At 43.4% G+C, this 144,179-nt stretch overlaps 7 protein-coding genes and 1 long non-coding RNA gene across 10 annotated transcripts; 3 read left to right on the top strand and 5 right to left on the bottom strand.

The window, feature by feature from the left end:
• Window positions 1-46,452: 46,452 nt before the first annotated feature.
• LOC123050722 (uncharacterized) lies at window positions 46,453-49,442 on the bottom strand. Its single transcript, XM_044473474.1, has 5 exons — window positions 49,181-49,442; window positions 48,761-48,930; window positions 47,667-48,473; window positions 47,427-47,579; window positions 46,453-46,908 (listed from the first exon to the last, which is right to left on the bottom strand). Exons 1-5 carry the CDS (start codon window positions 49,266-49,268, stop codon window positions 46,762-46,764), a joined length of 1,365 nt encoding a protein of 454 aa, XP_044329409.1. The 5' UTR covers window positions 49,269-49,442; the 3' UTR covers window positions 46,453-46,761.
• Window positions 49,443-55,469: 6,027 nt separating this feature from the next.
• LOC123056143 (uncharacterized) lies at window positions 55,470-58,030 on the bottom strand. The gene is made up of 4 exons (XM_044479861.1): window positions 57,661-58,030; window positions 57,243-57,418; window positions 55,744-56,562; window positions 55,470-55,658 (listed from the first exon to the last, which is right to left on the bottom strand). Exons 1-4 carry the CDS (start codon window positions 58,028-58,030, stop codon window positions 55,470-55,472), a joined length of 1,554 nt encoding a protein of 517 aa, XP_044335796.1.
• A 39,366-nt stretch (window positions 58,031-97,396) lies between these two features.
• LOC123050721 (uncharacterized) lies at window positions 97,397-98,856 on the top strand. Its single transcript, XM_044473473.1, has one exon. The coding sequence runs from the start codon at window positions 97,402-97,404 to the stop codon at window positions 98,854-98,856; it is 1,455 nt and encodes a 484-aa protein (XP_044329408.1). The 5' UTR covers window positions 97,397-97,401.
• A 1,554-nt stretch (window positions 98,857-100,410) lies between these two features.
• On the bottom strand, window positions 100,411-104,629 carry LOC123050720 (uncharacterized). 2 transcript variants are annotated; one of them, XM_044473472.1, is made up of 5 exons: window positions 104,457-104,629; window positions 104,111-104,230; window positions 101,135-101,950; window positions 100,891-101,043; window positions 100,411-100,813 (listed from the first exon to the last, which is right to left on the bottom strand). In XM_044473472.1, the coding sequence occupies exons 2-5, from the start codon at window positions 104,213-104,215 to the stop codon at window positions 100,670-100,672; spliced, it is 1,218 nt and encodes a 405-aa protein (XP_044329407.1). In that variant the 5' UTR covers window positions 104,216-104,230; window positions 104,457-104,629; the 3' UTR covers window positions 100,411-100,669. The 2 variants fall into 2 exon arrangements, with proteins under 2 accessions (XP_044329407.1, XP_044329406.1); XM_044473471.1 differs by having other exon boundaries at window positions 104,465-104,629.
• Window positions 104,630-114,940: 10,311 nt separating this feature from the next.
• On the top strand, window positions 114,941-118,480 carry LOC123055301 (heat shock 70 kDa protein). 2 transcript variants are annotated; one of them, XM_044479299.1, is made up of 3 exons: window positions 115,242-115,993; window positions 117,374-117,403; window positions 118,261-118,480. In XM_044479299.1, exons 1-3 carry the CDS (start codon window positions 115,819-115,821, stop codon window positions 118,278-118,280), a joined length of 225 nt encoding a protein of 74 aa, XP_044335234.1. In that variant the 5' UTR covers window positions 115,242-115,818; the 3' UTR covers window positions 118,281-118,480. The 2 variants fall into 2 exon arrangements, 1 of the variants encoding a protein (XP_044335234.1); XR_006426578.1 differs by lacking the exon at window positions 117,374-117,403 and having other exon boundaries at window positions 114,941-115,993.
• Window positions 118,481-124,311: 5,831 nt separating this feature from the next.
• Window positions 124,312-126,415, top strand: LOC123056142 (uncharacterized). Its single transcript, XM_044479860.1, has 2 exons — window positions 124,312-125,024; window positions 125,521-126,415. The coding sequence occupies exons 1-2, from the start codon at window positions 124,312-124,314 to the stop codon at window positions 126,098-126,100; spliced, it is 1,293 nt and encodes a 430-aa protein (XP_044335795.1). The 3' UTR covers window positions 126,101-126,415.
• A 99-nt stretch (window positions 126,416-126,514) lies between these two features.
• Window positions 126,515-130,732, bottom strand: LOC123055300 (pre-mRNA cleavage factor Im 25 kDa subunit 2). Its single transcript, XM_044479298.1, has 7 exons — window positions 130,470-130,732; window positions 128,862-128,907; window positions 128,613-128,706; window positions 128,447-128,520; window positions 127,700-127,786; window positions 127,505-127,615; window positions 126,515-127,036 (listed from the first exon to the last, which is right to left on the bottom strand). The coding sequence occupies exons 1-7, from the start codon at window positions 130,595-130,597 to the stop codon at window positions 126,965-126,967; spliced, it is 612 nt and encodes a 203-aa protein (XP_044335233.1). The 5' UTR covers window positions 130,598-130,732; the 3' UTR covers window positions 126,515-126,964.
• Window positions 130,733-137,403: 6,671 nt separating this feature from the next.
• LOC123055299 (uncharacterized) lies at window positions 137,404-139,558 on the bottom strand. The gene is made up of 2 exons (XR_006426577.1): window positions 139,051-139,558; window positions 137,404-138,492 (listed from the first exon to the last, which is right to left on the bottom strand). It is a non-coding gene; the product is annotated as an uncharacterized lncRNA (long non-coding RNA).
• Between the last annotated feature and the right edge of the window lie 4,621 nt (window positions 139,559-144,179).

The following is a 144,179-nucleotide window of genomic DNA, read 5'->3' as shown; positions in this document are numbered from 1 at the left end:
GGGGGGCCACGCCCCGGAGACCCAACCCAACACTAGATTCCCTCCGGTTCCACCGCACCCACACCATCCCCCCCTCTAAGTGACGGCTGCTCTGCCTTCCGTGGAGGGGGGCCACACAACGGAGCCCCAAGACGGGCGTCTACACATGCCAGAACACTTCCACACATGCATCGGGACCCGTGCGATGTTTCGGTGGCATAGCTATACCCCGAAGGCCACCCCGAATCCCAGTTGACCAGTAGATCTAGCCCTTTGACTTTCATCGGACGGGCTTTGACCGGTGGACTCTTCCACCTGGTTGCGATAGGTCAGCCCATAGCAACATCCCCGAACACGGTCTGGACCCAACCCAACACTAGATTCCCTCCGGTTCCACCGCACCCGCACCATCCCCCCTCTAAGTGACGGCTGCTCTGCCTTCCGTGGAAGGGGGCCACACCACGGAGCCCCAAGACGGGCGTCTACGCATTCCAGAACACTTTCACACATGCATCGGGACCCGTGCAATGTTTCGGCGGCATAGCTACACCCCGAAGGCCACCCGGAATCCCAGTTGACCAGTAGATCTAGCCCTTTGACTTTCACCGGACGGGTTTGACCGGTGGACTCTTCCCCCTGGTTGTGATAGGTCAGCCCATAGCAACATCCCCGAACATGGTATGGACCCAACCCAACACTAGATTCCCTCCGGTTCCACCGCACCCGCACCATCCCCCCTCTAAGTGACGGCTGCTCTACCTTCCGTGGAGGGGGCCACACCATGGAGCCCCAAGACGGGCGTCTACGCATGGCAGAACACTTTCACACATGCATCGGGACCCGTGCGATGTTTCGGTGGCATAGCAACACCCCGAAGGCCACCCCAAATCCCAGTTGACCAGTAGATCTAGCCCTTTGACTTTCGCCGGACGGGCTTTGACCGGTGGACTCTTCCACCTGGTTGCGATAGGTCAGCCCATAGCAACATCCCCGAACACGGTTTGGACCCAACCCAACACTAGATTCCCTCCGGTTCCACCGCACCCGCACCATCCCCCCTCCAAGTGACGGCGGCTCTGCCTTCCGTGGAGGGGGCCACACTATGGAGCCCCAAGATGGGCGTCTACGCATGCCAGAACACTTTCACACATGCATCAGGACCCGTGCGATGTTTCGGTGGCATAGCTACACCCCGAAGGCCACCCCGAATCCTAGTCGACGAGTAGATCTAGCCCTTTGACTTTCGCCGGGCGGGCTTTGACCGGTGGACTCTTCCACCTGGTTGCGATAGGTCAGCCCATAGCAACATCCTCGAACACGGTTTGGACCCAACCCAACACTAGATTCCCTCCGGTTCCACCGCACCCGCACCTTCCCCCCTCCAAGTGACGGCGGCTCTGCCTTCCGTGGAGGGGGCCACACCATGGAGCCCCAAGACGGGCGTCTACGCATGCCAGAACACTTTCACACATGCATCGGGACCCATGCGATGTTTCGGTAGCATAGCTACACCCCAAAGGCCACCCCGAATCCCCCCTCTAACCAGATTCCCTCCATGTCGACCGTTTCCCCCCTCCTTGACACGGCGGCAGTGACGTCCGTGAGGGGGGCAATCGATATACCATCGGGGCATGTTTTTTGTTTAGATAAGGCCCATTTATATTGTGAAAAAATACAAAATAATAAATATATAAACTAAAAATAAAAAAATAAAGGTATGCCGACGGCAAGGCCGTCGGCATAGCTGCGCACACGGAGCTACGATCCCACGGATCGATGACATGGCATTGCACGCGGATTGATGACGTGGCAGATAGCATGGGCTAGGACTATGCCGACGGCTATGCCGTCGGCATATCTCTGCCACACCATAGGCCCTCACTCCCTCGGATCGATGACGTGTCGACGGCGCGGATCGGTGATGTTAGCAATTCTATGCCGACGGCCTAGCCGTCGGCATAGTTATGCTGACAGCCGCCGTTATCCCCCGTCGGCGTAGTTTTGACGCCGTCAAACGGTCGCCGCTAATCGGGTAGGTGGGCCCTTTCTATGCCGACGGCCTCTTCTATGCCGACGGTCCCCGTAGGCGTACCGCGAGCTGTCCCGACGGCCGTAATATGCCGACGGCCCCCGTCGGCATAGATACACATATGCCGACGGCTATTCTACGCCTACGGCCTGCCCTTGGCCGTCGGCATATGTCCATTTATGCCGACGGGCGCCGTCGGCATAGATGAGGCCGTCGGCAACTAGGTAATTTCTGGTAGTGATGAGTCGCCGCCAAGCGCACGAGTGGGTCGCCATCGAGCACGCTTCTGCTGGATCACCCCCGCTCTCCGCCAAATCGCCGAGCACATCAAGTCTCCTCTGCTGCTTCTCACGAGCGCTCCGGGTTTGCCGCCGTGTCTCAACCCGGCCAGCCTCGCTCTTACTCCGAGCCGCCACAACTCCACGATGCCCGCCTTGATTCGCTGCGCCTGCAAGCCACCTTCCGCACGCCGGGTTATCACTGTTTCCGGCAGAACACGAACCGCCTGATGTATTAAACCGCCGCCGAGCCTTCGCCTTGTGTTGTTGGTCGCTTCCCACTTGAGGGACGCCTGCGGCAGGTTTTGCCTTATTCTGCCTCGCCCGCGGTTGCAAGCCGTGCCCGTGAGTTGCTGCCAGTGCGCCTCTGAGTCGCCTCGTCCGCTGAATCTTCACCAAGTCGCCGCTTTTTCCTGCCGGTTTATCCCAGCTTCAACAGGTTGTTCATCCCAATCATTGAGCCGCTTCACCTTTGAACCGCCCGCTGCCATGGCTCGTCTCTACTAGCTGCCTCGGATGGATCCCGCTTCGCCTCGAGTTGCCACTCCCGCTGGATTCCGTCTCTGAGCCGCCGGTTTCAGTTTATTCCACCAAGAACCGTAGCGACCCGCCGTCGCCTCTGTGATTGACCTCGCCGCAAGTTGCCAGCCGCACCTACACCGCAGACTCACCTCGTGGGGAGCAAAGGAAAGGCTGCAGCCCGATGCAGTGTGCCAGTACGAGGCAAATCGAAATCTGCTGCTAATAAACAATTCAACCGTGGAGCATCAGTCAAGTGGAAGGTAGTGCATATACGCACATATTGGATGAGAGCTTGCACCAACATCGGTGCGGTACGCAGCCAGGTCTAGTTAGCATAAATAGGCCAGGGGCCGAGTCATCACCTGCCCACGGAACGCTGTCCGGCGAACATATATCCCAGCGTGTAAGGATATACATCAACTTCAGTCTCATGACGAAGATACAGGAATAAATCTCCAGTGCTTTGCAAAGGTCAATTGGACTATTGATTTCAAGTAAGGTGTTAATGGGTGGCGGTCAGGAAAGTAAACCGGACTAAAAAAATGAATGATGATGGCCACAACCCGGAAAGCTGGCCGTGATACGGACGTGGGTTTACAAAGATGACCATGACCCGTGATTTCCCTCGCTCCACTCGGCCCTACGGACCTGCCGCGCACTGAAACCAATACAAGATTCAAGGGAAGGAAAATGGCTTAGAGACCTCCACGACCCGTTCACGGTTTAAGACACAGATATCGAGGAGTTATTACGAAGCTATGCTGCTGCTCTTAGTACATGGAATCAATCCACCAATTGGTACATGAAGACCCGCCGGTTGCACAGCCAACCAAAATCATGCTATTCACTTTGTTTATTTCCTCAGCATATGGTAATTCGCTCGAGAACAAATTACTTTGGCATGTATATTTTACATATGCAGGATAAGTGTTCACTATGACAGTGATGCCATGCCACGGGTGGAGGGCGCGCTAGCTTCTCTGCATCGGCGTCTGCGCGTGTCATGCTGCCCGACGAACAGGCACATAGGCCGCTATCCCTGCGGTATGGACTACGTCGATACGCCGCGGCCTCCATGCCACGGACGACTCGCCCGTCCACCTGCGCGACCGGTTCACGCATTCACGCCGGCTTACAACGCGGAGGGCAACTTGCTCATTCGCACTGGCTTGCAACGCCATGGCCGAATCATCTGTCTGCTCCTGTGGCTGACTTGGTTGTGATTGATTTCAGCTTCACCGTGCTGATCATCAACTCCGCGGCAGATGACTATTGGCTTCACGTATCAGGTGAAATCCATTCAGTATATTCTTTATTATTATATATTGCTTTCTTTAAAAGAGCAATTACTCCGGTTTGCAATGTTATCTAATGCAGGACCCTAAAACACCACATTGGTGAAAATTTAAAGGCCGTCAATTTTGGCTTAAAAAGAAGGATTCCGGTTTAAAATCCGGCTCAAGGGAAAGCTATCTCCCACAAAGACTTTGAAGCTCTCAGTATCCGGTTTAACAATTTTCGGTTCAAAAAGAGTAATCTCTCGCAAGTTTGAGTTCTCAGAAAAAATTAAAGGGACCAAAGAAAGTCTGCTGCACGACACAGCTCAAACATAGGTACCCCTTGAGCATAGCTCACAGTATCATTTGGGGGCTTGGTTGTATTCGAACCATAGCTACACCTCTTGATCCGGCTATCAAGCCAATATTATCATAAGAGTACAACTCTGGTTATTTCGGTAATCCGGCTATCAAGCCAATATTATCATAAGGGGCCAAAGAGAGTCTGCTGCATAGCACAGTTCAAACATGGGTATCCCTTGAGCACAGCTCACAATATCACTTGGGGGCTATGTTCGAACCATAGTCACACCTCTTGATAGGCTTAAGGCCACCAGGAAAATCACTTGGGGGTTCTGGTCGTATCCGAACCATAGCTTATACCATCTTGATCAGCATAAGGGCATCAGGGAAATCACTTGGGGGCTTGGTCGTATCCGAACCATAGCTACACCTCTTGATAGGCATAAGGCCATCAGGGAAATCACTTGGGACCTATGGGTTCGAACCATAGTTACACCTCTTGATAGGCATAAGGGCACTAGGAAAATCACTTGGGGACTTGGTCGTATTCGAACCGTAGCTACACCTCTTGATCGGTGCAATTCCACAATTATGACTACATGGGGGCTCTGGCTGTATCCGAACCATAGCTTAAACCCTCTTGATCATACATATACATCATCATATATTGCATCATATGTTGCATCATCATTACATCATTATAGCATGTATCATATGTGCATGGATATACCGGCTTATATGACAGGAACCGGTTTTTCAAACCGGGTCATATTATTCAATCTTTAATAGCCAACATGAGTTCCAGGTGGCGTGAGTTGCGAAACTATTTCGCATTGTTTCAAATGAAGTCCAAACTCATGACTCAAATATTCGCCTCCACGATCAGATCGTAGAAACTTGATTTTCTTGTTACGATGATTTTCCACTTCACTCTGAAATTCTTTGAACTTTTCAAATGTTTCAGACTTATGTTTCATTAAGTAGATATACCCATATCTACTCAAATCATCTGTGAAGGTGAGAAAATAACGATATCCGCCGCAAGCTTCAATGTTCATTGGACCACATACATCAGTATGTATGATTTCCAATAACTCTGTTGCTCGCTCCATTGTTCCGGAGAACAGAGTTTTAATCTTGCCCATGAGGCATGGTTCGCAAGTACCAAGTGATTCATAATCAAGTGATTCCAGAAGTCCATCGGAATGGAGTTTCTTCATGCGCTTTACACCAATATGACCTAAACAGCAGTGCCACACATAAGTTGCACTATCATTATCAACTCTGCATCTTTTGGCTTCAATACTATGAATATGTGTATCACTACTATCAAGATTTAGTAAAAACAGACCACTCATCAGGGGTGCATGACCATAAAAGATATTACTCATATAAATAGAACAACCATTATTCTCTTATTTAAATGAATAACCGTCTCGCATCAAACAAGATCCAGATATAATGTTCATGCTCAACGCTGGCACCAAATAACAATTATTTAGGTCTAATACTAATCCCGGAGGTAGATGTAGAGGTAGCGTGCCGACGGCGATCACATCAACTTTGGAACCATTTCCCATGCGCATCGTCACCTCGTCCTTAGCCAATCTCCGCTTAATCCGTAGCCCTTGTTTCGAGTTGCAAATGTTAGCAACTGAACCAGTATCAAATACCCAGGCACTACTGCGAGCATTAGTAAGGTACACATCAATAACATGTATATCAAATATACCTTTCACTTTGCCATCCTTCTTCTCCGCCAAATACTTGGGGCAGTTCCGCTTCCAGTGACCAGTTCCTTTGCAGTAGAAGCACTCAGTCTCAGGCTTAGGTCCATACTTGGGTTTCTTCACTTGAGCAACAACTGGCTTGCTGTTCTTCTTGAAGTTCCCCTTCTTCCCTTTACCCTTTTTCTTGAAACTGGTGGTCTTGTTGACCATCAACACTTGATGCTCCTTCTTGATTTCTACCTCCGCAGCCTTTAGCATTGCGAAGAGCTCGGGAATCGTCTTATCCATCCCTTGCATATTATAGTTCATCACGAAGCTCTTGTAGCTTGGTGGCAGTGATTGAAGAACTCGGTCAATGACACTATCATCAGGAACATTAACTCCTAGTTGAGTCAAGTGGTTGTGGTACCCAGACATTCTGAGTATATGTTCACTGACAGAACTATTTTCCTCCATCTTGCAGGTGTAGAACTTATTGGAGACTTCATATCTCTCAATCCGGGCATTTGCTTGAAATATTAACTTCAACTCCTGGAACATCTCATATGCTCCATGATGTTCAAAACGTCGTTGAAGTCCCGGTTCTACTGTAGAGCATGGCACACTGAACTATCAAGTAGTCATCAGCTTTGCTCTGCCAGGTGTTCATAACATCTGGCGTTGTGCTACCTCTTGAGCACTGCGTTGGTTTTCCCTTGAAGAGGAAAGGGTGGTGTAGTAAAGCAGCGTAAGTATTTCCCTCAGTTTTTGAGAACCAAGGTATCGATCCAGTAGGAGATCACGTGCGAGTCACCTCATACCCACACAAACAAATAAGAACCTCGCAACCAACACGATAAACAGGTTGGCAATCCCTTCACGGCCACTTGCAAGAGTGAGATCTAATAGAGATAATAATAATAAGATAAGTATTTTTGGTATTTTTATGATATAGATTGAAAGTAAATATTGCAAAATAAAATAGATTGGAAACTTGTATGATGGAAAATAGACTCGGGGGCCATAGGTTTCACTAGTGGCTTCTCTCAAGATAGCATAAGTATTACAGTGGGTGAACAAATTACTGTCGAGCAATTGATAGAAAAGCGAATAATTATGAGAATATCTAGGCATGATCATGTATATAGGCATCACGTCCGTGACAAGTAGACCGACTCCTACCTGCATCTACTACTATTACTCCACACATCGACCGCTATCCAGCATGCATCTAGAGTATTAAGTTCATAAGAACATAGTAACGCCTTAAGCAAGATGACATGATGTAGAGGGATAAACTCATGCAATATGATATAAACCCCATCTTTTTATCATCGATGGCAACAATACAATACGTGTCGTTTCCCTTTCTGTCACTGGGATCGAGCACCGCAAGATTGAACCCAAAGCTAAGCACTTCTCCCATTGCAAGAAGGATCAATCTAGTAGGCCAAACCAAACTGATAATTCGAAGAGACTTGCAAAGATAAACCAATCATACATAAAAGAATTCAGAGAAGATTCAAATATTGTTCATAGATAAACTTGATCATAAACCCACAATTCATCGGATCTCGAAAAACACACCGCAGAAAGAAGAGTTACAACGAATAGATCTCCAAGAGAATCGTGGAGAACTTTGTATTGAGATCCAAAGAGAGAGAAGAAGCCATCTAGATACTAGCTATGGACCCGAAGGTCTGAGGTAAACTACTCACACATCATCGGCGGAGCCATGGAGTTGATGTAGAGGCCCTCCGTGATCAATGCCCCCTCCGGCGGAGCTCCGGAAAAGGCCCCAAGATGGGATCGCTTGGGTACAGAAGGTTGCGGCGGTGGAAATAGGGTTTCGTGGTGCTCCTGGATGTTTGCGGGGTATATGAATATATATAGGAGGAAGAAGTAGGTCGGTGGAGCAACGAGGGGCCCACGAGGGTGGAGGGCATGCCCAGGGGGGTAGGCGTGCCCCCCTGCCTCGTGGCCTCCTCGATTGTTTCTTGACGTCCACTCCAAGTCCCCTGGATCACGTTTGTTCCAAAAATCACGCTTCTGAAGGTTTCATTCTGTTTGGACTCCGTTTGATATTCCTTTTCTACGAAACACTGAAATAGGCAAAAAAAACAGCAATTTGGGCTGGGCCTCCGGTTAATAGGTTAGTCCCAAAAATAATATAAAAGTGTAAAATAAAGCCCATTAACATCCTAAACAGATAATATAATAGCATGGAACAATCAAAAATTATAGATACGTTGGAGACGTATCAAGCATCCCCAAGCTTAATTCCTGCTCGTCCTCGAGTAGGTAAATGATAAAAACAGAAGTTTTGAAGTGGAATGCTTCATAACATATTTCTCAATGTAATTTTCTTTATTGTGGCATGAATGTTCAGATCCGAAAGATTCAAGATAAAAGTTTAATATTGACATAAAAATAATAATACTTCAAGCATACTAACTAAGCAATCATGTCTTCTCAAAATAACATGGCCAAAGAAAGTTCATCCCTACAAAATCATATAGTTTAGTCATGCTCCATTTTCGTCACACAAGAATGCTCTCATCATGCACAACCTCGATGACAAGCCAAGCAATTGTTTCATACTTTAGTAATCTCAAACTTTTTTCAACTTTCACACAATACATGAGCGTGAGCCATGGATATAGCACTATGGGTGGAATAGAATATAATGAGGGGGGTTATGTGGAGAAGACAAAAAAAGGAGAAAGTCTCACATCGACGTGGCTAATCAATGGGCTAGGGAGATGCCCATAAATTGATGTCAATGCAAGGTGTAGGGATTGCCATGCAACGGATGCACTAGAGCTATAAATGTATGAACGCTCAACAAAAGAAACTAAGTGGGTGTGCATCCAACTTGCTTGCTCACGAAGACCTAGGGCACTTGAGTAGGCCCATTGTTGGAATATACAAGCCAAGTTCTATAATGAAAAATTCCCACTAGTATATGAAAATGACAAAACAAGATACTCTCTATCATAAAGATCACGATGCTACTTTGAAGCACAAGTGTGGAAAAAAGGATAGTAGCATTGCCCCCTTTTTTATATATATTTTGGGCCTTCTTTTTTTGCCCTTTCTTTTTTCTCTTTTTATGGGACAATGCTCTATTACTGATGATCATCACACTTCTATTTATTTACAACTCAATGATTACAACTCGATACTAGAACAAGATATGACTCTATATGAATGCCTCCGGCGGTGTACCGGAATGTGCAATGACTCATGAGTGACATGTATGAAAGAATTATGAATGGTGGCTTTGCCACAAATACCATGTCAACTACATGATCATGCAAGGCAATGTGACAATGATGATGTGTGTCATAATAAACGGAACGATGGAAAGTTGCATGGCAATATATCTCGGAATGGCTATGGAAATGCCATAATAGGTAGGTATGGTGGCTGTTTTGAGGAGGATATAAGGAGGTTTATGTGTGATAGAGCGTATCGTATCACGGGGTTTGGATGCACCGGCGAAGTTTGCACGAACTCTCAAGGTGAGAAAGGGCAATGCACGGTACCGAAGAGGCTAGCAATGGTGGAAGGGTGAGAGTGCGTATAATCCATGGACTCAACATTAGTCATAAAGAACTCACATACTTATTGCAAAAATCTACAAGTCATCAAAAACCAAGTATTACGCGCATGCTCCTAGGGGGATAGATTGGTAGGGAAAAACCATCGCTCGTCTCCGATCGCCACTCATAAGGAAGACAATCAAGTAACACCTCAGGTTTCAAATTTGTTACACAACGTTTACCATATGTGCATGCTACGGGACTTGCAAACTTCAACACAAGTATTCCTCAAATTCACAACTACTCAACTAGCACAACTTTGATATCACTATCTCCATATCTCAAAATAATCATCAAGTATCAAACTTCTCTTAGTATTCAATGCACTTATATGAAAGTTTTTATTATGCCTAAAAGCAAATTGCCATGTTGTTCTAAAGGACTCTCAAAATAATATAAGTGAAGCATGAGAGATCAATTATTTCTATAAAATAAAACCACCACCGTGCTCTAAAAGATATAAGTGAAGTACTAGAGCGAAAACTATATAGCTCAAAAGATATAAGTGAAGCACATAGAGTATTCTAACAAATTCCAATTCATGTGTGTCTCTCTCAAAAGGTGTGTGCAGCAAGGATGATTGTGGTAAACTAAAAAGCAAAGACTCAAATCATACAAGACGCTCCAAGCAAAATACATATCATGTGGCGAATAAAAATATAGCTCCAAGTAAAGTTACCGATGAACGAAGACGAAAGAGGGGATGCCTTCTGGGGCATCCCAAGCTTAGACTTTTTGGTGTCCTTGTATTTTACCTTGGGGTGCCTTCGGCATCCCCAATATTAGGCTCTTGCCACTCCTTGTTCCATAATCCATCAAATCTTTACCCAAAACATGAAAACTTCACAACACAAAACTTAACAGAAAATCTTCATGAGCTCCGTTAGTAAAAGAAAACAAACCACCACTTAAAGGTACTGTCATAAGCTCATTATTTATTTATATTGGTGTTAACCCTACTTTATTCCAACTTCTCTATGGTTTATAAACTCTATTACTAGCCATAGATTCATCAAAATAAGCAAACAACACACGAAAAACAGAATCTGTCAAAAACAGAATAGTCTGTAGTAATCGGTAGGTTCCGAATACTTCTGGAACCCCAAAAATTCTAAAATAAATTGTTGGAAGTGAGAAATTTATCTATTAATCATCTGAAAAAAGAATTAACTAAATAGCACTCTCCAGTAAAAAATGGCAGCAATTCCCGCGAGCGCTAAAGTTTCTGTTTTTTACAGCAAGATCAAAAAGACTTTCCCCAAGTCTTCCCAACGGTTCTACTTGGCACAAACACTAATTAAACACAAAAAACACAACCAAAACAGAGGCTAGATAAATTATTTATTACTAAACAGGAGAAAAAAGCAAGGAATAAAAATAAAATTGGGTTGCCTTCCAACAAGCGCTATCGTTTAACGCCCTTAGCTAGGCATAAAAGCAAGGATAGATCTAGGTATTGCCATGATAATGATAAGATAAATCGCGAAAGATCATCTCATACTCCCTACGTTCAACAGCAAGCTTCCTTCGTGGCAAGCAAAAATAATCAAAAGGGCTAAATTTAATGGGACAAAAGTCCCCAAGATCAAGCTCGGGAGGTATTGGTTCCTCCTTTGGCCCCTCATATTGCACAATCAATTCATCATTATAAGCATTCTTTTGGAAAAAAAATCATGAGCCTTTGTTCAAGGGAAAAACCTAGCCCATTGTTCTGGATGGTAAAATTATCATTAAGTTCAAAGATCCTATTAACAAGATCATCGGTAGGAACCTTTTTTCTAAGGTTTTCATTAAAAGCAACAGGATCTAAAGATCGTAAACGCATAATATCTTCTTGATAGAAAAGAATTGCTTCTATGGGAGGACGGCCGGCATCCACCCTATAATGCGCAAAAATTTCATTGGCCTCTTTTATTATAAATCTGAACTCATGAGCTAAAAAGATGGTTGCTGCTCGCTTAACAGAAGAATGCTCAATATTAGAAAATTCTAGGAAAATCCTTTGTATGGAAGGATGCATATGTAAAAATTGTCTCTCGAGTTCAACTATGAGCAAGGATATAGCATCTGCGAGACTACTAGTTTTATGAAGGATATATCCACTCATAGTGGGCAAAGCACCGACACAAGTAAAGAAATCTTGAATAACTCCCTTCCCAATAATATTACCGCTGCAAATATGAAACTTTTTAGTGTGCAAAATAATAGGATTTTCAAGAGGATCATCAATAGCATCAAAGTTTTCCATATTATTATCCTTATCAATTATAACCTCCCCAATTTCAGACATGATGGCAACAAAGTGCAAAAAGAACGAGCACACAGAAGGCAGGAAGGAAAAAGAGGCGAACGGAAAAAGAGGGCGAAAGGAAAAGAGGGCGAATAAAATGGCAAGGGTGAAGTGGGGAGAGGAAAACGAGAGGCAAATGGCAAACAATGTAATGTGAAGGATAAGAGTTGTGATGGGTACTTGGTATGTCTTGACTTGGCGTAGATCTCCCCGGCAATGGCGCCAGAAATCCTTATTGCTACCTCTTGAGCACTGCGTTGGTTTTCCCTTGAAGAGGAAAGGGTGGTGCAGTAAAGCAGCGTAAGTATTTCCCTCAGTTTTTGAGAACCAAGGTATCAATCCAGTAGGAGACCACATGCGAGTCACCTCGTACCTACACAAACAAATAAGAACCTCGCAACCAACGTGATAAAGGGGTTGTCAATCCCTTCACGGCCACTTGCAAGAGTGAGATCTGATAGAGATAATAATAATAAGATCAGTATTTTTGGTATTTTTATGATATAGATTGAAAGTAAAGATTGCAAAATAAAATATATTGGAAACTTGTATGATGGAAAATAGACCCGGGGGCCATAGGTTTCACTAGTGGCTTCTCTCAAGATAGCATAAGTATTACGGTGGGTGAACAAATTACTGTCGAGCAATTGATAGAAAAGCGAATAATTATGAGAATATCTAGGCATGATCATGTATATAGGCATCACGTCCGTGACAAGTAGACCGACTCCTGCCTGCATCTACTACTATTACTCCACACATCGACCGCTATCCAGCATGCATCTAGAGTATTACGTTCATAAGAACAGAGTAACGCCTTAAGCAAGATGACATGATGTAGAGGGATAAACTCATGCAATATGATATAAACCCCATCTTTTTATCCTCGATGGCAACAATACAATACGTGTCGTTTCCCTTTCTGTCACTGGGATCGAGCACCGCAAGATTGAACCCAAAGCTAAGCACTTCTCCCATTACAAGAAGGATCAATCTAGTAGGCCAAACCAAACTGATAATTCGAATAGACTTGCAAAGATAAACCAATCATACATAAAATAATTCAGAGAAGATTCAAATATTGTTCATAGATAAACTTGATCATAAACCCACAATTCATCGGATCTCGACAAACACACCACAAAAAGAAGAGTTACATCGAATAGATCTCCAAGAGAATCGAGGAGAACTTTGTATTGAGATCCAAAGAGAGAGAAGAAGCCATCTAGCTACTAGCTATGGACCCGAAGGTCTGAGGTAAACTACTCACACATCATCGGAGGGGCCATGGAGTTGATCTAGAGGCCCTCCGTGATCAATGCCCCCTCGGAGGAGCTCCGGAAAAGGCCCCAAGATGGGATCTCTTGGGTACAGAAGGTTGCGGCGGTGGAAATAGGGTTTCGTGGTTCTCCTGGATGTTTGCGGTGTGTTTGTCGGTGGTGCAACGAGGGGCCCACGAGGGTGGAGGGCGCGCCCAGGGGGGTAGGCGTGCCCCCTACCTCGTGGCCTCCTCGATTGTTTCTTGACGTCCACTCCAAGTCCCCTGGATCACGTTTGTTCCGAAAATCACGCTCCTGGAGGTTTCATTGCATTTGGACTCCGTTTGAAATTCCTTTTCTATGAAACACTGAAATAGGCAAAAAAACAACAATTTGGGTTGGGCCTCCGGTTAATAGGTTAGTCCCAAAAATAATATAAAAGTGTAAAATAAAGCCCATTAACATCCAAAATAGATAATATAATAGCATGGAACAATCAAAAATTATAGATACGTTAGAGACGTATCACGTTGCTCCTGTAGCGGGTTTGTCACCTAGCGGTGCTTTCAGGACGTAATTCTTCTGTGCATCAATGAGGATAATCCTCAAGTTACGGAGCCAATCCGTGTAATTGCTACCATCATCTTTCAACTTAGCTTACTCTAGGAACGCATTAAAATTCAACGGAACAACATCGCGGGCCATCTATCAGGTACTAAGTTCATGATAAATTAAAGTTCAATTAATCAAATTACTTAAGAACTCCCACTTAGATAGAAATCTCTCTAATCATCTAAGTGATCACGTGATCCATATCAACTAAACCATGTCCGATCATCACGTGAGATGGAGTAGTTTTCAATGGTGAACATCACTATGTTTATCATATCTACTATATGATTCACGCTCGACCTTTCGGTCTCCAGTGTTCTGAGGCCATATCTGCATATGCTAGGCTCGTCAAGTTTAACCCGAGTATTCTGCGTGTGCAAAACTGGCTTGCACCCGTTGTATGTGAACGTAGAGCTTATCACACCCGATCATCACATGGTGTCTCGGCACGACGAACTGTAGCAACGGTACATACTCAGGGAGAACACTTATACCTCAAAATTTAGTGAGAGATCATCTTATAATGCCACCGTCGAACTAAGCAAAATAAGATGCATAAAGGATAAACATCACATGCAATCAATATAAGTGATATGATATGGCCATCATCATCTTGTTCCTTTGATCTCCATCTCCAAAGCACCGTCATGATCACCATTGTCACCGGCTTGACACCTTGATCTCCATCGAAGCACCGTTATCGTCTCGCCAACTATTGCCTCTACGACTATCGCTACCGCTTAGTGATAAAGTAAAGCAATTACATGGCGATTGCATTTCATACAATAAAGCGACAACCATATGGCTCCTGCCAGTTGCCGATAACTGTGTTACAAAACATGATCATCTCATGTCTTGACCATATCACATCACAACATGCCCTACAAAAACAAGTTAGACGTCCTCTACTTTGTTGTTGCAAGTTTTACATGGCTGCTACGGGTTGAGCAAGAACTATTCTTACTTACGCATAAAAAACCACAACGCCGTATAGTGATTGCTTTTTGATCTTCAGAAAGTACCATGTTCATTGAATCTGATTCAACTAAAGCTGGAGAAACAGACACCCACTAGCCACCTGTGTGCGAAGCACATCAGTAGAACCAGTCTCTCGTAAGCATACGCGTAATGTCGGTCTGGGCCGCTTCATCCAACAATGCCGCCGAATCAAGAATCAACTATTGACGGAAAGCAATATGTATATACCCACGCCCACAACTCCTTTGTGTTCTACTCGTGCATATAACATCTACGCATAAACCTGGCTCAGATGCCACTGTTGGGAAACATAGTAATTTCAAGAAAAAATCCTACGCACACGCAAGATCATGGTGATGCACATCAGCGAGAAGGGAGAGTATCGTCTACGTACCCTCATAGACCGTAAGTGGAAGCATTATGACAACGCGGTTGATGTAGTCGTACATCTTCACGATCGACCGATCCAACACCGAAGGTACGGCACCTCCGCGATCTGCACACGTTTAGTTCGGTGACGTCCCACGAACTCACGATCCAATAGAGCTTCGAGGGAGAGTTTCGTCATCATGACGGCGTGATGACGACGATGCTACCGGAACAGGGCTTCGCCTAAGCACCGCTACGATATAACCGAGGTGGATTATGGTGGAGGGGGGCACCGCACACGGCTAAAAGATCAATGATCAACTTGTGTGTCCATGGGGTGCCCCCCTCCCCCGTATATAAAGGAGTGGAGGAGGGGGAGGGCCGGCCTTCTCTATGGCGCGCCCTAGGGCAGTCCTACTCCCTCTGGGAGTAGTATTCCCCCCTTCCAAGTAGGAGTGGGAGAGGAAGGAAGGAGGAGAGAGGGAGGAAGGAAAGGGGGGCAGGCCCCCTCCCAATTCGGATTGGGCTTGGGGGGCGTGCCTCCCTCTTTTCCCTTCCCTCTCCTCTACTCCACTAAGGCCCAATAAGGCCCATATACTCCCCGGGGGGTTCCGGTAACGTCCCGGTACTCCGGGAAAATGTCCGAACCACTCGGAACCATTCCAATGTCCAAATATAGGCTTCCAATATATCGATCTTTACGCCTCGACCATTTCGAGACTCCTCGTCATGTCCGTGATCAAATCCGGGACTCCGAACTACCTTCGGTACATCAAAACACATAAACTCATAATACCGATCATCACCGAACGTTAAGCGTGTGGACCCTACGGGTTCGAGAACTATGTAGACATGACCGAGACATGTCTCTGGTCAATGACCAATAGCGGAACCTGGATGCTAATATTGGCTCCTACATATTCTATGAAGATCTTTATCGGTCAAACCACATAATGGTATACGTTGTTCCCTTTGTCATTGGTTTGTTACTTGCCCGAGATTCGATCGTCGGTATCTCAATACCTAGTTCAATCTCGTTACCCGCAAGTCTCTTTACTCGTTCCATAATGCTACATCTTGTAACTAACTCATTAGCTACATTGCTTGCAAGGCTTATTGTGATGTACATTACCGAGAGGGCCCAGAGATACCTCTCCGACAATCGGAGTGACAAATCCTAATCTTGATCCATGCCAACTCAACAAACACAATCGGAGACACCTATAGAGCACCTTTATAATCACCCAGTTATGTTGTGACGTTTTGTAGCACACAAAGTGTTCCTCCGGTATTCGGGAGTTGCATGATCTCATAGTCATAGGAACATGTATAGTTATGGAGAAAGCAATATCAACAAACTAAACGATCATCGTGCTAAGCTAATGGATGGGTCAAGTCAATCACATCATTCTCTAATGATGTGACCCCGTTAATCAAATGAAAACTCATGTCTATGGTTAGGAAACATAACCATCATTGATTCAACGAGCTAGTCAAGTAGAGGCAAACTAGTGACACTCCGTTTGTCTATGTATTCACACATGTACTAAGTTTCCGGTTAATACAATTCTAGCATGAATAATAAACATTTATCGTGATATAAGGAAATATAAATAACAACTTTATTATTGCCTCTAGGGCATATTTCCTTCAGTTCTTTGTGTACTTCAGTTTGTTTTGGTCACCGTTGTGTACATGATTGATCATCTTCATATGCTTAGTTTATATAGCCCAAACTTTCATTTGCTTTGTAACATTAATGAGGTCATGTAGGTTACAAATGTACTAAGAACCGTTTAACGACTATGTATGACCGCTAGGTGAACTATTATTTCTTGTTATATGTTCACTTCGCCCATATGATTTCAAGCAAATAAATCTCTAGTATTTTTTATGGGATGATGACCTTTTGGGGGCCGTCAACTTGGTGTTTATTTGTTGGTCCATGTGATCAACCTATGTATTGGACATATGCTTAGCTTTGAACTATTTTCCCTTTGTCTATTAAAAAGAAGTGGAGTTCTCACTATGTTCTTCTTTTGAGAAAGACCTGCCACTTGAAGTATTGTTAGAGTGGATGAGTTGCCTCCGTCTTGGGATCCGGTTGCCCATGCCTAGCTTGGGTAATGTACACAAGCGTCACCCGCTGTCTTTCTTCATGTCTACATCATATTTGCTTGGTAGTACAATGTAGTAATGCCCCATATTTCTGTAGAACATCATTCATCGCTATGTATGCATTATGATTCTCTATCATGTGTTCATAAATAACTCGCTTCAAGTCAAGTAAAACAGGAATTGTACTATATCTTTAGTATACATCTGTTTACAATATCTTATTTGATATCTCTTGTAGTCTTATTTGTTACTTGTTTTTCTAGTTTTATTGCTGAGGTGAATTCCTAAATTGTTGATCTAATTAGGAATAGGAGAGGGGAGGATGACAATGACATGTTGTCTTTATTTGGCCCGCATTTCAGTGAGTGTGTAATAGATGAGTCATCGAGAAAAAACAGCGACATAGCTCCATCTTATGTGGCAGGAAGCATCTTAATGATATCCTTACAGGGCATGTCAAGAACTGACTGGTAACTCATAGGATGGAGCCACATATCTTTATGGCTTTGGCATCTTATCTTAGAAGAGAGAACTTGGTATCAGATACATGAACCAAGGTGGAGGAGAAGTTAGTTTTTTTTCCTATACAAGGTGTCGCACAATACATGTGATAAAGATTTTCAGATAGAATTCCAGCATGGTGGCTGGACATTTCATAAGTACATTAAAGATTTCTTCGACATCATCCGCGTCTTAGTTAGTCGGATTTTGAAGCCTCCAAACATTGATGAACCACATGCGAAAATTTCAACCGATCCAAGATTCCATCTTTATTTCCATGTTTTTATTTTTAACACTTTAATAATTCTTCTCTTATGTACCTCAAAGTTATCTATTGGCTTGCAATCTATTTTCTTTCAGAATTTTATAGGAGCCACTGATGGGCCTCATGTACCTATAATTGCAACACCCGAGATTGCCACTCAATTTCGAAATAGAAAATGTCCTTTTAGTCATAATGTCATGATTGGATGTGACTTTGACCTAAGAATCACTTCTATACCATGTGGCTAGGAGTGTAGTGCTGCTAAAGATGCCAGAGTACTTCAATTAATGGTTAGCAAAGGCTTTAGAGTACCGAATGACTAGTTTTATCTTGGTGATGGGTGTTATGCAAATACACAATCATTCTTTGCACCTTACTGGGGTCTCAGTACCATTTGAAGGAGTTCAACCATTTGCTCCAAGATGGTTGTAATCGATGTGGGATACTGACATCTAGAGTGACGACTAATAGTTGGTGTTTTACACAACACACTTGCTTCTTTATACTAAATATTTTCACTTTTCTAGTTTGTCCTATCATTAGGATTATGTTTATTAATAGATACATTCCTCAATATATTACTCCCTCCGTCCCATAATATAAGAACGGTTTTGACACTAGTGTAGTGTAAAAATGTTCTTATATTATGGGACGGAGGGAGTATTGTGTAAACAATATTTTTCTTTTTCTACTAGTGTGACAAATCCACACTTTTAAATGTTATGCAAAAACATTAAGATATCATGTTCTATGTTACACTTCTTTTAACTATTTGTCATTACAGACACATATTCTCGCACTTGATTGAATTCTTTGTTTTCATAAAAAGAAATCATTTAAGTTCAGGTCGGATATTTACCCAAACTGTTACACCAAGTTTCTACGTATGTCTAAACATAGTAAACACTTTCATCAGCAAAACTACTTTGTGGCACTTAATGTGTTATATAGTCTAGATTTACAACCGCATGTAAATAACATATGTGGTATCCTTTTAGAGTGATATATCTCGTTAGAGTATTCTGGTGTGTTCGAGCCTACCGAATATATTAAGAGAGATTTACGCAGTACAAATGTGTCATATTATGAATAACCAAATATTGAATTCTATAACAAGTGATTTGTCCTCAAATCACCTACACGTGTCGTCCCTTAATTGTTGGAGATTTCTTTGCCACCTCCTTCATGGGGCTTAAGAAATAAAACTACAGATCCAAGCTATACACACACACACACACACACACAAACACAAACACACACACACACAAGTGATGGGTTTGGCGGCCCGTCGATTACTTCGATCCGGTTAGGATTGTCTAGTCTCATTCCTTCTTCCCTACATATCTAAGTTTATCAAATCTACTAGAGGTGTTGTTCGCTGGATTTTGATGGCGCAAGTGTTAACAATGATGGAGCGTAAAGTCGTCAGTACCCTCGGTAGGGTGCCGAACATGGTTGGAAGTACCCGAACCGAGCCCGCACACATAATTTACCTAGGGTCGGGCCTCCGGTGAGGAGTAATACCCTACATCAAGATGATGCTTCACCACTGAGCCGGGCCCCTAGACTGGACACTTGGATTAGATCATCGCTAGTCGCTAGGCCTCCTGGGCCTTGAGGTCGGCCTAGTATCGGGCTTCTGGTCCATGCGCCACCCTCGATATGCATATGTTGCACTGTCAGTTGGTCCATTGATGAAAAAGGAAAGTAAAGCAGATGATTGATTCCCTCATTTTGTAAAAAGGGAAATATGTCGATGTATCAAAGGACTCAAAGGGTTTTTAGTTTTATTTGAGTCTTAGGAAACCCGCGCTATAAAAAGGGGTTGAGGTGGTTGTGTAAGTGTGGGGATCATGCCAACATTCAACTACACGGAGCCCCCACTTATCCTAATAAAATGGGTTAAAACCCTTCTCAAATCTCTCTGTTGCACAGACCCCCAGGTCCCAGGTTCGGTGGCTTTACCTCTGGACACTGATACTTCTCCAATGTATCTATAATTTTTGATTGTTCCATGCTGTTATATTATCAATCTTGGATGTTTTATAATCATTTTATATCAATTTTTGGTACTAACCTATTGACATAGTGCCAAGTGCCAGTTGCTGTTTTCTGCATGTTTTTTACATCGCAGAAAATCAATACGAAATGGAGTCCAAATGCCACCAAACTTTACGGAGATTTTTTATGTTTTAATTAGTGTTTGTGCCAAGCAAAGCCTTTAGGATCTTCTTGGGTGATTGTTATTTGATCTTGCTGTAAAAAACAGAAAGTATGCGCTCACGAGAATAATTTTATTTTTTACCAGAGAGCGATAAAATACCAATTCCAATTGCAGTAGATCATTATACAAATTATTTAGGATGTCCTAATTTCTCAGTATTTTTAGAGTTACATAAGTATTCTAAACCTACATATTGCTACAGACTGTTCTGTTTTTGACAGATTCTGTTTTTCGTGTGTTGTTTGCTTATTTTGATGAATCTATGGCTAGTATCGGGGGGTATGAACCATAGAGAAGTTGGAATACAGTAGGTTTAACACCAATATAAATAAAGAATGAGTTTATTACATTATCTTAAAGTGGTGGTTTGTTTTCTTATACTAATGGAACTCATGAGATTTTCTGTTGAGTTTTGTGTTGTGAAGTTTTCAAGTTTTTGGGTAAAGATTTTGGAATAAGGAGTGGCAAGAGCCTAAGCTTGGGTATGCCCAAGGCACGCCAAGGTAAAATTCAAGGAAAACCAAAAGCCTAAGCTTGGGGATGCCCCGGAAGGCATCCCCTCTTTCGTCTTCGTATATCGGTAACTTTACTTGAGGCTATATTTTTATTCACCACATGATATGTGCTTTGCTTGGAGTGTCTTGTATGATTTGATAAGCTTACCACAATCATACTTGCTGTACACACCTTTTGGGAGAGACACACATGAATTGGAATTTATTAGAATACTCTATGTGCTTCACTTATATCTTTTGAGCTAGATAATTTTTCTCTAGTGCTTCACTTATATCTTTTTAGAGGGCGGTGGTGGTTTTATTTTATAGAAATTATTGATCTCTCATGATTCACTTATATTATTTTGAGAGTCCTTTAGAACAACATGGTAATTTGCTTTGGTTAAGAAATTAGTCCTAATATGATAGGCATCCAAGATGAGTATAATAAAACTTACATATAAAGTGCATTGAATAATATGAGAAGTTTGATACTCGATGATTGTTTTGAGATATGAAGATGGTAATATTAGAGTCATGCTAGTTAAGTAGTTGTGAATTTGAGAGATACTTGTGTTAAATTTTGTGATTCCCATAGCATGCACGTATGGTGAACCGTTATGTGATGAATTCGGAGCATGATTTATTTATTGATTGTCTTCCTTATGAGTGGCGGTCGGGGACGAGCGATGGTCTTTTCCTACCAATCTATCCCCCTAGGAGCATGCGCGTAGTACTTTGTTTCGATAACTAATAGATTTTTGCAATAAGTATGTGAGTTCTTTATGACTAATGTTGATTCCATGGATTATACGCACTCTCACCCTTCCACCATTGCTAGCCTCTCTAGTACCGCGCAACTTTCGTCGGTACCATAAACCCACCATATACCTTCCTCAAAACATCCACCATACCTACCTATTATGGAATTTCCATAGCCATTCCAAGATATATTGCCATGCAACTTTCCACCGTTGCATTATTTATGACACGCTTCATCGTTATCATATTGCTTTGCATGATCATGTAGTTGACATCGTATTTGTGGCAAAGCCACCGTTCATAATTATTTCATACATGTCACTCTTGATTCATTGCATATCCCGGTACACCGCCGGAGGCATTCACATGGAGTCATATTTTGTTCTAACTATCGAGTTGTAATTCTTGAGTTGTAAGTAAATAAAAGTGTGATGATCTTCATTATTAGAGCATTGTCCCATGTGAGGAAAGGATGATGGAGACTATGATTCCCCCACAAGTCGGGATGAGATTCCGGACGAAAAAATGAGGCCATAAAAAAGAGAGAAAAAAGGCCCAAGAAAAAAATGAGAGAAAAAGAGAGAAGGGGCAATGCTACTATCCCTTTACCACACTTGTGCTTCAAAGTAGCACCATGATCTTCATGATAGAGAGTCTCCTATGTTGTCACTTTCATATACTAGTGGGAATTTTTCATTATAGAACTTGGCTTGTATATTCCAATGATGGGCTTCCTCAAAATGCCCTAGGTCTTCGTGAGCAAGCGAGTTGGATGCACACCCACTTAGTTTCTTTTGTTGAGCTTTCATACACTTATAGCTCTAGTGCATCCGTTGCATGGCGATCCCTACTCACTGAAATTGATATCTATTGATGGGCATCTCCATAGCCCGTTGATACGCCTAGTTGATGTGAGACTATCTTCTCCTTTTTGTCTTCTCCACAACCACCATTCTATTCCACCTATAGTGCTATATCCATGGCTCAAGCTCATGTATTGCGTGAAGATTGAAAAAGTTTGAGAACATTGATAACCCACAAGTATAGGGGATCAATTGTAGCCTCTTTCGATAAGTAAGAGTGTCGAACCCAACGAGGAGCTAAAGGTAGAACAAATATTCCCTCAAGTTCTATCGACCACCAATACAACTCTATTCACGCTTGACATTCGCTTTACCTAGAACAAGTATGAAACTAGAAGTACTTTGTAGGTGTTTTTGGATAGGTTTGCAAGATAATAAAGAGTACGTAAATAAAAAGTAGGGGCTGTTTAGGTAAAGACACAACTAAGTTAGTTTTAGTAAAGAGCTTTTTGTTACGAGAAAGTTATTTGTCCCTAGGCAATCGATAACTAGACCGGTAATCATTATTGCAATTTTATATGAGGGAGAGGCATAAGCTAACATACTTTCTCTACTTGGATCATATGCACTTATGATTGGAACTCTAGCAAGCATCCGTAACTACTATAGATCATTAAGATAAAACCCAACCATAGCGTTAAAGTATCAAGTCCTCTTTATCCCATATGCAAACAACCTACTTACTCGGGTCTGTGCTTCTGTCACTCACGCCACCCATCATAAGCAAATCATGAACATATTGCAAACCCTACAACGGGAATCCCTCACGCTTGCGCGACACGGAGAGCACCATAGGACAGCACCAATAATAAAACATGCAACTCAAACCAATCACGATCATCAAATAACCCATAGGACAAAACGAATCTACTCAAACATCATAGGATAGCCATACATCATTGGGAAATAATATATAGAGTTGAGCACCATGTTTAAGTAGAGATTACAATGGGTAAGAGAGAGGTTACACCGCTGCATAGAGGGGGGAAGAGTTGGTGATGATGGTGGTGAAGATTGTGGTGATGATGATGGCCCCCGGTGGCACTCCGGCGCCACTGGAAGCGAGGGAGAGAGATCCCCCCCCCCTCCTTCTTCTTCTTCCTTAACCTCCTCCCTAGATGGGAGAAGGGTTTACCCTCTGGTACTTGGTCTCCATGCCATGGGAGGGGCGAGAGCCCTTCCAAGATTTGATCTGTCTCTCTGTCTCTCTCTGTTTCTGCGTTCTCAGATTCTGCCCTTTCACCGTTTCTTATATTCCCGGAGATCCGTAACTCCGATTGGGCTGAAATTTTAACACGATCTCTATCCGGATATTAGCTTTCTTGAGGAGAAAGAAGGGCATCAACCGCCTTACGGGGTGGCTACGAGGGTCAGGGGCGCGCCCAGGGGGTGGGGCGCGCCCAGGGGGTGGGGCGTGCCCCCTGCCTTGTGCCTCCCTCGGGCACCGTCTCGAGTGGATTTTTCTTCCCAAAAATCATATATATTCCAAAAAAATCTCCGTCAGTTTTTATCCCGTTTGGACTCCGTTTGATATGGATATTCTGCAAAACAAAAAACATGCAACAAACAAGAACTGGCACTGGGCACTGGATCAATATGTTAGTCCCAAAAATAGTATAAAAAGTTGCCAAAAGTATATAAAAGTTGAATAATATTGGCATGGAACAATCAAAAATTATAGATACGACGGAGACGTATCAGCATCTCCAAGCTTAATTCCTGCTCGTCCTTGAGTAGGTAAATGATAAAAAAGATAATTTTTGATGTGGAATGCTACCTAGCATAATCTTGATCATGTATCTAACCATGGCATGAATATTAAGATACGAGTGATTCAAAGCAATAGTATATCATTTGACATAAAAAAATAATACTTCAAGCCTACTAATAAAGCAATCATGTCTTTTCAAAATAACATGGCCAAAGAAAGTTATCCCTACAAAATCATATAGTCTGGCTATGCTCCATCTTCACCACACAAAATATTCACATTATGCACAACCCCGATGACAAGCCGAGCAATTGGTTCATAGTTTTTAACGCGCTTCAGCTTTTTCAACCCTCACGCAATACATGAGCGTGATCCATGGACATAGCACTATAGGTGGAATAGAATATGATGGTGGAGGTTGTGTGGAGAAGACAAAAAGGGAGAAAGTCTCACATCTACGCGGCTAATCAACGGGCTATGGAGATGCCTATCAATTGATGTCAATGTGAGGAGTAGGGATTGCCATGCAATGGATGCACTAGAGCTATAAGTGTATGAAAGCTCAAACTGAAACTAAGTGGGTGTGCATCCAACTTGCTTGCTCATGAAGACCTCGGGCATTTGAGGAAGCCCATCAACGGAATATACAAGCCAAGTTCTATAATGAAAATTCCCACTAGTATATGAAAGTCATAACTCAAGAGACTCTCTATATGAAGAACATGGTGCTACTTTGAAGCACAAGTGTGGTAAAAGGATAGTAACATTGCACCTTTTTCTTTTCTCTTTTTTTTTCTTTTTTTTGCGGGCTTCTTTGCCCCCCTTTTTTTTATTTAGGCTTCTTTGGCCTCTCTTTTTTTGATGGGGCAATGCTCTAATAATGATTACCATCACACTTTTATTTACTTACAACTCAATATTACAACTTGATACTAGAACAAATATATGACTCTATATGAATGCCTCCGGCGGTGTACCGGGATGTGCAATGATCTAGCGTAGCAATGACATCAAAAAGACGGACAAGCCATGAAAACATCATGCTAGCTATCTTACGATCATGCAAAGCAATATGACAATGAATGCTCAAGTCATGTATATGATGATGATGATGGAAGTTGCATGGCAATATATCTCGGAATGGCTATGGAAATGCCATAATAGGTAGCTATGGTGGCTGTTTTGAGGAAGATATAATGAGGCTTCTGTGTGACAGAGCGTATCATATCACGGGGTTTGGATGCACCGGCGAAGTTTGCACCAACTCTCGAGGTGAGAAAGGGCAATGCACGGTACCGAAGAGGCTAGCAATGATGGAAGGGTGAGAGTGTGTATAATCCATGGACTCAACATTAGTCATAAAGAACTCACATACTTATTGCAAAATTTTATTATCCCTTGAAGCAAAGTACTACTATGCATGCCCCTAGGGGGATAAATTGGTAGGAAAAGACCATCGCTCGTCCCCGACCGCCACTCATAAGGAAGACAATCAATAAATACCTCATGCTCCGACTTTGTTACATAACGGTTCACCATACATGCATGCTACGGGAATCACAAACCTCAACACAAGTATTTCTACTAATCCACAACTACCCAATAGCATGACTCTAATATCACCATCTTTATATCGCAAAACTATTGCAAGGAATCAAACATATCATATTCAGTGATCTACAAGTTTTATGTAGGATTTTATGACTAACCATCTGAATGACCAATTCCTGTCTTTTCTCTAAATAGATATAAGTGAAGCAAGAGAGCTTAAATCTTTCTACAAAAGATACGCCCACGCTCTAACAAATATAAGTGAAGCAAAAGAGCATTCTACAAATGGCGGTTTTCTATGTAAAGAGAAACAAGCTATCCAAACTTCAAATGATATAAGTGAAGCACATGAAGCACCCTATAAAGCCATACTCAAATGATATAAGAGCATCTCCAACAGGCGCGTCAAACTAGCGCCGCGCCGCAAAATCCCCCCTTTTAGCGCGCGCGCAGCCGGAATAGCTGCTCCAGCGGGCGCACGAAAACCGCGCGCGCGGCATACGTAGTCCAGCGCGCGGGCCAAAACACAATCGCGCGCCGCTTATTTGCTGCGCCCGCTCCCGCGCGCTGGACTCTCGCGCGCTCGCTCGCACCTCCGACCCCCCCCCCTCCAGCCGCGCCGCCGCCGCCAACTGTGCCACCCGGCGACCGTTCCGGCGCTTCCCCGGCCTATCCCCGCCCCGCGCGTGCTTTCTCCGGCCCCCCTCTAGGCCCGCCGCCCCGCGCGCGTGCTGGTCCGCCGACGAACAGCGCCCGCGCGCTCGCTGCTGCTCGGCGCCCGCTAGGTGTTCGACAAAATGCCTAGAAGGTATGTATTGCTCAAAAGCCATGAATTTCGTGCATGTTGATTGTAGTTTTTTATTTATAGCATAGTATTCAACATTATAGATGAGTTCGTCATATGATTCTTCCGAAGAAGAATTTGATATGGAAGAGGAGGAGGATGTTGCAATGATCCTAGCTATGCATATTAATAAAAAAACGAAACACGGTGGTTCGGTTATGGGTCGGCAAAAAAATTGGAGGGATAGGATCGATGCCCACAACAGATTGATCAGGCATTATTTTGCGGAGAATCGCACATACCCCGAGTCGTATTTTCGTCGCCGGTTTAGGATGAGCACTGAGTTGTTCAGGCGCATTGCAGAGAAACTAGCGAGCCATGACCGCTTTTTTCAGCAAAGGAGGAATGCCGCCGGAGAGCTCGGGCATAGCACCTTTCAGAAGGTGACAGCCGCTTTGCGTATGTTGGCATACGGTATACCGGCTGATCTAGTTGATGATCACTTGGCTATGGGTGAGAGCCAAGCCATCATGTGTGTCAAGTGCTTCGCTGTCAGAATTGTGCAAGTGTTTGGCGAGGAGTATTTGAGATCTCCCAACGCTGAAGACGTCGCAAGGCTTTTAGAGATGAACAAAGCTCGCGGCTTTCCTGGCATGCTTGGCTCAATAGATTGCATGCATTGGACTTGGAAGAATTGTCCAAAGGCATGGCATGGGCAATTCCACGGCCAAAAAAGGGTTCCACTATAATCCTTGAAGCGGTGGCTGATCAAGAGACTTGGATTTGGCATGCATTCTTTGGAATGCCTGGATCTTTGAATGACATCAATGTTGTCAACCGGTCACCACTGATGAGTAAGATTGCAAATGGGGAGCTGCCACCGGTGCAGTTTGTAGCAAATGGCCGTACATACAACTATGGATATTATCTAGCGGATGGCATCTATCCAAAGTGGCAAACCTTTGTCAAGCCATTGAAAAAGCCAGAAGGTAAGAAAAATCTTGATTTCCACAATGCTCAGGCGGCGGCTAGAAAAGATGTGGAGAGAGCTTTTGGGATTTTGCAAGCCCAATTTGCTATTGTGAGAGGACCGGCTAGATTTTGGGATCAAAAGATGCTTTGGTACATAATGCACGCTTGTGTGATCATGCGAAGCATGATCATCGAGAATGAGCATGGCCAAGATGTAGACTACTCTCAGTATGAGCTCTTGGGATATCCCGTGCGAGTGCGACGGAGGGCTGAAAGGGTGGCCCGTTTTGTTGCCTCCTATCATGCCATTCGACGTCCTGCAGCGCATAATGATCTTCAGAAGGATCTCATTGAGGAGTGGTGGGCATGGAATGGACGACAAAGAGAATCATGATTTGTGCGTTCGTTATTGTATTGTTAAACTATTTGTTGTGTTTAATTGCACTATTTGTTGTATTGAACGATAAAATGTTTGTTTGAGTTGTAATAAACAAAATTGAACTATTTATTTTTGTTTGTTTTTGATTTTTTTGCTTTTGTTTTTGAATGCATATGTTGTTTGTGCGAGTCGCGCGCGCTGCATTTTTGCGCTCTGCTGGAGCGGCGCGCGCGCTGTATTTTAGCGCGGCTGCTGGAGCCAGCACTGCGCGCCGCGCCAAACCAGGCGATGCGCGTGCGGCATACGTGTTTTTTGCGCGCGGTGCGACCGGCGCCTGTTGGAGATGCTCTAAGTGAAGTGCATAGAGCATTCTATAAATCAACCAAGGACTATCTCATACCAGCATGGTGCATAAAAGAAAAGTGAAAACTAAATGCAAAAGACGCTCCAAGATTGCACATATCGCATGAACGAAACGAATCCGAAAACATACCGATACTTGTTGAAGAAATAGGGCATGCCTTCCGGGGCATCCCCAAGCTTAAGCTCTTGCCTCTCTTCCCTCTTCTCACATCGAGACCTTCTCGATCATCGAACACTTCATCCACACAAAACTTCAACAGAAAACTCGGTAAGATCCGTTAGTATAATAAATCAAATCACTACTCTAAGTACTGTTCCAAACCAATTCATATTTTGTTTTTGCATTGTAGCTACTGTAGTATAACTTTTCCATGGCTTAATCCACTGATATAATTCGATAGTTTCATCAAAACAAGCAAACTATGCATCAAAAACAGAATCTGTCTAAAACAGAACAGTCTGTAATAATCTGAACATTCACCATACCTCTGGTACTTCAAAAACTCTACCAAAATTATGAAAAATAAAAAATTTGTATAGAAAGACAGTGCAAAAAGTTTCAGAACCATTTGACGTTCCAGTAAAACATGTAAAATCGCGCACTACAGCCAAAGTTTCTGTCCTGCACCGTACAAACCAACAAGCAAAGTAAACATCCTAAAGGCAAACCTTGGCACATTATTTTTATTTTTGAACTTTATAGAAGCACACAACAGAAATAAATGACTCTCTAAAACTTCTGGGTTGTCTCCCTGGCAGCGCTTTCTTTAAAGCCATTAAGCTAGACATATAGTGCTCAAGTAATTGATCCACCCGGATCCCAAGGTATATCAAAGCCAATTTGAATCAACAATGATTTGTAATTTAGTAGTGAGCACAAAGTAACATATATCATGCAACAATGAAGTCTAAGTCTCTTTCTATGCATCGGCATGTCATAAAAGAACAATTCATGCACACATAGTAAAGGCCAATGCATAGTATAAACAGTTTCTTGCAATTTTATCGTATTGGAAACATAGAGAGGTGGAGATATAGTTCCTCTCTCATAATAATTGCAAGTAGGAGCAGCAAGCACATGCATATTATATTCATCAAAATCATCATGTGTAATAGTAAAACGCAACCCATCAATATAATCCTTAATAAGGGTAAACTTCTCCGATATAGTGTAGTTGGGAGAATTCAAAAAGATAATAGGACTATCATGCGTGGGTGCAATAGCAACAATTTCATGTTTAACATAAGGAACTATAGCAAGTTCTTCTCCATGAGCATAATTTATATTGGCATCTTGGCCACAAGCATAGCAAGCATCATGAAAAAGAGATATTTCAAGAGAATCAACGGGATCATAACAGTCATCATAGCAATCATCCTTCGGTAAGCACGAAGGGAAATTAAACAATGTATGAGTTGGAGGGTTACTCTCATTAGAAGGTGGGCACGGGTAGCTAATCCGCTCTTCCTCCTTTTGTTCTTCGCTCTCCTCATCATCTTTTTCATCCAATGTGCTCACAGTTTCATCAATTTCTTTTTCCATAGACTCCTGCAAAATATTAGTCTCTTCTTGGACAGCGGAGGAGACCTCGATATATGGTTTAACATAGGCATTAGAAGCATAATTCTCATAACAATATTCAAGTATGGCAATATTTCCAGATTTGTAAAGAGTAGCATCATACTTTTCAATCAAAGAAGCAATTTCATAAGCACCCTTAAAAGCAACAAATTCTTCAATTTGTTGAACATCATAGTAATTATAAACACCCTTAGCATAAGAAGATACGATTCCATTATCACTAAACAAACACTGGTAGGGAAGGTGTTTCTAGGGTCTTCAGAACAACAAGTAAAATCATATATTTCACATAAATTCCAAGCATAGCATTGCAAACGATGAATTTGATCTAGTAAACGTTTCCCTTTTTCAGATATGCGTTGTCGCACATAACAAGCATGCTCATCTAAAGATTTGCCCTCAACTAAGCTAGTTGGGGTTTCAGCACGAGCACATAGGGATCGAAGATGATCCAAGTAATAAGCTTCAGGAGTGTGATAGATTTTGAGTGGTTCTTCAACCATTGGTTCAGTAGGCACAACTATTTTTTTTGGTATTTTGCGTTTCCTACCCATAACTAAAGATAGAAAACAACTAAGAACAACAAATAAAATTACTTAGTGATAAAGCAAACAAGCACACACGAGAATGTTCACCCCACGCTATGACTCCCCGGCAACGGCGCCAGAAAAAGGTCTTGATAACCCACAAGTATAGGCGATCAATTGTAGCCTCTTTTGATAAGTAAGAGTGTCGAACCCAACGAGGAGCTAAAGGTAGAACAAATATTCCCTCAAGTTCTATCGACCACCGATACAACTCTACGCATGCTTGACGTTCGCTTTACCTAGAACAAGTATGAAACTAGAAGTACTTTGTAGGTGTTTTTGGATAGGTTTGCAAGATAATAAAGAGTACGTAAATAAAAAGTAGGGGCTGTTTAGGTAAAGACACAACTAAGTTAGTTTTAGTAAAGAGCTTTTTGTTACGAGAAAGTTATTTGTCCCTAGGCAATCGATAACTAGACCGGTAATCATTATTGCAATTTTATATGAGGGAGAGGCATAAGCTAACATATTTTCTCTACTTGGATCATATGCACTTATGATTGGAACTCTAGCAAGCATCCGCAACTACTAAAGATCATTAGGGTAAAACCAAACCATAGCATTAAAGTATCAATTCCTCTTTATCCCATACGCAAACAACCTACTTACTCGGATCTGTGATTCTGTCACTCACGCCACCCACCATAAGCAAATCATGAACATATTGCAAACCCTACAACGGGAATCCCTCACGCTTGTGTGACACGGATAGCACCATAGGACAGCACCAATAATAAAACATGCAACTCAAACCAATCACGATCATCAAATAACCCATAGGACAAAACAGATCTACTCAAACATCATAGGATAGCCATACATCATTGGGAAATAATATATAGCGTTGAGAACCATGTTTAAGTAGAGATTACAGCGGGTAAGAGAGAGGTTACACCGCTGCATATATAGAGGGGGGAAGAGTTGGTGATGATGGTGGTGAAGTTGTTGGTAAAGATTGCAGTGATGATGATGGCCCCCGGTGGCACTCTGGCGCCACCGGAAGCGAGGGATAGAATGCCCCCCTCCTTCTTCTTCTTCCTTGACCTCCTCCCTAGATGGGAGAAGGGTTTCCCCTCTGGTCCTTGGTCTCCATGGCATGGGAGGGGCGAGAGCCCCTCCGAGATTGGATCTGTCTCTCTGTCTCTCTCTGTTTCTGCGTTCTCGGATTCTGCCCATTCACCATTTCTTATATTCACGGAGATCCGTAACTCCGATTGGGCTGAAATTTTAACACGATCTCTATCCAGATATTAGCTTTCTTGCGGAGAAATAAGGGCATCAACCGCCTTACGGGGTAGCCATGAGGGTCAGGGGAATGCCCCCCTGCCTCGTGCCTCCCTCGGGCACCGTCTCGCGTGGATTTTTCTTCCCAAAAATCATATATATTCCAAAAGAATCTTCATCAGTTTTCATCCCGTTTGGACTCCGTTTGATATGGATATTCTGTGAAACGAAAAACATGCAACAAACAGGAACTGGCACTGGGCACTGGATCAATATGTTAGTCCCAAAATAGTATAAAAAGTTGCCAAAAGTATATAAAAGTTGAATAATATTGGCATGGAACAATCAAAAATTATAGATACGACGGAGACGTATCAAACATCAAAAGTATGAAAAAATTGGTTGACTTGTCATTAGGGTTTGATGACCCACAAGTATAGGGGATCTATCGTAGTCCTTTCAATAAGTAAGAGTGTCGAACCCAACGAGGAGCAGAAGGAAATGATAAGCAGTTTTCAGTAAGGTATTCTCTGCAAGCACTGAAATTATTGGTAACAGATAGTTTTGTGATAAGGTAATTTGTAACGGGTAACAAGTAATAAAAGTAAATAAGGTGCAGCAAGATGGCCCAATCCCTTTTGTAGTAAAGGACAAGCCTAGACAAACTCTTATATAAAGGAAAGCGCTCCCGAGGACACATGGGAATTAACGTCAAGCTAGTTTTCATCACATTCATATGATTCACGTTCGTTACTTTGACAATTTGATATGTGGGTGGACCGGTGCTTGGGTGCTGCCCTTCCTTGGACAAGCATCCCACTTATGATTAACCCCTCTTGCAAGCATCCGCAACTACAAAAGAAGTATTAAGGTAAACCTAACCATAGCATGAAACATATGGATCCAAATCAGCCCCTTACGAAGCAACTCATAAACTAGGGTTTAAGCTTCTGTCACTCTAGCAACCCATCATCTACTTATTACTCCACAATGCCTTCCTCTAGGCCCAAACAATGGTGAAGTGTCATGTAGTCGATGTTCACATGACACCACTAGAGGAGAGACAATATACATCTCATCAAAATATCTAACGAATACCAAATTCACATGACTACTTATAGCAAGACTTCTCCCATGTCCTCAGGAACAAACGCAACTAGTCACAAATCATATTCATGTTCATAATCAGAGGGGTATTAATATGCATAAAGGATCTGAACATATGATCTTCCACCGAATAAACCAACTAGCATCAACTACAAGGAGTAATCAACACTACTAGCAACCCACATGTACCAATCTGAGGCTTTGGGACAAAGATTGGATACAAGAGATGAACTAGGGTTTGAGATGATATGGTGCTGGTGAAGATGTTGATGGAGATTGACCCCCTCCCGATGAGAGGATCGATGGTGATGATGATGGTGATGATGATTTCCCCCTCCCGGAGGGAAGTTTCCCCGGCAGAACAGCTCCGTCGGAGCCCTAGATTGGTTCCGCCAAGGTTCCGCCTCGTGGCGCTGGAGTTTCGTCCCGTGAGCTTTCTTATGATTTTTTCCTAGACGAAAGACCTCATGGAGCAGAAGATGGGCATCAGAGGGCCGCCAGAGGGCCCACGAGGCAGGGGGGCGTGCCTAGGGGGTAGGGCGCGCCCCCACCCTCGTGGATGGTGGGTGGCCCCCCTCTGGTACTTCCTTCGCCCAATATTTTTTATATATTCTGAAACGTGCTCCCGTGAAGTTTCAGGACTTTTGGAGTTGTGCATAATAGGTCTACAATATTTGCTCCTTTTCTAGCCCAGAATTCCAGCTGCCGGCATTCTCCCTCTCCATGTAAATCGTGTAAAATAAGAGAGAATAGGCATAAGTATTGTGACATAATGTGTAATAACAGCCCATAATGCAATAAATATCAATATAAAATCATGATGCAAAATGGACGCATCAGGGTTGTGCATGATTTAAATATTTTGTGTGATGAAGATAGAGCATAGCCAGGCTATATGATTTTGTAGGGATAACTTTCTTTGGCCATGTTATTTTGAGAGGACATAATTGCTTTGTTAGTATGCTTGAAGTATTATTATTTTTATGTTGATATTAAACTTTTGTCTTGAATCTTTCGGATCTGAATATTCATGCCACAGTAAAGAAAATTACATTGAAAATTATGTTAGGTAGCATTCCACATCAAAAATTCTGTTTTTATCATTTACCTACTCAAGGCCGAGCAGGAATTAAGCTTGGGGATGATGATATGTCTCCAATGTATCTATAATTTTTTATTGTTCCATGCTATTATATTATCTGTTTTGGATGTTTAATGGGCTTTAATATGCACTTTTATATTATTTTTGGGACTAACCTATTAACCGGAGGCCTAGTGCCAGTTGTTGTTTTTTTGCCTATTTCAGTGTTTCGCAGAAAAGGAATATCAAACGGAATCCAAACGGAATGAAACCTTCGCGAGGATCTTTTTTTTGGAACAAACGCAATCCAGGAGACTTGGAGTGGACGTCAAGGAAGAAACGAGGCGGCCACGAGGTAGGGCGGTGCGCCCAGGGGGGCCAGGCGTGCCCCACACCCTCATGGGCCCCTCGTAGCTCCACCGACCTACTTCCTTCGCCTATATATATACTATTATACCATGAAATCATCCAGGGGAGCCACGCAACCACTTTTCCACTGCCGCAACCTTCTGTACCCGTGAGATCCCATCTGGGGACCTTTTCCGGCGATCTACCGGAGAGGGATTCGATCATGGAGGGCTTCTACATCAACACCATTGCCTCTTTGATGATGTGCGAGTAGTTTACCACAGACCTTCGGGTCCATAGTTATTAGCTAGATGGCTTCTTCTCTCTCTTTGGATCTCAATACAAAGTTCTCCTTGATGATCTTGGAGATCTATTTGATGTAATTCTTTTTGTGGTGTGTTTGCCGAGATCCGATGAATGGTGGGTTTATGTGGTACAGTTGAAAGGTACCCCATAAAATCGAAGCAAGAGTTTGCTAATTGGTTTATATGGATTCTTCGCGGCTGAGTCAAAAAACTGAAATAATATTGCCAGAAATTGATAAGGTAGCATTTCCATTTTTTCCTCAAAAAAAGTGCCAGGCGGATACTTTACATGTTCCCCCTCGGCCAGGCCCATCGCAAGGAAAGCGAAAACCTATATTTGCTTTATCGGGTATCAAACAGGAACTCTGAGCAAATAAAACACCTTTCAAAAGTATTAATACAGTCACATGTATGGTAAATGCATGTGATGGACTAAAAAATCTGCGGTTCCTAATGGAATAGGTAACAAAGCCACTTTGCCACCTACTGCTACTAACTCGCTCGTAAGCAAGCAAGTTGATGCACACCCACTTAGTTTGTTTTGTTGAGCTTTCATACAGTTATAGCTCTAGTGCATCCGTTGCATGGCAATCCCTACCCACTCACATTGATATCTATTGATGGGCATATCCATAGCCCATTGATACGCCTATTTCATGTGAGACCATCTTCCTCCTTTTTGTCTTCTCCAGAACCATCACTCTATTCCACCTATAGTGCTATGTCCATGGCTCATGCTCATGTATTGCATGAAAGTTGAAAATTTTGAGAATACTAATGTATGAAACAATGGCTTGGCTTGTCATCGGGGTTGTGCATGATTTGGATATTTTGTGTGACAAAGATGGAGCATAACCAAACTATATGATTTTGTAGGGATGAACTTTCTTTGGCCATGTTATTTTGAGAAGACATAATTACTTTGTTAGTATGCTTGGAGTATTATTATTTTTATGTCAATATTAAACTTTTGTCTTGAATCTTTCGGATCTGAACATTCATGCCACAATAAATAAAATTACATTGATAAATATGTTAGGTAGCATTCCACATCAAAAATTCTGTTTTTATCATTTACCTACTCGAGGACGAGCAGGAATTAAGCTTGGGGATGCTTGATACGGCTCCAACGTATCTATAATTTTTGATTGTTCCATGCTATTATATTATTTCTTTTGGATGTTTAATGGGCTTATATGCTCTTTTATATTATTTTTGGGACTAACCTATTAACTGGAGGCCCAGTGCCAGTTTCTGTTTTTTTGCCTATTTTAGTGTTTCGCAAAAAAGGAATACCAAACCGAATCCAAACGGAATGAAACCTTCGCGATGATCTTTCTTGGACCGAAAGCAAACCAGGAGACTTGGAGTGGAAGTCTGGAACTCCGCGAGGCGGCCATGAGGCTGGAGGGCGCGCCCAGGGGGGTAGGCGCGCGCCCCCCACCCCTGTGGGCCCCATGAATCTCCACCGTCATACTTCTTTCGCCTATATATACTCTTATACCCTAAAAACATCAGGGGAGCCACGAAACCACTTTTCCACTGCCGCAACCTTCTGTACCCGTGAGATCCCATCTTGGGGCCTTTTCCGGCGATCTGCCGGAGGGGGAATCGATCACGGAGGGCTTCTACATCAACACCATAGCCTCTCCGATGAAGCATGATTAGTTTACCACAGACCTTCGGGTCCATAGTTATTAGCTAGATGGCTTCTTCTCTCTCTTTGATCTTCAATACAAAGTTCTCCTCGGTATTCTTGGAGATCTATTCGATGTAATACTCTTTTGCGGTGTGTTTGCCGAGATCCGATGAATTGTGGATTTATGAACTTCATTATCTATGAATATTATTTGGTTCTTCTCTGAATTCTTATATGCATGATTTGATATCTTTGCAAGTCTCTTCGAATAATCGGTTTAGTTTGGCCTACTAGATTGATCTTTCTTGCAATGGGAGAAGTGCTTAGCTTTGGGTTCAATCTTGCGGTGTCCTTTCCCAATGACAGTAGGGGCAGCAAGGCACGTATTGTATTGTTGCCATCGAGGATAAAAAGAGGGTTTATATCATATTGCTTGAGTTTATGCCTCTACATCATGTCATCTTGCTTAATGTGTTACTCTGTTCTTATGAACTTAATACTCTAGATGCATGTTGGATAGCGGTCGATGTGTGGAGTAATAGTAGCAGATGCAGAATCGTTTCGGTCTACTTGACACGGACGTGATGCCTATATTCATGATCATTGCCTTAGATATCTTCATAACTATGCGCTCTTCTATCAGTTGCTCGGCAGTAATTTGTTCACCCACCGTAATACATGCTATCTTGAGAGAAGCCACTAGTGAAACCTATGGCCCCCGGGTCTCTTTCTTATTATATTGCATCTGTTTTATTTACATCGCATCTCATTTACTATTTTGCAATCTTTACTTTCCAATCTATACAACAAAAATACCAAAAATATTTACTTTACTATCTTTATCAGATCTCACTTTTGCGAGTGACTGTGAAGGGATTAACAACCCCTTTATCGCGTTGGTTGCAAGGTTCTTGATTTTTTGTGCAGGTACTAGGTGACTTGTGCGTTGTCTCCTACTGGATTGATACCTTGGTTCTCAAAAACTGAGGGAAATACTTACGCTACTTTGCTGCATCACCCTTTCCTCTTCAAGGGAAAACCAACGCATGCTCAAGAGGTGGCAAGACTCAAAATAAAAATTGCATAAAGTAAAAGAAAGGCCCTTCGAAGAGGTAAGTAGGGATTTGTAGAGGTGCCAAAGCTCAAAGAGAAAAACTTAGAGATAAAAACATTTTGAGAGGTGTATCCATCCCACCAACGAAAACGACTTAGAGTTCCCAATACTTCCCATGCATAGATATATCATAGGCGGTTCCCAAACAAAAAATAAAGTTTATTCCTTTTTCCACCATAACTTTCACTTTCCATGGCTAACCGTATCCACGGATGCCCTCCATACCAACACTTTCCAAGGAATTTATTATTTGACAACATAAAGTAAATTCATTTGTTCTTGCATTCGGGACTGGGCATCCCTAATACCTTTGCCTTACTCTCGTGCAATGACAAGTGAATAAACACTCGTCTTGAGAATAAGACATCTAGCATGGAAAATATTAGCCACCCCTCACCGCTCCGCGAGCGAAACAAACACACAAAAGAGAATTTTATTTCGAAAATTAGAGATGGCACATGCAAATTTGCTTAGAACGGCAAAAGAATACCGCATATAGGTACATATAGTGGACTCATGTGGCAAAAACTGGTTTGAAGGATTTTGGATGCACAAGTAGAGGTCATATTTAGTGCAATGAAGGCTAGCAAAAGATTGCGAAGCGACCAACCAAGAAACGAATAATCTCATAAGCAAGCATTAAGTATAATTAACACCGAATAATGCACTGAATAATGCACCACAAGTAGGATATAATTTCATTGCATGATTATTGACTTTCGTGCATGCATAGGGAATCACAAACCTTAACACCAATATTCTTACTAAAGCATAATTACTCATCAAGATGACTCACATATCACATCATCATATCTCAAAACTATTACTAAGAATCAAGTTTATTTTGTCCAATGATCTTCATGACATTTTTTCTTTATCCTTCTTTGATATCTATCACTTTGGAACTAATTTTCATGTGTTGCTTTTCATAAGCTCAAACAAATATAAGTGAAGATCATGAGCATAACAAATTTTCTTTCTCTCAAATAATTTTAAGTGAAGCAAGAGAGAATTTCTTCAAAATTTTACTAACTCTCAAATAAATCTAAGTGAAGCAAGAGATCATTTCTTGAAAAATAACAAAGCACGCCATGCTCAAAAAGATATAAGTGAAGCACTAGTCCGTTGCTCATAAAAGATTTAAGTGAAGCATAGAGAGCAATTCTAACAAGTCATGACATAAGTTTGGATCTCTCAAAAAGGTGTGTCCAGCAAGGATTGATGACTTAAAACACAAAATAAAACAAGCAAAGACAATACAAGACACTCCAAGTAAAGCACATATCATGTGACGAATAAAAATATAGTCTCGAGTAAAATACCGATAGTTGTTGGAGAAAAGCGGGGATGCCACTCGGGGGCATCCCCAAGCTTAGTTGGTTTCTCATTCTTGGATAATAGCTTGGGATGCTGGGGCATCACCAAGCTTAGGCTCTTACATCCTTCCTTAATCCATCGTAAGATAACCCAAAACTTGAAAACTTCAATCACACAAAACTCAACAAAACCTTCATGAGATCCGTTAGTATAAGAATAATAAACCACTACTATAAGTGTTGTATCAAACCAATTCATATTTTGTTTTTGTATTATATCTAATGTATTCCAACTTTTCTATGGCAAAAACTCATCAAAGAAAACCATAGAGCCATCAAAATAAGCACACAACACAAAGAAAACAGAATCTGTCAAAACAGAATAGTCTGTAGCAATCTGACTATTTCGAATACTTCTGTAACTCCAAAAATTCTGAAAATTTTGGACCACCTGAGAAATTTGTATATTGATCTACTGCAAATGGAATGGGTATTTTATCGGTCTCTAGTAAAAAATGAAAATTAATTTCATGAGCGTAAAAGTTTATGTTTTTTCAGCAAGATCAAACAACTATTGCCCAAGAAGATCCTAAAGGCTTTACTTGGCACAAACACTAATTAAAACATAAAAAACACAACCATAACAGTAGCATAATTGTGTTGACACTCAAAAACAGGAAGCAAAAAAGCAAAAATAAATTTTATTCATTGGGTTGCCTCCCAACAAGCACTATAGTTTTACGCCCTTAACTAGGCATAAAGCAAGGATCTAAGTTTTGTCTTCCGAAGTTTTGGCAATTTTTGTAAGGGTTTTCTCAAACCCGGGAGGCTCTTTACGCTTCCCTAAATTCTCTGGAAAAGAAACCATCTTTAGATCAAAAATATCCAATCGCTTATTGCAAAGAGTAATCAGGGTATTCATGCGATTGATACTACCATTGAGGTGTTTGAGGGGTTCATTATATTTCTGTATTTCAACCATATGTTTATGCAAATCACCAAGTTTGTCCAACATTTGAGCTCCCTCTAGGGTAAAAGGAAACCCCTTCTTTTGAGGTGGAATTCCCAAAATTCCCTCTAAAATTTCATAGGCAGCGTTGGCATCAAGTTCAATGAAATTTCCTTTAGCGGCGAAATCTAGGAGTTGTCTATGATGCAAAGCCAATCCTATGTAAAAATTACAAAGCAAAACTTTAGCGCCCCCCTTTAAATTGGAAATACGATATGATTCCATAAGCCTATACCAGGCATCCTTCAAATTTTCTCCTTGTCTTTGCTTGAAGTAAAGAACTTCAAAATCGGGTGACAAAGCAGGAGTAGGAACGCTAGCCATCAAGACTAGAAAGCAAGAAAAATGGCGAACGAAAAAAAGAGGCGAATAAAACGGTAAATTTTTGTGAAGCGGGGGAGAAGAAAACGAGAGGCAAATGGCAAATAATGTAAATTGCAAGGAGATGAGATTTGTGATTAGGAACCTGCCTGGTTATGATGAAGATCCTCCCCAGCAACGGCGCCAGAAATTCCTTTTGATGTCGCTTGAAGCTACGCGGTTTTTCCCCAAAGAGGAAGGGATGATGTAGCACATCGGCGGTAGGTATTTCCCTTAGATATGAAACCAAGGTTATTGAACCAGTAGGAGAACCAAGCAACACAACGTAAACAGCCCCTGGACACAAATAACAACACCTCGCAACCCGACGTGTTAAAGGGGTTGTCAATCCCTTTCGGGTAATGGCGCCAGAAATGGCGTGTGGACGGGAGAAAGTTGTAAATATTGATAGATCGAACGCCAAATAAAATAAATTGCAACAAGGTATTTTTGTATTTTTGATTTAATAGATCTGAAAATAAAAGGAAAATAAAATAGACCGCGAAGGCAAATATATAAGAAAGAAGACCCGGGGGCCGTAGGTTTCACTAGTGGTTTCTCTCGATAAAAATAGCAAATGGTGGGTGAACAAATTACTGTTGGGCAATTGATGGAACCTCAAATAATTATGATGATATCCAGGTAATGATCATTACATAGGCATCACGTCCAAGATTAGTAGACCGACTCCTGCCTGTATCTACTACTATTACTCCACACATCGACCGCTATCCAGCATGCATCTAGTGTATTAAGTTCATGGAAAAACAGAGTAATGCAATAAGAATGATGACATGATGTAGATAAGATCCGTTTATCTATATGGCGGTAGATATATATCTCATCTTTTTATCCTTAGTAGCAACGATACATACGTGTCGGTTCCCTTTCTGTCACTGGGGTCGAGCACCGTAAGATCGAACCCACTACCGGGCACCTCTTCCCATTGCAAGATAAATAGATCAAGTTGGCCAAACAAAACCAAAATATCGGAGAATAAATACGAGGCTATAAGAGATCATGCATAAAAGAGATCAAAGAAACTCAAATACTTTCATGGATATAAAAAGATAGATCTGATCATAAACTCAAAGTTCATCGATCCCAACAAACACACCGCAAAAGAGTTACATCATATGGATCTCCAAGAGACCATTGTATTGAGAATCAAGAGAGAGAGAGAGAGATGAAGCCATCTAGCTACTAACTACGGACCCGAAGGTCTACAAAGAACTACTCATGCATCATCGAGAGGCACCAATGGAAGTGGTGAACCCCTCCGTGATGGTGTCTAGATTGGATCCGGTGGTTCTGGACTCTGCGGCGGCTGGATGAATATTTCGTCAACTTCCCTAGGGTTTCTGGAATATTGGGGTATTTATAGAGCAAAGAGGCGGTCCGGGGGCACCCGAGGTGGGCACAACCCACCAGGGCGCGCCTGGGCCTCCTGGCACGCCCTGGTGGGTTGTGCCCCCTCAAGGCACCCCCTAGGTGCAACCAGGGCCCGTTGTGTTCCTTCTGGGCCATAAAAAATTTCCGTAAAGTTTCGTGGCATTTGGAATCTGTTTGATATTGATTTTCTGCGATGTAAAAAACATGGAAAAACAACAACTTGCACTTGGCACTATGTCAATAGGTTAGTACGAAAAAATGATATAAATGACTATAAAATGATTATAAAACATCCAAGATTGATAATAAAACAACATGCAACAATAACAAATTATAGATACGTTGGAGACGTATCAGAAGCCACTAGTGAAACCTACGGCCCCCGGGTCTCTTTCTCATATTATTTGCCTTTGTGATCTGTTTTCCTTTTCCTTTTATTTTCATATCTATTAAACCAAAATTACAAAAATACCTTGCTGCAATTTATTCTTATTTATTTTATTTGGCGTTCGATCTATCAATCTACTACAATTTTATCTCACGTCTGTTTGCCCATCTGGGGCGCCGCTACCCGAAAGGGATTGACAACCCCTTTTACACGTCGGGTTGCGAGTAGTTGTTATTTGTGTGCAGGTGTTGTTTATGTTGTGTTGCTTGGTTCTCCTATTGGTTCGATAACCTTGGTTTTATATCTGAGGGAAATACCTACCGCCGCTGTGCTGCATCATCCCTTCCTCTTTGGGTAAATACCGACGTAGCTTCAAGCGACATCAGACACCTGAGGGATTTGGGGTTGCATTGGTTTCACCTTTGGTGAGGTCAAGCCTCCAGGATAGACTAGCCCTGACCTTCGAGGTCTCGGGCCTCTATGGTCCACAGGGGTTGCAACTGTTGGATTTAGGGAGGGGTATAGATACCAACACTTCTTCTAACTCCAACCCTAATCTTCCACTCAAGCTTCTCCAAGAATGCCAAACCCTAAAAGCTAAAGCCCCTTTTATTCCTCCAACCAAACTTAATCACATTTTCAGGATTGAAAGAGGAAGACCCTATCTAACACTCAAACTAAACCAAATCGTGATCCTATCACTTGTTCATCACCAAACTTGTTACTCTTGGAGATTTGGAACTCATGTGTGATAGGAGTCAAGCCCGGAAGCTTCCTTGAGTTTGGTGTGCTCCAAGAATTCCTAAATTGTTGATCGAATTAGGAAGAGGAGAGGGGCGGATGACAATGACACATGTTGTCTTTATTTGGCCTGCATTTCACCGAGTGTGTAATAGATGAGCCATCGAGAAAAAGCAGTGACATAGCTCCATCCTATGTGACAAGAAGCATCTTAACGATATCCTTACAGGGCATGTCAAGAACTCACTGATAACTTATAGGATGGACCCAAGGTGGAGGAGAAGTTAAAAAATTTCCCCATACATGGTGTCACACGACATTTGTAATGAAGATTTTTAGATAGAATTCCAGCATGGTGGCTGGACATTTCATAAGTACATTAAAGATTTCTTCGACATCATCCGCGTCTTAGTTAGTCGGATTTTGAAGCCTCCAAACATTGATGAACCACATGCGAAAATTTCAACCGATCCAAGATTCTATCTTTATTTCCATGTTTTTATTTTTAACACTTTAATAATTCTTCTCTTATGTACCTCAAAGTTATCTATTGACTTGCAATCTATTTGCTTTCAGAATTTTATAGGAGTCATTGATGGGCCTCATGTACCTATAATCGCAACACCCAAGATTGCCACTCAATTTTGAAATACAAATAGAAATCTTAGTCATAATGTCATGATTGCATGCGGCTTTGACCTAAGAATCACTTGAATACCATGTGCCTAGGAGGGTTCTAGATGCCAAAGTATTTCAATCTATGACGAGCAAAGGCTTCAGAGTACTGAATGACCAATTTTATCTTGTTGATGGGGGTTATGCAAATACACAATCATTCTTTGCACCTTATTGGGGTCTTAGTACCATTTGAAGGAGTTCAGCCATTTGCCCCAAGATGGTTGCAATCGATGTGAGATACTGACATCTAGAGTGATGACTAATAGTCGGTGTTTTACGCATCACAGTCGTTTCTTTATAGTAAATATTTTCACTTTTGTAGTTTGTCCTATCATTAGGATTATGTTTATTGATAGATACATTCCTCAATATATTGTTGTGTAAACAATATTTTTCTTTTCCTACTAGTGTGACAAATCCACACTTTTAAATGTGTCGCAAAATCATTAAGATATCATGTTCTATGTTACACTTCTTTTTAACTATTTGTCATTACGGACACATATTCTCGCCCTAGATTGAATTCTTTGTTTTCATAAAAAGAAATCATTTAAGTTCAGGTCGGATATTTACGCAAACGGTTACACCAAGTTTCTACATATGTCCAAAACAAAGTAAACACTTTCATCTGCAAAACTACTTTGTGGCACTTAATGTTATATAGTCTATATTTACAACCACTTGTAAATAGCATATGTGGTATCCTTTTAGAGTGGTATATCTCGTTAGAGTATTCTGGTGTGTTCGAGCCTACCGAATATGTTAAGAGAGATTTACACAATACAAATGTGTAAAATTATGAATAACCACACGCACACGCACACGCGCGCGCGCACACACACACACACACACACACACACACACACACACACACACACACACACACACACACATTGTGTAGTCGCATTCCTTCTTCCCTACATATCTAAGTTTATCAAAACTACGAGAGGTGTTGTTGCAAGCAAGGGACGTCTTGCAAACTCCAAGTGTCATGTTCATTGGATTTTGATGGCGCAAGTGTTAACAATAATGGAGCGTAAAGTCGTCAATATCCTCGGTAGGGTGCCGAACATGGTCAGAAGTACTAGAACTGAGCCTGCATGCATAATTTACCCTGGTTCGGGCCTCCAGTGAGAAGTAATACCCTACGTCAAGATGATGCTTCACCACTGAGCCATGCCCCTAGACTGGACACTTGGATTAGACCATCGACAGGCCTCCTGGGCCTTGAGGCCGGCCCAGTATCGGGCTTCTGGTCCATGCGCCACCCCTAATACGCGTACGCTGCACCGTCAATTGGTTCATTGATGAAAAAGCAAAGTAAAGGAGATGATTGATTCCCTCATTTTGTAAAAAGGGAAATATGTCGATGTATCAAAGGACTCAAAGTTTTTTAGTTTTATTTGAGTCTTAGGAAACCCGCACTATAAAAAGGGGTTGAGGTGGTTGCGTCAGTGCAGGGATCATGCCAACATTCAAGTACACGGAGCCCCCACTTATCCTAACAAAATGGGTTAAAACCTTCTCAAATCTCTCTGGTGCACAGACCCCCAAGTCCCAGGTCCGGTGGCTTTACCTTTGGACACCTCAGGCTTTGGGTTGCGATGGTTTCACCTCTAGTGAGGTCGAGCCTCCAAGACGGACTAACCCTGACCTTTGAGGACTCGGGCCCCAGCCTGCCACCACCTCTTTAGTCCCGGTTCGTGGCACGAACCGGTACTAGAGGTTTAACACGAACCGGGACTAATGAGTGCCGCCCCCTAGCTGTTGGAACCGGCACTAATGGTCACATTAGTGCCGGTTCGTAATTGAACCGATACTAATGAGGAGAACATAAGGTCATTTTTCTACTAGTGCCAGACCCTTTATCTCGAACCTCCGTGGACCACAGGGGTTGCAACTATTGAATTTGGGGAGGGGTATAGATACCCACACTTTTTCTACCTCCAACCCTAATCTTCCACTCAAGCTTCTCCAAGACTGCCAAACCCTAAAAGCTAAAGCCCCTTTTATCCCTCCAACCAAACTTCACCACATTTTGAGGATTGAAAGAGGAAGACCCTATCTACACTTAAACTAAACCAAATCGTGATGCCATCACTTGTTCATCACCAAACTTGTTACTCTTGGAGATTTGGAACTCATGTGTGATAGGAATCAAGCCCGAAAGCTTCCCTGCGTTTGGTGTACTCCAAGAAGTTTGTAAAGGTCCAACCACTAGTGATCTGAGGCTCATCCGTTCAGGGTGATTCAAATGTAGAAATGGGGTCAACCACTTGGTGGCGTTCGGGAAGACCTGGCTCTTGCAACTCTCAAATGAAGATTAACATTCCCCAAGAGTGTGAACTTCGGGATACATCCTTGTGTCCAACTTGTGTGTTTGATCCATTTCTGTACATTTACTTGTTGTCCTTGCTAGTTAGCTTGTTGTGTTCACTTTATCTAGAAAACTTACTTTATCCGCACTACCCCTAAGATTGGAAGAAAAGCTAAAAATTGGTAGTTTCCTATTCACTCCCCTCTAGTCAATAACTTCGATCGTTTTTGGGGAAAAGCTCCTCAAGTGTGGCTGTATGGGCAGCATAATAATCAATAAATTATATTTTTTTTGCACATGAAAATATGATAGTTTCAGAGTGTCCTCAGTTTTCTATTGGCTGGCAAAATATTTCCATGCAATTTTCTCGGTATGGCTGATGACTTAAATTAGTTTCTATTGCTTTTAGGGAAAATCGTATACCATGAACCATTACCCGAACAATCAATATTAAATCTGACCATAACCTTTTCGATATGGTAGTAGTTGGAGAAATTTCAATACCAGGCAGAAGCACATGGTGAGATATAATTACATTTCAACTTCTGGCTATGTACAGCCATCCAGCAGAAGGAATAGCAGGTATTCAATTCCTTTGAACTGCAGAGATAAAAACATTCAAATAGTTTCAACTTTACATCTGGAGAACTTTACATGCCTTGAAGTTTCAACTGTTAAGTCAACTAAGATGAGCTACGAGTATTCCTGATATTGGTTCTGGGATAGATCAGTTTAGTGCACCAGGAGCATAGGAACAAATCAGGTAGATGAACAGAACAATGCGGTCGTGGCTTTTGCCCAGAAACGCTTGTGAACAATGTGTTTTGCCACACGATGTCTGCAGAGAACACATGTGACCAATATCATGGGCTCCAGTTAATTGCCTACAATTTAACTAAATTGTTTTCGAGCAACATCCGGTATCATACCACTTCGTTCAATGATTTGCTATTTTTAAGAAAATGTGCAACAAGCAGGGTATGAGTAATAACTGATATTTCAATATCAGCAACAGCTGGACTATGTTGAGACATGTCAGTCAAAATAAATAAAAACCAAAACCAACAGATAACAAGCAGAGTAACTTTATTTAGCAACACTTCTATTGTAGGTAATATTACAGACGAACTACATCAATTTAACAATGACCAGTTCTAGTAATTTAAGGAAACAATAACCCAGCAACAAAATCTATAACCGAATATAATTAGCATAACACCTAATGTTCAACACCATGATCGACCACACAAAGCTTCAGAAACTCAGGAGACAGACTTGCACTTAGTTTAGTTTCCAACTGCAGAGTGCTCTATGCATGACATTTGGCATTACCATGTCCCCGTGACAGTCCTTGCACTCCCAGAACAGGGACAGGTTTAAATCAACCAGGCCCTGAGGATATGACACGCTAGCTTAATCAGACTCTTATTCAATGGGGACACGCCGCCGCCACTCATGTCCAACATCCACGATCTTGAGGGATCTCCGAAAACTAAGGCATGCTGCATGAGTTCATCAGATACCTAGAGATGAAAAGACACCATTCAGTTAATAACTCCACCATAACCAAAAAGTCACTTTGGAACCCGGGTGCATTGGAGCCCTATTTTTTGAACTGTGCCAAAATGCTATTTTGAAGTTTCAAAAAATTCTGAAAACAAATCAACATGTTTATATGAATGTATGTTACACATGTGTAAATTTTGATGCTGAAATAAGTAACCATGTGAGTTACACAAAAATGACAAAGTCATGATTTTGGAAAGATGAACAGTGCACGTATTATTCACTATCTGAAAATCACTATTTTATTTTTATTTTTGTATAGGTTGCATATTTACTTATTTCATCACCAAACTTTACACATGTGTAATATACATTCATATGATCACGCAGAATTTTTTTCGGAATTTTTTGAAACCTTAAATGTGATTTTCAAAGTATTTAAAATAAAGTCCTCCAATACACCCGGGTTTCAAAAATCCACTCTCCACCATAACTAACTACTAGTAACATATTTGCAGAACAATAAGCAACTTACACGTGAGATGAAAGTCTCCAACGTAAGAGAAGCACCAAGGATAGAAAACATAGACTGACAATCAAAGCTCAGGCAAAAGGCCATTTCTCCAAGACAGATGATCATAGATTTCAGGTCGGTGAGTTTGCTAGACACAATTGGTGAATTGACCACCTGCACAATGATGCCAGATTAATCACATTCCAAGTATTAACTCATGTAATCCCATTATGTAAGCACACCACCAGTTTTAGAGCATACCTCCCTGCTTGGCATGCTGGACGCCAGCTCTGCTCGAGTGTCACAACCAAATACGGTGCTCCTCATGTATAAGCTCTTCACTTGCAATGCTTTTCCAAGTGAGACTTGTACCTTGAGGTCACCTTTAAACTGAAAGCTGGAGAGATTTGGAGCTTTGCTCTCTATCATTCGCATGCTGCAATCTTCCACCTTCACGTGCCTTAGATGCTGAAGGTGACATGGTATCTTCAAGCAGTTTACCTTACTGCAATACCTAAGTGAAAGCCACTCTAAAGCTGAAGAACTAGAAAGAAGGCAGCATAGCTCATCCCCTGGAATACGCACCATAAACAGCTCTAATTTGGTCAAGCTTCTCAAACAACCAAGCAAGGCTATAGGATGAAAAGAACAATTGGTAAGGCAAAGACACCGAAGCGAGTCCCCCCTCCCATTTGATAAAACCGTGCATGGAAACTCGTATTTGGATTTGTTGTTTATAGGCATACTAAGGGTGAGTTCTTCAATCCCTGGTGTAACTGCCTTCTCAAGCCATTTGTCAACGTAACCACAGTTCTTCGCATTGTAATTTGGAACCAACCAAAGGTTGAGTTTTCTCACGCCAGTTCCTGAGTGGTTTCTCAGAATATGGTCAATTTTTCTTCTAAAATCTCTAGCTGTTTCCTTATCACCTTGACCCAAGCCAAATGATTCCCTACTAAGAACGAGGTTGGAACGGCATCTCCAGGAAGACAGGAAGGACTGAGACACACAGGCAGCTCTGGCAGCATCTTTCAGTGGCATCAAGGAATGTATATGATGCCAGATGTCCTGCAAGCACAAGCATGAGGGGAAGTTAAACATGAGCAATGTAAGATACACGCGCATGGTTGCACGAAGTGCACCAATGTTGCAGAGATGTACACCATGTGCTGGATCAAAGGTTAGGTATATCAAGCATCTTTTCCAAAGTGTCGGCGATGGTGTTTGCTAAGAAAGGAAGACGCCATTGTTGCCTGGTATGTTGCTACTTTATTTAGGCAAGTGATAGTGTTTGTTCTTTGCAAAAAGAAAGTGAAACTGCATTTATCAACTAGTAACTCCATCTTACGACGTACCTCGGGAAGATATGGCTCTGAACACTGCTCTGTCTGAGTGGTATCGCCTTGTTGGCAGGGTGAGGCCCCTGTCTTTGTCTGGCCATTTGCATCGTCAGTTGACGAACAATTTTGCCGGCAGTGCGAGACCTTCATTCTCTTAACCCTTGAAGAAGCAGCAACCAATCCATCTGCAAGCGTGATTTTAGTTAGTTAATTATGGCTAATATGGACACAGAGTAGACTTGAACGCAGAAACATGTAATCTAATCGTATGAAGAGCAACAGAGCATCTCGCTGAGCTCCTGACCGTTGTAATAAGCCGGGTTCTAAGCTAGGGCGGACACGGCCGGCGGCGGCCATGTCTGAGTGGTGCGCTGCGTGCTGTGGAGGTGCGCTGGTGCATGAGAGGGAAGGGAGGAAGGAGAGAGGAGAGCTTGCCATTGCGGATGTCGGGGCCGTGCTCCTCCTGTCCTCCACACCTCGGCCCTGCCTCCGGCGAGCACGGAAGCTTCGTCCCCCGCATCATCCAACTTCAACTTGGTAGTCGACACCGAGGAGGAGTGGAGGAAGTGGTCGATGGCGGCGGCTGGTGGCTGCTGAGACGAGCGGCGGCGGCGGCGGCGAGGAGCCTGGAGAGAACGAGAGGCTGAGGACGCGTACTGGGCTGGTCGGTCCGAATATGGCAGATCGGACCGGCCTTTCTTCCTAGCGGGCCTGGCTCGGTAGGTCCAGCCTATTGCTACCTTATAGACTAGAAAAAGTTTGGTCCACGGCCATCACACTGGATACCGCCTCCGGCTCTTCTCAAATAATAATAATAATAATAATAATAATAATAATAATGTCCCCAGTGACACGGTGTGCAACGGCTGTTCGGCCCATCTGTTTAAACTATCAAAAATCCCTGAAGTTCAGAAATGGACCTGTGAGTCGTCTGGGTATCAAGTGGGCTAAAGCATCTCCTGGAACGGTGAAAGTAAATGTGGACGCATCTTTTATTGCTAACGAATTGAATGGATCTGTGGGTGTGATTATTAGAGATGAACATGGGATGTTTCTTGCTGCTTCAGGATCACTAATTACCCACATCTCGGATGCACATATAGCAGAAACTTTGGCAGTGAAGCATGGGCTTATGTTAGCCCATGAGTTGGGCTTTCATTCCATCCAATTAGAATCGGATTTCGATTGAGGTGATTAATGCTTGTTCAGGACAAGACAGAATTTGGAGTGGAGCCTCGGCAGTTTATGCAGAATGTTTCATCATGGCGGGTATGATAGGTTCAGTACAATTTTTGCATTGTAACCGGGAAGAGAACGAGGTAGCGCACACTCTAGCTAAGTTTGCTTATGATAGAAATGAATCTTGTACGTGGGTCGATGAACCCCCAGGGTTCCTGATTAATGCTCTGGTTAATGATGTAACTATTTTGCCAAATTAATAAAGTGTGCCATGATGGCATTCCCTCAAAAATAATAATAATAATAATAATAATAATAATAATAATACCGCCTCCGGCGGGAGCAGCTAAAATTAACGTGGACGCCGCAGTTGGGAGAGGAGGGAGACATGGAGCTGCGGGAGCTATATGCAGAGACCACTCGGGTGCTTTCGTGGGAGCTTCGGCAATGGTGTTCATGAGGATCTCAGACCCAGCTACTCTTGAATGCTTGGCAATTAGGGAGTCTCTTTCCCTGGCAGAGGATCTGTATGACCGGAAGATTCAAGTTCCATCAGATTGCAAGGTGGTTGTGGAAGATGTCTGAGAAAGAAACCCGACTGTTTATGGAGCACTTATACACGAAATATTAGATCGTACATCTACTTTTGAGGCTTGTAATATTAGTCATGAATTTATGAGCTCGAATGTCGAGACTCACAAACTCGCGAAGCATGCTTTAGCGCTTCCGGTTGGCCGACGTGTGTGGTTAGACTACCCGGATGGACTTTCCTTCGTGCGTGTAAACGTTGTGACGAGTTAATAAAAGCTTCTGAGTTTGTCGAAAAAATGACTAAAAAGAAGTCTATTGCTACCTATCTATGTTTATCTTCTCAAAAAAAAAACTATCTATATTTATGGTCTGATTTTTTTACAAATAAACAATGATGTGAGGCGTATGTGTGTAAAATTTCAAGATGAAATATGTTGAAATGCGACTAGTGCAAAAAAAGACAAATCCATCGTCTGTCAAGATGTATAGTATCATCTATACCAATATAAAAAGACCCAAAGAGACAGATCCAATTAATATCGGCCATCAAATCATGTCAATCCAACGATCTAGACTACTTCGATGTCGAGCGCTTCACATAATAACATGTAATAACACATAAATATAGTGCTAATCACATAATAACACGTAAATAATATCCTACTTAATATGCGCATGCACTTAATATACTTTCAAATTAACGTGCATTGCACGTACACATTGACTAGTGTGTTAAAAGGTCCCAAGTTTGACTTTTTTGCACAACTCTCGTTTCAACGTAATTCGTCATGAAATATTACTCACCAATGCCACCTATAAGTGATAAAAAAAAGTTTTACACAGGAAAATCCCCCACCTGGGCCGGCCTATGCAGTAGGGACCTCCTATACCGCGCTCTACACTGAGAGAATACTCAGCGTGCCCATTTGGGCCGAACCCACTTCGGGGCGGCCTTTTTCAAAATTTCATCTTTTATCTTTTATTTTATTTTCCGTTTTAGTTTTTTTCAATATTAAATAATTTGGGACCTCAAAAAAGTTCCAAAATAAAAAAGAGAGAATTCTGAAGTAAAATATGTAATAAATAATAAAGGTTTGTGGATTCAAAAACTGTTCGCGATTTTGTAAACAAAGGTTAGAATTTCAGTATCTTAGTATCTTCATTGTCCAAGAAACTATAAAAGGTCATAAGTTTTGGCTGTGTGGCCATTAGGTGGACATTTCCGGATCTCTGAAGCACCTTGAGCTAGCAATCCAACCTACAATGTCACTTTTTGTATGAACAATGCTCAAAAGAAAATATTTTGAATATTTTCCTAACATTCTTGTGAATCTGCACCTGAGAGTTTTAATTTTTGCAGTGGGGAGAAGACGCAGCGCGTCCGTTTTGGCCGGCCCATGTCCGGGAGGCCTGTTTTTTTCTTTTTCTTTTCAGTTTCTTTTTTGTACTTCAAATAATTTGGGACTTCAAAAAGTTCCAAAATTAAAAAATGAGAATTTTTAAATAGAATATTTAATAAAACATAAAAATTTGTGGATTAAAAAATGTTCGCAATTTACTTAAAAATGTTTGCTTATTGAAAAATATTCAAGATTTTGAAAACAGATGTTCAGGAAATCCAAAAAAATCATGATTTTTTATAATGTTCATGTATTAAAAAATGTAATGAATTTGGACAACAATTTCATCAATTAAAAAGTTCATGAATGAAAAAATATCCTAAAAATTCAAAAACTGTTCGTGACTTACAAAATAGTTTATTCATTCATAAAATGTTAGTTGATTCAAAAAATGATCATGCATTTCAGAAAATACTTGTTAAATAAAACAAATGTTCATAAATTTTAAAATTATTCCACCAATTTCCAAAAGAATGTTCGTCCATTCTAGAAATGTTCGCCGATTCAAGAAAATTGTTAAATAGATGTTTGCAAATAGTATAAAATATCCATGAATTCAAAAAAGTTCTTGATTTTAGAAAATGTTTGAAAATTTGTAAAAGTGTTCATGAATTTAAAAACATGTCCACAATTTTAAATATGTTCATGAGTTTAAAAAATGTTAATTATTTTCATTAAATTGAGAGTGATAGTGTATCTCGGTGATGCAGCAATATATGATCAGGTCGTTGAAGATTATGATTTTTTTTCTCCCGTTGCAACGCATGGGCCCTTTTGCTAGTACCAAATACATATACCTAATCTTTACCTAATATTAATGAGAGGAAAGTTTCATAGTTCTTCATACAATCATACGTCATTCTTTTATATCCATTAATTTTATGTTAATTATAAAGATTGATGGCTAAGATTTAATTGAGTGGTCCTGCAATCTTTTTTACGCCTCCTATCCCGATAAAAGAAAAACAGACGAGGAGAGCACGGACAAGTCTCCTTCTCCTGTACAGCCACTATGAATCTCGCGTCCACCAATTTAAATATTATATATACTTTCTCTTAAAAAGATTAAATATTATGCAAGCAAAAAGTTCAAAAAAATTATTATACAAGCAAATGGAAACATCACGCACACGATCCCTTTGTCCTTCGCACGCACGAAGACGCCACGTCGTCGTTGCTACTCCTCACCTCACCCCCTAGACCGGAATCAAAGTCGTTGCCGAGGGATGGAGGCCACAGGGAACGGTGGTGGAGATCCGCCGTGACCTAGGCGGGCGAGCCACCAGGAGGGGATCCATGCCGGGTGGCCGGGGACGCGCCTCTCCCGTGATCCCCTTTCTTCTCCATGACGGCACAGGTTAGTGGCCTCTCAAGCTCTCTTTTCCTTCCCTCTTCTCCATCTCGCACCGCCCAGACGATGCCGCCTCACCTTCCACTGGTCCCCTCGATCTCGGCTCGGGCAGGTCGCCGCCGCCCCCTCCCACCGTGAGGAAGACGACGCCAGAGCCAGGCGGCGGCGCTGGGCTGTACGCCGAGCCTCCCTCAGCCGCCTCCGTCCTCCCTACCGATGCTCCGTCCTCCGTTTCAATCAGCTCTGCTCCAACTTTGACTGACAGTTAGTGCCCCGCCTCGACCTGCTCTGCCCCAGTCTGGACATCAGGTAGCTGCGAGCTCAGGTCGGGGCGCAGTCTAGTGACGCAAGGAGGGGAACCCTGCCAAGAAAAGGAGGCTCTCTGGTCGGGGTAGCACCTGGAGGAGGAGACGACGAGGGCCTCCACCACGACGCAACGTCTGATGGTCGGCCATATTTAAAGTGTTTTCAGTTTCAGGCACACTCCCAGTAGGCCTCTCCTCCCAAAGTAGATCTCTGAACTTGCTCTCGATGGGTAGTATGATGATCTGTGATGCACCTCTGTTTGGTAGATACACCACATGAACAAATGGACAAAGAGGAGAAAAGAAGGACTAGTTAATAAAATCAGGATGCAACTGCGAGCACACATGTAACAAATAATGCAGAATAATATGTCCCATGCAACCCTGTGACAAATATGTTTGATATAACCACAATCATAGGAAGCTTCAAATTGTAGGAAAGGTCATTTTAACTCCCTCAAAATCTATGTACTGAATAATTTTAAAATTATCATCAGCTTGATCAAGCAGCCTGAATTTGACGCCTCATCTGTTAGATCTGCAGAATCAGCTGGCAATTGGCTGCAACCTTCATCTCTAAAACTAAATTATAATACAACACTTTGGTTATTCAGTCCCCTTGGGACACAATTACTTTCAAATCGTTCAACTACAACTGCACTTGTCAAAAATTCAGAACAGTGCCATGCTACTAAGTTGGAACTTACGACGTGCCACTCCCACCAACTTGGCAACCAAGACAAGATGGAAATGCTATTAATTCTGCTACCACTACACTATCAATTAGCTTTAATCGTCTCAGTGCCGGTTCATTCTAGCAAATTGTTGATTTGTACGGTTTTGGAAATTGATGAGATACTGGATTTACTGATGTGGGAATTGTCTATTTGAATTTTCTACATTAGTAGATTACCAGCGACAGCAAGGCACGGCGATGGCCGGTGGTGGAGAAGACATTCAGCCTCTTCAGCTATGCTGTCGACCACCGAGTATTGACTACAAATACTACTCACGGAATATCTTCAGGTGAATTTGCTGGGCTTGAGCGAGGGGAATGGAATGGGAGACGACGACACAAGTGTTGAAGGCTAGGGATTTGGGAGCCAAGGATGTGACGACGTGGAATGAGATGGGGGACGACAGTGCAAGCGAGATGTAGGAGGGTAAAATTGGAAACCAACAAAATTTCATAACATGACAAGATTTGTATGTGGAAGTCTAAAACATCTTACATATGTGAACATAGGTAGTATTAGTTTACAATGGCTCCCAATCTGAGCCTAAGATGTCATTTACCATGAAGGTAGGCCATTCTAAAATTGGATTCTTTTTCCCATAGCAATTCATTTTTGCCAATTCTGGGAAAGATGATCACCTAATTTCATGCACGTCAAAATAAATAGAAATGAAAGCAACGAATAATGAGCAAAGAGCACCTCTATCTAACCCTTATTACAGTGTAGGCGCTACTAGAGCAAATACATCAACTAAAACAATCACTAGTTCCAATATTAATTTAAGAAAATAAGATCCAGCTACAACTTCATAACCAAATATAACTACACTTGGCATCATTGTTCAACAGCATGATCAACCACGCAAACATTAATTTAAGGAAACAAGATCCTACTTGACATCATTGTTCGACATCATGATCAACTGCGCAGGACTCCAGAAACTCAGGATAGTAGACTTGCCATTGATTGCAACTGCAGAGTGCTCAGAATAGTTCATTACTTAAAGCATTTGGCATTAATATGTCCCTGTGACGTCGTTGCACTCCCAAGACTGGGGCATGTTAGCTCAACCAGGCCCTGAGAACATGACAGGCTAGCTCAACAAGACTCTTATTCCTTGGGGACACAACGCCGTCGAAAACTAGCACATGCTGCATGAGTTCATTGGATAACTAAAGATGAAAAGACAACCTTCATTCAGTTAACGATTACACACCATAACTAAGTACCAACATATTTGCAGGACACTGAGCAACTTACATGCGAGATGAAAGTCTCCAATGAAAGAGAAGCACCAAAGATAGAAGCCAGAGAAGAACAATCAAAGATCCGACCAAAGAGCAAATCTTCAAGATAGATACTCAGAGAATTCAGGCCAGCAAGTTTAATAGGTAACGTTGGTGAGACCATCTGCAAAAATGATGTCAGGTCAATTGCATTTCACAAGTATTAACTTATGTAATCCCATAAATAAAACAGTAGTTTTAGAGCATACCTCCCTGCTTGGCGTGCTGGACACCAGCTCTGCTCGAGTGTAACAGATCAATTCGGTGCTGTTCACTAGTAAGTTCTTCACTTGCAATGCTTCTCCGAGTGAGACTCGAACTTTGAGGTTACCTTTAAACTGAAAACTGGAGAGATTTGGAGCTCTGCTCTCTATCAACCGCAGCTCGCTGCAACGTAACACCTTCAAGTGGCTTAACCGCTCAAGATGGCAAGGTATCCTCAAGCAGTCTACCTTACTGCAATCCCTGAGTAAAACCTGCTCTAAAGCTGCAGAACTGGAAACAAGGCAGCTTAGCTCGTCCCCTGTAATACCCACCCTTAACAGCTCTAGTTTTGTCAGGCTACTCAAGCCACAGTGCCCAGCCATAGGATGAAAGGAACAATCGGAAAGGTAAAGACACCGGAGCGAGTTTCCCAGCCCATTTGATATAAGTGTGCACGGGAACTCGTATTTGCGTTTGTTGCTCATAGCCATAATAGTAAGGGTGAGTTCTTCAATTCCTGGTTTAACAGCCTTATGAAGCCATTTGTCGATATAATCACGGTCCTTCGCTTTGTCATTTGGAACAAACCGAAGTTTCAGTATTCTCACGCCAGTGCCCGAGTGGTTTTCCAGAATGTGGTCAATTTTGTTTCTAAAAGCTCTAGCTGTTTCCTTGTAATCCGCATATACGTCCAACCCAAATGCTTCCCAGTTCAAAATGAGGATCAAATGGCATCTCCAGGAAGACAGAAAGGACCGCGACAGGCAGGCGGCTCTGGCAGCATCTTTCAATGGCATTAAGGAGTGTATATGATGCCAGATGTCCTGCAAGCGCAAGCATGAGAGGGAGTTAAACATCAGCAATGTAAGATACATGCACATGATATCACAAAGTGCACCAATGCTGCAGAGATACACCATGCGTTGCAACAAAGGTTGGGTATATTGAGCATCTTTTCCAAAGTGTTGGTTATGGTTTTTGCTAAGAAAGGTAGACGCCGCTGTTACCTGGTATGATCCTACTTTATTTAGGCATGGAGCAAAGCACTGAGCAAATATTCGTCTGTGCATCTCGTTAACCAAGATGCACAGGCAGAATATACACTTGAATGGTAAAAATTAAGACAGAGTGTCAGAAGTAAAGGTGTATGCATGCTGCACAAAGAACACATTTGATACAACTCGACAGCGCTAACAGCTAGGTCACGATATACAGCAAACAAACCTGAGTCACTAAGATGATGAGATGATAGGTTGAAAATGCCAGATAAATGATGCCTATGCACTTCAAAAGTTGCAATGTATTGCTTCCAATGGGAATCTGCCTGCCTGCCTAGTTCTATTCATGAGGAAAGAAAGCAGCCTAGTTATTATTACTACAATTGTGCGTTCCAAGAAGCTAGAGATTCAAATACTTGTGACAGGTTGCCATTGAAGCAGACCAAGTAGTAGTAAGTAATACTGTTGTTCGCGAAAGGAAGCTGCATTTATCAACTACATGATACCTCTGGAAGATTTGGCTCTGAACACTCCTCTGTTTGAGCAGTACCACCTTGTTGGCAGGGTGAGGCCTCTGCGTTTGCCTGACCATTTGCATAAGTTGATGCACCCGGAACACAATCTTGCTGGCAGGGTGAGGCCTTTATTCTTTTACCGCTTGACGAACCAGCAATCAATCCATCTGTGAATCATCGGCGTGATTACTTATGGATAATATGGACAGTAGCAGCAGAGCGAACTTAGTAATACCAAACCGTTATCATTAGATTCGTCATGAAATATATTTCTATATTTTGTTTATTTAGCACCGTAATGTTGATATATTTTGCTATGAACTTGGTCAAAATAGGTAAACTGAGCAACACGACACAGTCCACGTCGATGGGCAAACTAAACAGCACACTCGGCAAACAAATTGTATACCTGAGACTTTCTTGCTCCTTGTCATATCTGTCATCGCGGATCTGCACCCTCTTGTGCTTGTGCTTGGGCACCTCCGCGAGCAGCTTGTCGTGCGCGCGGCCTGGTCGAATCGAACAGCACCCTCTTCTGCTTCCCTTTCACCTCTGCAACCTCCACACGGCATGATAAAACAAAGTGAGAGGGGGTGTGGTGCTGGGGTGGGCGGGCGGAGGCGGGGGAGCGCCGCCGGGGCGGGGAATGGCTGATCCGGGAGCGGGGCCTCGTACCTGGAGCGGCGGCTGGACCGGCCGCTGCTCGCGCCGCCTCGCCGGTGGCCGGCGCTCGAGGATGGTGCGGAATAAATTATTACTTGACGAAAATACCCACGCATGGTGCGGTGCGGGCCGCGCGGCTGTGTTCTGTGGTGACGAAAATACCCTCCTATGGTGCGCTATTTGTGGCTTTCAGTCTGAATTCGTGGAGCGGGAAAGCTTTTAGGTGTGGCCGAAGGACACTTGCAGCTGGTTTCGACAATTTGGACATCATTTTTTGGGGGGTTTTGTAAGTGTTGTTTGGCAAAAATCTTTACAAAAATGATTTGCAGGTGTTCTTCGAAAACTGGTTAAAATCTTTTATGAAAATGAAGAACACATGCAACAGCTCCGTCCGCCTCTAACAAGCCTTGGAGGGCCGAACTCGCGTATGTGCCAAAATACGGGACTACCCCATCGCCACTCACGGTAGAATACATGGGCGACAATGGCATAACAGCAGTGCCATGACGGTCGCTCGTGGCAGCTGTTGCACTCGGTGCTTTTTCATCACCTCCTCGTGAGGATACAAATTTGGAGCCTGAAGGGCACCCTCTACCCTCCTTGGTTCAACAAAACGAGCTAGTTTTTGAGAAGTGATGTGAATTTTCACAATTCAGGGCGTTTGATTGCACTAAGGCATGTCGGGGGATACCCTAAAGGTTTCAATCTTGAATTCCTAGCTCCTCGCATATTGATGATGGTTTTAGTTAGAACCCTAACTCATGTGTCAAACATAGAAGATGGGTCATGGTTAGTTTCTTATAAGAGAATAAAACAAACGGGCGAGGCGCACGGTGAAATTAGCAAAACCTTTAGATCAAGCCAAGATGGAAGACGGTGTAAAATAAAATGTCAGCATGGTTCTTCATAGAGAAATCCATAATATTCGATCATGCCCACCAAACAAGGGGTTAAATGTCAAGATCACTACAAGGATAAACTACAAGGGTTTGTGCTAGGAGTTGAACAAACTTTGACTTTTTGAACAATGGGAGGGGAATGTGGTTATGCTCTGGATTGGGTGGATAGACACAACACAATTTAAGGTTTCATGGTAGTAAAGTGACATCTAGCATGTCATTAACACTTAACAATCAAGCTAAATAGGCTTCGAAACCAAATGGTTCTAAGATCGCACCATGTTCTCATACATGTTCTAAGGTCAAACCATGTTAAACCAAACGGTTCTAAGATTATTGCATGTTCTTGGATCACCGAATTCGTGGACAACTTCTCATGTGTCATCTTCATGGGGACACCTGCAAATGGACGGGGTGGATATGACCAGACATGTAATTATGCAAGAAAGATGAAGGAAAGCACACATGTATGCATGTACAATATATTCAATCTTTAGGAAAGATAATTAACCAATGGAACTCTTCAAAAACAATGTGATAATACATGATCAAGTGTTTTTTATCGGTGTTGTTTAGCTTCTGCTCATTGGTCACATTAACTCCAGATCCTACCGCAAGCAGAAGTAGAAACACATGGAAAACAGAGCAAATCAAGTCATTCCCCATACGTGCTTGTCTTTCCTCCTCAAGAAAAAGTCGTCTTCCTCCCCCATTTCCTTTCGGCCGTGGAGATACAGAGGATCTCGGCCTCCCGCCTATGGGGTTGTACCCCGATCTCGTTTTTGTTAGGTTCAGCATCCTGGTTGGGGTTGTGTGGCGGTGGTGATGTCCTTAGTAGGAAAAGGTCTCCCACGTGCAATCCCCATCCCGCTTGTGCACCTACCATCGTAGGAGGGTGTGTGGAGGCGTGTCTCCGTCAGATCTCGCAGGATTCGGTCGCTGCTGGTCTTCAGTGGATCTATTTCGATCTAGTTTCTTTCGTCTTCATTCGTGTGGTTACATGCTTTATCTTTCCAATCTATGACTCTCTTCATTGCCGATGGTTGCTGCTCTTGTGCGTTGGTTCTTTAGGGCCTTAGCAGGATGAATTCCCAATTGTCTACTATAATATAAGGTTTTCTCGGCTCCGGTGAGGAAGGGGCCATGACGGTAGCGTGCCTTCGGCTCGCTCCAGTGCTTGTAGTTCTCGCTAGGTGATCCATGGACATGGCTGTAATTTTTTATTACCTCTAGTATTCTTTGTACTATCATGACGGATTATGAATATATCAAAAATTTCTCTCGCAAAAAAGAGAGCAAACCAAGATTTGGTATGGCATATGGTTTTGCAAAACTGACCTTATATAACCAAAAAATAACATTAATTGAAGTTAAATGCACCAGTTGTATCCTCTCTCATGGCTCCAATAATTAATTATTATTAGTAAACATTATATTCAAGTTATTGTGACATGAAAAAAATACTATTTTATGAACAATTTGATACATTAATCATAATTTTTCGAGTTCATATGAATTTATTACGATCTTGGAAGTTTAAATATCATTTAAAGGATGCGGCCTCACACATCGCAACTTTTTAGTTACTTAGGGAACTCTTTAGTATTTGGATTAAGCTGCAGGGCCTACATGCCCGCCTCTATTGGCAATGTTGGTTAGCATCATTTGGTAATCACCTAACCAGTCGGGCAAACAGTTGGTGGCACACCAGCGGGTACGCAAACATGGCGGCTGTACACTGGAGCTGACGAGAGCGAACAAGGCGAGATGGGCATGCGGCCAAACCAAGGTTTCGACTTTTGAAACCAATAAATTTTCGCTCACCCTCAAAAGCACCGAAATTTCATAAATATCGAAAACCATTCTGAGCATATTAATGAATTTTTTATTTAAATTTGGATAAATTTGAATTTAAAGTATTGAATAAAGTAGTGTGAGCCGAGGCGAGGCCGCCCCGACCTAGGGGAGATGCTGATAGGATCACCGCGAGCACGTACTTGAGGTCTGGTATGGCGGAAAACAGCGGCATCCATGGCTCTGGCAAACAGCGATGTCTCCAAGCATAGCTATTCAAAGACATAAGCTATTAAAACTTAATAAACACCTTAAGACATATGTGACGCAGATGCTAAGGACTCTTGTAAAGCCTTGAAGTTACTACAATTACTAAAAAAGAGAATGATAAAAAGAACTTCATACATGGTGTAGAACCTAATGAAACTGTAGGGTTCTTCTTTTTTACCGCACAAGCTGTAGAATCTAACCATGGAAAGAACAAATTCCAAACAAACCAAACATGAGCATAGGATGTAGGAATATACATAAACCAGTTTGATACAACCATGGAAAGAACAAATTCCATTATTGCATTACAACCCTGTTCTCAAGTTTCTTATGGACATGTTCTCAAGTACCTTAGAGATGGTTTTCACTTCCAGTGAGGTTCCGATGAAATTCAGTAATTCTAGTAGATGCTGAAATAATTATGTATTGGCCAAAAAAATTCGGCAATTTCATTAGTGCACATGAATTCAAATAGTTTTAAAACAATTCAAACATTTAATTGAATTCAAACAAAAATTCAGTCATTTGGCCAAAATGCAAACCGAAAACACTGAAATTCACTGAACTTCCGTAATTTTGCTTGGTGCTGAAATTTTCCCAAAACTAGAGTTGAAAACCTTTCTTACATCAACTTTGGCATTACATTCATGTTCTCAAGTTCCTTACAACCATTCTTGAATTACAACCATATTTTCAAGTTCCTTACAACCATTCTTGCAATGAGTCCCTTCAGAAGATTAAAGACCATTGAGTCCCTTCTAAAGATTAAAGACCTGGAACAATATTCACATATATGAACACATGGCATAAAATTCAAAGATACGAACACATGAGATAACATTCAGACAGATGTGAACACAGAAGAGAAAGTTCACAGAAATGAACATAGGAGATAAAATTGAGAGAGATGTGAACACAGAAGATAAAATTCACAAACCTGGAACTACTAATCATCATCACCAACAACAGGAATACTGTGACTATTGATCTTCATTGTCACCACACTATTGCATCATAGTATCATCATGGTCATCATCATCTTCGCTTTCCTCCATTAATTCATTATGTTGTTTGACAAGTTTTCCTACTATAGTGGGATCAATCAAAGAGTGTTCTTGGTCTTTATGCAACATATTCAACACAGACGGTTCATTAGCTCTCACCATAACTTCTTCCAAATCATCATCCTGGTAAGTTAGTCCACTTCCATTGGGCCTTGATCCATGGAAGTTTCGGTCACACTCCACAAATATCTATGGTGAAATTTCTACACAACTTGGCAATCTCCACCATACATTGTGTCTTGTAAATAAAACACATTTGTTGTCTGTGTTGCCAAAATAAAAGGATCATTTTTATACCAACATTCTCCAATATTGATGCTTTTGAAATGTCCATTATCTTTAACTCATGTCTTTTTGGCATCGAGACCAAACTAATCACAACGAAATAAGACAGGATTGACACCTAGGGTAGAGTTATACTGCAACTTGATGATTTGTTTCAGTTGACCATAGAAGTCAATGAACTCCTCTTCTTCTTCATCCTTGACTTCACTATCATTGGTTCCCTCAACCATGATTCCACTGTTTTTGCGCCTTATTATTCTTCTCACGGTCTGCTGTGTGGTACCGGACACCCTCAAGAACACATGCTGAATCTGATATAACTCCAGAAGCCGGTCCACATGCTAGAGCATAGAGATCAGATCATCACTTGCCTCTTCTCTCTTCTCCACAGGCAAAGAACTCACATGATTCTGAAACCATCTGGCAAATCCTTTCTCAAGCCTTTCATCAACATTATGACTATCTTCCTGCTGCAATTCCTCCTTGCATAGTCAGCAATGCAAAAGAGAGTAAGTTAAAACACCCGGCCTAAAAAAATGGATCCTTCCAAAATAAAATTTACATGTGTACAAGAGATCATATACTGGAGATATGGATGAACCTGGATGCAATTATTGAGAACATACCAAACCATCTTGTCATAAGCACCCCAACATACGTCTTTCTCGAGCCTCCAAGTAAATTCACACCATGATTGAAAACTAACAAATCAAAAGTTTGCAGATCATCACACTCTATTTCTGCCCTCCCGATTAAATATTGTTTCCACATCATCGAAGTACCTTCAAAATATTAGGTACTCATCAACAACATATGCTTCTGCGATATACCCTTTAGGTCTGGCCATGTGTCTCCCATAACGCTTAAATGTAAGTAGCCTTCTCTCAATTGGGTACATCCATCCGTACTGTACTAGGCCTATAGGAATTGTCTCATCCGCTAAATGAACAACTAGATGCACCATGACATCAAAGAAATCCGTAGGAAAAAAATACTCAACTTTGCAAAGAATAACTGAGATTTCATCTTTAAGTCTTTACATAACATCCAGTTTCAAAGTTTTGCAACACAATTCTCTAAAAAAATTCCCCAAATCAGCGACCGCTTCATATATCTCCTTATCCATAATTCCACGGATACCCACTCGTATAAGTCTTTGGAGGAGGATATGGCAATCATGGGTTTTCAGTGGTTGGAGCTTGCATCCATCAGGACTAACACATTTTTGCTAAGTAGCGGCATACCCATATGGAAATCTCACATGCCTTATAAATTCACAGAATACAATATTTTGTTCTTTGGTCATTACCATGCTTCTGGCAAACCAATTGGATTTCTATCCTCCCGTGAGTAGACATATATACCTTGGGCCACTAGCAATTGGAAGAAGGAAACTAGACAACGACTGGTTATTAGGTGAGTCTGCGTCGCAACGTACACCGTCCATGCCTGCTGCCTACTACATGTGCGTACCTGGGAGGAGCCCCTTGATTCTTTGGGGCCTGGGGCAGCCGCCGCCCTGCCCCCCCTCCGTCCGGCCCTATGTTTCGGCCTCGCCTCGGTATCAACCGATGGTTGTTGTGTGAGCACCTTAGGAGCTACTATTCCATGTTAAAACTGTGGAATTCATGCTATAATGTTCACACGGGTCGCCCACAAAGCCTTTGGTCGCTCAGCTTGCCTCCCCGCTCCACTCACTCGTTAAGTTTTTATTGCTTGCTAAACTGCTAGCTCATAAAAATCCAACTACCATTTTTATTGTCTGAAAAAGTTCACTAAATCAAATGATGTTCATGAATTTTTTAAAAACCTTGGATTTTTGTAATTTTGCAAATTAAAAAAGCATCATTTTAATAAATATACAAAGATTTCAGATTTCTGTTAATCAGAAATAAAGTTTCTAAATTTTAGAAATATTCACAAACTTAATATATTCACGAATTTAAAACCCTTACATGTGGGGCCCAGTGAACCCACATCCCTTGACGCATCAGGAGGCTCCAAATCTACGTAGCTTAGTATTGTGCAGAGGAGCACGCTTGAATGATAATAGTGCAGAGGAGCACGCTTGCACAACATGGTGTCTCTTAATCTGAGCTAGCTAAGCATCTTATATGTGCGTGGTGGTTTGACAGACTTTTGGCGTGATAAACCTGCCAAAAGTCAGTTCAACCTCCTCCCACGACAATTTTGTTTTCTCTCATGATGCATGCAGAAGTTTCTGAGTGCAAAACAACTTGTGCCATGAAAGGTGCATTTCACGATCACTCTACTACTACATCAATGTACCTAATTCACACCCGTATTAGACGTTAGAGCATCTTCAAGCATGCAACCGTCATGATAATAACTCAACTGAATTTTGGCATGTTGAGGGTAGCTTCATCGATTTAACATTGTTGCAATGCAAGACGTGTGATTAGCATCCTAGAAGGATGATGTGGAAGTTTGTTCCTCCTAGTACTATAAAAGGGTCATTGCCTTGTGTCGAGCAGTTTCAGGGGAGATATCACATCCCCACTCTAGATGAGATGACTACAATTGAAACAAGAGTTGCCCACATAGTTTAGATGAGATACTAGAAGAAAACTGAAGAAATGGGTCTAGAATTTTGGCATGCAGGACGTGAGATGAGCATTCCACAAGGATGATGTGAAAGTTTGTTTCTCCTAGTATTATAAAAGCGCCAGTGTGTTACGTTGAGCTGTTTCAGGAAAGATATCAAATCCCTACCGTAGATGAGATGACTACAAGTGAAACGATTCACCAATAAATTTAGATGAGATACTAGAAGAAAACTGAAGAAATGGGTCTAGAATATGTAGGTATAGAAGGGATAGGCCGCGACATGGTTATAGTGCTGATCCGGTTCATAGCTCTAGGCAGATCTACCAAGCGGTTGGAGGGCATGATGGCGATGGTGAAGCAGACACACAAGTCGGAGCAGCAGCCCCATTGCTTACTTCTCGACCTCATCGTTCCAATCAGGGAAGCCTCCACCATGGTTGTCCGGATTGACAACTTTTACCTGGTAGATTTATGGATGACTTGCAAAAATGGAAAACCTTTGAAACCATACATGACCAAAGCTTTTATCCTTGATGATTCTTACGGGAAGAGTTCTGAAAAGATATGGGGTGTGTCTTGTAAGGATGTAAAGCTGACAACTCCGACCCACACTGCTAAAAGAATCGACGCATAATAACACCCTAGCCTTAGCCGCATGGCTTCGCATGGTGAAGGCAGACCAAGTCATCACAGATTCCTAATACTTTTGGATGATGTTTATCATGTTTTATTCATGAATTTGGAAAATATGTTACTTATCCCTCTGTAAAGAAATATGAGAGTGTTTAGATCACTAAAGTAGTGATCTAAATGTGTCTGAATATAAAATGAAAAAAAATCATCAAGTTACGAGCGGGGCTCACAGGGAGAGGGCTGAGGGCACTCCCGGTTGTGGTCTCCTGCAGGCTGAAAACGCTCGCTTGGCTGCACTCGCCTTGCTATCATGAAAACAAAATCATGCATGACCAGGTCGTAGGTAGTCACACTGGAGACAACCTCGAGCGTGTGACACACCTGGCAATGTATGAATCTCGTAGCAACACCACCCTTTTGCCCATCGTTCGCCGTTATCAAACCGTAGCATAGGGTTAATGCCCAACCTCTCTAACGGCCCCAACTCCTGCTCGTGGCGCTCTATCCCACCTTCAACGCCCAGGTTTATCGGCAGCCCAGCTCATTGTCGGCGAGGCTTCTCGGCCTCCAGCCCTCCACTCGTGGCACCACCAGCATACTAGGCAGGTTGCGGCCAACGTCTCGCACCGTGTGTGTCACTCTGCTCGCTGCTACTCGGCACCAGGGTTGACTGGTAGACTCAATCGGCAAGTTCCTATAAATTTTTGTTGTGACGAGTTATAAAAAACTAATAAAGGCAGCTCTCTTTGTTTTTCTTCTGAATTTTATTCTTATGTGCATGGTGAGCCCTATGTTGTAAACGAGTTTGATGTGTGTGTGAATGAGAAAACTTGTGACATTTGCAGTCTATAGGTGTTGTTTTCCAATCTTTGGACAAATGTATTATGATGTTTGTTGTTGTTCACTATCTTCTTTGCAATTGCATTGATATATGTTCTCAACAGTTTGGCATGGACATTCTAGATATGTAAAAGAGACAAATCCACAAGGTACTATGTTGGCCAATTCACACAACCATATAGCTATAGGGCAAAAGGATACCTTCATTGTTCATGTCGCAGCAAGTAAATGGCACCACCGGCATGAACAAAACCAGGAACATGTGTCATCACAAAGCCGCCAGGAAACATGAACAGGAAGATATATTGTCGACATAAAACAAGCAACAAAAGTTATCTGGCACCAATCGCCGTGGCCGTCGTCTCTGAAGAGTAGGACGGCCGGGACAATACGGTTATGCCTACGTGACCAGATCTTGTACCTTGTGATGGATGAGCGACACCGAACGGAATCTGGACCAAGCTGAATACTCAATTCCTGGATAAGACTGCGTCCAGCAAGTTGTATCTGAAACACCAGTTATTCATAACGAAGATGCAGGAAGGGGCAGACCTTACTAGGCACATCAATGTCTTCAACCAAGTGTTAGCGGACCTAGGTTGGCTAGATTCTAAAATGGAGGATGAGGACGTGGTGTTACTTCTACTGGCATTGTTACCACAGTCCTATGCAATCTTGTCCACTACTCTGACAAATGGTAAGACTATTGTCGTTGCAAGCGAGATTACAACAACACTGTTATCGTACAATCAACGTGAGAGGGAAAGTACCGCCGAAGGTGCTGGAAGCAGGCAAGGTGTTGGCCTGGCGACTAGGTATACTCAAGGTGGAAGAAAGGAGAAGGATAAACCGAGGAAAAAGAAGGGGCCACAATGGTTTCATTGTAAGAATTTTGGTCACATAAGGAAGGAGTGCCTAGAGTGGAAGAAGGGTAATGGATCATCGCGTCTTCGGAAAGTGTGGTGACATGCTTACCCTATCAAGCAAGCGGTCCTATGAAGCGTGGATATTAGATAGAGCGAGCTCTTATCATGTGATGCCTAACAGAGAGTGGTTCACATCCTACAAGTTTGGTGATTTCAGAGTAGTTTTTAAAGGTGATGATATGCCTCGGTGTGTTGTGGGCATTGGAGATGTCAGGATCATGACTAAAAATGGTGTTGAACATGTGCTCATGGATGTTGGACATGTGCCAAAGGTCTGGAGAAATTTAATTCCACTTGGTGGACTTCATGGTGATGGTTATGTCTATAAGGTGGACAGGGTCAAGAAGACCTTGATGTTCAAGAAGGACAAGAAACTCATGATGAAGGGAAAGAGGAACAAGAACAATTTGTACAAGATGCGAGCAAGCTTCGTTGAAGGCGGAGCTGATGAGGAGATACCAATGGCGATTATATGATTCGAGGCGACCAAGTCCGAGGTGGAGGCTACGATCTACAATCTTGTAGGTCACGCATATTTTTTTACTTACGCATATTAGAGAGGATTTTGCAAGGCTTACGGATTTGAGGTGTGTATGAGCATAACCTTCGATTTTTTGCATCGTTCCTCAATATGATCCAGTCACCTTTCCTCAATATGATCAAGACATTTGTGTGGATCTGGACATGATTCCAATTCTTCCTTCGTGTGAGTTTCTTAAACAAATTTGTTAAATAATTTATATTTCTTATTAAAAAATAGTTATTATTCACCACTAACTTAACTTGTTTATTTAATTTTGACAACTTATTTTCTGTCTCCATGAAAAACATGGAATATAGTAGACCAAACCTATTACGACACTGGCTCAAAGCTTACTTGAGAGGAGGAGAATTATCTTTTCTCCTTTGTTAATTTTGTTAAGTCGGTTAAGGAACTTCTAGAGCTGACCGAAATACTACACAATATGTGCCACTAGTCCACAATTTGAGCGATACTAACATTAGAAGAAAATGCATGGTAAGATTTTCTACTATTATGTCACTAGTCCATCTTTTTCATACATTCTTTTTAAATAAACTGCATTGCTTACTATGTTCCTATTATGTTCTTCATCAGAAGATCCCAAGAGTTGTTGTGCATGCGTTGATGGAAGTGCATGGTGAGATTACAATTATTTGACATGAGAAGACCAATTTCAAAGATAGATACTCAACTGAATGCTTACCCGATGGACGCCTAAAAGTTGAAGGATGAAGACAAATATTGAATGAGTGCAGGCTAGAAATGGAGAATAGTGGATCTCTCTGCTCCATCATGGAGATAGAGGGGTTTTCCTATTCTTTTCAATTTTTCCCTAAAAGAGAGGAGTAGGTCCAAAAATGCTACACTTACGGAGGCTTCCTACGGATTGTTTTCACGGAAGAGGACTCACCCAATCTCAGCCCCCCTGATTTCCGCAGGTGGCCCCGTTTCACGTCCTAATCTCCAACCACAAAGCTGCACTTCAGCCCGTAACCATAAGTCAGTAGCACATGTCCGTAAGTGTAGCATCTCTGGGAGTAGGTCCTAGTTCTTGTCATGATTGGTACTAACTACTGGATGTACCCTCGATCGTGTTTTGACTACTATGTATTGGGTAGCCATCTAGCTAAGATGATAACAATTAGTTGGTGCTAATTTAGTCATCCTTGATAACAATTAGCTAGTGGTTAACATATGCTGCAATGTATCGTAATTTCTTATTGTGATCAGTGTAATGTCATGGCATATTGCAATTTATGATATGTGTTTTATGCAAACAGCCATGGCAGCACAATTGTTGCAGTGGCTGCAATTTTTTTATTTGCATGCCAAAGTTGTCAGTGACCGGCATCAACGTCTGCCAGCCACTAAAGAGTTTGTACCAGTGACCGGCGCACGCCCGCCACTGCACGGCATTCCCACGGTAGTGATGGGTCGGCCACAAAACCTTCCCTACCTCAGCTTGCCTCCGTGCTCCACTCGTTCATTTAGTTTTTTTCCCTCGCTTGACTGCTAGCTCATAAAAAGTCGGCTATCATTTTTATTATCTAAAAAGTTCACAAAATCAAAAGATGTTCACGGTAAAAAATAACTTGGATTTTTTGCATATTAAAAAAAATCATAATTTTAATAAAATGTATAAAGATTTCAAAAAAATGTGCCAGTTTAAAATAAAGTTACAAATTTTGAAAAATTGACAAACTTCAATTTTCTTCATGAACTTTAAATATATTCATGAATTTAACAGCCTTACAGGCGGAGCCCAGTGACCGCACACCCCTTGGCGCATCAGGAGGCTCCAAATCTATGGAGCTTAGAATCTTAATAGAGTAATAGTGCGAGGAGCATGCTTACACAACATGGTGTCGCATAATCTGAGCTGGCTAAGCATCTTATACATGCGTTGGTGGTTGGACAAACTTTGGGCGTGATATACCTACCAAAAGCCTGTTCAACCACCTCCCACGACAATATTGTTTTCTTTGAAGATGCGTGCAAAAAATTCTGAGACCAAGACAACTTGTGCCATGAAAGGTGCATTTCACAATCTACTACATCAATGTACCTAATTCACACCCTTAGACATTAGAGCATCTTCAAGCATGCAATCGTCATGATAATTAACTCAACTGAAATTTGGCATGTTGAGGGTAGCTTCATCGATTTAACATTGTTGCAATGCAAGACGTGTGATTAGCATCCTAGAAGGATGATGTGAAAGTTTGTTCCTCCTAGTACTATAAAAGGGTCATTGCCTTGTGTCGAGCAGTTTCAGGGGAGATATCACATCCCCACTCTAGATGAGATGACTACAATTGAAACAAGAGTCGCCCACATAGTTTAGATGAGATACTAGAAGAAAACTGAAGAAATGGGTCTAGAATACGTAGGTATAGAAGGGATAGGCGACTGACATGGCTATATTGCATTCAGACCCCGTTCTTAGCTCAGGGCACATGCAGCGAGTGGTTGGATGGGACGATGGCGACCATGAAGCTCAGGCACAAGTTGCAGCAGTCACCTGTGTGGATACTTCTCGACTTCATCGTTCCAATCCGAGGAGCCTCCCCCGTGGCGTTCTGGACAGACAATTATTTCTACTGACTTGCCTGCCGCAATGGCAAACCTTCATGAGCTTAGAGAACGACGAAGATTTTATGCTTGATGTTATTTACAGAATGAGTTGTGCAAATATATTGGTGCCCTGCAAGCATGTAAATTCCAATTTAGCATGAATAAAATAAAAGAGTGAATTTCACTTTTACCACCAATTTGTGATTTTGTGACTGTAGTTACCGCATTTAAGTTTGGAAACGTTCTGAACTGGCTGACCGATCTGGTGCTGGATCGGTCGCACCACTCGCTCGTGTAGTCCCCCCTATGTATACACGTGTGGAGTTGGGGCCCACCCCACTGCCCGCGTCTACATGTTCCTTATCACATCATGCGTATTTTACTGCATCCGCTTTGCTCAAATGCGCTGCAGCCAGACATTCCTCCCACAAACTCTTTCACCTGTGTCTTCCGAAAGCATGGTTAATAAGATAGCCAGCTGCTGGCTACAACATATTGTTATGTCATTTATAGTTAATGTAATAGCCAATACATATAATAATTGGCTATAAGAAAGTACTACTTTGTCAACATATGGCTCACCTTCTATTCTCACAAAGCTTCTTAAAACTTGTGGTACAGTCGGCTGTAAGTCTACAGGCCGCTTCTCTTCTCTTCCGCCTTCAACTAATCAAAAATATGATATTTAATTTCTTACAGCCGCCTACATCATCCTATTGTACTTACTCTCGCAGCCTCTTGCCTATGTTGGTACCACCAACAACATGCCAATCTCACCAGCGCGCTGCTGCCTGCTGTTAGGGGCACACATCACCGCTGCAAAGGATGACGAGAGGCTGCTACAAGCCTAGGTCAAGCACTTGTGAGGCTCCTCCTCACGGTTGTAACGATAATGGCTTCGGTTGTGACGTGACTGCTGCTCGGTCAGGGAGTCAGTGTTGCGACCATGGTTTTAACTTTCGTTGTGACTTTGATGAAATTTATTGAATTCCATTAATTTCGTCAGTCACTAAAATACCTTTCGCCCAGAATATTTCAGCAATCTCAGTAGTAGACATGAAAAAATATATTTTTCAAAAAATACTTTGAGAAAAGTTCAAATAGTAAGTTGACATAAAGTGAATATTTCAGCCTTTTGACCGAAATGCGAACCGAATTCATTGAAATTCACTGTATTTCTGTGATTTTTGGTTGGTGCTGAATTTTTCCAAAAACTGAAACTGAAAACCTTGGCGGTGACTTTGCAGTGGCCAAACAAACCGAGGGCAGGAGGCGCGTGTAGGCCTACAACGCGACGATGTATGGGGGAGCAGGGGCGAAGTGTTGTGTCCCATGTGTGTCGGAAGGTGGACCGGAAAGAGGGCAAGATCCGACGGCACACAACGCAGGAATCGGTTGGCCCAGAGTTGACCGATCCATGTGACACCCAGTCGAGCAAAGGCTAGCACTCTCCTTTTAATTTTTTTTGTCACATCTTAACCTGAATTTGCGTCGTTGTTTCAGAATTGGCCAGTAATAGGCGCCGGCGTGCCGGTCCAAATTTGGACCGGTCAGCGCGCAGCCACCCGATCTATTTAGCGCAACTGTTAGATTCGCATCCTCCCGCCGTAGCGCTTCGTCCTCGTGCAGTGCCTTCCTTCACGTGTTGACCAACATGTCACGTTCATGGCGGACCGTGCTTTCTGCAGCCTGCGCTCGTCCTCGGCGGCCTGTGCTTGCCGGCCAACAATGTCAGCGTGCTCATCTCCTCCAGTGGTCGCCTTCCTGCTGTCGCATGTCGCCTCTCCGCTGACTCTAGTTGGAGCAAAACTCACCCCCGCCATGGTCGCTGGCGAGGACTGCCGATTCAAGCAAATGCAGTCGCCGGGCGGTCCCCAGCATCGTCGCAGGTGTCTCCCCATCGCTTTCAAGGTGGTCGCAGCAATCTTTTGTTGTTCTGGCCAAATTGACGGTTGTAGCAGGAAAAATGCTGGATGTAGCTATCCGCATTACTGGTTCCAACAAAACCCGCCGATGCAGCTCCCCCAGCGTGCTGGTCCCATCGCCGGTTCCAGCACAAAACGTCGCCGGTTGAAGCAAAGCTGATGCATGGTTCCAGCAATAATACCTCTCTCCCCCGCCGCCGTCTGTTGGTCGTAGCACCATGCGCTGCTGGTTGCAGCTCCATGCAGTTTCGTTGTAGCTCTCACCATGGTAGCAATCCTCGCCGTTGTAGCTTCGCCATGGTAACCATTGCTTGTTCCAACATTCCCAAAAACATTGGTCCCAACACCCTCACTCGTCGGTTGAAGCTTTTCTCCTTGCTGCTTGAAGCTTTTGTCGACGCCCTGGTCGGAGCTTCGCTGTCGTGCCGTAGCTTTCCCATCGTTGTGGTTGAAGCTTTTTGTGACGCCGGTGGAAGCAGGCGGCCTGAGCTTGTAGCACGGCCATGGCATCACCATGTTGAGGTGGATGACCGTGGGGGGGGGGGGTAGGAGGGGGAGGGCCCCCTGGCAATGGCACCTGCCGAGGAGGGCGACGGGAATGGATGGCGCATGGCCGTGGCGAGCAACTGTCCAATTGGTGGTGTGGAGAAGCTCGGATCCATGGCCGTCAGGGTGCAACTCGAAGTCCAGGACAACGTGTGGTGTCGGGAGAAAAAAGAAAGCAAAGGAGGACGATGAGATAAGATTGTTGGTGGTGTGGGCCCATGTGAAGCGTGCTCGTCCAATCAAAATAGATGCGTGTGCGAGGCGACCGGTCAAAACTCGGCAGATCGACCGTATGCAAACATTTACTTTCAGATTTTACCCTATTTAGTCATTTACGCCATCCTGACAACCTGCGCCCACATGTTAGGTCGATATGGATGTTAACTCACGTGCCAACTTAAATGGTAAATGCTTGTACCTGGACGACCGACCAGGATTTTGGCCAGTTCATTCGCTCACGTGTCATGCTGCGCACTGGCCCGTGTTTCTTCTCTTCCTTCTCTCCTTCTCTCTTGATTCTTCTTCGCCCATCTCAATTCTCTCCGACCCAGTAGCGTCCTCCATAGCCACACGCCCATCCATGCGCCTCTCCGCTGCCGCTCGTCCGTTGCTGGCGATGTGTTGGAGCAGGACGTCATTGCATTCAAGGCCGCCATGCACCAAGGACCGAAGTGACGTTGCAGACGCACAATAATCGCCGCCCCTGTGCTATGGAAAGCGCCGTTGCGAGGCCATGGCGAGCGGCATGGGGCTGGTACTAGCGTGGCGTGTCTGCTACATCCGGTGCGGTGGCGTGCTGGGACGGTCATCGTTCGTGCTACAACCGACGGCCATCGAGCTGCAACCAGCATGAGGCGGTGCTACATCCAGCTGTCAGTGAGGTGCAACCTGCATGGGGCGGTGCTACAATTGGCGGTCAGCGAGCTGCAGCCGCCCTGTCCGTGAATGTTGGAACCAGCAATACAAAAAGCTCGAAGCAGTGACGCAAAAAGCCGCAACCGGCAAACGATTTTGCTACATCCATCATGGCGGAGCTGCGACCCCGCGGTGACCGCAACTTTTTTGCTGCAACCATCGTTAGATTTTGCTACTACCAGCTAGGGAATTTGCTTCTTCCATGGTGACGGGGCTGCGATGGCGGCGACCATTTTTTTGCTGCAACCGTTGGTGTTTTTTGCTACTACTACCGATGTATTTTCCTACATCCATTCAATGTCGTTTACTGGTGGTCGTCGATCATAGCGAACATCGACGACGAGTGTCGGCGACGGCACATCAGGTGCTGCAACCATGGAGCGTCGATGCGGGAGTTGCAACCATCTGAGGTGGAGCTTGCAACTGCAATTGACTAGCGGGAAGGTTCTCCGTCGAGCAGCAGAGGGGCTACAAGGTGTCGGGGTGCAAGCGCCTAGTGGCTGGTAGCCGTTGCCCTTGCCGAGCTGCACACGAAGGCGGAGTGATGAGGCAGCGGTTTTTTTGGGGGATTCGTTGAGAGGAAGAAAACAGGTCAAGGGGAGGCTAAATTGGGGGCTACAGATTTTTTGGTTGGCTGTAGTGCACCAGATTGAATGGCTGGGGCCCGACCAGCCGAACCTAGCGCCAGGCCGCCAACGCCTAGCACTAGCCAACTTAAATACACTTTTTAGTTTCCCACTTTCTCATGGCCCTCTAAGGTAGGTGACCCGCAGAGCCAGGACAACCCAACGCCCGCACTGTTTCGCTTGTTAGAGTCAGAGCAAGTCATCCTATAGAGAAGAAAACAAAGTCGCAGATGTCAAATCCTTTAGGATGATGTTTATCATGTTTTATTCATGCATTTGAAAAAAATGTTATGTTCAAATCTAAAACTTTGAAATTTATGAATTTAAAATGACTTAAATTGTGTAAGGTTGGAACATGAAACTTCAATTATACTGATGCAAATGTGGGTTTTAAATAGCACACATATAAGATAAATAGAATGAAATAACATACATAGTGTAACGCCCCGGACACACCCGCCGGTGGTCGTTACTCCTGGCGAGATCTAGACTGGCCCCACAGATCAATACTAGTCTTTTCTGCGCACTTTGTCCTCACTCATGCGCACCCGGAAGGAACTTCCCAATCGGTCACCCATCCTGAAATTACTCCAAGATGAGCACGCTTAACTTTGAAGTTCTGTCCGAATGTGCTTCCGAAAAAGAAAGAATTCCTTATTGATATGAGTAGTCTATCATCCCTAATAAGCCAGGCTATCACATACACCCCCATTCAGAGGAATCGATGTCCTCGTTGGGCCACAGGAACGTTCCCTCTTGGCTCATACGTCTGTGCATCCAGTTCGGTACATGTGCCATGCCGTGTGCCACGACGGGTCACAAACGTCAAGGACAACATGATCGCGCACCTGTCCGCAAACATCCATGTAACCGCGAGGGTCGGCTCTTATACCAACTTGTAACGCGCTTCAAATGTGATTGTGCCCCAATCATGAATTCATCACGTGATTGGGATAAAATCGCATCTTGGGCGCTACACATAGGCTCTACAGTTTTAGGAAATCTCAAATATCATAGGGCTCTGAAACTTTTTAAGGAATCCGAAAGAAGTAAATTGGCATTGTTGGTCATAGAACTTATGGGATGAGAGGAGTTTAGTCATCCTCTACTTGAAAACTACAAAATGTGGTAACATAACTTGAGCTTCGGGTGCATATAGGTCATAATTAACTAACTCTTAGTTTTCTTGCAAGAAAGCCCTAAAATTTCTAGCATGATTTTTTTGTAATATAGATGCACCCTTCAACCGACTCCTTTTCTGCGGTTGATGTGCAAGACCTACTAATGAAATTAACACTAGTCTCGACTAGGAGCGTGCGCGGCAGTGACGTCCCATGCAGCTCCGATTGCTACCATCAACGATGAACGATGACGCATCGTAGGGTGCTAGCCACCATGTCGTGCTCAGGGCAACCTTGCGAAGCAGTTGTAGGTGATGGTCAAGTCAGGCGATGGATGATAGCGAGGCAACACTCAGTAGGGATTGCCGTTATGGAGCGCCGATGGGGACCTTCCGGCGACTTGGCGGCCCATCTCCGCATGGTGGCAATGCATGTCTGCTTTCAAGCTCCTCCCACACCTTGGAGATTAGTGCAAAACTCCAACAACTATAGGTTCACTAGCAGCAAAGTTCGGTGGGGACAAGGGAACATGTCTTCTTCAGGCACTAATGGATCAAATTGGAGTTGACAATTGTTACGCATCGACTCATGATACGTCTCCGTCGTATCTACTTTTCCAAACACTTTTGCCCTTGTTTTGGACTCTAACTTGCATGATTTGAATGGAACTAACCCGGACTGACGCTGTTTTCAGCAGAATTACCATGGTGTTATTTATGTGCAGAAACAAACGTTCTCGGAATGACCTGAAACTTCACGGAGCAACTTTTTTGGAAAATATAAAAAATACTTGCAAAAGATGAAGGCCAGGGGGCCCACCACCTGTCCACGAGGGTGGGGGGCGCACCTGCCCGCCTAGGGCGCGCCCCCTACCTCGTGGCCCCCCTGGAGCTCCTCCGACTCCAACTCCAACTCTATATATTGTGTTTCGGGGAGAAAAAAATCAGAGAGAAGAATTCATCGCGTTTTACGATACGAAGCCGCCGCCAAGCCCTAAAACCTCTCGGGAGGGCTGATCTGGAGTCCGTTCAGGGCTCCGGAGAGGGGAATCCATCGCCATCGTCATCATCAACCATCCTCCATCACCAATTTCATGATGCTCACCGCCGTGTGTGAGTAATTGCATCGTAGGCTTGCTGGACGGTAATGGGTTGGATGAGATCTATCATGTAATCAAGTTAGTTTTGTTAGGGTTTGATCCCTAGTATCCACTATGTTCTGAGATTGATGTTGCTATGACTTTGCTATGCTTAATGCTTGTCACTAGGGCCCGAGTGCCATGATTTCAGATCTGAACCTATTATTTTTTTCATCAATATATGAGAGTTCTTGATCCTATCTTGCAAGTCTATAGTCACCTATTATGTGTTATGACCCGTTAACCCCGAAGTGACAATAATCGGGATACTTACCGGTGATGACCGTAGTTTGAGGAGTTCATGTATTCACTATGTGTTAATGCTTTGTTCCGGTACTCTATTAAAAGGAGGCCTTAATATCCCTTAGTTTCCATAAGGACCCCGCTGCCACGGGAGGGTAGGACAAAAGATGTCATGCAAGTTCTTTTCCATAAGCACGTATGACTATATTCGGAATACATGCCTACATTACATTGATGAACTGGAGCTAGTTCTGTGTCACCCTAGGTTATGACTGTTACATGATGAACCGCATCCGGCATAATTCTCCATCACTGATCCATTGCCTACGAGCTTTCCATATATTGTTCTTCGCTTATTTACTTTCCCGTTGCTATTGCTATCATCACTACAAAATACCAAAAACATTACTTTTACTACTGTTACCTTTTGCTACCGTTACCACTACTATCATATTACTTTGCTACTAAATACTTTGCCGCAAATACTAAGTTTCCAGGTGTGGTTGAATTGAAAACTCAGCTGCTAATACTTGAGAATATTCTTTGGCTCCCCTTGTGTTGAATCAATAAATTTGGGTTGAATACTTTACCCTCGAAAACTGTTGCGATCCCCTATACTTGTGGGTTATCAAGACTATTTTCTGGCGCCGTTGCCGGGGAGCATAGCTCTATTCCTTGAGTCACTTGGGATTTATATCTATTTATCATTATGAAGAACTTGAAAGATCCGAGAACTAAGATTTACCCCTCAACTACGAGGAGAGGTAAGGAACTGCCATCTAGTTCTGCACTTGATTCACCTTCTGTTTTAATTAAGCTTGCGACACCTAAACCTGCTTCTGCTATTCGTTCTGATATGTCGCATGTTATTGATGATGCCACTTCTGCTATACATGATACTTATGATGAAACTACTTCTATGTTTGATACTACTGTGCTATTTGGTGAATTTCTTGATGAACAACTTGCTAGGGCTAGAGAGATTGAAAATATTGAATCTGATAATACTGATGAAATTGATGATGAAGACTTGCCTGTTATTCCCGAGGGTTATGTTTTTGATAAAGAAGCTTCTTTAGCTATTTTTGCTTACAAAGATAGATACGAACTCAAGAGGTTATTAGCTAAATGGAATAAGCAATCTCTAAATGCTAGGATGAAACCTGACCCTGCTTTTGCTACTTCACCTATCTGTGTTACCGATAAGGATTATGAATTCTCTGTTGATCCTGATATAATTACTTTGGTTGAATCTGATCCTTTTCATGGCTATGAATCTGAAACTGTTGTGGCACATCTTACTAAATTAAATGATATAGCTACCCTGTTCACTAATGATGAGAGAACTCGCTACTTTTATATCCTTAAAATATTTCCGTTCTCATTAAAGGGTGATGCTAAGATATGGTTTAATTCTCTTGATCCTAGTTGTGTGCGTAGTCCCCAGGATATGATTTATTACTTCTCTGCTAAATATTTCACTGCTCATAAGAAACAAGCTGCTTTAAGGGATATATATATAATTTTTTGCAAATTGAAGAAGAGAGTCTCCCACAAGCTTGGGGGAGGCTTCTCAAGTTACTTAATGCTTTGCCTGATCATCCTCTTAAGAAAAATGAAATACTTGATATCTTTTATAATGGACTAACCGATGTCTCCAGAGATTACCTGGATAGTTGTGCTAGTTCTGTTTTCAGGGAAAGAACACCGGATGAAACTGAAATTCTATTGAATAATATGTTGACAAATGAAAATAATTGGACACCTCTGGGGCCAATTCCTGAGCCTATTCCTAAACCAACTCCGAAGAAGAGGGGTATTCTATTTCTTAGTCCTGAAGATATGCAAGAAGCAAAGAAATCTATGAAAGAAAAAGGTATTAAAGCTGAAGATGCTAAGAATTTACCTCCTATTGAAGAAATACATGGTCTTAATTTACCGCTTGTTGAAGAAACATATGATCTTAATCCATTACCTATTGAAGAAACTTATGGTCTTGATAACCCGACACAGGTAGTAAAGGTAAATTCTCCCTATAGATATGATAAAGCTGAAATCCCATTTACTAAGTTTGCTAGCCCATGCTTAGATGAGTTTGATAAATTTCTGGTTAAGCAAGAAGATTTTAATGCTTATTTTGGTAGACAATCGAAATACAATTCAAATATGCTTGAACACTTGGGTGATTATATGGCTAATGTCAAAGGTGAACTTAAACTTATTAGTAAACATGCTTCTATGGTTACCACTCAAGTAGAACAAGTACTTAAAGCTCAAATGATTTGCTCAATGAATTGAATAGTAAGGATAATGATAATGATGTTAGAGTTATGACTAGAGGTGGTAGAATGACTCAGGAACCTTTGTATCCTGAAGGACACCCTAAGAGAATTGAGCAAGATTCTCAGAGAAATAATATAGATGTACATAGTCCTTCTAAAAGGAAGAAAAAGAAAAATGACAGGACTTTGCATGCTTCTAGTGAACCTGTTATTGAAACACCTGAGAATCCAAATGAGATTTCTATTTATGATGCTGAAACTCAATCTCGTAATGAACCTGAAACTAGTAATAATGTTAATGATAATGTTCATGATGATGCTCAACCTAGTAATGATAATGATATAGAAATTGAACCCGTTGTTGATCTTGATAACCCACAATCAAAGAATCAACGTTATGATAAGAAAGACTTTGTTGCTAGGAAACACGGTAAGGAAAGAGAGCGTTGGGTTCAGAAACCTATGCCTTTTACTCCCAAACCATCCAAGAAAAAGGATGATGAGGATTTTGAGCGCTTTGCTAAAATGATTAGACCTATCTTTTTGCGTATGCGATTAACTGATATGCTCAAAATGAATCCTTATGCTAAGTATATGAAAGATATTGTTACAAATAAAAGAAAGATACCGGAAGATGAAATTTCCACCATGCTTGCTAATTATACTTTTAAGGTGGAATACCAAAGAAACTTGGAGATTCCGGTGTACCAACTATACCATGCTCCATTAAAGGAAACTATGTTAAAACTACTTTATGTGATCTTGGAGCCGGTGTTAGTGTTATGCCTCTCTCTTTATATCATAGACTTGATTTGAATAAGTTGACACCTACTGAAATATCTTTGCAAATGGCTGATAAATCAACTGCTATACCTGTCGGTATTTGTGAGGATGTGCCTGTTGTAGTTGCAAACGTTACTATTTTAACGGACTTTGTTATTCTTGATATTCCCGAGGACGATAGTATGTATTATTCTTGGAAGACCCTTTTTGAATACTGCAGGGGCTTTTATTGATTGCACTAAAGGCAATGTCACTTTTCATGTTAATGGTAATGAGCATACGGTACACTTTTCGAGGAAACAACCTCAAGTTCATAGTATCAACTCTATTGGAAAAATTCCATCGATTATATTTGGAGGTTTTGAATTTCCTCTTTCTACTGTCAAGAAGAAATATGATATTCTTATTATTGGGGATGCGCATATCCCCGTTGAGGTAACATAGTGTTATTCGAAATTTCTCTGGTTCCATGTTATTCGGAATGAGTTCGTTAACAAGACTTGATCAACCTTGTTAGTGGATTCCTTTTGATGAGCATGAGATGGATGAAACTAGAAGGCACAACCTTCTGTACCCTCCTTTTACTTTTTGTTATTTATATTAAATAAAATAAAAATAAGTACTTTCTGTCTGTTATCTGATTATCCGTGCAATATAAAAATACCCCGAAAATAAAAGTTCTCCAAATGCCCTGAAATTTAAATATGATTTTTTTCTGGAATATTTAAGAATATTTGGCACTGAGTACACAGTAGGGGGGTCAACCACCTGCCCACGAGGGTGGAGGGCGTGCCCCCTGCCTCGTGGGCCCACGGTGGCCCTCCTCCACTTATCCTTTCACCCACACACTCCTTCTTCCTCCCCTAAACACGAATATCTAGTTCATACCCGAGTCCAAGCTCGTTTTGCTGCCATTTTCGATCTCCTTGCTCAAAGCACCTCTCACAAAACTGCTTGGGAATATTGTTCCTTGGTATGTGACTCCTCCATTGGTCCAATTAGTTTTTGTTCCAGTGCTTTATTCATTGCAAATTTTTGCTGCTTAGGTGACCCTGTTCTTGAGCTTGCATGTCAAATTTATATTGTCAAAAGTAGTTTTGATGCATGATATAGGCCCTAGGCACTTGTAGGAGTAGTTGCTATCAATATTATTGAGTTTGGTTTACTTTTATTTTGAAGTTACTAAAAATTTCAGAATTTTTCAAAAAATGATGAAGAGACTTTTGAGGGGCTCATCAAGCCGAAGCTCGAAGGAAAAGGCACCGAAGCCTAAGTATAATATGCCTCGCACCGCGGGTTCAGTCATGTGAATGGCCTTCCGATGATTTCTTGAGAGCAGCCGGGATTTATGAAGATTTTCATGAATTGGCTAAGAATGCAGGCCTCACCGCTTTCCTCCACGACCAACGCGATCAGTATCTCTTACTCACAAATATCTTTGTGCAAAACTTTCATTTCCATTCTAAGAGCTCACCACCTACGGTGGAGTTTCATTTATATGATGAGCATAAGGAGACGTCACTTTATGATTTTTGTCGGGTTTGTTTAGTCCCTTCTGAGGGCAAGACAGAGGAACCACATCGCGAGGATGTGGATGAGTTTATTGACACTATCACTGTAGGGGAAACAAGGAATGTTTCCGATGCACGAATCACTAGCATACATTTTCCTGTTTTACGCTATTTTGCATTATTTGCTAGTCGTTGTTTAATTAGCCGCGGAAACTGTGGAAACCTTAGTGTCCCTGATATTATTATTTTGCTCCACCGTTTATACGGTGATAACTTTGTTAGTATGGGCGGCATTATTGCTAAACGGTTAAGTCTGAACCGTACAAAGGGGCCCATCTTTGGAGGCATCTATGCTTCACGCCTACCTGCACATTTTAACATACCTATTAGGCATTATGAGAAGGAAGAAAAAGTGCTACCTCGTGTTTATTTAGATTATAAAAGTATGGTGGCACATGATTTTATTGTTAAGAATCGGGAAGGAGAACTTAAATACAAATTGTTCTTTGATAAACATCATCCTGAGACTATTACCCTGCCTGCTCCTTTTTTGTTTGATTTATCTGCAGGCCAGTACCTTATTCTGTTAAAGGCTATTCACGCCTACCGGAACCCTGCACCAGCTGTGGTGCCAGAGCCGGAACCACCAGTTGATCCTTCACGACAGTCTAATTACCAGTGGGATCCGGAGATGATTGCCAACCAGTGGCAATCGGAGTCTTCTTCTTCTTCGCAGTACGGCCCCAACTATTATTATAGATATCCGCCAGGCCAGCCGTGGCCATAGACCAACTTAGGCCAAAAGCCTAAGCTTGGGTGAGTACGTATTTTCCACCGACATTACATTTATGTTCACACACTCATTGCTAGATGTCGGTGCTCATACTTTTTCATTGTATCATCCATGCTAGTTTATTTTCTTTTTATGCTTTCTTCTTGTGTGTTTGATAAACCTTAAGAAAAACAAAAAAAAATAGTTATAGCTTTTAATTAGTTTACTTTCCATGCTTGTAGTAGTAATTAAAAAGAAAACCCAAAAAGATTTCCTGTTCTTTTTTGCTTGTTGGGAGATCTCCCGTGTAAATAGTTTTATTCCTTTTCTTTTCTTTGGGGGTCGATAGGAGAAGACCTTAATTAAATTGTTAAAGTGGCTCTTGTATGCATAATTGTTGATCTGACAAAAGAGCCCATATTGCCTTGTCTTCTCCTGTTTATTGAATACTTGCAGATTCCAGCTTAGTCCAATGCACGTGCACTATTATTATTATTCACATCGTTCGGTCGTGCAAGTGAAAGGCAATTATGACGATATATGATGGACTGACTGAGATGAGAAAAGCTGGTATGAACTCGACCTCTTTTATTTTTGTAAATATGATTAGTTCAACGTTTCTGATTCAGACTATTATGAATAAACATGTTTGCAATGACAACTAGAGATCATAGTTTCTTGTGCCATGCTTGACTAGCTATGAGTTATAATGGTTTACCTTGCGTGCCAACATGCTATTAAAATGGTTGTGATGTGCTATGATAGGGTGGTATCCTCCTCTGAATGATTTAAGTGACTTGACTTGGCGCATGTTCACGCGTGTAGTTGAAACAAAATCAACATAGCCTTCACGATATTTATGTTCATGGTGGATTATATCCTACTCATGCTTGCATTCGGTGTTGATTGATACGTCTCCAACTTATCTATAATTTTTGATTGCTCCATGCTATATTATCTACTGTTTTGGACGTTTATGGGCTTTATTATATACTTTTATATCATTTTTGGGACTAACCTATTAACCCAGAGCCCAGTGACAGTTTCTGCTTTTACCTTGTTTTAGAATATCGCAGAAAAGGAAAACCAAACGGAGTCCAGTTGACCTGAAACTTCACCGAACTTATTTTTGGATCAGAAGAAGCCCAGAAGACTAGGAGTGCACGTCAGAGGATCTACGAGGAGGCCACGAGGCAGGGGGCGCGCCCTCCACCCTCGTGGGCCCCTCGTGTCCCCCTGACGTACTTCTTCCGCCTATATATCTCCATATACCCTAAAAACATCCGGGAGCACAATAGATCGGGAGTTCCGCCGACAGAAGCCTCCGTAGCCACCGAAAACCAATCTAGACCCGTCCCGGCACCCTGCCGGAGGGGGCAATCCCTCTCCGATGGCCATCTTCATCATCCCGGTGCTCTCCATGACGAGGAGGGAGTATTTCTCCCTCGGGGCTGAGGGTATGTACCAGTAGCTATGTGTTTGATCGATCTCTCTCTCTCTCTCTCTCTCTCTCTCTCTCGTGTTCTTGAGGTGATACGATCTTGATGTATCGCGAGCTTTGCTATTATATTTGGATCCTATGATGTTTCTTCCCCCCTCTACTCTAGTGTAATGGATTGAGTTTCCCCTTTAAAGTTATCTTATCGGATTGAGTCTTTAAAGATTTGAGAACACTTGATGTATGTCTTGTCGTGCGTATCTGTGGTGACAATGGGATATCACGTGATTCACTTGATGTATGTTTTGGTGATCAACTTGCAGGTTCCGCCCATGAACCTATGCATAGGGGTTGGCACACGTTTTCATCGTGATTCTCCGGTAGAAACTTTGGGGCACTCTTTGAGGTTCTATGTGTTGGTTGAATATATGAATCCGAGATTGTGTGATGCATATCGTATAATCATACCCATGGATCTTTGAGGTGACATTGGAGTATCTACGTGACATTAGGGTTTTGGTTGATTTGTGTCTTAAGGTGTTATTCTAGTATGAACTCTAGGGTTGTTTGTGACACTTATAGGAATAGCCCAACGGATTGATTCGAAAGAATAACTTTGAGGTGGTTTCGTACCCTACCATAATCTATTCGTTCGTTCTCCGCTATTAGTGACTTTCGAGTGACTCTTTGTTGCATGTTGAGGGATAGTTATGTGATCCAATTATGTTATTATTGTTGAGAGAACTTGCACTAGCCAAAGTATGAACCCTAGGCCTTGTTTCAACGCATTGCAATATCATTTACGCTCACTTTTATCATTCGTTACCTTGCTGTTTTTATTTTTTCAGATTACAAAAACCTTTATCTACTATCCATATTGCACTTGTATCACCATCTCTTCGCCAAACTAGTGCACCTATACAATTTACCATTGTATTGGGTGTGTTGGGGACACAAGAGACTCTTTGTTATTTGGTTGCAGGGTTGCTTGAGAGAGACCATCTTCATCCTACGCCTCCTACGGATTGATAAACCTTAGATCATCCACTTGAGGGAAATTTGCTACTGTCCTACAAACCTCTGCACTTGGAGGCCCAACAATGTCTATAAGAAGAAGGTTGTGTAGTAGACATCATTGATTAAGTTTAATGCATGTTCATGACTGTTGTCGCTCTCTAGCTGGTCGCTTCCCAGTCTTTTGCTAGCCTTCACCTGTACTAAGCGGGAATACTGCTTGTGCATCCAAACTCCATAAACCCCAAAGTTATTCCACATGAGTCCACCGTACCTACCTATATATGGTATCTACCTGCCGTTCCAAGTAAATTTGTATGTGCCAAACTCTAAACCTTCAAATAAATATCCTGTTTTGTATGCTCGAATAGCTCATGTATCAACTAGGGCTGTCTGTATCTTCCATGTTAGGCAGGTTATTCTCAAGAGGAGTGGACTCCGCTCCTCACTCATGAGAAAGTGGCTGGTCACCGGGATGCCTAGTCCCATGCTTTATGCAAACTAAATCAAAATAATTGCAAACAAACTCCCCCTGGGACTCTTGTTAGTTGGAGGCACTCGTTGTTTCGAGCAAGCCATGGATCGATGCTTGTTGGTGGAAGGGGAAGTATAAACTTTACCATTCTGTTTGGGAAGCGCCTATAATGTGTGTAGCATGGAAGATATTGCCATCTCTTGGTTGTTATGTTGACAATGAAAGTATACCGCTCAAAATATTATTCACCTCTATTTCAAAGCCGAGCTCTGGCACCTCTACAAATCTCCGCTTCCCTCTGCGAAGGGCCTATCCATTTACTTTTATGTTGAGTCATCATCCTCTTATTAAAAAGCACCAGTTGGAGAGCACCGCTGTCATTTGCATTCATTATTGTTAGTTTACATTGAGTATGACTTGACTGGATCTCTTTTACCATGAATTACAATGTCTAGTCAGTCCTTGGTCTTTAAAGGTGCTCTGCATTTATATTTTGCGGTCTCAGAAAGGGCTAGCGAGATACCATCTTGTTATATCATATTATGATTGTTTTGAGGAAGTGTTGTCATCCGAGATTTATTATTATTGCTCGCTAGTTGATTATGCTATTGATATGAGTAAACTTGAGACCTAAGCGTTATTGCGAATGTGATCAGTTATAATCTTTGTTGAAAACTTGAATGCTGGCTTTATATATTTACAACAACAAGAGGAAACAGAGTTTGTAAAAGTTTTTCTTTATCACTTTTAGTTTATCAACTGAATTTCTTGAGGACAAGCAAAGGTTTAAGCTTGGGGGAGTTGATACGTCTCCGTCGTATCTACTTTTCCAAACACTTTTGCCCTTGTTTTGGACTCTAACTTGCATGATTTGAATGGAACTAACCGGACTGACGATGTTTTCAGCAGAATTACCATGGTGTTATTTATGTGCAGAAACAAACGTTCTCGGAATGACCTGAAACTTCACGAAACAACTTTTTGGAAAATATAAAAAATACCTGCAAAAGATGAAGGCCAGGGGCCCACCACCTTTCCACGAGGGTGGGAGGCGCGCCCCCTACCTCGTGGCCCCCCTAGAGCTCTTCCTACTCCAACTCCAACTCTATATATTGTGTTTCGGGGAGAAGAAAATCAGAGAGAAGAATTCATCGCGTTTTACGATACGGAGCCGCCGCCAAGCCCTAAAACCTCTCAGGAGGGCTGATCTGGAGTCCGTTCGAGGCTCCGGAGAGGGGAATCCGTCGCCATCGTCATCATCAACCATCCTCCATCGCCAATTTCATGATGCTCACCGCCGTGCGTGAGTAATTCCATCGTAGACTTGCTGGACAGTGATGGGTTGGATGAGATCTATCATGTAATCGAGTTAGTTTTGTTAGGGTTTGATCCCTAGTATCCACTATGTTCTGAGATTGATGTTGCTATGACTTTGCTATGCTTAATGCTTGTCACTAGGGCCCGAGTGCCATGATTTCAGATCTGAACCTATTATTTTTTTCATCAATATATGAGAGTTCTTGATCCTATCTTGCAAGTCTATAGTCACCTATTATGTGTTATGACCCGTTAACCCCGAAGTGACAATAATCAGGATACTTACCGGTGATGACCGTAGTTTGAGGAGTTCATGTATTCATTATGTGTTAATGCTTTGTTCCGATACTCTATTAAAAGGAGGCCTTAATATCCCTTAGTTTCCATAAGGACCCCGCTGCCACGGGAGGGTAGGACAAAAGATGTCATGCAAGTTCTTTTCCATAAACACGTATGACTATATTCGGAATACATGCCTACATTACATTGATGAACTGGAGCTAGTTCTGTGTCACCCTAGGTTATGACTGTTACATGATGAACCGCATCCGGCATAATTCTCCATCACCGATCCATTGCCTACGAGCTTTCCATATATTGTTCTTCGCTTATTTACTTTCCCGTTGCTATTGCTATCATCACTACAAAATATCAAAAACATTACTTTTACTACCGTTACCACTAGCTACTATCATATTACTTTGCTGCAGATACTAAGTTTCCAAGTGTGGTTGAATTGACAACTCAGTTGCTAATACTTGAGAATATTCTTTGGCTCCCCTTGTGTCGAATCAATAAATTTGGGTTGAATACTTTACCCTCGAAAACTGTTGCGATCCCCTATAGTTGTGGGTTATCAACTCACTGACGAGGAGGCTTCGGTTAGATAAGGATTGGCAATGAGCTGGCGAAGCAACATTTGGCCGGATGCGGTGAAGGAGGTGCCTTCAGTTCTATTCCTTGGGTTAGAGGCTACCGAAGGGGTGGAGGGGGAGACAACAATGCTTAAAAGAGCTCGGGGTTGCCTCTAATGAAAACTCGGGAGAGAGACGGATAAGGATGACATCCTCTTTGTCGCACAGATTGCCACCAAGGCTCTCGAGCTTCAGACAATGGTGCTACTAACCTCCTTATTGACGACGGACACTTTTGGATGCGTTCGAACTCTATGCCCAAATCAAACGACATGAATTCTATGTCTTCAACCCATCTGACGACATCTTCGTGCTTCTTGAACGATTTGTTCGACCATATGAACTCTTCGATGAGAAGGTAGGCATAGAAGCCACACATCAAGCTACCATTCGGTTCTTGCTTGCAAACGAATTGGTATCACACTTGAAGCATATGTTACGATTCCTATAGAACCTCCTTGGGATCATTCGCTCCTTTCATATTCAAATTAAAGAGACAATAATCCATCAATTCCATCAGGAGCCACCAATCTTTTGTCGTCTCTTCAGGGAATCCATCAACTAACAATTGGACATTTGGATTATAGTAATATGAGAATCCAGTGGTCCTTGCGCAAACAGGTGAACATACCCTGAATTTGACCAAGATTAAAAGTTTTGTATGTCCAAACATATATATGAAAAAGAAAACTATGAAAGTTAAGATCAAACAAGTACTTAGTCGGGACGGTAGAGCATGAGCATGTGGTCTTTGTTCTTGTTATCTTGCATGAAACGCAAAACATAGTTCTTCATGGACTGCTTACCAGTATTGTCGCAAAGGTCCACCCAGTTCACGAGAAAAGGGTCGGCTATCACGACATTTGGAACAGTTATGCGTATGACCTCATTAGCATGTGAAAGTGCCCAACTGCCCATAGCCTGGTCAGGCAAAATTGAGTTTATAGAAGTTGAACAGATAAAAGATTCCTTTGAAATCCACAAATAATTTGCTTGGTTAGTTTCCTAATACTCTGGTACTATCTCTGTCCCAAAATATGTTTTGTGATTTTAGTAATTTGAAATAAAACTATAACATTTATTTTGGAACGGAGGGAGTGTGTATTCAAGTCAAATATTAGGTAGGTTTCCATTTGCCGTTGGGTCGTGCGTTACGCTAGGTTATTAGATGAGTTGTGGAGTTTGTATCCTAGCTAGTAGGATTAGGTAGCTAGGACCGAGTGAATATCCGTCGAGGATATCATGGGCTAGTGGGTCGCCAAAACATATGCTTGTACAGTGAGATTTTGAGAGAAAATAAAGAAAAAGAAGAGGCATGTCAAGTGTCTCTGGATTTGCACCGCCATGTTCCACGGCTACCTGCCCGAAAGCAGCTGTCAAGGACCACTACAACGCCTTCCTCCACCTGCTGGGCCGCTGCGTGGTTTTTTTTTTGAAAAAAAAAGACCCATGACCTCTGCATTTGGGTGATGCATACAACCACTTTATGGCGGCTGCATGTTGAACCCTGCTCCTCTGCACAACATGGTGTCTCTTAATCTGAGAAGACTTGGCGGGATATATGTCGGTGGGGGTTGAACGGACTTTTGGCGTGATATATACCAACCTAAAAGTTGTTCACAATCACAATCTCACTCTACTACTACATCAGTGTACCCAATTCACACCCTTAGACGTTAGAGCATCTTCAAGCATGCAACCATCATTATAATTAACTCAACTGAAATTTGGCATGTTGAGGATAGCTTCGTCGATTTAACATTGTTGCCATGAAGGACGTGGGATGAGCATTCCACAAGGATGATGTATAAGTTGTTTACTCACTATTAGGAAAAGGGTTATAGATGATATGGTTACTAATGGCGCATCAGACATGTGATGCGTCATTACTATATACTAATGATGCATCATGTGTTACTAATGGCGCACCTGGTGTGTGATGCGCCATTAGTAGTTTTGAAAAAAAAATTATTACTAATGGCGCACCGTGGAATAGTGCGCCATTACTAGTTGACATAGTAATGGCGCACCACACCCACCGTGCGCCATTAGTAATTTTGAAAAATAAATAAATAAAAAATTTGTTAGTAATGCCAAGCCCCACCTTCCCTCGCCCCGTCGGCCCCCTCCCCTCGCCGCCCCCTTGCCCCACCTCCCCTCGCCCCGTCGCCCCACCGTCCCAACCACCCGCCGCCGCCGCCACCCATTGCCCCTCGCCCCGTCGCCCCCACCACCCGCCACCGCCCCGTCGCCCGAACGACGCCCTGCCCCGGCGCCCCGTCGCCCGAACGGCGCCCCCCCTGGTGCCCCGCCGCCCCCCCCCCACCTGCCCGTCGGCCCCTGCGCCCGTGCCGCCCCCGGAGCCAGGCTCGCCGCCGCCCCTGCGCCCGCGCCGCCCCCGGAGCCAGGCTCGCCGCCGCCCCTGCGCTCGCGCCGCCCCCGGAGCCAGGCTCGCCGCGGGCCCCCTGCGTCCGCCTCGCCCCCCCCCCCCCCCCCGAAGCCAGGCCTGCCTCCGCTGCCCTAACCGCGGCCGTCCACCACCACCCCTGCCCCCGGAGCCAAGGTGAGCATTTTTTTGTTTTTTCTACTGTTTTTCTTTGCTGTTTAGGTTTAATTAGGTTATTGGTAGGTTTAGGTTAGTGGTTGGTTTAGGTTAGTGCTAGATTTAGGTTTAGATAATTAGAAGAAGAAAGTTGAAAAAAAAGAAGAAGAAGTAGAAGAAGAGGAAAAAGGAGGAAGAAGAATAAGAAGAAAGTTGAAAACAGAACAAGAAAGGAAGAAGGAGAAGAGGAGGAGGAAGGAGAAGAAAGAAAAAGGAGAACAAGAAAAGAAGAGAGGTGGAGAAGAAGAAGATGGAAAGGAAAAGGAAGAATGCATCATTGTTTAATTGTAGAGGCTGATGATCGAAAAGTTGACCTTTCTTAGGAGTAGCATCTTCAAATAAGTAACCCTTCATGTCTTCAAATAAAATAACAGAACAACATAACTCAGAACGGTAATATAACCAAGAATGCATCTTCGAGGACGAGAGCTTTTTTCAAGTGTTTATTTGCTGCTTCCTCATAAGCAACGAGACATCTCTAAGGACAGAACATCATTTTAGTAGGATGTAACAATCATTAGTCTTCAAGAAGAATGATATTAAATAACATAGTGACCTGTGATGTATTTCCGTACCGAAAATGCATTTGGCACTAGTCCTCGCTTAACAACATCATGGGTGGGAAGCGGGAACTTCAGAAGTGCATTGGTGTAGTTGATTATCTTCTGCTCAAAATTTATGCTGCTATAATGTTGTATGATAATGTTGTAAGGGTACTAATTGGTCTCTTCTGCTGCTTATCAGAGATGGGAGGAAGCAGCCACCGCCGCTCTGCCTCACCGGAGTACGAGTTGGATGCTTTCGAGTTCTTCAGTATAATACTTGGGACTTCAGTATCAGCCACGAGGCAGGTATATAAAACGAGAGATCTCCCCTTCACCCATCTCATTATGATAACTCTGTTGTTTGCTACATCACTCCTTGTCCCAAATTGCAGAGGCTACCTGACACTTTTATGAACATGCTGGGTGAAGATATGCCAGATAATGAGAAGCTCCGACAGGCCGGCAGCGGGGTTCGCAGGCTGTGGGACGTGGAGTTGGTGATCGAGGAGGGCCACATGTACCTGTGCCGTGGCTGGGAGAAGTTCTACAGTGCCTACGACCTGCGGACCGGGTACTTTCTTCTCTTCAGGTACGACGATGACGCCACAATGCTCATCGTGAAGGTTTTCAACGCGACTATGTGTCGCATGCGCTACGCTGACGACGAAGATGCCAGTGCATTCTGCCTCTTCTTATTCCTCTACATTTGGCTTTGTCTCACATCGATTGTTAACGGTCATTGTTGCATTTGGACAGGCAATGGGAGCTGCAGCAGCGACACTGGCTACAGCCAAAGCAGCAGCGATTATGGCTGTAGCAAAAGCAACAGCGATTCTGGCTTTAGCGATAGCAGCAGCGATTCTAGCAGCAGCAAAGACAACAAGAAGGATGATCCGGACTGGAGTGGGGGAGAAGAGGAGCAGAGTGGGGATGAGGAGCTGCAGGATGACGATGGGCATCAGGCTGAGGATGACCTAGCGCTGGTGGTGGCTGACCAAGGGCAAGAGATGGTGGTGGTTGACCATGGGCAAGAGATGGTGGTGGCTGACCATGGGCAAGAGATGGTGGTGGCTGAGGATGACCTAGCAATGGTCGTGCCCGTCCTTCCTGAAGGTGGCCTCGCGATGGTGGTGGTGCCTGACAATGACCACGCACCGGTGGTGGCGCCGGCGATCCCACAACTGGGCGACATGACCACGCCAATTGTGGTAGAAGACTACATCCCACAGCTGCCTCCACCGCCTCGCCGCTCTTGGCGCATCAGGCTGAGGAAGGAGAAGGAGAAGAACAATGAGAACTGAACTATGTCAGGTATGTCAGATCTCCAAAATGATATATATATATATATATATATATATATATATATATATATATATATATATATATAGTTACCTATGTTATCTCTAATATGCTTAGTTTCCTATAGGTTAGCTCCAAAATTACTTATGTTAGCACAAAATGATCAAGTTTACATAATAAGCTTATAATCTTCTTTTTATTCTTCTTCTTTTCCAAAATGACATATGTTAGCTTCATTTTACCTAAGTTGGCTCTAATATGCTAACTTAGAGCTTATATGCTTAGTTTCCTATAGGTTAGCTCCAAAATAACTTATGTTAGCACAAAATGATCAAGTTTACATAATAAGCTTATAGTCTTCTTCTTATTCTTCTTCTTTTCCAAAATGACATAGGTTAGCTTCATTTTACCTAAGTTGGCTCTAATATGCTAACTTAGAGCTTATATGCTTAGTTTCCTATAGGTTAGCTTCAAAATTACTTATGTTAGCACAAAATGCTCAAGTTTACATAATAAGCTTATAGTTTTCTTCTTATTCTTCTTCTTTTCCAAAATGACATAGGTTAGCTTCATTTTACCTAAGTTGGCTCTAATATGCTAACTTAGAGCTTATATGCTTAGTTTCCTATAGGTTAGCTCCAAAATTACTTATGTTAGCACAAAATGATCAAGTTTACATAATAAGCTTATAGTCTTCTTATTCTTCTTCTTCTTCTTCTTCTTTTCCAAAATGACATAGGTTAGCTTCATTTTACCTAAGTTGGCTCTAATATGCTAACTTAGAGAGCTTATATGCTTAGTTTCCTATAGGTTAGCTCCAAAATTACTTATGTTAGCACAAAATGATCAAGTTTACATAATAAGCTTATAGTCTTATTCTTATTCTTCTTATTCTTCTTCTAGTATTCTTCTAGTGTTCTTCTTCTTCTAGTATTTTTCTAGTCTTCTTCTTCTTCTTCTAACTTCTTGTTTATCATTTTGCAGATTTGATTTAATTCATGGAAGCTTGCATGGATGGAGTGCTTCTTTTCATTTGTGTTTTTATTTTGTATCAATGTGAAACTTTTGTGAATTGATGGATAACGGTGTTGGATGAACAATGTGAAACTTTAATATATAACGATGGAACTATGTGTTGGCTATGTATGTATATATGTTGAAACTTGTGTGTTGGATATGATTGTTATATGGATGCTTGTTGTATATATATGTGTTGGATATCTCATATGTGAAATAGTGACCTGAGATTAAGAAAAAACGATTTTTTTTTAAAAAAAATTGTTACTAATGGCGCACATGTGGGATACTAATGGCGCACCTGTGGTGCGCCATTAGTATACCTACAGGTGCGCCATTAGTATACATGTGGTGCGCCATTACTAAAATATACTAGTGACGTGGTACTAATGGCGCACCTGTAATGCGCCATTAGTAGCCAAAACAGGTGCGTCATTAGTAGGCCTTTTCCTAGTAGTGACTTCTAATATTATAAAAGGGTCATTGCCTTAGGTTGAGTCTTTTCAACCGAGATATCACATCCCTACTCTTGATGAGATGTGCACAATTAAAACGAGTCACCCACATCATTTAGATGAGATACTAGAAGAAAACTGGAGAAACTGGTCTAGGATATGTAGGTGTAGAAGGTATAGGCCACCGCATGCGGGGTGAGGGCTTTTGGAGGCCGAGCTCCACGAAGCTCGTTTTCAAAATACGATTTTCCATGGCATGAAAAAATTGAAAAATATTTGTATACACTCTCACATATGTGTATTGCGTATATTCAAAAATTCATAACCATATACTTTCACACGTGGCCTACGGAAAAAAGACAAAAACGTATTTCTAAAATGGGCCACTTTTTTTGTTGTTGGGCCGGAATTTTGTCTTTTTTGTACAGCCTACAAAATACAAAAATTTCAAATGATTTTTTTCACACATGCATGCGGAAATCTAATAAGTTTCCATATAATTTTTTAAAATTTATTTGAAACTTTGAAATATGACTTTTGATTTTTTTTTTTAAATACCGAGCTCCGTGAAGCTCGGCCTCCGTTGGCATTTTTCGACCGTATGCGTGGTTATATTGCAGATCCGGTTCCTAGCTCTAGGCACATGGTACCAAGTGGTTGGAGGGCGATGACAATGGTGAAGCAGACACACAAGTCACAGCAGCCGCCCGATTGCTTATTTCTTCACCTCATCGTTCCAATCTGGGAAGCTTCCACCATGGCGGTCCGGACTGATAACTTCTACCTGCTAGATTTATTGACGACTTGCAAAAATGGCAAACCTTTGAAACCACCATGACCAAAGCTTTTATCCTTGATGATATTTACGAGAAGAGTTGTGAAAAAATAAGGGGTGTTTTTGTAAGGATCTAATTCCCAATTTGTATGAATAAAATAAAGAGAGAATTTTACTTTTACCCCTGACAGCCCGAGCCCTAAAATTCAGAAGCACTTTCTAGTTTCCCATTTTCACGTTACCCATAGGCATCTCTAGCCGATCCCTAAAATATAGAGGGGTAAACGGCCGAGTAAACCTTAGCAGAGTATACTTACTCCACTAAGATTTGGCCGGTTCTAGCTGGTCCTCTAAATTTAGCAGAGTAAAAATATGTTTTTATCAAATCTTTCTAATTTTAGTTTTCATGGTATATTTCAACTACAAATGAATATATTCTTCCTTCTCGAGCGGTTCTGACCATGTCTGAACTGAAATTCAGAACACGGCAAAATAAAAAAAAGGTACGACTATGCAAGACATCTCAAGAGCATCACCAGAGATAGGTTAATTCTAATAAAATCATAATAAATAGGTGTTTATAAAGTACAGTATGTTTAGCAAAATCCCAACTACTCCCTCCGTCTAAGTGTATAAGTCACCTTACGAAAACCAAATAATCTCAAAACACTTAGGCGCGGTGTATTAACTCCCACCTCGTTTCTTGTTTCTTGACATATCAACCAATAAGAGATGTGGAGCGTGCATGCTTTCAGTTACTTGAGACTACCAAACACTACATGCAGTGGTTAGTTCATTGCATGTAATACTATTAATTAATAAATAAACATTAAGTTATCTCGTTTTTCTCTCCTCCTTGGTCATGGTGCACGATCTAAAATGACTTATTCACCTAGATGGAGGAAGTAGCTAGGATCTTATCTGAATTTGTAAACTCTACTACCTACCTATCGCATTCAGAGTTGAAATCGCCACAGGAAGATCGCAATACTATTGCAGAATTCAGTGCTGAGTGAAAAATCACATTTACTGAATCTACCATCAATTATGTCAGAGAAAATATACGTCCACGCATCCTCGTGACTCGAACCAGGGACGGGGGCGGCTCGATCTTCACCAGAGGTGAACGAAACGGCGGCAGGTGCATGGGATCTTGCGCGGATGAGATGCGGAGGTGACGTGTGGTACTCCGGTGGCACGGACGCGGAGCGGTGGGGAGCTCCAAGCGGCCATGCCGCAGCGGCGTTCTTCGGTTTCTGGACAGAAAGAATACATGAGAGAGAGGGATCGTTTAGGGAGAGAGAGAGAGAGAGAGAGAGAGAGAGAGAGAGAGAGAGAGAGAGAGAAGCAAAGAGGAGGAAGAAGGCAGAGGGGCGCACATGCGAGGCTGGTCGCCGGGGTCGACGGGTCACGGGTGATTGGGGCCTCCGGCCTCGGGCACGGATCGAGGGAGGCGCGCGGGCAAGGAGCGAGCGCTCGGGCTCTCCCCTGCATCGTGGCTGCGGCAGAAGAAGGAAAAGCAGCAGCAATTTTCGAACTACTCAAGGATGGAACGCATCTTTGCAACAATGAGTATTTCTTTAGTGTGTCAAAGGGTCAGCGAGTCTGCCAATGACGTAGCTACGAGCTTCTACAGGGACAAAATGGTGGCTGGAGATGGCTCGCTGGCCAGGACGAGGGATAAGGCTGGTCACAATGGGGAGGAACTTAGGAGTAACATCACACACTCCAATACTACTTTGCTTATGTGTCACATATTTAATGAAGAGAGGGATGCTTTTGGTAACTAGCTAAGTTATCGGAACATCACACACTCCAAGAAACAATGAGTCTATAACCTAATAAATACATTGTTGCATGACACTATATAGATGTTCCTACCCACTGTGGAGGTAGTAACATAGTCTAGGGAAGTGTGTAAGTTACTAGACTATGTTCTTGCCCATTGTGACCAGCCTAAGACCTCCTCCAGTGTAAAGGTGTTTAGATGAGGTGCTAAGTATATTAAATGCTTTAGCAACTCAAGCCCCAATGTAAAGGTGCTAAGCTGCATGCATTTAGTTAGTTGTAGACTCAGAATTGTGCTTCCACCTAGGTACATGTGTTTAGCATCATTTCTTTCTGGGGTCACCATACTACTCTCACTCTTTTTAACTAACATGTTACATCAATTTTTTTGCTTAGCTGGCAATTTTAGCACCTGTATAAGATGGAGCAATTGAAGGGGCGTAATAGTGGGTAGTAACTTAGCAGTAACATAGATTCCAACTCAGTAGATTTGCATACATGGCAATGATTTAATGAGAAGGGAGAGTATAGCAGTAACATAGTTGGTTACCGTAACTTCGCACTTGGTCCCACAATTTTTTTAATGCAAATTGATCCACTGCGGCGTCCCCATCGCGAAGGAAAATTCCCCACCGCTCCATCCTCTTCCTCCCTGCCGCCTCCATCCTCTCCCTCCCTGCCGCCTCCATCTCCCTCGCCCCGCTCTCCGTCTTGCCGCCCGGCGGCAGCACTGGCCGGCGACGCGAGTCCACCTGAATCATGGCCAAGTCTGGTGCCCGTAAGGAGGCGGCACCAGTCCGGTCATCGGCGACCTCTCCGCCGCAGCAGCACATCCCCGGCGCCCCGGCAAGCTCGTGCGCCAACCGCTGGCCACAGCAACTCTTCTACCCCGGCGCTCCGACGAGCTCGTCCGCCAGCCCCTCGACACCACCGTACATGTACGTCCCTCTCATGGAATCCTCTGCTGCAAACCCTACGTGGTATAAATTTCTGCTTTTAATTCAATCTTCGCCAATTGCAATTCCTTTAGCTCGAATACCTGATTTAGCGTGTGTAGATCTTCAGGGAATTTCTGTACTGCCAAGTCTTTACTCACATCTAAGTCTGAATTTCTAAGTCTGATTTAGCGTGTGTAGGTGTGGCCCGAATTACCAAAACCGTGAGCTTCAGTTGACATCCTTTTGCTTTTGCTTTCTTCATTGAACAAGTGATATATCACATCGAGACACTAGTTAGGACATGCTTTTTGAACAAAGGATTGATTATGCTTCATATATAGCAGAAACAGTAGGATTATCCTACTGCAGTTTTATTAAGATAAGTATTTACAAGTTAGACTTTGATACAAAGAGGAATAAGTTATGTACCTGACCAAATACAATCATTTCGAACAGTCCAAATACTCCAGGTCACCAAAATAGATGTGTTCTGTGTTAAGTCTATCTCTTACAGTAGCCTAAAAAATATCTTGTTATAGTCTGTTTCTGACCAAATCCAATTGCATACCTCATGAATTTGTTTAGTGCGCTTGATAATTTAATATTTACAATACTTCTGTTAGAGAGATGAGGTGTTGTACAAAATTTCATTGCTACTGTAACAGGAGGCCAATGTACACCCCTGCACCTGAAGACTTGCTAAGTTTTGGACAATTCCTTCCAATGCATAATTATAATTTTCAACCTCCGCAAGTGCAGCATCCTGTACAAGGGCACCAAAATATGGATACCAATCAACCGGCTGATGGTTCCGATGATGAAGCTGAAGCAAGTATCATTGATCCTTCCTCCCTCTACACACTAGATCACTACCTTGTCCAGATGGACATGTTAGACTCATTCGCCAAGGAGATCGCAATAGAAGTGAAGGAAAGCCTTGACGCTCAAGGAAGATCAAGCAGAAGTGGTCCGAGGATTTACGTGAACAGGCCACGTGAAGAAGCTGCTGAGCAATTGGTACGCGACTATTTCTGTGATGATCCTACCTACAAGAAGAAGGTATTTCGTAGAAGATTTCGGATGAGAAGGCCCCTTTTTGAGCGTATCATACATGCACTAGGAGAGTGGTCTCCAGAGTTCACGCAAAGGAAAGATGCTCTTGACCGTGATGGGCTATCTCCATTGCAGAAATGCACATCAGCTATTCGCCAATTGGCATATGGTACTCCCGCTGACGCTCTCGATGAGTACCTGAAGATTGCCGAGTGCACATCAATTAAGTGCTTAAAGCTGTTCGTCAAAGGCGTGATTCATATATTTGGTGATGAGTATATGCGAAAACCCAATGTCAACGATGTGCAGCGCTTACTTGATATTGGAGAGAGTCGTGGGTTTCCTGGCATGTTAGGAAGCCTCGACTGTATGCACTGGCGTTGGGACAAATGTCCCATGGAGTGGAAGGGACAATTCACCAGTGGGTATAAAGGCGTCCCTACTCTTATTCTAGAGGCGGTTGCTTCTCAGGATCTTTGGATATGGCATGCATTTTTTGGTGTTGCTGGATCCAACAATGACATCAACGTGCTTAATCAGTCAACGTTGTTCCTTGAGCAACTGAAAGGGCAAGCTCCTCGAGTGAACTATAATGTCAACGAGAAGGAATATCAACTTGGTTATTACCTTGTAGATGGAATATACCCAGAGTGGGCAGCATTCGTGAAGTCGATACCGATGGCTCAAACAGAAAAACAGAGGTTGTTTGCTAAACATCAAGAAGGTGCAAGGAAGGATGTGGAACGTGCATTTGGTGTGCTCCAGGCGCGATGGTCTATTTTACTGCGCCCGGCACGTTTATATGACCGGGGCGATCTCCATCATATTATGTTAGCCTGCATCATTCTACACAACATGATAGTTGAGGATGAAAAAGAAGAGGCGGGGAATATGCTTGATTTGAATGAGGAAGCAGGCTCATCAATTGTTTTCCCATCAGTATTTACTCATGGTGGCATGCCAATATTTGCCGAGGTACTTCAAAGAGATGCTAGAATTCGTAATCGTCCGATGCATAAGGCTCTAAAAAATGATTTGATTGAGCATATATGGAGAAAGTTTGGGCGACGATAGATTATATTCGAGACTTGATCCATGTTGGCACTTATTATTGAGTAACATAGAGCATAAGGCCCTAAACATGTTTTATATATTTTAATTATATTATATTGGCACTTATTATTTATTATGGGTCCGTTCGAATTTGTGTTCTTGTATTTATATATGGGTACTGGCAAACAAAATTTCATATTGATACATGCCACATATAGATCACAAAGTTAAAGTATTAGTATAGATCCCACAAAACAATAAATGAAAATCTCAAGTTACTACCTCTATGTTACTACCCACTATAGAGGTAGTAACATAGACTAATAACATATGCATGTTACTACTCTATGTTACTACCCACTATGGGTGCAGAGGAGGGGATTAATGACCGGGGCATGCACATTGGCGGTCATGGCCGAGCGGTGTTGTGCGCATGGATCGAGAAGAGCAAGACCATGCCAGGTGGTGGGAAAAGCCCTTAGCGGACGGCAATTTGCTGACAAAGACGGCTTCAACGCCCCATTGGGGAGCATTGACGGTTTAGTAATTTGATTGTTTGTTCATACATTTTGATTATTTGTTTCATTTTGAAAGGCGGATCTCGACAGGAGCACTTTTCTTTAATTCCCCCTCCATTCATTCATATATTTTGCAAATCCAAAATTAACGAAACTAAAAGATAAGCTAGCTATTATACCCAAACTGTAAAGTTATTTATTCGATGAAAAAATTTGTTGTACATTCTTTGATTTGGATGGAACACGTCTTTTCATGGTTCTGATGATAATCTAATTTCCCCGCTCATGATTTGCTACAAAAATATTATGTGCATTGGTGTTGGTGCTATATATGGTTTGTTCAGTTTGTTATTCGTTTGAAGTAGATAGTCTCCGTTTGTTGTTCGTAGAAAGCAACGATGAGAGGAGAGCGGTTGCCGCTGGCCTCGATGGGGGTGAGGGGACGGCGTGGCGGCAAGCGAGCCATCGGAGAAGAGGAGAGCAACGGGCTGGTGAGGAGAGTGGGCGGTGACACGAGAGAGAGGGGAGTTATTGAGACGTCCCATCCGTCTCACGTGTTCCCTTAGGTGTGCAACCAAGAGCCACGCGTGGCAGCAGCGAGCCTCGCTGCCGAGAAACTACCGATTCGGCAGTAGCTCGCAGCCTGGCCCGGGACTGCTTTAAGTTTCGTGCGATCCAAGATGTAGATGCAGCCCAGGCAACCAAACAACCAGTTTTCATCCCGCACGGGCCTGTTTGGGTCTTATGCAGGCAACCAAAAACGTTCTTAGAGAGAGTAGTGTTGATGATAACATGTGGGCCTGTGACCAACTCAACTATCAACCAAACAGAGTTGACCTTGTGGTCCCGTGTGGACCTAACCGCTGGGCGCCGTCACCGATGATGTTGCATGTTTACTCTTTGACAATGGACGACATAGTACTCGTGGCAGATCGACGGAGCTCTGTTCCACGTTAATCACTCTTTAGCTTGTTTTATAACGAATTACTTCATTTTTCGTCCAAGGATGTACTCATTTATTTTCTGCACGAACAATTGAAATGTTATTCCTGACGAATAGATGTAATAGCCTGCAGAGTGGTGTCAGCTACATCTTGCAATGTCACCCAGACTGACAAACTGATATGCACAACATGCCCACTTGGCCCTATTAATTTTCTGCGATGTACACCTTTCTCACATGAGGGACCATCTTAGAAAAATGCGGGTTGTCAATATTATCTTTTGCTTGGAGAAACTTCATAATCAGAAAACCATACAACTTAAGATATCTAATGTTTAGCTCCATGATCGACTGTGCAAAACTTCAAAATTGTTTAGCTCAACCAGGCCCTGAGCATATGACATGCTTCCTCGACCCGTGACTTCTTCTCGGGGGATACAACACCGGTCGTGTTGAACTTCGACAACCTTGTAGGATCTCCGAAAACTAAAGCATGATGCATGAGTTCGTTGAATACCTGGATATAAAAACACAATGTTTAGTGAAATTCCATGACTAACTCTTCACATAGCTGCAGGACAGTAAGCAACTTACATGCGAGATGAAAGTCTCCAAGGTAAGAGAAGCACCAAAGAGAGGAAACAGAGAAGAACAATCAAAGCTCCGACCAAAGGGCACTTCTCCAAGAACAAAACCCACAGACTTCAGGTTGACAAGTTTGCTAGATTCCATTGGTGAGTTGATCATCTGCATAAGGATGTTAGACTAATTGTATTCGAAGTTGACCACTTCTGTAATCTCATTAAACACACAAACCGATATATTTAGTAGAGCGTACCTCTCTGCTTGGCATGCTGGATGCCAGCTCCGCCTGAGTGGAACAATGAATGTCGTCACATGTTATGCGTAAGTTCCTCATTTGCAATGCTTCTCCAAGTGAGATTTGTACCTGGAGGAGCTCGCCTACAAACTCAAATCTGGAGAGCTTTGGAGCTTTGCTCTCTATCACTTGTAGCTCGCTACAACCTTGCACCTTCACGTAGCTTAGCCGCCGAAGATGACGAGGTATTTTCAAGCAGACTGTGTTGTCGCAATACTTCAGTTCAAAACGCTCTAAAGCTGAAGAGCCGGAAAGAAGGCACCATAACTCATCCCCCGTGACATGCACAGAAGTCAGATCCAATATGGTCAGGCTTCTCAAGCAACAAGGCTCAACTGTTGGACAAATGAAACAATCCTCAAGGTGAAGATGCCGGATCGAGTCTCCCTTCCCCTTTGTTAAAAGAGACAACGAGAACTCGTATTCGTCATCTCCTGGACGCGGAACAAGGGCGAGTTCTTGAATCCCACGTGTAACAGCCATCCGAAGCCATTTGTCCACATACATATATTCATTCACATTGGAAGTTGGAACAAACAAAAGCTTGAGAGTTCTCATGCCTGTGCCCGAGTGGTTTCTCATAATGTGGTCAATTTTGCGTGTAAACTCCCCAGATATTTTCGTTCTATATGATTTTTTATCCAAGCCCAATGCCTCACTACTGAAAGTGAGGTTGGGATAGCTACTCCAGGAATCCCGAAATAAACGAGACACACATGCTACTCGGGCAGCAGACCTCAGTGGAATTAGAGAATGTATATGGCACCAGATATCCTACATGGGCAAACATGAGAGATAAGCTCAACATCAACACGTACCATTATAGAGATTTTTTTCGATAAAGAACATTTCATTCAATTGATATATCGAGGTGATACAATCGCATTGAAGAATGCCCGGCCTCTACATAGCGCGATGCACACAGCCAACATGTCCAACAAGCCTAAAAATAAATACCGTTTTACAGCAAAAGTAAATCAGTCCAGCCTAGGGTGGGGCAACGCCTATCCGGAGATTACACCGCCATCCATGTTGGAAGAAAACCTCCCTAGTTGTATGCTCCAGCCGTGTAGACGCCATCATAAAAAGGTCTCTGTCCTCCGGCCTCTGCAGGATAGACCACGTACGAAGCCATCGCGTACACGCATGGATAACACTCAAAAAATAAGTGTTTGATGGACTCGTCATGTTGGCAAAAGACACATGTCTTGCTACCTTGCCAGTTGCGTCGTGCCAAGTTATCTCTAGTTAAGATGACCCCTCTGTTTAGAAACCAGAGGAATATCTTCACTCTTAGGGGAATTTTGAGCTTCCACAATTTCTTGTTATCAACCGGTACATCGGTGTGGGTCATTGCATCATACAAGGATTTGACTGAAAAGGTACCATTCTGATGCAAATTCCATCGGAACTTGTCTAGTTCGCATTGAGTAATTCATTCGATGCTACCAGACGAGGCCCAATTAGGTCCCTACGGAAAGAAATATCAGGTTTTTTTTGTGCCAATACTTGTTTGATCGTGACTAATTTATGCCTGACGATCCTATACAAGCTAGGGTATTGCACCATAAGTGGAGTGGCCCCCCCGCCAGGTGTCTTCCCAGAATCGAACCTGAGAACCATCCCTAACCGAGAAAGTACCAAATTGAAAAAAGAATTCATTGGCCTTCATCACGCCACTCCAAAAATGTGAGTCATCGGGTTTCCAATGAACTTGAGAAATGGCTTTAGACCCACGTACTTGTTACGAATGATTTCCTGCCATACTCCATTCTCAGTGAGTAGTTTGTATACCCATTTACTCAAGAGAGCGATGTTTTTAATCTCAAGATCCTGAATTCCAAGGCCCCCTTGACTTTTAGGTCGGCATAATATACTCCACCTAGCCAGCCGATATTTCTTGGATTCATTATCACACTGCCAAAAAAATCTAGATCTAAAATAATCGAGACATTGTAGAACCCCTTTAGGTAAGTGGAAGAATGACAACATGTATAGAACCATGTTGCTGAGGATGGAATTAATCAGAATCAACCGTCCCCCATACGACAAGAGTTTGGCCTTCCAGCTGGCTAGGCGTTTCTCAAGTCTTTCTTCCACTCAGCGATAGTTAAACGCCGATAGTGAATAGGAATACCTAGATACCTAATCGGGAACTGGCCGAGCTGACAGCCGAAAATCTCAGCATACTCAGATGCGGACTCTGCAGCATCGCCGAGATGATTACTTGAATTAAAGAAAGAATAGCAAGTAGTAGGTCTGTGCACATGATTGCACTATATTGATTGCATTGTAATGTAACCATGGCTATTATTCTCCCGCAAAAAGGGAACCATGGCTATGATTAGCAGAAGGTAAGATATAAAAAAAATGTGACAATAGATATGATATATGTTGAGCATTTTTTCCAAGCGTTGGTATCTCGTAAGGCCTTGTACTTATAACAATAAACCGGATTTTTCTGAAGCACCGGTGCTTATTTCTACATGAGAGGCGCCTAATTAAGTGTCTGCCCTGTACAAATAAGCACCAGTGCTTAAGAAAAGCCCTGTTTATTTCTCCAAACATCTCTCTTAAGCACCTTGCATTGTACAAGGCCTTAGAAGCGTCTAAATCTGTTCCAACTTCATCTAGGCATGGAGCGGCCAACAAATATACATGTATGAGATGTATCTGATTAACCAAGAAGACGGCAAGATGCATAGAAGGTACAGCCTCCGTTCCAATAATATACTTCCTCCGCAAACTAATATAAGAGCGATCTAAACACTTTTATATTATTTATATAGAAAGTACTTGTTTTAGATTTGTCTAGATATGAATATACCTAGATTTGGGATGGAAGAGGTATGTAATGTGCCGCAAACAGTATATGTTAATTTATAGCTCATGGGCATGCATGCACGCACGCACTTGAGAAGAGAAGGTACATACCTCCGGAAGACTTGGAGGAATGCGAGGAGGAGTAATGCTACATGTAGCATTATTGGTACGAGGAGGAGCCACCTTCCCTCTGCGTTTATTTTTGCCCCCCATCATGCCTGCCTAGCCCGTCTGCAACAAACACACAAACAAACACATCATGCGTGGCTAGCTATGGACGTACTACGGCAGATTAATAAAAAAATAAATCAATCAATCAAGCTATGAGCGACCAAATCATCATCAATCAGATCCTACGACTCCCTCTGCCTTAAAATATTTTTCTTTTCTGGTCGAGGGAGTATCTACCAGGCAGCTAGCGAGATCGATTCCCCACGAGTAATCTCTAGCTGCTGACCTGCTTACCAGGGAGGGGGTAGTGTGATCGGATCAGGCGGCGGCGATTCTGCTGCGCGAACAACACAACACCACCGGTAGCTGTCCTAGCGAGCGGCGGAGCTCTTATTGGCGGTCCGTCGTCGTCCTGTGCCGTGGCGCCCAAGGAAACCCGAGGTGGTCAGGCAGGGTGCGTTCTAGTAGCATAGTAAGGAAAAGATTCAAAGTTGCAGTATCTCTTTTGTGTCTCTAGATAGATAAAGATCCAACCCCTGGGTGCAGCGTCACGTACGTGTCTAGTCTGACCCGGACTGCAGCTCACGGAGGCTGCACCATACCGGAAAAAAAATCCTATACAACCGGGCCGTATCGTTCCAATCCAATCGGGAGACCCACTCACTTGAACGCCATCTGGCATTGTGAATCTCAAAGCAACGGGCTATCTTCTTCCCTAATGCCTTCCTAGCTCCGCCACCGCTCCCAGACCATCCCAAACCTGCCGCTGTTGCTAGCTCCGCCACAGCCAACGGAGCCAAACTTCTTGCCGCCGGCGTGGTTTTCCTCTGCTTACATGGTGCGTCCAGGCTGCTTGCCCCATCGGTCACGGCCAAACTCTTCGATGCCGGCTCAATCACACAGCTTGGCCCCATCGGCCGAGGGCAGGCTCCTGACACCGGGCAAGTCCGCTGCTCGCGGCCGGCATAACTCCATTGCTCGCCACAGGCATGAGCCCTCTCACTTGTCTTGGGCTCTCAGCACCGGTGCAGTCTAAAAAAAGCAATCTAGTCAGGCAAGATGTACGCCAATGGAGTTTACTGGTTGGCTGCCGCCGTCTGACATGTCATCACCGTCTTGCCGGGATGACTTTGTCGTCGGAAACGAGCGTAGCAAGGTGAGAATCGAGATTTGGCAAAGGGAATCCGGGAAGGAAGTTACCTTATTGCGTCAAGATTCACACAGCCACATGGCGCTCAATTGAGTGGGTCTCCCCACTGAAACATACGACCCGGTCGTATAGGATTTTTTTGCCACCATACTGGTTGTTGGAGCTGCGGCGGCGGCACGGAGTGGAAGCTAGGTTTTTGGATCGAAGGACCTAACTAATACCACGTAGTTTGGCATGCAACTCACGATAATTGGTCGGGTGCACATATGTGTGTAAAGAGGGGTAGCTCACGTCCTCATCAACTATACAAGGAAATAAGAGGCGTATCATACATGCAATGATATCCTATTCGACTGTTGGGTTCTATAATAGGGTGCTTCGACTGCATATTAAAATTTTCCTACCAGCAAAACATCCAGAAACATACTAATAGAGATGGATCATGGATCGTTACCACTAAACGTGTGGTACCATGCAATCGGAAGTACAGTTGAGGCAGCGCGTCTCTAGAGCTGTCTCCTCCTCGTCGATCTCCCTTGAATAACCAGTCGTCGGATCACCCGTACTGGTTCCCCGGAGCGGCACAAGTGCATCGCCTCTAACGGCATCCGCACGTGCAGGAGGAACATGGTGCTGCGGACTGCTAAGTTCGATCACACAGCCGGCGACAAGTGGAGGTGGCTAGTTGCAACACATGCAAAACCCTAGTGACGACGCCGAAGCGATCAACTGAATGAGTGTGCCATACCTCCACTATATATAGGCATCCAACGTGGGCTCAACACTTGGGCCTCACATGGAACCTAAAGCCCAAGCTCTGTTCGGTATGGATCCGAGTCCGAGTAGGATCACATCTGACTCATGGAGTCGGATCCGGCCGCATAGTTTCCTTTCCTTAAATGCGCGACCCCTTAGGTTCAAGTTGGGTTGGTCGCGGGTCGGATCACCTCCAACCTGCTCGGCTGATAGTGGCCTCTAGCAAGGCGTCCCAACCACCAAGTAGACAATGAAGTCGGTTGGCGAACCTGTTGATACGTCTCCAACGTATCTATATTTTTTTATTGTTCCATGGTATTATAGTATCAATTTTGGATGTTTTATATGCATTTACAAGCAATTATATATATATATATATATATATATATCATTTTTTGGGACTAACCTATTATGCCCACGAGAGGGTAGGCGAGCCTAGGGGGATTATGCGCGCTCTGGTGGCTGGTGGAGCCCACGTGGCTCCGTTTGACCTAACTCTGCCTCTATAAATACTCTAAAATCAGGAAACCAATAGAGAGCCAACCAAAATACTTTTTTCACCGCCGCAAGTTTCAAAACCACGAGATCCCATCCGGAGGCCTTCTCTGGCACTCTACCAGAAGAGGAGCTCTACATCAACCTTGTTGTCGCTCCGATGATGTGTGAGTAGTTTACAACAGACCTATGGGCCTGTAGTTAGTAGCTAGATGGATCTCTCTCTCTCTCTCTTTCTCTCTCTCTCTGGTCTTCAATACAATATTCTCTTTGATGTTTTTGGAGTTCTATTCCATGTAATCATTTTTGCGGTGTGTTTGTTGGGATCCGATGAATTGTGAGTTTATGATAAGATTATCCATGAATATTATTTAAGTTTTCTCTGAACTCTTTTATACATGATTGTTATAGCTTCATATTTCTCTCCTATCTATTGATTTGGTTTAGCCAACTAGATTGATTTTTCTTGCAATGGGAGAGGTGCTTTGTAATGGGTTCGATCTTGTGGTGCTCAATCCCAGTGGCAGAAAGGGACATGAAACATATTTGTATCGTTGTCATTGAGGATAAAAAGATGAGGTTTATTCATGCGTGAGTTTACTTTGTCTACATCATGTCATCTTGCTTAAGGCGTTACTCTGTTTTTTATGAACTTAATATTCTAGATGCATGCTGGATAGTGGTCAATGTGTGGAGTAATAGTAGCAGATGCAGGCAGGAGTCGGTCTACTTGTCTCGGACATGATGCCTATATGCATGATCATTGCCTTTGATATCGTCATGATTATTTTATTTTCTATTAATTGCCCAACAGTAATTTGTTTACCCACCTTATGCTATTTTCAAGAGAGAAGCCTCTAGTGAAAGCCCCCGGGTCTACTTTTATGATATATAAAATCCTAAAAATACTTTGCTGCAATTTTACTGTATTTATTTTATTTTCTATGTTTATTCGATCTATCTGTCAATTACTACACAATTTAATCTTGCATGTAACCACCGAGGGATTGACAACTCCTTGTTCGCGTTGGGTTACAAAGATTTGTTATTTGTGTGCAGGTGCTGCTAACGAGGTGTTGCGTGGTTATCCTACTGGATTGATAACCTTGGTTCTTAACTGAGGGAAATACTTATCTCTATTGTACTACATCATCCTCTCCTCTTTGGAGAAATCGCAATGCAGTTCACAAGTAGCACATGTACAACATGTCACAGTTTTGTTTCCTTTGCCTCACGATATATGTTGTCGGCCTCAAGGCGAGTCTGTCATCCTTATTCTAGTCTGGACCCTTTCTCATTCCAGTGATGCCGACCACAAACAGTATTACCTAATAATCTTTGTCGCATGGTCATGCTTATCTTGGTCAAATCACACGAGGATCCTAGAGTATATCTATCCTGATCGGAGGGGCAAATCCCATCTTACTCGACCATGTCTCGCAACATGGGTTGGACAAGCCCGAAACCTCCCTTTGTAACTACCCAGTCACGGAGTAGCGTTTGGTCGGTCCAAAGCAGGTCTATCACCATCCCGAGTACATGCTTCAGCTCAGGTCTTAGGACATAGAACGTATGTTGTACTAGAGACTCCCAGATGACCGATCACTGCGTCTCATAGTTTGGTCTGTTTGACTCAGACCTTATCTCGACTATGATCCGACTATGTCGAATCTGACCAGATCTTTTTGAATCCATATTGTTCGGCTAGTATCCAATGCTCCATGGCTAGTGAGACCGAACCATCCACCATGTCATATGCTAGTCTAGTTGATTGTGCGTCCACAAAGCCCTTTTGAACAGGAACCTTTTAGGACAGTCATCATACAAAGCATAGTCCCACAAACAAGTAACGTACTTGTTGATACACATCATTGATAACGTCCAAGGACTATCTTTATTCATAAACACATAGGAAATATCATCATAAATGATTGCCTCTAGGGCATATCTCCAACAATATCATACTTGCACTAGAGTCAATCAAATAGATATCGTATGTCATGGCTCTAATGTGCCCCTTATGCTTGGGTTGTGGAAGCGGCTTAGTCAACGGATCTGCAACATTTACATCCATGTGAATCTTGCATATAACTCTATATCACCACTCTTTACGATCTTTCGTATCAGATGATATTTTCGATCTTTGTGTCTGGTCGTGTGGTGATTCCTCGGCTCCTTGTCTTGTGCAATGGCACCAGAATTATCATGATAAAGGTCCAATGGTTTTACCGAGGCTGAAAAAATGCCAAGATCATGCAGAAAGTTTCAGATCGAAACACCTTCCTTTGCAGCTTCACAAGAAGCAATGTATTCGACTTCTATGGTAGAATCGGCCACCATATCTTGCTTGGAACTCGTCCAGCTCACTTCTCCTCCATTCATGACGTACACGAATCCAGAATGTGACCGACAATCATCTCTGGCGGTTTGGAAACTAGCATCAGCGTAACCCTTTACGCAGAGGTCCTCCTCACCTTCATAAACTAGAAACATTTCTATAGTCCTTTTCAGGTAATTTAGGATATTCTTCACGCCGCCCAATGACTCTCACCGGGGTTGGTCTGGCATCTGCTTGTTAAGATTATTGCAAGTGCAACATCAGGCCAAGTACATAGCATGGCATACATGATGGATCCGATTGCCAAGGCATATGAAATCCTACTCATCCTGCTTCGCTCATCAGATGTCGAACGACTCTGAGTCTAGCTTAGTCTTATACCATGTGAGAGTGCACTAGTGCAGAAAAGCCTAACTATGGCGTGCCAAAAATGGCCTTGCTAGCGTGGACACACGACGGCACCAATATGTCGCCATTGTTAAAAAATAGTGGTGGCGTTGGTGCCCACGTTAGCAGTATTGTACATGTTGCTAGTGTGCCACGTGGACAACGCCACTAGTATAATCGCTCACCTAGCGACACGCAATGTATTGCACGCCACGAACATTTCGAGCAGCCAAAAATATATTTTCCCCATCATGTAACATTTAGCATTTCACATTAAAACTAAGCACATATAGAACATTACACAGTAGAATAGTACCAGCTAATAGAACATTACGAGTTACTAAGTGACAATCTCACAAATAGTAGTTAGATTGCTAATAAAAACGACAAACATCTCTTGACAAACACGAGCTAAAACAGTAGTAGATAGTGCTAATAAGCAGTTCATTTCGCATTAATGGCCCCGCCAAACACATACTTTCAAATGAGGTCGATGACGATCATCATCCTCAAGTCATGGCGTTGGGTGTTCCTGATAGTGACTAAGATGGCTGTTGAGAAACGTAGCATGCAATTTCAAAAAAATTCCTACACTCACGCAAGATCTATCTAGGAGATGTATAGCAACAAGCGGGGAGAGTGTGTCTACGTACCCTCGTAGACCGAAAGCGGAAGCATTTCACAACGCGGTTGATGTAGTCGAACTTCTTCTCGTTCCAACCGATCAAGCACCGAACGTACGACACCTCCGAGTTCTGCACACATTCAGCTCGATGACGTCCCTCGAACTCTTGATCCAGCAAAGTGTCGAGGAAGTAGATGAGTTCCGTCAGCACGATGGTGTGATAACGGTGATGATGAAGTGATCTGCGCAGGGCTTCGCCTAAGCACTACGAGAATATGATTGAGGGTGTAATCTGTGGAGAGAGGCGCCGCACATGGCTAACAGATGTTGTTGTGTATTCTGGGCGGCCCCTTTCATATATATAGGTGGGAGGGAGAGGGGGCAGCCAAGGGGGCGCCCAAAGTAGGAGGAATCCTACTTGGGGGTCTTGTCCAATTCGTCCCCCCCCCATGTTTTCCAGAGGGGAAAGGAAGGAGGAGGGAGGAGGGAAGGAAGGGGGAGGCCAAATCCCTCCCCTTCCTTCTCTCTTCCCCTCTTTCCTTTCTCCGCTGGTGCGGCCCATATGGGGGGCGTGGCAGCCCCCGCTAGCTGGTGCATTTCCCCTCTTGACCCATTAGGCCCATATCTTTGTCGAGGGTGCCCGGAACCCCTTCCGGTGACCCGATATGTACCCGATACTCTCCGGAACACTTCCGGTGTCCGAATACTATCGTCCTATATATATCAATATTTACCTCTCGACCATTTCGAGACTCCTCGTCATGTCCGTGATCTCATCCAGGACTCCGAACAAAATTCGGTCACCAAATCACATAACTCATATAATACAAAATCGTCATCGAAAGTTAAGCATGCGGACCCTATGGGTTCGAGAACAATGTAGACATGCCCGAGACACCTCTCCGGTCAATAACTAATAGCGGAACCTGGATGCTCATATTGGCTCCTACATATTCTACGAAGATCTTTATCGGTCGAACCGTAATGACAATATACTTTATTCCCTTTGTCATCGGTATGTTACTTGCCCGAGATTCGATCGTCGGTATCTTCATACCTAGTTCAATCACGTTACTGGCAAGTCTCTTTACTCGTTCTGTAATACATCATCCCGCAAATAACTCATTAATCACATTGCTTGCAAGGCTTATTATCATGTGCATTACTGAGAGGGCCCAGAGATACCTCTCCGATACTCGGAGTGACAAATCCTAATCCCGATCTATGCCAACCCAACAAACACCTTCGGAGATACCTGTAGAGCATCTTTATAATCACCCAGTTACATTGTGACATTTGATAGCACACAAGGTATTCCTCCGGTATCCGGGAGTTGCATAATCTCATATTCAAAGGAATATGTATATGACATTAAGAAAGCAATAGCAATAAAACTGAACGGTCATAATGCTAAGCTAACGGATGGGTCTTGTCCATCACATCATTCTACTAATGATGTGATCCCGTTCATCAAATGACAACACATGTCTATGGTTAGGAAACTTAACCATCTTTGATTAACGAGCTAGTCTAGTAGAGGCTTACTAGGGACACAGTGTTATGTCTATGTACCCACACATGTATGAAATTTCCGGTTAATACAATTCTAGTATGAATAATAAACATTTATCATGAATAAGGAAATATACAATAACAACTTTATTATTGCCCCTAGGGCATATTTCCTTCAATGGCATGTCCAATCCAGAGATTCTTGTTGCCATCAAGGAAGTTGTTCCACCCTGCGGCGCTGAAGACAGTGTGATTGTCCGTGTTCACTACGTAAGCACAAAGGGTTTTATTATAACACTGTTTGCGATTAATGCATCGCCCTCAATTTGGTCGAAGGGTCTCTAATTCATGTGTAAAGTTCAGCTTTTTAAAATTTAAAAACGCGAATAAATGCACACACATCCATCAGGCTCAGAACCCATTGTGCTGACACTGCCCACCTACTCATCATACCCATGTGCCAGGTCACAATCAACCAAAACTCGTATGTTTTAGATGACTAGCTAAATACCCACGCATTGCTACGGGATGAAGCAATATTTGAGAAGTGGTGGCATGTGATCCATTGTTCTCAGCCACGGTGGCGTTGACTGTCTTGTGACGACGTTGGTGGGTAATTATTTTGAGTACGTGTGGAGTGGTAGATTATGGGCTGTTTTGGAAAGATTCCCTAATATTAATTATCTGCAAGCATAATTAACTGCCTGAATAATTAATTAATTACATTAATGGCTCTGTTCTAAATTGATTTGGTGTGAAAAAAGTCCCTATTTAAACAAACCTAATTAATTGCACATGTTATTAATTGTCTGGCTAATTAATTTTAGTACTAATAGCTTGATTTGCAAATTGATTCACACTATGTTTCAATTTTTTTGCATTAATGACTGCATGCGAAACGACATCTTACCAATTCCTCTTTAATAGTAGAAATGAGAGTTTGTTGAAGATCCTTGCCAAAGGCTTGAACTAAACAGAGCCCGTAGCAACACACGGGCATTCTACTAGTAAGCCTAGTTGCTGGAAGTACAAATAGTCTATGTGTGACAATTGTTCGATAGTGAGAACTTTGTTGGGCTAGTGTGTATGGCAATGGCTCGCCCGTGGTTGCTGTGTAAAGCAGTGGTTTGCCTGAGCCTAGTCCATCATAACAAAGGAAGTATAGTGGCCTGATTTTTGATTAATGGTTGTTTGATTTATTTTGTATGAAAGGCGATGCGCTAGGGCACACGTTAGGATGCATCATAATAATGGAAGGACCGAAAGAGAGGTGGTGTAGCTGGCGTAACAAATTCAATGCTATAAACCGGAAAGAGACTGAGACCTTTGTTTGTAAGAAAACCGGTGGAAGAGTGAAGGTGGGGGAGCCAGTTGATGCCAACGGACAACTCGTCTTTTAAACTCCCTCCTTATTAAAATATAAGACCTTTCTTTATACTTCCTTTTAGATACAGAGGGGTAAAAATAAACATAAAATAAGTATCATTACATATTTGTAATCTCAGACCAATGTACATATATACTATGTTGCTTAAATAAATATATAGTATAAGCACACGAGGGGTCATCATATGACATTGTTTCTATTGTCACAAACATCTACTCCATATAAATATGCATAAGTGATCAAACTCAGTAATAAGATATCTCCATGACGCATGTATATCCTTATACCATATTGCACTAGTATCACGGGAATCATGCAAGGTAATTGTCGCCGTCGTTGGAGGTCTCCATCGGCGTAAGGCGGCGGGCTGGGTGGGTGGGGGGCGCCGGCGGCGTGGGGGTGGGGGTGGGGGTGGGCGCAGGTGGTGGATAGGGTGGCGTCGGCTTGGGGGGCGGCGGCTTGGGTTTTGGAGCAGGCGGCGGCTTGGGTTTTGGAGCAGGCGGCGCTGGTGGCGTTGGTGTGGGAGCCGGCGGCTCTGGCGGCGTGGGTGTGGGAGCAGGTGGCGGCGTGGGTGTGGGAGCAGGTGGTGGCGTGGGCTTGGGACCCGGCGGCGAAGGTGGCTTGCCGCAGCTGAACATGCAGACAATGCCCCTGTCGTTGCAGCCGATGACGCAGAGCGGCAGGTCAATGCCCTTGCGCGTGCGCAGGCACTTGAAGGCGCAGCCCAGAATCGTCGTGAAGCACCCGATCAGGCACTGCATCGTCCCGTCCAGCTCCGGATCCGCCATGCCCGTCGTCGTCGCCGCCGCCAAGGAGACCTCTGCCTCGTCAGCGGGCATAGGGGCGGCCGCGAAGGCCTGCAGATCGACGAGGCCAGCCAGGGCCACGAGGGCGAGGAGGAGGAGCGCGGAGCTGGTGGCAGCCATGGTGCTCCTGTGGTGTAAGGGTCTGATGAGATGGTTTTTTGTGGTGATCGAGCTGCTCAATGATAAGCGTGCGTGGCGTGTCTCGCTCGACTTGCGTTTTTGGTGTGTATTGCTGTTGCTTTCCCGCCCACGCACGCACACGAAACGGGTGATTAACGAATCCATGCATGAAATATGTGTGAACGGAAATGTATATACTTTATATCGAGAGCAGACGTTTGGCTCCCGGGAGCCATGGAGGCCTTTTTTTGAAAACAAATCAAAATTCAAAATTTTCGGCTTAAAAAAATCTGAAAAAATTATGCAAGTAAACAAGTATGTTATATCTATGCGTGTAAAATTTCAGAATGAAAAACGTTGAAATGTGACCTGTATAAAAAAGACAAATTCATGGTCTGGGAGGATAAATAGTATCATGTATTAAAAAGCCCCAGATTTGTCTTTTGTGCATACCCCACATTTCAACTTATTTTTCCTTGAAAATTTACAGACATGTGTGTTACGCCTTCATGTATATGTGTGTTTTTTTTCAGAATTTTTTGAAATGTAGAAAATATGAAATTTGACAAAATTCCAAATTTTCAAAACCAGGCTCCATGGAGCTCGGCCTCCAAAGACAATATCCGCTTTATATCAATATATAATCCTACACCTTTATACAGACTTACCCAAATTCAAAAAATGTTCCTGAATTAATAAATGTTCGTGGATTTTACAAACAATTGCTAATACTTAAGAAAATTGCAAGTTTGAAAAAAGTACTATGATTTATAAAAATCATGAATTTGAAAAAAGTTCACTGATGTGGAAAAAGTTCTCAAATTTTAAAAATGGTTCACAAATTTTAAAGAAGTTCACAAAGTTCATGAAATGGGAAAACTTTCATGAATTTGAAAAAAAATAATGAATTTTATGAAAAATCATGAATTTTAGAAAACCATGAATTTGAAAATTGTTGATGAAATAGAGTAAAAGAAAAAGGGGGGAAAGAAAATAAAATATTAAAAATAATAAATAACAAATAGCGACAAACAAAACCTGTTCCGAGAAAAACTAAAGAAACCCGCCCAAAAAGAATCAACGAACCTTCTTTTTTTTAGGGTATCACCAAGTTCTATTAATCAAAGTCCAAATGGATGGAATTAGAACAGGACATTAGGGTGGACCATCCAAACGTGTTGATCCCGATCTAGAGAATTTGAAAACTTGGCTAACCTATCGGCGTCACTATTAGTTGCTCGGCCTTCAAAAGTAAAAGTACAATTGAACCACTACAAGAATCCTGTTAATCCATGACGAATTTCTGATGACATTCTCGGAATCTGTCACAGATCGACCAGCTGAGCCTAAACTTTTTTTTCTAAACCATCCAGACCGTCACGGACTGCTCGTGCTGATGTGTCCTGCTTCCCTCGATCCTGTGTGTTGCCGAAGCTGCTTTCTGATTGGTTGATACGACTCTCCCACGGATCACGCATAAGCACCATCCATTCCCCGGGATCCAACGGTAGGGACAACCGCCTCTCTCTTTCTCCTTGCTTCTCCACCCCGAGCCGTCGGCTGCTCTTCCACCTAGAGGAACGAAGTCCCCCGGTCCCCCCGGTTTTCTCTCCCACCTTCCGTGATCTCCGCCGTCCCACCTCCCACGATTCATTTGCAGGTCGAGGAAAGGGACGTCGCCCCACCGCACCTGCCGGATCTGCTGAGCCAGCGGCCGGATCCACCGAGCCAGTGGCCGTATCCGCCGAGGCAGTGGCCGGATCTCGATCTTCTAGTCCTCCCCGCCTACTCCTCCGTCGGCGGCAGGCAGCAGAAAGGCGCGCGCGACTGCTCCGACCAGAGGAAGGCGCGAGGTGCGACGCGACGACGCGTGTTCGAGCCGGGCACGACACGGGCGGGCACCACCTCACCGGGGCGCGACCACGGCAGCCAACATCGGCGCCCAAATCGCATCCACCGAACCCAAGCGCGGGCTCCGGTGGGCGTGCGGTTCTGCGTTCAACAGGAGAGCGTGCGCGAGAAAGAGCGCTGCTAGCGTCTTCCAGTGAACCCCAAAGAGACCGGAGGAGGGGATGACCAAGGGCGAGGTTCCGTTGATCGGCATCGACCTTGGGACGACCTACTCCTACGTCAGTGTGTGGCAGCAGGTCGAGATCATGGCCAACGACCAGAGCAACCGCATACCACACCACGCCCTCCTACATCGCCTGAACCAGCTGGCAATGAACCCCACCAACACTGTTTCCGGTACGTGCATCCATCTGTAATTTCTTCTAGTGGGTGTAGTCGTTGTTCTATTCCCATGCACTGGACATGATTAGTTGGGGTTGGAACTATGGTTATTTGATAAACCAATGTAGCTGTTGTCGAATCCCCTGTTTCTAAGATTTACTACAGATTTATTAGTAGTTCATATCTGCATCTCTACTCTCTGTTCTGAGATTTGTTTTGCTATGTTATGTTGTCAAATTAGATACTTCAGAATTAAGTTGGGATGCTTCCTTAGGATTGAAATAATGATGTAGTATTTGATTCTGCCGTTTCAGATTGAAGTTGAACATAGCTTAGTTTGGCAGCACCGTTTATGAAAAACCATAGTAATCTGAAACCTCAGTTTTTAAATGTGTGGGAAATGAATACTTAAGTTTCTAAAAACCATATTTTCCCTCAGTTTTGATAAAACCACCTATGTGTTTGGCAAGTGTTGTTTTGACTTGCTGCGTCTTGCTCAACTATACTAATGGAGCTGATCTGCATGTAGAAATGACGCCCAATGCATGCAGCATGTCATGCACGTCAAATCCCCTCCTAGCTAGCCGGGGCAAAATTGTTTTGTGCGTGTACGGGCGCATAGCCTATATGCGCGTAGAATTGATTGGGTAGGTAGCTTTTTGCCTGCTGCATACAAGCGCTCCAACGACCAATGGATATACTCCAGGAGCAACTTTGTTTAAATCATGCGCTACTCGTGTAATTTGCAGCCATCATTCCAATAGAAGCGTGCAAGATCGTCAGAAGAATGTAACAGGCGCGCCGTCTCTGTAGAGAAACTAACTACCAAACCTGAAGCGCCTAATAATCAGGAGCACTTCATTGAAAAGACAATATATAGAGGGATCAAAGGCGGCAATCGCATTTTATCAACTTTGGATGTAGACGAGCCGACGAGTTCTCTCAGTTCAGTTTAGAAAAAAGAGGTCCCGACCTCTTTTTTAAATATCGCAAAAAAACCACAGTATGATAGATACCTTGTTATGTGAAAGTACAGTATTTGTTTTATCCAAACACCTCAAAGTATTTAATACCAAAGTTATTCAGAAACAACGTTATTTTCAAAAAATTGCAAAAATGCTTTGCATCCAATCATAGTATGTGAAATTACCTTAGGATTAAAATTACGCTATTGAATGATCCATATTTCAAATTGAACATTAGTTCCAATGCATTATTAGGTCCTTTCTAGGTTTAATATTCCCAAATTATTTCCAACTTAGATATCAGGTAAGCACATGGACAAGATTGTGGTTTGAAGACAAATCTAGTGCCCTCCAACTTTTTGTCTGAAATATTTTTTCGGGAACTGTACTTCAAAACTAAAAGTGATTGATAACTTGATTTGATGCACAGATCACAGTACAAAGTTAAGCTGCCAACGAGGTATCCCTTTCCATCCATCATCCCTGGTTTACACATTTGGTCCAGGATTGGACTCGCCTACTCTGAACAATTGTTTTCTGTTCTGAATTTCATCAGCCTCCTGAATTTTTGGCTTGTGGAATTTCAATCTGAATTCTTGTTCCACTGATAATGTTGGTTTCTATTTAGGTTTAGTGGGGTTATATTCAATACGCATGCTACTGAACAATTTTCCTAGGATGTTACTTAGAATTTTGGCATGGTACTGTGGTGATTTGCAGGTTGGTTGTTTTACTTCTCCATGGCTTCTTGCTACAACTTAACTAGAATAGTATAAATGGATAAGAACCGAAATTACCATACTAGACTTGAGTTGTGATTTGCCACAGTAAAGTGTTTATACTGCTAGTTCTTTATTGTAGTTTTAAATAGACATGTATATTGAGTGTATCTGTATTGCCTCTGTTCGTAGTGATCTACTTCACTTACATTGCCTCTAAATGCTGGAATAGTGAATGTTTGGTAGGAGTGGTAAATACTAATGAATTGATTTTGTTGAGTCAATTGTAGTCATATTTGTGAATGTGCCTTCTATGAGGTTTGCAAATTTGCAAAAAAAACTACTTCTATTCTGCAGTGTGATCTTTCATTTATGTACTTAACATCAAATAGGAAAATACATATTGCATTAGAATTATATATTTTTGAATAGAAAATAGGTCTTCTCACAATTGTAAACTGGGTTTGTCTACAAAATAGTAATACAAGTGAGACGTGTGATGCACATTCTCTTTGAGGCACAATTGTTTCCTTTCCTCCATAATATGTATTGTACTGTGCATATAATGATCATTTCCTATTTCCTTATTCCATATCAGCTAGAAACCCATTGGTGTAGTATTTTAACAGCTGCTCAGGAGCTGCCTGTACCAGAGCAAGAATGACATCATCGACTTCTACCTGCTTCATCTCAAGGACAAACCTCATACAACCCATGGTGCTGCATTTGACACGCACATTTGTAATTTGTTAGTGATTATTGTGTGTAATGTCTGATGTTTTGGACATTTTTTTGTAAATGATGGCAATGTGGCTTCAGCGATGTACCTCTGATGGTTATTGTAATTGAATGAAACAATTTAATGGAAATTTGTGGGCTCGGCAAAATTATGTGTTTTGCTGATGGAGAAATTTTTGGGTGTGAAAACTTACTTGTATTATATGTATTGGGCTGTGCTAGCTGGGTGAATTGAATGGGCTGTGTTATTTGGGCTGTATTGGAATTATTGGGTTGAAATCTTAATTATAGCCAAATGTAGTGGGCCAAAATTTTAACTGGGCCGGTGATCAAATGGGCTGCCACCTCAGATTCATGGAGGCCACCACGTTAGATGATGACATGGAATGCATCTTAACGTCGTTATGAGCGCGTCCGTTAAATACTCACCTGTGACGGTCAAAATCCGTCATGGATCCATGACGGCCAATATCCGCCATGGACTGCATGGTGAATAAATTATGACGCGATATACATGACGGATTTCAAATCCGTCATGGGCGCCCTTCCATGATGGTTTTGAGCACACCCGTGACAGTCTGAATTTGTCATGTATTAACAAGTTTCTTGTAGTGAACATAGATGCTTTACTTTTAATCCTAGTGATGATGGTACTAAAAGCCCCATTGCTAACTCTCTGAATATCGCTTACCACTTGCATTGAATCAGATGCTACGAGGAAGTCATGTATCATCAAATCGTGTGCCAATGCCAAGGCCTCTTGGCATGCTATGGAATTCATCGAGACCACGCCCGATATTCCATGTATCACCAGTGACGAGCTTCCCATGTAATAATCTTTAGAATGTCTACAAACTGCAGATGTCGAGCCCATCATCTGGTTCCTAGCAATACTTGCATCAACGTGGATCTTTGCATGTCCGGTCGGCAGAGCTTTGGGTCGAATGGTAGCTCGTCCTATGGCCCTTGGCCTGCTGATGCTCTTTGACATCATGAAATCTAGCTCTCTCACATAGCTGCAAATAAATTGATGTATGGCACTAGCGCTTTAGAAAATCGCATCATGGATATCATTCGTCCGCACCCACCAATTTTCCCAAAGAGTTACAGCGAGTTTCACAAAAGCCTCATGTGATGATGTTTCTATCATTGCGAAGATCAACTGCTTGGCGCTGGGTTCCGTTGTTTCGCACAAATGCTCTGCTAGCTCATCATCAACGAGTGCCCACATGCACCTGGACATCGACACTCCAGCATCGAGTGTCGCCATCAATCCTCGGTGCCACATAGCCCGCATGTGCTCGAACTTAACAAATTCCTGTTGGCCCAGACATCTTCTCTGGGAATGGTGTGCTTTGCTAATCTCCACAGGAACATACGAATCTTCCTTGACCGGGGATCTCCACAGAAGCTTCCCGGAAGTGGCACCGCGGTCAGCACTGGAAGAACTAGCCGCGCCATCTAGCCAGGCACCTCTTCTCATTTTTGTAGCCACCATCATCCTGTAGGCTGACCGAATAGAAAATTCACAATTCTTTTCAAAGTTCCATGCCCAATAGTCGGGAATATTTGAAGTGCATAATGGTATCTATCGAATAGCTGTGATATCGATTCGAAGGCAAACTTCCTCAAGTTTAGTCAGACTCCACGAGGCCGAAGTGTGGTCAATTAAGAAATAAACTAGCTTTGGAGGATTGTTAGAGCGACGTCCATATGGTTGCACCATGACATCCCTAGGATCCAGTTGTTCAGTCCATATATTGGTTCTTTCACCATTACTGATTCGACGAATCAAACATTGTTTCAAAATATCCCTCCCCTCAAGGATTGAATGCCATATTTGGCTTGGGTGACTTCCTAGCTCCGCAGAGAAGATAGTTCCATTGGGGAAGTATGCACTCTTAAAAAAATGCACTCAAAGATTCTGGAGTCTGAAGAATATGCCATGCCTTTTGCTAACGAAACCAAATTAAACAACTCAAAATATTTGAAGCCAAGGCCTCCCATGCTATTTGGTTGTCTCATTGCCTCCCATGAAGCCCAGCTAGGCTTGCGTTTCCTTCCTTGCTGCCCCACTAAAACTTCCGTATCAACATATTTAAATGTTCAGTAAGGCCGCGAGGTGACTTAAAACAGAACATAGAATAAACAAACTGACTTCACTAATACCTCTTTACCTCCACTTGACATTGTTTGTTCAATCCATCCTTGTACTCTACTCCATGGGTAGTCCTTGAGATACTTGAAGTCATCGTCTTTTGAGCACCCCACATCCGATGGCATTCACAAATACATTACACAATGTATCATTTGGAACATGTAACAACCCCTTAACTTCCTCTCTTATGCTATTTGGACACCCTTTGCTGAAGAAAATAGATGATTTGTCATAATTTATCCCGTGCCATGAAGCTTTGCAATAAGTGGTCAACAATTAGTTTATCTCATTAGCCCACCAGCACTAGGCCTAAAAAACAGCAGGCTGTCATCAGCAAATAATAAATGGTTAACCGGCGCCGCCGAAGGGGACACCTAGGGTGTGTTTGGTTATCCGACAAGCGCTTTCTTAGCTTGGCCAAGCAAGGGAGCGATGGATTTGGTTCCTGAGCTAGCTTGCCTTGTTGCCAGCGGTTTCCTGCTTTTTGTTCTATCGAGCAAGCAAGCCAAATCGGCTAGCCTCCGTCGGCAAGCCTAGCTTTGCCTAGCAAGGTAAACCGGCAAGGGATCCAAACGCACCCTTAATACCAGTCAAGTTGGATGACTCATTGATAGATTTTAGGAGGCACAAAAGACCCTCCTCTACTATCAGGAATAGATATGGTGATACTGGATCTCCCTATCGAATTCCATGTGAAGGTTTGAACTCTTGTAATTTCTTGCCATTGAACAAAATAGAAAATGTAACTGACCTCAAGATACTCATGACAATATGCACCCAATGCTCTGTGAAACACGGATTCAACATTATTGCTTGCAAGTAATCCCACTTCACCCTATCATATGACATCATCATATATAGCTAGGGCGCAAACTTCTGTTTTTCTTTGCAGTATTCCTTTTCATGTAGTGCAAGCATTCACAAGCAGTGATTATGTTATCAGTAATAAGTCTACCTGGGGCGAACGCGTACTATTCTTCTGGTATTATCTCTGGCAACACTAGTTCCAGCCTATTGTATATGATTTTCGAAGCAATTTTATACAAAATATTGTACAATGAAATAGGCATGAACTGTGACAGAAGGGTGGGATTTTTTACATTTGGTACCAAAACCAACATAGTCTCGTTAATACTTTCTACCGATTCAGTGCCATTAATAATCCTTAGAACTGCCGTTGTGACATCAGCCCCACATAACTCCCAATGTCACTGAAAGAAATGGGCTGGGAAGCCATCTGGCCCCAGCACCTTTGTTGGGAATATCTGGAATAACGCTGTTTTAACCACCTCCTGGGTGTAATCACCATTTCTGTCCCGTGTTACTCTATTGGTAATCATTCGTGCCAAGATAATCTACCTCCACATCTATATGATACTTTGAAAACCAACAACTTCCGCCTTTATTGAATCATTCCAAAAGGAGTTAAATGCATTGGCGGTGCTTGAACTTGCGAAGAAAGCACGCTTTGGTCACTATACTTAAAAGTACATCCAATACGGTCACTAAATACGACAAGACGTGATTATACAGTCACTGTTCATCGTATGCCACTCATTGTTGCTCGATTTGACCACATGTTGACCAGTGGGAGGCGCTAGCTGGTGGTTGCGGGATGTTGCCCAATGTTTTTACAAGAAAATCCCTAGTTTGCTCTGTAATTCCTCCCATCTCCCTATCTCTTCGGCTTTGATCATAATGAAAGGGGAGGAGGGGATAGGTGGCGCAGGAAGAGGCGGGTGGAGGCAATTGTCGGCAGCAGCGCACCATCTCCGGTGCCAGTTCTTGGGGAAGGGTGAGAGTCACCGCGGAGGCGTGCCGCATCTCGTCACTGAAGCTCTTTCGGCGGGATGTCGCTTGTTTGTCGATCCGATGGTGCTCCGGAGCCCAACTACAGTAAGCCCTCATGGTTCTTGCGCTATAATATCTAGGATAGAAATTTAGGTTTTGGCATTGTGGATGTTGAGTTTTTTAGTCAGTTATGGCCATCTATAATTTGAAGATTTGGATATGGTTTTGGACCAGGATTTGGGGGGTTTCGGTGTATAGTGTTTTGGGTTGGAAAAGTTTGTTGTCTGTAGGGGATTAAGACGTATATGCGCTATGTTTTGTTGGATGTAGAAACGGCTGAGTAGATTCTGGATCATACAGTGGTGGTATAGGGTTTTTGGTGTTAATAGGGTTTTTGGTGCTCAAAGGTGGTTGCTTGCCTGTGTTTCTGAGGCTCTGTTTTGTTGTGCTCTATTTTGATGTATGCAGGTAAGCGCAGCAAGAAGTTTTTAGTTCATTTTAACTATGTGGATATTTCTTGGGCAAGGTAGCAATTGTTCTTATCTCAATGGTCATGAACTATGGTATGATGAAGTTGATACAGATACTTGGTCTCCAATCATGATTGAACACCTAGTTGAGGAGATAGGATGGGAGATGGCAGGCAGGCTCAAGGTCTATTACTGCATTCCCATTATGTCAATCAAGAGGAATGTGTTGAGAGAAATCAAAGGAGATAGTGACACAGATTGGATGCTTACATTTGTGTCACTTGGCCATTACTCATTTAGTCTATATCTTGACCATGATGACAGTTTGAATGCAAACTTCACTGAGGATGATGTGGTCAATTTCCCAATAAGGCAGCTACCTCTAGTGATTAGTCGTTGCAAGATTAAATCAAATGAGCCAGAAATTGCAGATATGTTCAGCCTGAAGATGCAGATGTGGCACACCCAATTCCTAGCAAGTAGTGTATCCTCCAGATAATGCAGAAGATGATGATGATGTAAGCAAATTTGTGTTTACAAGAAGGGAAGTATCTTTTGGGAGCCAAGATGCAAGTATGGAGGAGCCAGCTGTGATGCAACCCACAATAGATCAAGTATGTACCGAATGTGAAGGTGGTAGAGCAAGAGAGTGCAAAAGGAGAAGCAGACAGTGCAACTCATCTGGAGGAGGCAATGATGAAATGGACGGAGTGGGCCGAGGTGTCCTCAAGACTGTATGGCCACCGGGGCGTAGACATCGGGAGAGTGCATGGAGTGGCGGCGGCCGGCGGCGTTGGTCGGTTTAGTGAGATTAGATCACGGACGTGGTCTTTTTTCCTAGAGCTAACGATCATTGGGTTGTCTAGCATGGGGACGTTTTGGGGTAGTCTAATGGCAAAACACTTGATTTGAACCGTTGATCTGATTGGTAGACCATTGTTGTAACGTGGACACTTGGATGTGATTAAGTTGGTTTGATCACGTTTGCATTTTGTGGTGTGGCTGTAGGGGAGTGCAAAACGCATTCAATACAATCCAACATATATAGCATTGACAGACGTAGATTATGGTACAGAACAAACAGCACTGAGAAACTAAGATGAGGAGGGTAATAACTAATAATAGGATCAAAACGGCAGCACTTCAAAAGCGTATCTCCAGAAGATTTGGCCATGAACACCACTCTGGCTGGGGATCAGTTGATCCACTGGCCTGGAACACAGTCTTGAACTCTTGATCGCCGGCGGCAGCAACCCTACTGCAGGGACAGGAGGTGGCTGAGCTCCGGCAGCCGCATGCATGGTCTTCCGCCCGCCGTCGACGCAGGAAATCACCAGCTCGAAGCGAACGTGTGCCGGCCAGTTAATTTTCCTGCTCACGAGTAATCGTGAGTCATCCGGATTGCGTCGGTCTCGGACTCTCGGTCTCGTTAGGGATCCGGACTGCGTCCACAAAAGCGCACAGATACAGCACGGGACGGCACAGATCGATCATGGCCATGGACCAGCTGCCCGAGGACCTGCTCGCCGACGTCCTCCGCCGCCTCCCTCCGCACGTCCTCGCCGCGGCGCGGTGCGTGCACAGCTCCTGGCGCGCCGCCGTCGACGCCCGCCGCCTCATGGACCCCCCACGCCGCTCGCCGGCATCCTCATCAACTTCCAAGGCCGCGAGTTCACGCACCTCTTCGCATGCCCCCCCCCCCCCCCCCCCCCCCCCCCCCGCGCCGGCCTCGTCCGTGGCCACCGCCAAGTTCCTCCGGCGCCTTCCCGACTGGGGCTGTGACGTGCTCGTCAAGGACCACTGCAATGGCCTCCTCCTCCTGCTGGGCGGCTACGTGGTGAGCCCGGCCGCGCGGCGGTGGGCCGTGCTGCCGCCGCGGCCGCGCCGCCGCGACACCAAGGAGCTCTTCTTCCGCCACTACGACTACATCGCGTTCGATCCCGCCGTGTCGCCGCACTACGAGGTGTTCGGCGTCCCGGAGGTTCCTTGGAGCCGGGGACCACGGGCGGCGGGGTGGGAGTGGCCGCCGTCGCCGATGCTGCTGCACGTGTACTCCTCCAGGACTAACAGGTGGGAGGAGAGGTCCTTCCGGCGGCAGGGGGAGGCCTTCGGGACCATCGCCGACGTGCCTTGGTCTCGCATGAACCAAAGACGCGCCGTCTACTGGCATGGACACCTCTACGTGCACCACCATTTTGTCATGAGGTACTACCCTTCTCTCTCTCTCTCTCTCTCTCTCTCTCTCTCTCTCTCTCTCTCTCTCTCTCTCTCTCTCTCTTCGAAATTGGACGGCGTTATCTGACGAACATTCGATGGGAGCGTCTTCCCAGTGAACGCGCAAACTTGCCATGCGTTTTCAAGTAATTGCCATGTGAAATTTACAGAAATTTGTCATGTCGCACAAAAAAATGGCAAGCTGTGCAGAGAATTCTCTTCCTTTAGATCATGATCCGATGGATCTAAGTGAGTTCGCTGGGAGGCCTTAAAAATATGACGTTTCCCAGATAACTTTAAGGTTGAAATTTGACCTAGATAGGATGAATTCGGAGCTTCAACATCAATGGATGCTTGCTGAGGCTAAGGGATTATCCTCTCTTTTTTTAGTAGAAAAACTGCCACTGAAATATCAATCGATCTATAAGATATGTATGTTTTTGAATTTGTAATTTTGTAACTACTACATATATTTGTTTATCTGCAGAATATCTTTGTTAAGTGGCAAGTACCAGGTAATCAAGCCACCCCAAGGTATTATTACCAAGGCCCAAGAAGTTCCACAACAACGACTCGGAAAATCGGAGAAAGGTGTGTATCTTGCATCAATCGCTTCTCATCGCTGGCTTCAAGTATGGATCCTCGACGAGGCTCATGCTCCTACCGAGTGGTTCTTAAAGTATGAGACAGATCTTGTCCTTGGCCGTATGCAAGCAGATCTGAGATACAATCCGGATGCTCAGGGGTCTTGGATCATAGAAGACGTCAACGATAATCCCCCTCGTGATAGATCTCCAGATTACAAAGAACAAGCTAAGCAGGAAAATAAGGATGTCCTTGGCACCAAAGATTTTTACATCCTTGGATTTCACCCTCATGAAGAAGTTCTCTTTCTGAGCGAGTCCTTGCAGAGAGGAATGGCCTATCATTTGAGTAGCTCGAAGTTCCAATACCTGGGAAACATGCGCCCGACACGCTACCATGGGTTTAGTGAAGGCTATGAATTCTTACGAAGTTCATTTCCATACACGCCATGCTTGACCGCAGAGTTCCCTATGGATAATTGATTCAGGAGCTCATCATGTGTTCCCAAACATCTCATCATGTGTTCCCACACAGTGGCTGCGATGGAGGCTCCTCAATATGCCTGTATATTATATAATGGGGCGTGTAAGGGAGAAATTGCATAATGAAAATGTTCTTCTGGAATTTACTGGGTTTGTCTAAGAGAGAAATTGCATAACTAAAATGGTTTTTATTATTTGAATATGTGAAGCAGACAACAGCAACGTTATGATCTCAGACCAAATTACAGATGCTTTTGGCATTTTGGTCACCTCTTTTTTTTTAAAGGATTTTGGTCACCTTTTAGCTCAGCAAGGCAAACACCCACACCTACCAGTTGAAGGGCCATGTAATGATCCATAGCCTACTGAACATGCGTGAACTTATACATGACCAAGGGTGCAGGCATTCAAAAAGGCTTACAATACCGAAAAGCTTAAAAGATTATGGTACACTGCCGAAAATAATAAGGAAGCTTGTAATTTGAAGGGGTAGCTCCTTACAAAACATTCCCAATTCATCGGCGGACAATAGAAAGCGAGTCTGACAAGTTACTACAGCAGATCATGCAAATTATAAATACATACATTGGTACATATACACAAATAAATTAGAACACGGAACAACAACCACAAAATACACCACACATACAACACAGTTGAGATGTACTAACGGAATCGCAAAATGAAAAGAACAAACATAGGTACATGTCTAGTTTTTAGACTAATAGTGCGAATGCCGCATAATTCATGGAAACATGGTTACTGAGAAAACAAGTCATGCTAAGTTGATTAGCCAGTTTGATGTCGAAGAGACGCTCGGAGTGGGCTGCCGAAAGAGGCCTTGGGAACACTATCTCATCACCCTTATGAGCTCACCATGTTGAATTGGAACCTAGACAGCTGCTGCGGGATGGTGGAAATTACAGGTCCATACCGCTGCATACAAATAGAAACAGATTTCAGACTTTCACCACAAAAAGCTTGATAACGGCACGATGTAATAATACAAGTCACAGAGCAAAATATAGCATGCTTGAGCAAACTTTGTGTGGGGTCTGAATTTCATTAAAAAAATGCATGTTACAGCCATCCTATCCCTATTGCCTGGTTAAACAGAAATAAAAATGGTAAAAACTGATGGTGCCAAAAGGAATCCAGATTGAAGTGGTTTCATAACTACAAGAGATGGATTCTTTCTCACAGAGATCAATTCAATAGTACCATCATTCATTTATGTGAAGCAAGACAAAAACAGTTGTATGGGGTCAGATTCTTGTGATGAAAATTACAACATGTCACTGGAAATTTATTAAGGCATATATATCTAGACACACTCGAGGGATGAATACAATGTTTCTAAACATCAAGGAAAGCTAACATTCAGCATGGGGGAGTGCCACTTACCTGAACATTGTCATAGAGTTCAAACAGTGGAACAGCAAGTAGCTTCAAGTTCCTTGGAACAGCGAAATACTCTCTTTCAGTTAGATGAACAATGAAAAGCTTCTTGCATTCCTGTTCATCACATTGGTCATTTTCATTATCTAATCCCAAATCCCAACAATAGATGGTAAAAAAACCTCTTAAGCAAGAATGTACCTTGGGCTTGGTTATATGTGGAGGGCAATAAGGATACATCACGGTTTCAAAGTTTGGCCTCCACCAAACAGCAACACACTCACCAACCTGTAAGTGAAAAACACATTACAGCTTTATAGGAATGGATACAGTTTACATTACACAAGGTCTACGTTAAAAAACATCTCATAGCAACAAAGTGAGCATGCTGTCAATAGGACAGGAACCCAAGATTACTGTAAGAAGCTAGACACGCAAGTTCATGCTGATTCAACGTATTTCATACTTCGGTAAGTAAAGACTACACGTCAGTGTTGCATGTCTTCTACAGATGTCCACTTCGAATATTGTTTCATAAGCATGTGGACACAGGAAATTATGCTGGGGTGATGGTAGGTGGTTCATGTTTTAAATAGTGGAAATTGTGATAGCGATTTCTGTAGTTAGCACTTAGCACCCGTGTCACTGTTCCATTTAGGCACAGCCACAACATAGTACATACGGAGCTATATAATGTTAATGACATGCTATAAATTTTTCCTCTCGGACACAGGACATGCCATAAATATGACTGTTATAGATGGGTCAAAGAAGCTGAAATCGCAGTTCAATCTTTTATTTCTTCCAGATGTAGATAGTCTTCAGTGCAGTTGGATTAACTATGATTCAGTAAGGTACAAAGTGACCAGTTCCAACATAATTATGCGAAATGGTATGGCCATTGACCATTAACAAAAAAGGAACTGAACTTCTCTTGGACTCAAATACCTGCCAGTTAGGTGGAAAGGAAGGTGAGTTCACTGCAAGTTTGCTGCACAACTTTCTTTTCAGGCCCTCAATTTCTGTAGAATTCAAGTCACGTAAGCAAACAGCCAAAGCAGATGACCCCATGTATGAGGAACAAAATAGAAGAGTGAAGCAACAGAAAACTCACCATTTTCCCCAGGCTTCAAACGTCCACCAGGAAGTTTGCAAAATGTGTTCCCAATTTGCAATAACAGTATGTGGGGGTGATTGTGCTCTTGCACCTGAACAGGATAATGCAATGAATATTTCAGTTTATTTGCCAAATTAATACGTCCACTGAACAATTGTTACTGCAGGAAATTTGTCAACAATTGGATGTGTTCAGTCACAAAAATGTATATGAACATAATGATGAGATGGAAGAATAGAAACATACCAGCAGGATTGCTTCAACACTTGTCCGCATTCCTTCTTTCATGTAGCTGCCATTTGTCAAAGTAATTAGTTGGTTGATCCACTTGACAGGACAAGGTTAAGAAACATATTTAGCAAAGAAGCCAAGCTGTTCGCAGGGTACTTAAGACACAAAACAGAATGTACATAAACCTACAACCAATTGAAGAACCACCGAAGCTTCTATATGGATTTCCTTTATGATACATATTGACTTGACATTCCAGGCCATTCTACCAACAAATTATCTTTTATAACTATTTGTTACAAAGTGCACCATAATTACAAGTTACATCCTTGGCAAAAAAAAAAAAGGATCCACCAGGCAACATAACCATTGTAGTTCCCCTACTACACACATCTATTAAAGAAACTACACACAGTAATGCAATCCTGAAACAAGAGGGAGTAGTCAACCTCAGGAACTAGATTGCTCGGCATTTCTGCTGTTATTTCAAGCCAGCACCAGCTTACAACGCGCAACAGAAAGCCATCAAACTAACAAAAACACCTATTTTTTAACATACAGACAGATTCACATAACACTCTGTTTTCATCAAGTAAGTTCCACAGTACCTAAATCCATGCTAAATAAGAGCAGCATTCGCAACAAGATGTTCGAAATTTGACTAAAAACATGGAAATTTGGTCTTCTTCCAATAATGCTCCATGGTATACTCCGACATAAGGAACCATTAATTACATAATGCTCCATGATTACAAAAGAAATCTGCCAAGCCCCATAATTATTGCAGTTCCCCTGATAAGCACATCTAGTAAAGGAACTACACAAAGTAATGTAACCACGAACAGAGAGGAAATGGTCGACCTCATAAACTAGATTGGTCGGCATTTCTTCTGCTATTCCAAGCCAGCACCAGCTTACAACCCTCAACAGAAAGCCATCAAACTAACAAAAGCACCTATATTAGCATACAGGCAGATACACAGAACACTGGGTTTCCACGAAGCAATTTCTGCAGTACCTAAATCCGAGCTAAAACCAAGCAGCGTTAGCAACATGATGTTCAAAATTTGACTACAGATATGCAACAATTTGATCTTGTCCCAACAATAATGCATGGTACAAGGAACAATTTGTAACATAAAGTGGCATAATTACAAGTTATGCCGTTACAAAAAACAAAATTTGCCAAGCTCCATACTTATTAAAGTTCCCCTGCTAAGCACATCGAGTAAACTAGATTGCTCTGCATTTGTGCAGTTATTTCAAGCCACCGGCAGCTTTCAACCCTGAATAGATAGCCAAAAATCCAATCAAAATTCATATATCAACACACAGATCTAGGTTTCCATGAAGCGATTTCCAGAGTTCTTATACTGATCTGAGCTAATACAAAGCGTCCAGGCGGAGTAAATTTCAAATTTTGACCAAAGTAGGCAACGATCTGGCCACCTCCAGACATTCCCCCGCGGAACTCGCCAGCGCAGGGGACTCTGCTGATGAAATCGAAACTAACGACGGGGATCTTCGACCCGGGGAATAATCCGAGCTCTAGTGTTCAGGGCTTCCGGCGAGAGCGGTTCATGGAGTGGATCAGGGAGGCCGAGGGCGGGGAGGCGCACTTACTTGACCTTCATGCGGGCAAGGCGGTCGGCGACGGAGGTGTCCTTCTCCATCTTGGGCTCCTTGGTGCCGAACGTGTAGTTGGCGAGCGGGTACACGTTCACCACCGACGACGTCGAGGCGCCCACCATCTCCTCCGCTTCGATTCGCGGGGCGCTCGCGGTTTTCTTCTCGGGCTCCGGTGGTCGCCGGTGGTGGCGGCGGCGGGGGAGGAGAGGCTGATGGTGGGGGGTGGGGTCGGGGTCGGGTCAGGTCGGCGTCTCGGTCGCTGCTTGGGCTCGGTCGGTTTCGTGATATACAGACAGGCCCACTTCCTTCCGTCTACAGCCACGGTTTGGTCTGGATTTGTATAGATACTACTAAATACTAGAAGAACGCCCGTGCGTTGCAACGGGGCCATGTTAACTTAAAAGTTCAATATTACGATATTGGCGACCTTTTTTACCATCAAATCCTCACACACACTTCCTCCCTCTTCTTCACTCTCTCCCCCTCTCCCTCTCTCTAACACACACACATATCCATCTTATTGGGTACGGGACCATAATTCATCTATTTCACACACACACGCTAGTGCATAACAATATGGATTATGTGTATTATATTTGCCACCAGAACCGAGGGAATTAATTTCATGTAAATCGGCTAGCCACAGCTTCAAGAATACGTGGAGGAGGTGGCCCGGGTCAGCGTCGGCGCCGTCCGGCGCGGGCCACGGGCCCGCTTCCAAGTGCACGTGCAATGCACGTCTTCACAAATATTACAACCAGATGTGAGAAATCACATACTAACACGATGTTGCAATCAATTTGTAATTAAAGAAGCCAAAAGTCTTTTTTCTTAAACAAGAATTCCTTATGCTGGAGTTTAAACAAACCCCACAATAGCCCTACTTATCACCTAATTAAGCAGATGCATGACTTATTAAGCGGATAAGAAATCATGTTAACTTGGAACTAAAATTCCAACAAAAGAGTGAGGAATAAACCTTTTTATCATCGCTCTGAAGTCTGAACTTTCCCCTATTTGTTAGTGAAATGTGAGTATGCTTGGAAGATAATAATTTCTTATGCAACATATGCTTTTACATCCGAAAGAGCTACAAAATATGTTGACCTACCTATATGCACTTCCTAAATCAAGCGGATAAAATTATTTCTATCGGCAATATAAAATATTAAACATTAGAAAGAAAGGGACAATGTCCACTAACCATGCAAATATTCTGACCATGGGATATTTAGGCTGGCGTATATGGGAAATCAAAGCTAAAAATGACTCGATGAGTTAGGGATACATCAATAAATATTGTAAAAAGTGATAAAAACAAATCTGCAGCAACTCGCGACCCCACGAACTCGTATTCGCAATGAGCAAGTTAGTGAGGCCACCACGGTAGGCTAGCACCAAGGGACAAGGGCAACAACCGCCTTCCCATCCAACCTACTGATTCTGCTGGCGCTACTTTCATCCTAAGCCCATGAGTACCGTTAGTGTGTTGCCACGTACGGAGAAACTATGAACTGAAATTTTCATCCAAATCATGAAAAATGTTAATGTTCCTCTCCTCTCCCATCCCTCGTGTGAACATACCCAATTCGTGGTTGGCTCGCTACATTCAGCGTAGCTCTGATGTGCACTGCCCTCGCTCTTGATTAGTTGCCGCAGTGCCACGCATCTACGCCAACAAGCTGGGGAAACAAATGCAAATGTTACACCGAGTCAAAATCAACCATCCCACAATCGTAACAATAGAAAAGATAATAACCAAAATTTAACAGAAGAACTATTGCTTGGCTCCCAGATCCATCTCGATAGCCCTTGATCTGGCTACTGAGCTTCTCCTAGCCGCCTCAACATCACGTCATTACCAAACATGTAGTGGATGCCTAGTGGGACAAGGATTAAGAAATAACATGAGGTGAAAAATGCGATGGCTGTCAATTCCATAAGACGATCTAAGTAATTTGACAAAACAGATCGGGAGCATCTTGTATAATCTCAAAAAAGCAAATAAAATATGAGAAATGAAGTGATGAAAATCAGCCCTTGCTCTCATTTATGCTCGCTTTTGTAATGGGAGGCAAGGAATGGGGATACCGGGAGAAGAAAGGATCACATGGACGGCAAGCCTCCACCACCGGCAGGTGGGGTTGCTTCACATCCAATCTCCACGGCCGCTGCCTCCATGGGGACGAACTCCCATGTTCACAACCGGGCTCCCAATCGGCCGCTGCCTCGCCGACTTTGACGACGAAGTAGTCCCTCCCTTCGATCCCATTCGCAATGGAGGCAACACCCATCCCAGCGGACGGGTCCGCGGTGAGATCCCTACTGGATTGTGGTCGCGCCTCCCCAAACCTCACCGCGGGACACATGAGAGGGCGCCGTTGCCATGGTCAGGCTTGGATGGGGAAAGGAGGCGACATAGCAGCAACGGCGCCTTCGCCGGGATTGGTGGCGACGGCGGCGGCGAGCGAGCGGGAGGACGGCGGCGGCGAGAGAGTAGGAGGGTGGTGGCGGCAGTCCATCGGCCGCCGTGACGTGAGAGGAGGATGGGGATGGGGCCGCGATCTGGACGTATGGAGCGGTCGAGAGGAGGGGAAGCAGGCGGCTGGGTTTTTCCATCATGCGGGGTTTGGGGGAGGTCAAACGAGAGGGTTTTTTTCGTGCAGGAGGCAGAGCAACGAGGGTGGATGTAGGGAGACGGGACGCGGTCGGTTGGCAGGAAAAGGAAAGCTACGCAAAATCACATCAATATAAGAAAATATCCCATCAATACTTGATTGATTGCGATTTATTTTTTATATGGTAACTAATCTGATCATCAACACTTGATTGATTGTGATTTATTTTTTATATGGTAACTAATCTGATAGGTTTATGTGGGTGGTGAAGCGAAAAGGAAAGCTACGCATTTTTTTAGTCATTTTTTTAGTCAGTAGAGATGATTGATGATAAGAAAGGGAAAATCACATCAATATAAGGAAATATCCCATCAATACTTGATTGATTGCGATTTATTTTTTATACGGTAACTAATCCGATCATCAATACTTGATTGATTGCGATTTATTTTTTATATGGTAACTAATCTGATGGGTTTATGTGGGTGGTGAAGCGAAAACGAAAGCTACGCATTTTTTAGGCAGTAGAGACGATTGATGATAAAAAAGGGGAAATCACATCAATATAAGGAAATATCCCATCAATACTTGATTGATTGCGATTTATTTTTTATATGGTAACTAATCTGATCATCAATACTTGATTGATTGTGATTTTTTTATGGTAACTAATCTGATGGGTTTATGTGGGTGGTGAAGCGAAAAGACAGGTGGGAGGGAGACGAAATAAAACCAGCGAAATAAAACCAACGAAAGTGGTGAGGCGAAATAAAAACCAGCGAAAAATAACCGGCGGACTATTCGTAGATTTTTTTGGTTCGTCTGTCTTGGTGCGACGGGATGTTAGGGCCTGGAGTGCGTGGGGGCGGGCGGGGGACTCGGCTTGAGGTTTTTTTTGGTTCTATGCGGCTTAGCGTGAGACGGGAGGTTGGGCGTGTGCGGGACTCGATCGCGGGGTTTTCCTTGGTTTTTCGCGGCTGAGAGGGAGGTGGGAGGAAGTACCAAAGAAGTACCAAAAAAGACCGGGTGAGGTGAGACGAAAATAAAACCCGGAACGCGACCTACCAACTGAGACATTAGGAGTAGAGATGCCCGTGCGTTGCACCGGGATATAAAAAAATCACACTTTAATTAAAAGAACAGAGTACCCTAAAAAAATTAAAAGAACAGAGTGCTTAAGGTGAGATAATTTGGATGTGCAGTTGTGGTATAAAGATAAAAGAACTTTTGAGAATTCTCACATGGAAACATTCGTTAATTAAATATGATAGTTTGAAAAGGAAATGCATATTTGTAGTTATTAATGTATGAATTGAGGGCTACCTTGATGTAGATATATTACTTAAATACATGTAGATTGTTTTTTTTTCACTTTGTTTATCTTGTCCAAGTCTCTTTAGCCATGAAGTTATGATATTTTTTCTTAAGTGGCATTGTTTCATCTGCCATTCCCACTATGAAACAAATGTAGTTGTAGTCCCGAGTTATTTCTTTTAATTGTTTGTCCACAATTTTCACCTTCAAATAATGCATCGAATCCGATTGCATGATCTTATTTTGCTTTATTCATCAAATTCAAACCCCAACTCCCCTGTGTCATTGATATAGAGTAGTCTTAACATGCTCCCTCTGATTAACTCTTACCTACTTACCTCACATGTAAAAAGAGAGGGTAAGAGGGAGCATGCTAATATTTGCCATTGATACATGATGATTAGGTAGACCGATACCGATGTGGAGCTCGCTGGTACTGTATTTCTCTTTAAAAAACCTTCAATGATTGCATTCAACTACTATATCATTAATTTTACAAAACAAATAATTTCATGCACAAATTTATTGTTTGATTATATGCAAACCACTTCTAACTATTATATGCGATCTAAGCATAGTAGTGTAGCTATGATGTTTATCCGCAGTAGTGAGCACGCGTAGGCTTTCTAGGTTTTTTGCCATATGATTTTGTGTTCCCGGTATTTTAGGTTTTATTAGCATTTTCGAGCTTGTAATTGTATGGTATGTAATAACAGTAGCACAAATGTTAGAGTATTTATGTCTGGTATCTATTCATTTTACTCGGGAACCTTTGAATCGGTCGACCAGCACCGGTATTCATGCGTTATCACCATATTTTTGTTGGACATCCTTCCTTCTTATCGGTCAAGTTTTTGTCCTATTTCTTGCGTTGTTTCTCTCCTACTATCACGTCCAAATTGTCCAGCCAGTCGCAAAATATAGTTCTACTCTATTAGAGTCTCCATGTTGAAGCTATTTAGTGAAGGAAAAGGATCTTATTTAAATTCACAAAAAAGATTGATCGTACCAAATGGATTGTTTGAAAGTGTACATATTCATGATGCTTCAAGAACTTGTAAATTTGCACAAAAATTGTTTTTTATGATTGATGTTTTAATGCTCTAGAAAAAAATATCGTGATTTTTTTAAAATGTCGCACAAATCTCGTCAATTTTCATGGAAATTTACATGCACACGGAAGATAATTGTGACTATATTTTTTCAAATCAAAAGGCTTGATAGTTGAAAATATACTGTTGTTACGGTTTTACCTGGAAGCTCATCCACTTTTTTGACATTTTTGCACTAAGAATACCTAAAAAAATACTAATTAATTTAACCTGGCTCATAGAAAAATTAAGCATGTCTGGTGCGCTGCAATACTAACGTAATGTGGCTCCTTAATTAGCTCCTTGTGATGATCCGGAAGCCCGCTCCCATCGGAGCCGGCGGCGCTGTACATGTCGGCATCGTGGAGTCGTGGTTGATGCTTTCCATCTTGGCGCGCGTGAGCCTTGCTGGCCCGGAATTGCTACCACTTTCAGAGGCAGCCAAGCCGCTGCAGTTGGTACTCGACCACTCACGGTTCTCTTATACGTACCATACTGTCCACCAGCTCCACCATGGACATCTTTACCTCCTTATAATTGATGCTCGCTTCCTCACATAATTGTAAACGTATCTTATATTCCGTTCTTTATCAATAACAACATTCAAGGTCCATTTATATGAAGCTTACTTCTAGTCTGCTATAAGGGCGTACTCAACCTTGTTCGCAAACTATCCTTTGTTGCCATAGTTATCAACTAAATACTGATTCCGAGATCACGAGGACTGAGGACAGCGAAACAACTTTAAAAGAGAGCCTTGTTACAGAAAGAGGGAACTCAGCTAAGTCATACGAATACATCAGATAGTCATATTTCTATACGCCAGTAAATCCATGGAACTTCCTCTATACGCCAGTACATCAGATAGTCATATTTCGAACACCTTGAGCGCTATTAATATTTTTTTGTTATTTCTCTGTGTCATACTGACATGTGGGACCCGCACTTTTCGGTGAAGCTGATGTGGCATCGTTTCTCTGTGTCATACTGACATGTGGGACCCGCACTTTTCGGCGAAGCTGATGTGGCATCGTCTCGGCTCATTTCTTGCTCTGCTACACTTACATGTGGGCCCATACTACGGCAAGCTCGCATGGCACCATGTGTAGCACGGGACGTAGCAAGGACTAACATATTGGCCAAAAGAAGAAAAAAATATGGCACATCAGCATGAGCCATCCGTGACGGACTGGATGGTGTATAAATAAAGAAAAGGCCCAACTGCTCGTTCCATGACTGTTTCCGTGATGGTTTCTCTGTGTCCGTCATAATGGGGCTACCGCTTTGGGGGCCTATTTTCATCTTGCTAATCCATGACGTTTTCCATGACGAACTAGAGAAACCATGATCGATGGGCACCCTATCTGTGACGGATTCTGAGAACGTCATCCGAAATCTGTCATGAATTAACAGGTTTCTTGTAGTGATGTCAATGAGATCTACATGGATCGATTGATCAAATAGTGAATATCTGAGAAATCTAAATCTGAACTAACCAAAAAAAGCAAACAATCTTCAGGCTATGTAACTGTACCCACATGTCTGCTCCAAAGAATTGGTTATGGAAAGAAAAGGGAGTACAGTGGAGTTGGGTTCATGCCTAATGGACGACCAATCGTTCCTGCTACTCCAGCTTCCCGCCTCCCAGCTTGAATTGGTGCTGCCACTACGGCCAGCAAGCATCCGCCACGAAGATTCATGCATGGCTTCTTTCGCGTACGCCAACACGCCCTGTCTTACCACCGGCATGCTGCTGCTCATCCTACCGTCTACACGCCCTTGCAGATTCAGTGCACCGGGAGAAGAAAAATCAATGCAAAATAGAAAGACCAGATCTTATACGCAATGACAGATGACACACATCAAGGGACTTATTTGTGAAGGACCAAGCTAACAACATTCATATACTGTTTAAAAGCTTGGGGCTTCCCTTGAATGGCAACACTCATTTAGTTCTACACCAGTCAATGTAAAAAATTAAGGAGCAGCATCAAAGATCAACCAAAATGTTACAAAATAATTTAAAAATGCAAGGCCCAAATCTGGAATGGTCATTGTGAATTGGCTCAAAGAATTTGAACCATATAACCTGGAAAGTGCTATATATAACAGTATAACCAAAGATTATCACAAAATTCATAACTGTCAACCTCTAGTCCTCTACCGACACAGTTGTGCCCATTCAAAAAATCACCAAATTTGAGGTTGAAATTAAATTGCATTTAAGCCAAGGTTATGATCAAATACAGCTTTCCTGCAAAAAAACAGCTTAAGAGAAGTTGTAAGATTTTAGGACATAAATTTGTTGGATAACTACATATAAATATGTTTTATAGAACTAAACGCTCTTATATTTCTTTATAGAAGGAGTACTTCACAATCCGAATATAAACTGATATACATGAGTAGAGCCAGAGCTTTCTGAATCATCAATTAGACAATTGGGATATGCTATTATACCTCCCGGTCTAGAGGATGCAATCAACTAAAAAGTCTTAAGGTCCCAAAATTTAACAATTGTCATTTGAACCTACAGAAGCGTGTGGAAAGAACAGAAAGCAAAAGTTACAACTAACCAAGTCTAGATGATATATAAATTATTTTGGAGGAAAGATGTTATCTAGGAAAACATCTTATGTTTTTGTACAGGTATCAGTGACCCCAAAAATATAAAGGATATCTTCCGCTAGAGCAGGAGTTTATTCACCTTGTTAATATTAGCACTGTTGTGAGCAACTGAGCATATATGGCACCTTTATAGGTTGGACCAAACAACAGATTCTCCTGTAATTTGTGTGGTACTGCTTAATAGGTTGGATCAAAATCTTACCTTCACAGAACTCTTAGCCCTACCAGAAACAATCCACCGACCATCAGGAGCGAATCAAGCAGATCAATCCTCTCATTATGACCCTGATATGTGTGAATGAGTTTCTACCATGTCATTTTTTCCTCTTCCACGAGTTCCTCTTCATCTTTAGCTTCAACAAATTTCTGTTAAACCAATGGACAACACCATCAATGTCAACAAACAAGATGAAATTAACCAATAACTGGTTCCACACACCGTGAGAGACATAGCCAACATACACCCGTGATCCAATCTTGCTTTTCAGATAAAAATTCAGAATAGTATTATCTCTTTATCAGCAGTTCGTCCAACTTGCTGGACTGCCTCCTAATCAAAAGGCTTCTACCTTGCGGCCTCTCTCTTTCAGGCCTCCTCTTCTTCCTCTACTTGAGGCAGGCCTAACCATAAGTACCAACTTGCGCTTAATCTTTGAGACACCAGTAGCTAGCTGCTCAGTTTAGTGAACAATAGTTTATTTGTACAAGTAAAAGAGCAGCATCGGAATGGGTTTGATTGACTAAACTGAAAATCAATAGTTGAAACAAATAATCATGGATGCATCCACCACAAAAACAAGGAACTGGAAGAAAAAGTGGGTCGTGGCTGTCATCATGTCACAGCAACAGTGTGTGCATGAGCAGATCGACCTCAGCACCGCCAGCCTGTGGCTCAGGCAGGGAGAGAGGGAAAGGAGGCCTCACCGTGGTAGGGCTAGGAGGGGGCTGGAGTGCTCCACCTCGCGCGATCCCCCTTCTTACCCCGCGTAGGGGCTCGTCGCATGCGGGCCATCGAGGAAGGGCCGGATGGGTAGGAGGGGATGGATCGGGGAAGCTGAGTGCATGCCACAATTAGGCTGGGGATCCTCTCGTCCTCTGCTTCGACGCCTGCCTCCACCTGCAAGGACTGCGCCGGACCCCTCCGTCTCCCACGCCAGTCCGCCTTCGCCCAGCTCCGGCGAGCTCCTCGCTAGGTCGCCGCACAACCCCTCCTTTCTTCCTTCTTCTCTCCCTGGCCTCCCTATCTCCTTTGTGCCCAGGAGCTGCGGATGCCATGGATCCGCCCGTGCTCCGCCTTCCTCGTCGTCACCGGCGACCCCCGCCTCCGGATCTGCCCCCAGCCCCTGCAAGCTCGAGCCGTCGCCGCCGTCACCGCTCGAGCCGCCGATTTGATCCGCTCCCAAATAATAAAATCAGACGTATGGACGGCGGGTTGAATATACCAAAGTACAGGGTTTCTTTTGCAAAAAAGAAACGGTATCTCAGTTTAATGACTTAAAAAGGACTGCGGGTTGAATTCTGAAAAATAGAGGGACTTTTATGCAAAAACATCGCGACGTACAACTGGAAGCAATCGCTGGTTTATTAGTAGGTAGATAAATGCATTTTTCTCTTCTATTTCTTTAATATTTCTGTTTCCCTTACATTGTGTGCATATGGAAATTTTTCCACGTACAATTAATTCTTTGGCCAGTACTCTGCGCCGGCGCACCGGCCCAAATTTGGGCCGGTCTGTTACCGAGCATTGGATCTGCAAAGGTGAACGGACGAGATTGTCGATGCCAAGTCATCTTCTTCCTTCCACGCACGCGCAAACAGAAAAAATGGATCTACGTCGTACAGCCTCTTCGTGCTCGCCCTTGGCTGCCGCGTCGTAGCTCGCCAGGGCCACTCGCTGTTGCAACTCGCCAGGGACGCTCGCCACCACAGCTCGCCGGGGACGCTCACCATATGCAGCTCCGCCGGGCCGGTCAAAAAGAAAAAGACGTCCCTAGTTCCGTCGGGCCGGGCATGTCTCCCTCCTCCTGGTTGCAAGATCGTCGGGGGAGAGTTCTAGCATCGTCGCAGCCCGCCGCCGTACTCGCCACGCGCCCATCACAGCACCACCATGCAGCTCCGTCACCGCCGCTCGCCATTGTTAGCTAGCCGTTCTCCGTTTGAAGCTTTTTTAGAAGCACGTTGCAGCCTTTCTCGACGCTAGTTGTAGCAAAATCGACCTCACCGACTCCAGCAAAACGCCTCTGCTCGTCATAACATGACCCTATGGTTGTAGCATTCTGTGTCACCGGTTGTACCAAAAGTGTACGCCGATAGTAGCAAAAATCCGTCGACGGTTGCAGCAAAAATTCATCTCGCCGTCGGTCGCAGCGCCGATAGTAGCAAAAATCCGTCGACGGTTGTAGCAAAAATTCATCTCGCCGTCGGTCGCAGCTCCGCCATGATGGATGTAGCAAAATCCATCGCCGGTAGTACCAAAATCCAACAACGGTTGTAACAAAAAAAGCCACTACCGTAGTAGGTCGTAGCTCCGCCGCAATGGATGTAGCAAATCCGGCGCCAGTAGTAGCAAAAAATGGCAACGGTTGAAGCTTTTTCACATAGCGGTTGAAGCTTTTTCCGGCGTCACTCGTAAGATATTTTCCATGGTTGAAACTGTTTTCCCACCCCATTGAAGCTTTTTCCCATGGTTGAAGCTTTGTCTTTCGCCTCTTGAAGCTTTTGCCGCGCAAGTCAAAGATTTTTTGCACGGGTTGAAGCTTTTTTGTTTATTATTTTTCATGGTTGAAGCTTTTTTTTATGTCGGTTGAAGCCTTTTTCCTTGCCGCTTGAAGCTTTCAACATTATGCCTATTGCCGATCGAAACATGCCTTGTTTCTGGTAGCAAAAATCCACGCTGGATGCAGCTATTTTGTCGGCCGGTTCCAGCTCAAATCCACGCTGGTTGCAGCACCGGTCGCCTCTCATTTGAAGCTCGTCGTTGAGCTCCACTTCGCCGCTCGTAGCATATAGTCTCGCCGGTTTTTCAGCTTCTGAGATGGCCGGTTCCAGCGTTTTGGCCTGTAGGTTGTAGCAAAAATAGATGTTGGTTCCGGCATCGCAGCAGCGCAGGGCGCCCCCCTGTCGTCGTGTCCATCTCCGATGAGAGATGGTCGTCGGGGATCACGGGATTCAGGGCGAGCGTTGGCCATCATAGAGAAAGGAAAAGGAGGAGGGAGATTGAGGGCGGAGGGGGGGGGGAGGAGGAGGAGGAGGGTCGCAAGACAGGGGACCGGAGTTGCGGCGACGCCGGTGGTGCAGGAGGGGAACGGAGTTGTGGGGATGGGCGTGGGGGAGCTGAGCGATGGAGAAGGAAGATGGATATGTGCTGCAGCAGATAAGGGAAGGGGTGCGCTGTTTCTGGTCGCATGATTACGATCCATCTCGCGGCTTGCATGAGACCTGCGTAACGGTTCGGCCGGTGCCCGGCTGGAAACGTTTCCCTAATTCTTTTATGTTCCAGCCTCATGCAATACAAAAATATTTCAATTCATAATTTCCAGTTACAGAATTCAGATAAAGATAGCATATGGTCCAAATGCATGAAAAAAACATGGTGAACCCCATTGAAAAGGGTATTTGCGAGGGGACGCTCCCACGACACGCGTCGTGGGACGAGACCTTGTCGCCGCCGCCGCCGGAGAACCCACCTCCTCCGCTCCTCGCTCCATGGCCGCCGCCCGAGGGCGCGACTGGGAGAAGCCTAGTCGGTGTCGGCGCCGGCAGGGCAGCTTCTCCTCTTCGCTTGGCCGCGGGTGGCACGGGAGGGTGCAGCTAGGCAGAGGCGAGGCGCGTGTGTGGCGGCGTGGCAACCGGGCGATGTTGCTTGGTCATGGTGGCTACGTGGGCGGCTACGTGTCCACGAGGGTGGCCGGAGGGCGCTAGCGGCCATGGCTGGGCGTGCCCATATCTGGCTCCTGGTGTGCCTCGGGAGGCTCGGGCACGACGGCAACCGGGCTGGTTTGGCTCGCGTGGGAGCCCGGCTGGCGGTGGATTTGGTTGCCGCTGCACCTCGGGGTTGGTTTTGCGGAACATGGTGGTGGATGGCGCCGGATCGGACGCGTGGATCCTGGCGGATGGTGCGTGTGGGGCAGTTGCTCGGTGTGGTGGCTGCTCTAGTCGTGTGCGGCGGCACGGTGAGGTTTGGCTTCGCGGCGACCTTCCTGTGACGTGTCGGCTACACGGTGGTTCGGCAGTCTCGGCTCCGGCACTGGCTCGTCTGCGGGTGGATCGCTTGGCAGATCAGCTACAGCAGTGGCTGGCTCGTCCGCTTGGAGGATCCACTTCGGTCGGGCGCTAGTTTCGTCGAAGGTTGGCCTGCTCCTAGCTATGGTCCATGGCTCATCTCGCGTCTGGTGCTGCAGGACCGAGAAAGTCTCACGCCCGACAGTAGGACCATGCTCGTCTCGCGCCCGAGGCTGTAGGTTGGATCGAGGGAGGCCAGGGCCGGCCTATTGGGTCTCGACACTAGGGCCGCCCAGGGGTGCGAAAGGCAGGGCCTTTCCGCTCGTCTTTTTGGTTGGGGTAGCGGCGGGTCTCGGGTGAGGTGGTGTCAAGGTCTTGGATGTCGAGGCGATGGGCCTACTGGTGGTAGCGCGGTGCTCATGGGCAAAGGCCGTGGCTTGGTGCTACCCGGTGACCATGATTGTGTGGCGGCGTGGTACCCGGCGTGAGGCATTCGGTGGCGGTGAGTGTTCACCTGGGTGAAAACCTCTTCTATCTTTGAACGGACCGGCAACGGCGAAGCTCGTTTCCTTTCTTGAAGGCGTCGTCGCGGCTCTTATTGCCCGTCGTGTTAGTCCAGGGGAAACTCTGATCCTTGGATCGGGCCGTGGTGGCGCTCCGGTGCCGTAACCTTCCTGAAGACGCCGTCTTGAAGCCCACGGTTCGTCGTACGCGGCTTCATCCCTTTGCATCATGGGTGGTGTTGTTGCGCTCAGCGCCTATTTATCCTGCCTGGGATGTGTGCGTATGTTGTGATGGCGTGCGTTTGCACCGGGTGTTGATGATCGTTGCTTTATATATAAAACGAGATCAAAGCCTTTTGGGTATTTGCCATTAACAAAATTCAACCGCATGCTAAAAGCGGTCTTAAATAAAAGCCACATTGGTCGCTCATGAGCTGTGGTACAATAGGAGGGTGTCATTACCAGAAAAAAGCTTATAGGCAGACGCTTACTAAGTAGCGAGGGTTTATAACCCTCGCTACTGCTACTTACTAGTAGCGTGGGTTTTTACCCCTCGCTACTACTAAGTTGATATTAGTAGTGCGGGTTTTTAACCCACACTACTATTAAGCGGTCTCTACCGTGCCCTTCCGGGACATGTCATAGTAGTAGCGAGGGGTTACAAACCCGCGCTACTACTAAGTTGATAGTAGTAGCGCAGTTTTATACCCCTCGCTACTATTAAGTACGAGGTAGGTGAAATCCCCATATCCTCGGCCGAATCCCTCCTCTCTCCCTCACTTTTCCCCTCTCTCACTTTCCTCCTCTCTCCCTCGTACTCCAGTGATGGCCGCCGCTGGTACACTCTGCTTTCTTCCCCCTCCCTCACCGAGATCCCTCCGGTGGGTGGTCGCCTGAGCTCCTCGCCGTCACCAAGATGCGGAAGTGCGACCTCGTCATCCTCCTCCTCGCCGCCTTCACCGTCTTCTTCTTCCTCCAGGTCAGCCCTCCTCCTCCTCCCCCCTCCCCGATTCGATCCGGAACCCGAGCTGACCCATCCCCCTCCTCCTCCGGCAGCACAAGGGCGACTTCTCGTTCCGGGAGGCGTTGTACCACCTGTCGGACAACGGGTTCCCGATCAAGCACAACGTGGACCGCCTCCCGCCGTCCCTCGTCGCCGACCTCAATGACGATGGGCGCCGCGAGGTGCTGCTCCCCACGCACGATGCCAAGATCCAGGTCCTCCAGCTCCCGGCCCACGCCGGGCTGGCCTCTGCGGCCGCCATCAACGGCTTCCACGAGGCGTGCGTCATGGCCAATATCTCCCTGCATGATTGACAGCATGCACGG

This window comes from Triticum aestivum, chromosome 2D (genome assembly GCF_018294505.1).
Source record: "Triticum aestivum cultivar Chinese Spring chromosome 2D, IWGSC CS RefSeq v2.1, whole genome shotgun sequence".
Taxonomy (NCBI): Eukaryota; Viridiplantae; Streptophyta; class Magnoliopsida; order Poales; family Poaceae; genus Triticum; species Triticum aestivum.
Note: the sequence above shows the minus strand (reverse complement) of the source record. Positions and strands in the feature narration are given on the sequence as shown.

Bases quoted from the DNA above. Each gene is read 5' to 3' on its own strand.
- LOC123050722 (XM_044473474.1), bottom strand. From the start codon at position 49,268: ATGATGCGGGGGACGAAGCTTCCGTGCTCGCCGGAGGCAGGGCCGAGG. The intron at 48,931-49,180 runs GCAAGCTCTCCT...TCACGCTTGCAG, and splicing joins CGGCCCCGACATCCGCAATG to ATGGATTGGTTGCTGCTTCT. The intron at 48,474-48,760 runs GTACGTCGTAAG...TTGTGCTTGCAG, and splicing joins CAGAGCCATATCTTCCCGAG to GACATCTGGCATCATATACA.
- LOC123056143 (XM_044479861.1), bottom strand. From the start codon at position 58,030: ATGCGTGGGTATTTTCGTCAAGTAATAATTTATTCCGCACCATCCTCG. The intron at 56,563-57,242 runs GTATCATGTAGT...TTGCGCTTGCAG, and splicing joins CAGAGCCAAATCTTCCAGAG to GACATCTGGCATCATATACA. The intron at 55,659-55,743 runs GTATGCTCTAAA...TCATTTTTGCAG, and splicing joins CCAGCACGCCAAGCAGGGAG to ATGGTCTCACCAACGTTACC.
- LOC123050721 (XM_044473473.1), top strand. From the start codon at position 97,402: ATGTACACCCCTGCACCTGAAGACTTGCTAAGTTTTGGACAATTCCTT.
- LOC123050720 (XM_044473472.1), bottom strand. From the start codon at position 104,215: ATGATGGGGGGCAAAAATAAACGCAGAGGGAAGGTGGCTCCTCCTCGT. The intron at 101,951-104,110 runs GTATGTACCTTC...TTGCCCATGTAG, and splicing joins TTCCTCCAAGTCTTCCGGAG to GATATCTGGTGCCATATACA. The intron at 100,814-100,890 runs GTAAGTTGCTTA...TTTTATATCCAG, and splicing joins TGGAGACTTTCATCTCGCAT to GTATTCAACGAACTCATGCA.
- LOC123055301 (XM_044479299.1), top strand. From the start codon at position 115,819: ATGACCAAGGGCGAGGTTCCGTTGATCGGCATCGACCTTGGGACGACC. The intron at 115,994-117,373 runs GTACGTGCATCC...TTTGATGCACAG, and splicing joins CCCCACCAACACTGTTTCCG to ATCACAGTACAAAGTTAAGC. The intron at 117,404-118,260 runs GTATCCCTTTCC...ATTCCATATCAG, and splicing joins AAAGTTAAGCTGCCAACGAG to CTAGAAACCCATTGGTGTAG.
- LOC123056142 (XM_044479860.1), top strand. From the start codon at position 124,312: ATGGCCATGGACCAGCTGCCCGAGGACCTGCTCGCCGACGTCCTCCGC. The intron at 125,025-125,520 runs GTACTACCCTTC...GTTTATCTGCAG, and splicing joins CACCACCATTTTGTCATGAG to AATATCTTTGTTAAGTGGCA.
- LOC123055300 (XM_044479298.1), bottom strand. From the start codon at position 130,597: ATGGTGGGCGCCTCGACGTCGTCGGTGGTGAACGTGTACCCGCTCGCC. The intron at 128,707-128,861 runs GTATGTTTCTAT...TATCCTGTTCAG, and splicing joins GTGTTGAAGCAATCCTGCTG to GTGCAAGAGCACAATCACCC. The intron at 127,037-127,504 runs GTAAGTGGCACT...ATTTGTATGCAG, and splicing joins AACTCTATGACAATGTTCAG to CGGTATGGACCTGTAATTTC.